Here is a 126,319-nt window from a genome sequence, read left to right on the forward strand (position 1 = left end):
TGATCTCGGAGTGCTAAAATTTGATCTTGGAGTGTTAAAATCTGCTCTTGGAGTGTTAGCCACAGCTTTAGAAAGTTTTCCTGTGCCACTGCTCGCAGGGACTTGCTGGAGCCCAGCGCTCAGCCTGGACAGTTCTGGAGCTCCAAGCGCAATTTATGGTGTTGTTTGGTCACTTTCTGACATTAGTCTGTTCCTTGGAGATTACATTCCTTTACAAAATAGCTCCAAAATGAAACGCTGCTGTTTTCTATGAGTTTTTATTGTGGGTAGGAAAAGAATGGGATGGGCGGGGATCTCGCCTGAGGCAGTTTGTCAAGCACAAGGAGAAGGCTTATAAACAAAAGGACAGTGAGGAGCTGGAATAAGGCTTGGGGCAGATTTAAGAGCAAATTCTGTAATTTTTTCCAAACACTAAGAGATCTTCTCCATCTCTACAGCTACTTGTGAGCACAGGTGGGGCTCAGCCTCTTCTCCTGGTTAACAAGTGGCAGGAAAAGAGGAAATGGCCTCAAGTTGTGTCAAGCCCTCAGACACTGCCTGGAGAGGGATAAAATGAGGGGCCAGCACACACAAATATGGCAACTGTGCAGAAGTCCCCTTATGTAGCTGGCTGGCCACATAAGGAGCAAAGCTAGCACATGGATCCCTTCACTTATTTGGGCTGCTCCCCGTGCTCCCAAGCAGTGGAAATGTGCTTTGCTCCTTGTGGCAGGGTACAAACATTCACCCTCTCCTTCCTGACCCCGCCACTTTGATCCCTGTGCTTTTCCAGCCATGCCTACTGGCCGTGGAAAAGCACATCGGCCTGAGCTGATCTGTTTTTCCTTTACAAGTCAAGTGAATTTCATCCTGGGATGTGGGACAGGGAAGGGAGATCATGGAGCTGCAGGGCAAAGCAGCACATCCCTGACAAGGCTTCAGGCATGTTGGTTATTGCAGGCAGCGGGGATTTTGGGTCACGGCACCTCTGCTTCTTAGAAAGATTTGCTGTTTCTTCTCTGGTGCCAAACAAGAAGCTGTTTGTTGCTTCTTTTGCCAAAAACAAACCCTAAGGTGTGCAATGACTCTGTCCTCTCTGAGGGCTGTTTTGCTTCAACAGAGAAGATTAACAGGAAAAGAGAAACTTAGGAAATTGTATCAGCATAATTCCTGAGGCCAGCCTGTGAGTGAGCAGGGATCAGGTGCTCCTTTTCTGGATCCATTCTGTTGCTTTTGAGCACTTATCCCCATCCCTTCCCTCCCTCTAAAGCTTGTGGAACATGAAGAATGAGCCCTGCTTTGTGAATCTCGCAGCCCTGTAGGGAGCCCCAAGATTTGGGGGGCTTGACACATAATTTCTGCATAGCTGGGGCTGGCAGCTCAGCATTTAATAGCTGTGTGCCTGGAGGAGTGACTATAAAAAGTCATGTTTAGATTTCTGCAGCATTCATCATTTATTTGAGAAAATACAGCAGCAAGCTTCTAGGCAGCCCCAAATATGGTAATTGCTCTGCCATCTCTGTCCCAGACAAAGGAATAACCTGGGTTCCAATGCCTTCTCCTCACCCCACCCCACACCTGACACTAGCCATACATCTGTTCAGCAGCCACCATTAACCACTGAACTCACTGGAGAAGCAGGCCCAGCAATTAGCAGTTTAATGCTTAGGGCTTGGAAATGTTTTCTTGTTTTGTTTCTGTTTTGTTTTTGCTTTTGTTTTTCTTGTCTATGTAAGTGGATTGCTTAAACTGAATTTAACATACACGGGGTCAGTCCTCTCTGATTGAAAGCTGTGTTAATATTATTTAAGTTTGGAAATGACTGGAGGTAAATCAAATTTAGGTCATTTTACTTCTGAATAAGAACTTGCATTGAGGGATTGAATGCATTTTAACTAATCCACTTAAAGTCAAGCAGTGACTTAATTTAGATTATTTTTCCTGAGCAAGTCTGTCTAGGTAAGACCTTGCACTGCTTTCCAACCCATCCTGCTTCACTCTGGAGGAGCTGTGTGCCACCAGCAGAATGAAATCCACGTACACAAAGCACATTGCTGGGTTCCAAAGGGTGAAATTAAGTACAAAATATATATCTGGGAGCATGAAGTCATGGTCTGGATGAGGTTTTATTTCTCTCCTTTCTAAACAGACAGTAGAAATACAGCACATGCCTATTTGGGGAAAAATACAGTACATAGGAGAAGAATTTGAAGCAAGTCCAGAGACTGTCTTTGCTGTCCCTGAGGCAGCACACAGTGCAGCAGCTGGGTAAGGGTCTCAAGTGATTTCGTGGTCCCACCTGCCTTCAAAATACTTCTTTATCTGTTTTTTACAAAATACAGTGTCCTGATGAGTGTCAGTTTCTCCTATGTGGTGTTTGCATGGCAGGTTGTTCCGGGTCCCCCAGAAAGACTGGGGCTAATTTGTCACTGAAACAAATGAGAGCACAAGTGGGTGATGTGGCTGCCTTTCTTCTTGGTGGGGTTGCTCACTCAGGAGATGGTGAAAGTGTTGTCCTTCACGTGAGCAGAAGTTTTGTTTGCTAGTGCAAGCAAGTGGGATCCTGGATGCTTCATCAGGAGTTCGTTTCACCACAAACTAACCCTCTTTGAAGTAGGGATTGACTGTGCTGCTTTTCCAGCACTGCTCCTTTACACGGAATCACTTAGGTAGGAAAAGCCCTCTAAGACCATCGAGTCCAACCATTCCCACAAGGCTTTTAAATCCCACCAGGGATGGGGATTCTGACACTGCCCAGGGCAGCCTGTCCCAAGGCTGGACAGCCCTTTCCATGAAAATATTTTTCCTAATACCCCTCCTAAACCTCTCCTGGCAGAACTTGAGGCTGTGTCCTCTCGTGAGGGTCTCCCTGGCAAGTGCCAGCTCTGGGCAGTTCAATGCCACAGCTCCTCAGGAGGAACAGCCCAGCTTGAGAGAGGTGTTACATGAAAAGGGATTTGAGGAATAAGTCTAGGGCTCACAGACTTCCCTGGCTGGCAGCAGAGCTTGTTGTTTGGGCTGGATGTGCTGGCTGGTTCCTGCCGGCCGTGATAACGTGTTGGGAATTGGGAACAGCAGTGTTGGGAGCCAGCCTGGGATTATCAGCTCCTTGCAGGGCTGCTGCCCTCTTCCCTGTGGCTAAAAGTGCCAGAAGGGTTGTGCTGCATGCTGAAAAAGTGCTGGAAACAGGAACTCTTTAAAACAGAGCAGAACTTTTGCACTTGGATATTCATTTCTGAGAGACTTTGGAAATAAAATTTAATTTTACGATAAAGATTTGAAACAAATTTGGCTAAATTGCAGATACATTCATGCCTGAGAACTGGTGTCAATCTAGTTAAACAAAATAGTAATGTATGTCAGAGTGTAGTTGTTTTATGTAGGTCAGGCCATGCCACTTGGGAAAGTGGCAGAGTGTTGCTTCAAACTGTCACCTCCTGACATCTGAAGCACATTGTGTGTCAGAACCTGGGCCAATATTTTGGCTAAATTAGGTGTCATTGAGGAGACAGCAAGGAGCTTTCTTTCTTTTCCTTCTTTCTCTTTTCTCTTTTCTTTTCTTTTCTTTTTTCTTTTCTTTTCTTTTCTTTTCTTTTCTTTTCTTTTCTTTTCTTTTCTTTTCTTTTCTTTTCTTTTCTTTTCTTTTCTTTTTTTTTCTTTTCTTTTTTTCCTTTCCTTTCCCTTTCCTTTCCTCTTTCCTTTTCCTTTCCTTTCCTTTCCTTTCCTTTCCTTTCCTTTCCTTTCCTTTTCCTTTCCTTTCCTTTTCCTTTCCTTTCCTTTCCTTTCCTTTCCTTTCCTTTCCTTTCCTTTCCTTTCCTTTCCTTTCCTTTCCTTTCCTTTCCTTTCCTTTCCTTTCCTTTCCTTTCCTTTCCTTTCCTTTCCTTTCCTTTCCTTTCCTTTCCTTTCCTTTCCTTTCCTTTCCTTTCCTTTCCTTTCCTTTCCTTTCCTTTCCTTTCCTTTCCTTTCCTTTCCTTTCCTTTCCTTTCCTTTCCTTTCCTTCTCCCTTCCTTTCCTTCTCCCTTCCTTTCCTTCTCCCTTCCTCCTCCTCCCTTCCTTTCCTCCTCCCTTCCTTTCCTCCTCCCTTCCTTTCCTCCATGACATTACCAAACAGTGGCTGTCAGACCCCAATATTTGCTGTGTCTGGAGTGCTGAAGGACTCAGTGACCAGAAGCGATGGAGCTGCTTCCCCAGCAGTGTCCAAGAGCTCTCCCACAGCAGCTCTCCCTTCCCACTGGGACATTTTTGGGTGCCTGTGCTGGTTTGCATTACGCTGATGCCTCACTAGATGTCTCCAGGAGCAACCTGAGATTCATTGCCTGATAAATCCGGGGCTGGAACTGAGTCCAAGCAGGAGCTGGCTTGTTTGCATGCTGACACTGCCTCTCCTGGAAATGAGAACCCACCTCTGCAGCATGCTTTGTTGCTGAGAACTGTGACAAATTCTGTCATGTAACACATTTATAGAAAGAGAGGTGAGGGTTAGGGTTAGGATGTCCCTGCTGGGCAGGGGGAAACACCCCAAGGAACTCTCTCTTGGTCTTCTGTCACCCCAGGGAGGTTTCACTCACAGTTCAGGATGCCAACAAAGCTTCCTACATAAACTACTCCTCCATCTTCTCCTCTATCTGGAAATGAGGAAAATAAATGGTAAGCAATAAACCATATCTCTGCTCACAGGAAGGATGATCACAGCTTCCTTCCAGTGACTTTAATAATTAAGCCAGTGTGGCTGGGCCAGTAAGTTCAGCTCCCTCAGCCAAGCAGCAGCACTTCTCCTCCTTGTAATTGTGAATTATCTCAGGGAGCTGCAGCCCTGCACTCCGATTGCATCAGCTCATGTGTGAAGTGCTGATGAGCTGGTTTCAGATAGGGACCCAGAGAGAGTCCCAGGGATCTCAGGGAGCTGTGTACAGGAACTTCCAGTGCTAAGGGAACAAACAATGCTGGAGGCTCTTGCACCTCTCCTGCAGACTGTGTGCTCCTCTCCTGCTGGCAGTGGCCCTTTCCAGCCTTCCCTAAATCCAGGCACGCTGCTGGGAGGGTGGAGGGGAAGGAGGAAAGGAACATTTATCTGCTGTCTGAAGGGAACTCACACAGAGTGGCCTGGGAGAGGCCACTGGAATCACCCCAGGGCAGCCCCCTCTGCAGAGCTGAGGTCATGGAAACCCTGGAGGGGTCACAGGCTCACAGGCTGGTGCTGCTCAGTCCTTATGAGAGACCTGGTGATGGTCAGAGCATGCCCCTGGCAAGCCCAAGGACATTCCCAAGCTGAGGAACTGACCAGAGCTCAGGAAGGAGGCAGGGCTGCCATTCAGGGCACGAGGAGGAGCAGTGGGCTGGCAGGAGCAAGGTGCTGGTTTGCTGGATGTGTCCCCTTTGTGGTGGGCAAAGCCTCTCCCCTGTGCTTGCCATGGCATCCTCCAGAGCTGCCCAGTGTGATGGTGCTTTTCAGAGCATCCCTCACAGTCAAGCCACTGGGGAGGAGTCCAGCAGTTAAAGGGGGGCAGAAGCTTTGGTGATGATCCAAGATTTATATTAGATTTCATGGTCCTTTTTTGTTTTCTCAGACTTTTACGAGCTGTAAACTGTGAGCTCTGGATATACCAATGTTAGGATTCATTCTGACACTGCTATTTTCAATATTTACACAGCTACCCATCCTTCTTCTGCATTTCTGAATTTCTGTTTTGGCTTCAGAAACATCTTCCTGTGGCAAAGGGTCCTCCAGGGCAATTTCACTGCATGTAATAGGGTTTCATTTGCATTTGTTTTGAATTGTCTGCCCTTTAATTTTATTAAGTGTTGCTTTTTTTGTTCCAGTGCCATCAGGCAGGTAGAAGAGCAGAGCTTTCCTCTGGAGCAGTTGTTATTGCCTGGGCTTTCCCAAGGTGGGATGTGCACACACACACACCACCAGCCCACAGAAGGGCAGGACAGCCCATAAGGGGACACAGAATCACTCTGTTTGTAAACCTGACCATTGATTGCAGAGCAAACAGGCTGCTGGTGAAAGAAAAAAAAGAAAAAAAAAGCAAAGTGTCATCCTGAGGCATTCAGCAATGAGCTATGCAAGGCACAGCCTCAAACCACAGGAAGCCCTCATATCCCATGAAGTAATAAATATTTTTCTATAAATACCAGCGTTTTTATTGCCTCTTTCATCCCGAAAGAACCCTAGTTGGCTTTTATGCACTGCATACTCAATTTGGTAATTGCTTCTCGCCACTGAAGCACAAGATATTCCCAAAGATTCAGCAGTAGCAGAGGGATAATTGCTGGGACAAGCAGCTCCAACAGGGGAGGGCTGTCCTGCTCCATCCTGCCTCTCTGGCTCCTACCCCACTGGCTTTGGTAAGAGAAAACAGCACCCAAAAAGAGGGCTGCAGGAGAAAATACCTCCAAGCCTCAAAAAGGGACAAATACACATACAAATACAGGGTATACAGCTTCTTTAGTCTGTTTGCTCATACGTGTATTTAGTTGTGAATCGAGAAGAGAGGATGTGGGAAGCTTTGGAAAAGTCTGTCTAGGAAAGGGTACAGACCAGAAAAGGAGTGAGCAAGCTGGATGCTACTGCTTTCCTTTGACTGCCAAAGACCCCAAACCCTCTGGCAGAAGGAGAGCCAGAAACCAGCTCTGTCACAGCCCAATTTGTTTTCCCAGAGAGCTGAAACACGGCGAGTGTGTCCCCTCTGCTCCCTCCTGTACCACAGGCCTCCCTGAAATCCTGAGCTCACCACAGAGCCTGTGAGTACAAACACTTTGGTTCAAGCTTTTCAGAGAGAGGAGAGAGCTGCCAGCCTTCAGGAGGAGGACACCCAGCTTCATCCAAGGCTGTGACCTTAAGCTGTTTTATCTAAGCAGATGCAAACTTATTTAAATAAGTTCTTAAACAAAACGGGAACAGGCGTAGCCTAAACTCCTGTAAACTATTTTTACATTAAAATCGCATCAGCTGGGCAGCCTTTTGAACCAGCCTGAACCTGGAGTACGGGTGTGTGTGACTGGGAGGAGGTTTGTCCTCACTGCAATGACATCCAGGTGCTCCCTGGGCTCCCTTGGGGCATGGCTGGCTGGATTTGCTGAAACCAGCTCATTCACATGGGCAGCTCTGTTAAAAATAGGTTAGAAACTGTTGTTAAATAGTTGATAATTGTTAAGCATGTACTGTTAGTTTGGTTGTTATATGTTTAAAAGGGGTTAAAAGGGTAGTTGTTAGAAATAGGTACTACTGTATTACACACAAGTAAAGCCAACCTGGACAGAACTGTAATGGGCCAATCAAGTGCCTAAAACCTTCATGCAAATGAAGGATCCAAAAAGAGACCAATCCAAAAAGAGACCAATCCAAAGGGACAGAAAACAGGATAAAAAGGGCCATCTGACCCAGGGAAGCAGTGCAGCTCCCCCTGGAACCTCGGGGACACGGCTGCTGAAGAAGCCCCAGCACCGGTGCTGCAGCATCCTTGATGGGAACGCTCCTGCTTGGCCCACAAGCCCCCTTTCTTGAGGCCTTTCTTTTTATTATAATATAAAAAAAAATATTGAATAAATAAATAAACGCTGAAAAAATAAATGCTGAAATCACCTTAGTACTGGGAGTCTGTTCTTGTTTTTAACAGCTCTAGCTGGGAGCAGGGCACTTGGGGAGGCTTTCAGCTCACTGAGCAGGCAGGAAGGAGAGAGCAGTGGCAATCAGCAGCGTGTTTAATTGCATCCTCTCTGTGGCTTGCAGAGGATGCATGAGTGTGTCTAAGGTTTGTGGCTTGAACAGCAAGTTTAAGCCAGCCCCTCTTACCTCACAGGAGAGCCAACCATGCCAAGCCACTCTCGCTGCTGCTTTTAACCTGGAACTGGAGCTCGGCCACAGCCCTGGCACCGAACTGCTCGGGGAGGAGGAACAAGCAGCAGCACACCCCTGACGTGAGGGCGCAGCTTTCCATGTAGGCAGACACTGGCAGGGAGGGAACAGGAGCTGTGATGCAAAGGCAGGGCCCAGGGCTGGAATCTAAGGCAGGGAACCCTCCTGCTGTCCTCTGAGACCCAGCCGGAGTGTCTCCACAGCAGTTCCCTGTGTGCGGAATGCAGCAGCAGTGAGACTTGGTGATTCTGTCATGCAGGTGCTCTCAGCCCCAGCCTCATGGTGCCCCTGTCCATGTTTGGCCAAGGCTCCAGTGCCACTTCAACCCTCCAAACTGGCTTGGGATGCTGCCCGCCAGCTGGGGATCACCCTCACTGGTAGCTGGATTCTGCCCGGCCAATGCGCATCGATTGTGCTCTGCTTAAATCCCAAATAGTTTTCTCCGGGGTTGAAAGCTCTTTGTGAGCATAATCTGCAAGTCCAAACAGAAGAAAAATCTCTGTTTGGTCTGAAGCTCAGAACTTGGCGTGGCTTGCAGGGGAAGATGCCAAGTACGCGAGGGCTGTTTGCTCTCCTTGCAACAGTCACGGCTGCTCCTCAGCTCTGCTAAGGCACATCTGGCTGTCATCTCTGCACATCTGTATCCTGTGATTTACTGCGTTTTCTCCCAGTACTTTATGTGGTTTTGCACTGTGGAAGGAACAAAAGCACATCTTTCTGCCCCTCTGAGAGCCAGCTCTGTGGGAACCTTCCAAGGGCCTCTCTCTAGAGCATCCATGGCCCTCCGTGGAGAAAGCTCTGTGTGGCACCAAGCGTGGCAGAGGTGCCACAAAACAAACCCTGTAATGCTCATCAGCATGCTAGTCTTGTCTGGTCTTCAGCAGTTTTTTTTTTTTTTCTGTGCAGAAAACTCCTGTAGAAGGTAGATATAGAGTGTTTCTTTCAGAAGAGTAACATCCACCACGGTGTTTCCACCACCTTCTGTTTCTTCCAGCAGACGGAGCTGCTCAAAGCCTGTTCCACCCACACACCAGTTTATCAGTGGGAGAGAAGAGGGAATTCTCCTGTCTTCTGCTCCCCAGAAAAGCACATGCTTCAGGAGCTAGTACTCACTACACTAGTAAGGCATTCTTGTGATTCTGAGTGGGAAATTTGTTCCTGAGCTTCTCCATTCTCAAGACAGTGAGCTCTCATCTGGTATTTACAAGCAGCCCTGCAAAGGGACCAGAGGAGACCTATGATGGAGGCACAAGTAATGACTCTCAGGGTCTCATTTTCAAGAAGTTATAGACTTCAAAGGGACATTTAAATTTAAAGGGAGTACTTTGGAAGCACTGTCACGGTGCTCTGTTGTGCCAGCAATGGGAACTTTCACCCCTAAGCTTCCCTCACCCATGACTGCTTTCCCATGGCATCAGTTGGTGACAGTCAGGACCTCTTTCCTCATCTGGAGTGACTTGCTGTAGTGTTTGACAGTGCTGCAGGTTTCAGAGTTGTTTACCATGGGATAAAACCTGCCCTGCCAGGGGGAAGGGAGTGTGTCCTACCCGGAAAAAACACAAACCAAAACAAAACCCTTCTTCCATAGTTACATCCTAGGCCAGTTCTCAGCTCCGTTTACTGTCTGGGTGGGAGCTGGCTCTGCCTACCCTGGGCCAACAGAGACATCTGTGTTGTTAATGTTGTGTGTAGGAGCATAAGCAGTGGATGTGTAAGAGTAGAGTTGGAAACCAACATCCTGGTCAAGTTCAGAGCTGGCAGAAACTCTTTCAGGAGTGGGTGAGTGCACGTAATTTGTTGCTGCCTCAGAATGAGACTGTTTTCATTGAGAAAGGTTGGTAACTGACCAGAGCTATTGACAGTGATGTTTACTTTCATTTCAGTCTGTGTCGAGCGTGCCATGGCAGCTCTTGGGGAGCAGTCAGACCTTGGTAACAGAGATATTTGTTCTGCTGTCCTATTCATCTCAGCTGAAGGTGGCTCTCCAGCTGAAAAGGTTGATTGCTTGTGAAACTCCAGGGCCCCTCCTGGATGATGGTGTGTCTCCACAAGTGTGGGCCCTGCAGGGGCAGCTGTTCCCTGGTGTGTGCACAGCTCTCCGGGCTCAGCACAGCCTCTAGGCGCTTGTGTCAATGTTCCAGCAGCAATTACGACATTACAAGAAAGGGGGGAAGAAAGGTTCTGGCTGGCCCAGGTTTCTCGAGCACAGCAGCCCCAGCAGAGGAGGGCTGGGGTGGCTGTGTGTGGGCTGTCCGGGTGGCACAGCTCTCCAGAGATGTGTGAGTGGCGTGCCAGGGTGCCCGGCAGAGTGATGAGAGGCAAGAGGGCTCACACAGGACCGGGACGAAGGGCAGGTGAGTGCTCACCCGGCAAAAAGTTCCGAGTGTGAGAGGGGGCGCTGGGGCTTTTCTCTGTCCAACACTGCACAGGCCGTAGCCCAGGCGGTGATGCCGAGAGGTCCGGAGCAGTGGCGGGAGGTGCGGTGGGTGCGATGGAGCGACGCCGAGCGCAGGCGATGCCCAGCCAGCCCAGGGACCCGCAGGCAGCCGAGAGCGGGCACCGCGCCGCTGTTGAGCCCGCTCTGAGCGCTGCCCGAGGAGGGGCCGAGCCCCGCCGGCCCCGCCGCCGCCGTGCGGCCCCCGCCCCGTCCCGCCCGCGGTGGGCGGGCGGAGGCGGCGCTGCGGCGCCCGGCGGGGCTCGGCGCGGCGCGGGGAGCGGTCGGAGCGCAGCGGAGCGGCCGCGATGGGCGCCCCGGGCACGGCGGCGGAGCGGCGGCGGCGGCGGCTGCTGCGGGGGCAGCGCTGCGCGCTGTGCTCGCTGGCCCTGCTGGCCCTGCTGCTGGCCGGCTGCGCGGCCGGGCGCGGCGGTGAGTGCGGGGCCGCGGCGGGGGGCAGCGGCCGGGCCAGCCCAGCCCGGCTGCGGAGCGGAGGGCGGCGCCGCGGGGGCCGGGGCTCCCTCCCCTCACGGGGTCCGCGCCGGGGCTCCTTCCCTCACAGGGTTCGCGCCGGGGCCCTCCCGAGCGCCGCGGCGTTGCGCGCCGGGAGCGGCCGCGGGAGCGGCGTGAAACTTGGCGGAGCTCGGCGTGCGGAGCAGGGCCCGCCCGCCCCGGGGGTCCCGGCGGGCACCGAGTGCCCGGAGCCCTCCTGCGGAACCCCGGGGGTGCCCTGCCCGCCGCGCTCGGGCTGCGCGGGGGGCGGTGGGAAGCGGTTCGCGTTGTTGCTCTGCGGAGCCCCGAATGTAAGCAGAATTTAGGCAAGGCTTATTTGCCTTTAAGGAAAGAAGAGCGTACGCCTCCGTGACTCGAATTTGCTTTTTGAATAAACAGACGTGTCTGAAGGGTTTCACGGTGTCCAGCATGGTGTGAGGAATGCTCTGATGTTCAGAGAAGAGCACAAACACCAGCTACGGCTTGAACACTGTGTTTCTTGTGGAGTATTACGATGTTGGGATGTGTTTTTAAGATTCGGGACTTTTATGCCCTCAATTTAATCGAATTGTCTTTTTTTGGTTTTTCACATGTCTTCTAAAACTTGCGCTTTTTCTTACAAACGTGATGATTGCTTCCAAGAAGTAAGGCCAGGAAAAACATGAGCGTCGTTGTAAGTAAACAGGAGTTTATGTATGTACTGAGGTACGTTCAGGTCTGCCAGCAGGAAAGATGCAGATGTGTGACACCAATATCCATCCTTCCTTTTCCTAAACTTCAAAGGCTGCTGGTGAGAAAGGTTGTGGTGCTGGGACCACACCTGTGCTCTCTTCCCCCTTCCTGTCAGCGGAAAGATGAAGAGTGCGCTCCTCTCTCTTGAGTGCAGTGCTCCTTCTCATCCTGTGTTTTGGGGTCCCTGTGTGTGCAGAAGGAGCTCCATCTGCTGTAGGGGCTGGTGCCACAGGTGCCTTTGTGCTCTGCCTGAGCTGCCGGAGCGTTCCCCAGCTGCTGCAGCAGACTTGTGTCAGGGCTCTTACTGCTTTGCTTCAGTTTGGGAGCCTGTTGTGATCAGAGTTTGCTCAGAGTTAATCTGTGAGGTGAGGAGTGGCATTTGCCACGCAGAGCCAGGAGTGACAGGGAGAAGAACCATGTCACAGGTGGAAGTTTTCCACAGCATCCACTGCATCCGCTGTCGCTGCATGGGCCCAAAGTGAGTGGGCTCTCAGGGAGCCTTGGATACAGCCTGATGCTCTCCAGCATTTGTGTTGTGCTCAGGAGGTGGAAAGGTGTATTTCTGTGTAGTTGCTTCAGTATTTTTCCCACGTAAAAGCAGCATTTAGGATCCACAATATAAACTTTTGACTAGACTGCGGTGCTTTTGTGTCGACTGGCATCTCTCTGCTGCTCTGGCAGGAGGCTCTGGGGTGGTTCTCACTGCATGCTGTTTGGAGTGCATGTGGCATATGCAGCTCCCAACATCCTTGATGCCAGAGGGATTGATGGCAGTGTGAAGCTGGGCACAGGCTTGCCCGGGGTGCTGCAGTGACTGCTGCTCCATCACCTCTTTGCATGATGCATGCTCATTTTGAGTGCTGCTGTTTTTCTTCATCAGTCCCCTTCCCCTCAGGCACTGTTTCAGCCATGGCCTGGATCTGGAGGAGCCAGGCTTTTGGGATCACTGCAGACCTGTGTGTGTGTGCAGAGGGTGTTTGTGCCAGAGCCTCCTTGTGAGGTGTGTGTGCTGGCATGTCTCCACAGGAAACAGGCAAGAGGCAGGTAACCACAGCAGCCTAGTTGCTCCATCTGGAGCAGGCAACTCTAGGGGACAGGGTATGAGCTCTGGGATTCTGCTCTGGTAGCTCCCCCTGCTTCTCTAAGGGCCTTAATCAAAGCTCTCCATGTCTCCTTTGGCTGGGTCTCGAAAATAAGGCTACTTTGTGAAGTGAGTTTGAGATCTCCTGATGCTAAATGATGTGTAATAACAAAGCGTTAAAAAATTTTAGAATTCTGTGAGGCTCATTCCAATGATCTCTCTATCCCACAAGGGTCAAGCTTTTGGAATTAGATATGGTGCTAAGAAGAAATCCAAGTTCACAGTTTGCCTGGGCAGTGATCGTACAGCTGGGGTGCCCCTTTCTCGCTTGCTGGCAGTGTAAGTCTGTGGTTGTGCTCTGGCATTAAGGAGGTCACACTGGTAACTGAGAGATGTAACTGAGACCAAACACAGCCCTGCAGACCCCAGATCCAGCTGCCAACCTCTGGCTGCCCGACTGCCACCCGCACAGAAAGGATTGAACAAAGTGTGAAGTTGGTTTTATTTTTTTCCCCCCCCTTCTTTATCCCCCCCATCAGTCTGACTCGAATTCTCTATTCTAAAGAGAGGGAGGAGTGGAGACTTCATTATATGAGACTGCCTTCTAAATTCTAATGATTCAGGTTTTTCAAGGGAGGCTTCTGAGTCAGGCCTTTTACCAGTTTGCTGCCACGGACAGCAGAAATAGCAGGGGCATCAGTCAGTGGGATTTTTCTCTTCTTCTTTGTGTCTGTGTCTTTGGCAGGATGGTGAGGAAAAGCTGGGTCTGATTCTGCAGCCCTTACTCATGGGGATGGGCACATCCAAGCACATGGAGTTGCCTGCGTGATTCAAGTGTGGAAGATTCAGGTTTCTTTTAAGTCTTGTTTTAACTTGATGTGAGTGAAGTGTTCAGCATGGTGGAGCAGGGCCCGCCAGATGCGTTTTGACTGGCTCTGAGACTTACCCTAAAAACGAAGCTCAGGCTGTTTTTCACAGGGCTGGTATTTGCCCGCTCCTTGTGGGCTGTGGTGTGTTGAAAGCATCCATGTCATGAAAGCACACTCTTAGAAAGCCTCTGAGCAATCCTGGGTGGTGTGGTGAGAGATGGGGAGCAAAGATCCCAGGGCACGTCCGCCTTCCACCCCTGTGCTGGCTGGAATGAGCCACGTAGGCTGTTTGCTCCTGACCGCTTTGTCACAGGCCCTGCCTCAAAGGGCTTTTCCTTACTGATCTCCTTCCTGCCAAAATAACACAGAAGAACCTTGGTGGGACAGATCCCGCTCCTCTAGCTGAGAGTTAAAGTGAAAACTCCCTGATTGGAGTGTTTTGGTTTGTGCGAACCAAGAAACCCAAACCGAACTTTAGAGGTCACGCAATGAAAGCACTAAAGCAGTTGTTTTCCTCACTTCTTCAGTGGAGTGTAATCCTAGCTTCAGCCTGAGTAATCCTAGCCCAGATGTATTGCTGTAATCGTTGGACCCCTGGATATGGGAATTTACCCTCACAAACTCGGGAGAGGCATCAGGCCAGAGCGTGGTATGTGACCTCTTTGGCAGGGAGCGTGTTTGGCCTTGCAGGAAATGACTTGTTCATTTATTTAGTACTTGTTCAAGGTCCTGCACCCACAGCTGACTGAGACTGAGCCCTTGTGTCGAGCAGCTTGGAGAGCAGCAGGGATGGGACATGCAGTGCTGCTTGCAGGGCTGATGGGACCTGACCAGAAGCAGCTTCAGGTGCCAGCAGAGCAGGGCTTGCACACCTGGCTGTGCCTGGAGAACTGCCTTCAGAACTCCCCTATCTCAGGGTCTGTGTGCAGCCCACTTCATTGAAGTGCTGTGGGGGTGCCAGGCCTCATGCCAGGCTGGCTGGCTTGCCAAGGCTGAGGTGGGCTCTGGCACAGCACCTGGAACCACAGGGTCGGGGTGCTCAGGATGCTCAGGAGCTCTGGCTGCAGCAGGGTGTGAGGGCAGAGGGCTGCTGGCTGCCCCAGCTGCTCAACAGCACAGAGAACACCAGGCTGGCAGAGGGTGAGTTGCAGAAGGCCTCAGCAGCTGATGTTCCTTTGGCTTGTGCTGCACACCTGCCTGTGCTGATGGAGCTGTGCGGGCTCAGTCCTGCCCTGTCCCTGGATTTTGGTTGCTCCTGCCCTCATTGGTGCCTCCTGCCTGGGCTCTGGCATGGTGGTGGCCCTTAGCTGAGCCTTTCCAACAGGCTAACCCAGCAGAAAACTAGCCCAGGATAAATAAAGGAGGTTTATTGCCAAATCAGCACACTGAGATGACTTGGTGAGGGGACATTACCAGAGAGCCCTTGGGTGGTGGCTGTGGTCAGAACAGCAGAGCTCATGAGGAGAGGTGGGCATGCTTGGTTGGTTCTGTCCCAGCCTTGTCCCAGTACTTCCTTCCTGCTGCTAATCTTCAGTAGTCCATAATTAGAAAAGGCAGGCTGGTCACACTGTCCATTTTTGGTCAGAGATGCTCAAAAGACTTGGCTGAACCTGTCCTATATTCATGTGGCAGGTATTTGTGCCTGCATCCTCTTGGGAGGAGACAGACATTAAAAGAAGTCTGTGCTGGTGTGGGACAGGGTCATTTAGGAGATCGGCATCCAGCCCCACAGCTGGAAACTCCCCTCACCCTGGACCTGACCTGCTTCTAGGTGTCAGCCTGTCCCAGGGTACTTCACTCTGTTTTGTCTCTGTTCTTTAAATTGATGGCAACTCTCTGGTAGTTAGGAAGATCACTGGGTTTTTTCTGGTTTCTGTTCCTTTGGAGTGGTTTAAGTTTCCCCCTTCTGGACTTCCTGTTGACGAGCATAGACAATTTAATTTTCATAAATCCTTCCCAAATAATAAAAGCTGAAGAAAACAGCCAGGTTTCGTGAAAACTGAGCCTGAAAATATCAGAATTTTGTGGTTTGGAATGGAAACCACGTGAGGTTCACAGGAGTGCAGGGTCTGAGGGATGCACCTTAGGGTCCAGTGCAGCATCTTTGTGGTGGGAGCTGTACTGTGCTGTGCTCTCTCTCCCAACTCCTTTCACAGCCCACAGCTGAGCTACAGCAGCTCAATTTTACAAACAAATTTAGAGAGTTTAAAGCTTTTACTCTTTTTCTAGCCATGCCTTCCTTGCCCTTCTCTAGACCAGTCTTTAGGCTTTGGAGGAGCACTGGGGATGTTGAAAAGCTTTGTTCTGCTCTGGGTTTTATCAGCAGGAGCCAAGTCAGACCGATGCCAAAAGCTACTGGTAACCTCATCCTAATTTTCTTTCCGCTGCTGTGGCTTCTTGGGCAGGAGTGGTCAGGCATGCCCAGGTGTGGGCAGCGTGTTCCAGGCCCTTCCATGCTAATCATCCCTTCCTGCAGACATGCTCTCAGGAGAGCAGGGCTGCGCGGTGAGTAAATCCTTGTGGCTGCTCGGCATTACTCACAGCATCAAAGGGAAGGCCTGTGGAAACAAGGTGGTAAATGTGTGTAATTTGCAGCTCGTGAATGGGTTCTTGGCTGACCCTACAGGGATGCAGGTGTTCTGTCTCTCCTCCCTGTGGGATCCTTGCTGGACTGGCAGACTCCTGCAGCCCTGAGCAGCCTGTCCTCGTTACTTACTGCCAAGGGCACCTGGATGGGGAGTTTGCAGTGAGCTGGAGATCCCTCGGGGTTGGATCCCTCTGTCTTGTCCCATGGCAAGGTTCACATTCCCTCTGTCTTGTCCCATGGCAAGGTTCACATTCCCTCTGTCTTGTCTCTTGGCAAGGTTCACATCCCCTTTCCTTGCATCACCTCCTGCAGGAGGTCAGGTCTCCACAGCACTCAGCAAAGGAATGTTCAGGTGAGACTGAGCCCTGGTTTTGTCAGCTTGGGATCCATAGCTGTGGAGCTGCTGGGACAGTGAGATGGCCATGGGATGAGCCTGCTGTGCCCAGGAATTTGGGAGGGTGTTGAGGCCTCCATCACTTCTGGGAGGATGTTGTGGCTCCATCACTGATTTAGGAGACAGCTGAATCACAGGACCAGCTGTACCTGTGTGAGGCAGGTGCAGTCCCTGTGTCTGTACTATCACATGGCTGCATTTCAGCTTCATGCTCGGATTTAAAAATAAAGTGGGCACAGTCTCTTGATGCTGAGCTTTTCTTTAGAACCAAGCTGAGAAGACTCTGGAAATAACAGGATTTCACAGTGTGCTTGATTGTTGGAGGGAAAAGAAGGGAAGGGAGTGGGATGGGATGTTGTATCCAGCAGAAAGGGCTGGACTCCAGGCCAGAATAAAGACTGAAGCTTGAGGTGAACTGGAGATGTTTAAGCTGGGTTTTTCTTGCTTTCTTTCTTTTTGGTTTGTTTGTTTGTGGGTTTTTGTTTTGTTTTCCTTTTTAGGTTTGATGTTTTGTTTTTGTGGGGTGGGGTTGGTTTTTTTTTGTATTCCTGGGACTAGGAGCGTTGGACCAAGGACTCCAGGGAAAGGTCTGGGCCTTGTTCTTCTGCAAGAAGAGAGGCATTGAAGAGGAGTCCAGATGTGGTGTCCAGGGAGAAAGCTGTGTGAGACAGTACTTGCTGGGACTTTATTTGCCTTTTATGGACTCTTTTGGCTAATGTGGAATGTCATCTGCCTATAAGCCTTGCCTGTGGGAAGCAGATGGTCCCCAGGTCCTGGCTGGGACCTGGGAATGGCCTGGAGGAGAAGAGGGGAGCAGGGTGTGTCTCCAGCTGCATCTCGTGCCCCACATTCTCCTCTTGCTCAGCTCTGCAAGGCCAGGGCACAGGTCCCGTGTCGGTGGATGTGAGTGTGTGTTGGGAAGGGGAAATATCTTCTTTTAGTGGGGGAAAAGCCCTCTGGGGCACAAAGGAGTGTCAGGTGGAGTTTGGAGGCATGGGTTTGGTTGTTTTGGGACGTTCCTGTGCTGAGCTGTGTCAAGTGCTGGGATGCACAGCCTGGCCTGACCTTGCTGCTCCGATGGTGTGTGCAGAGCTCAGCTCAGGGCTGGGTTTGTGTCCACAGGCAGTGGGGACCAGGGCTTGCCTTGCAGTGTGTCAGGTGCTGGGGTCCAGCTGGTTACCCCAGCCCTTCCTCACTCTGGCCTTTCCTCAGCCCCCGATCCTGCCAGGGGAAATGGGAGCAAGTGTGTCCGCAGCCTGCGTGGGAGGGAAACTGAGGCACGAGAGAATTTGTGGGGTTCTCCAGGCTCAGGAGTGACAGGTACCCAGGTGGAGCTCTGGTCCCCAAGTGTTCTGCCCTGTCCCTGTGGATTAGCCCTGGGAAGTGTGCCTGTCCCCGTGGTGGCTGAGGGATTGCAGAGCACAGCAGCAGGCATCACCTATCCAGTGAGAACTGCAAACAGATTTTAATGGTTCCATTGGGAAGGAGCTTGCTGAAGTCCAGGAAAAGAATCTTTTTGATATGCAAGCCAAAAACATGCTAACTGAGCTACAAACAACTGAAGGGTCTGCTATTAGAATCATCCTTATTCAGAGATAGACTCAAGTGGTTTTTTTTCCCTAAGATGGCCAGAACATCCTGTAACATAAAGCAGGAGGAGAAACGAGCCTTACATGGACATTCCTTTTTCCTCTGACAAGAACCTACCCTCCAACTCTCAGTGCACATATACATGGTAGTTGATTTGTGTGTTGTTGAGAGGATGGGGCAGAAAGAATCTCTTGTAAATGATTGCAGCAATTCACTTCAGAGAAACCTGGTCCCAGCCATACACAGCTTGTTGTTCAGCAGGTTCCATCAGCTGTGCTCACAGCAAGGTGCTGCTGGCTCTGTGCTCCAGCTGTGGGACAGCAGTGGCATGGCAGGAGAGGCAGGCAGCACTTAAAAACCACCCTCAAGTTAGTTAACTTTGCTGCTGGCTGTTGACAGAGTAAAACAAATTGAGTTTCGTGTTCTTTGGATTTGTTCTTGCGCTAAATCGGAGGAGGCAGCAAGTCAAGCTTGTTCAGAAGTGGAGGAGTTGTCCAAGAAAGTAACTGAGTAATGAGTAATGCAAAAGCCTCTTGAATGAAGAAATGATCCAAAGGGAGGTTGCAGGGGTGCCTGTCTCCACAGCAGAAGCATCTTTGTGGCCTCCTCTGGACTTGCTCCCACAGGTCCATCCATCCTTCTGGTGCTGGTGGAGCTGAATTCCAGGTGGGGCCTCACCAGAGCACTGCAATATTTTTAAAGCTTTGATCATCAGGCTAATTTTAAAAAATCCCCCAAAACGAAACCAGGCTTTTTGTTTTATTTTATGAAAACCATGTAGTGTCCAAGGGAAGCATGAGTTCTCTTCTTGCCCCCACTCAGTGGCCCTGGGGTGTGGGGGTGACAGAGCTGCTCAAGGGAGAGGGAGGCTGAGGACCTGGGGCTCTGGGGCTGGCATCTCAAATTGTTTAAATTGCCTCTGGTGGCACAGTGCCAGCTGACACCAGCTGAGAATCTGGACAGAACAACTTGTCCAAGGTCACCTCACGGGCTAAGAGTAGAGTGGTGGATTAAACCTGGGTCTGCAGTGTCTCACTTCGGGGTAAATAAAGAATAAAGTGCTTCTTGGAGGGTCTGCCTGGCTTAGAGCCTTATAAAGAAAGGACAGACTCAAACACTTGATTCTGGTATGATGTGGAGCGCTATCCTTTTCTTCCAGGACCTCTGGTTAAAAACAAAAATTTTTTTTTTCCTCTCTGTAGTGTTATTTATTTCCTTAAAACACTTTGTAGCATTCCAGGCTGGCTTCATTTCTCAGAGGAGTGCAGGAGTGCTGCTGGGGACTGGTACCTGCTGCCTTTGTGCCTGTCTTTTCCAGCAGGTAGGGAACATTCCCAGGTGGAAATAGTAAGAGTGTAGGTGCCAGTTTGGGCAGGGATTGCATCCATGTTATCTGCTTTTAAAGGCATTTCAGGGATCTGCTAAAGAGCCTCTACAAGCTTCAGCCAAGCCTTAGCACAGATCTCCCTTGAAAGGTTCAGCAGCTTTGTGCTCCTGAGCCACCCTGATAAGGACCAGTGCAAAATCTGAAGCCAGGGATAGTTTTTGATTGTTCTCTGTATTGATCTGTGGTGATTTATGAGGATGTGGATGTGTCCAGAAAGGCTTTCCCTTTCCCTCGTCCCTTTCCTCTCTTCCCTGACTACCAGATTTATTTCTAGATATGTTTGCTTACTCCTAATAAATGTAAGAAAGAGATGTCCTGAGGCTTATATATTTTAAATATATTGTATATATTTGCCTGTAATTAAGGTAGGATTAATTGCTTAAAATTGTGTATAAGGGCCTGTTATGAGATCAGCAGATAGGAGCATGGGATAAAATGCATAATGAATGCCATTATGTTATAAATAATGGACACAGCCAGTGTGCTGGCATCCCCGAAAGGTAATAGCTCTTTCAATATTTAATGGAGTGGCTACCTGAGGGAAAACACTCTCTGTCACTAAGGTGATTTTCAGCTTGGCTTGGGGACACACAGGTGGCTCTGAAGGAGGGCAGGAACCCCTGTGCAGTGGGGAGCACTGTTTGTGGTGACAGAGGGGTGTGGAGCCAGGCTTTCCACCAGGATGCTCGGTGGGGTGGGTGCTCCCTGCTGCTCTCAGAGCCACCAGATCCATGTGCTGGCCAGTGGCAGGGAACAGGACCACAGGCAACCTGCACCTTGCTCTCCCGTGTTAATTCCAGCTTGGTGTCAGGAACTGAGTTTTCCTGGGGAGGAAGGCACAGCATCAGTTACAGGCTGCCCTTCAGCCCTTTAGCACTGACAAGAATCATCTCGGGGGTTTTCTGAGCACATGCAGGAAAAGGGGAATTTCCAGTGCTCCCTCTGCCAGGCCTGGGTTCACACCTCTGTCCCCAGCTGCTCATTTCACAATTCCCAGCTCCTCCACACTCCTGTCCCACTGTATTTTATCCCTGTCCTTTCACTCTGTCCCTGCAGCTCTGCACTGCCTGGGAGGGCTGGCTGTCAGTGAATTTTCGCCATGTTAGGAGTGCTTTTGGGCAGCAAATCCAGACTTGGGACCAAACAGTGGGGTTAAATACCAGAGCCAGTGTCTTGTCTGGGGCTGAGGCTTGTCTCTGTTCCCCAAGTGCCTTTCCAGCTCTGTGGAAGCAGTAAATAACAGCAATTAAACAAATACCAATTACAGATTCGTGTGGTGGTGGTGCAGGGAAACACAAGGGGAAAGGAGATGTAGGGCAAAAGGACAGGAGAAATAGTCTTTTCATCCCTCATGCTTGTTTACTTTTATGCAAGATCCAGTTTTTTCATCAGCTTTTGTGGAGAAAAGCATGAACAAAAATCTCTCTTTTGTGATGTTTCCCCTATCATCAAGATACCAGAGTGGGAGCCAGGGCTTATGACAGTCTTTTTTTTTCCTTTTCTTTCTTTCCTGGGAGGAAAGGCTTGTTTTTAGTGCCCCATCCACTAAACCATGTTGCTCCAAGCCCTGTCCAGCCTGGCCTTGGACACAGACAGAAATTGTTCAGGCAAAGCTGCAAGGATGTCACTTTTCAATTTAACTAGGATAAAGTCATGGTTTTCCCTGTATTTTTTTGTTTTTTGGGGTTTTTTTTTGTTTGTTTATTTTGTTTGGTTTTTTTTTTTGTTTTGTTTTGTTTTGCACATTTTTATGGCATTTTCAGACTAAATTTAATTCTGCGGAATTCTGTTTAGCTAGAAGTGTAAAAGAGAGCGAACCAAAATGAAATATTTTATTCCACTAAAACATTTCATCTGACCCAAAACCGTCTTTCCTCCCACTGTGTCAGCTCAAAATTAGGAGAGAAGTTCATAAATGGGGGGGAAGGAGCAGTGACTGTTCAGCTCCTGAGCACAAACCCCAGGTATTCACCCCTGTCACAGGGGCTTGAAATGCAGTTTTGTTTTTTTCACTGCTTTTAAAAGTGAAAAACTGGGGTTTTTTTCACTGCTTTTAAAAAGATAAATGCCTTCTCCAGAGAGTTAGCTCTTTCTGTAACACGTTACCCAATCCTTCCGAGAAACAAGGGTCTGTCTGGTAACAGTGAGGCTCTCAAGTGCTGCTTTTCCAGCCTTGTAAGGTCATGATTGCCAGGTTCAAGCAGCCACAGGATCTTGGAATGGTATAAAAAGTAGCTCTGTTAGTGATGGAAAGTCAGCTGGAGATTAATTCATTGCTGCTCTTTTTTTTTTTTTCCTCTCTGTCTACCATGAAGAAGGGAAATCGTGATGGATGGTTTTGATAGGGATGACCCAGATGTGCAGCCACCTGTAGCACAGCCTTGCTGCTGTCACTCCTGCCTTCTGTGAGCAGGGTTTGCTAGTGGAACATGGGAAAGGGAGGGAGCAGGGGGTCTGGATGTGCTTTAGGATTCCCTGGCATCCCTCACAGGGAGCAGGGATGAGGGCGAGATGCAGGGGAAGGAGTTGGGTCAGGGAGAGGAGCTGCCTCAAGGACGTGTTGGAAAGGGGAATTTGCTCTCCATCTCCCTTTTCTGCCTCTAAAAATTTCCTTTCTGTTTATTTGGGGCAGGGGGGAAAGCACTGGTGCCTGCAGCAGGGTAATGTGAAGGATGCTGCTTCACCTGCTCCTGCCGTTTCCTCTGTGACAGCCACAGGAGCAGGAGGAGGCAAAAGCAGTTTTCTGGCTGGTGTTAGGAGACTGGGACAGAAGGCAGAAGGAAAGGGCAGCAGCTCTGTCAGGGGAGACGTGCTCTGTTGTGTTTGTGAGCTCCCCAGGTCGAGGTGAGAGATGAGGAATCTGCCTCCATGTTCTCACAAGGCTGATTTATTATTTTATTGTATTATATTAAAGAATGCTATACTAAAACTATACTAAAGAAAGAGAAAGGATACAGACAGAAGGCTTAACAAGAATGAATAATAAAAACTCATGACTGACTCCTCAGAGTCTGACACAGCTGATGGTGATTGGTCATTAAGTAAAAACAATTCACATGAAACCAATCAAACATGCACCTGTTGGTAAACACTCTCCAGACCACATTCCAAAGCAGCAAAACACAGGAGAGGAAAAAACGAGATAATATTGGTTTTCCTTTTTCTCTGAAGCGTCTCAGCTTCCCAGGAGAAGAAATCCTGGTGAAGGGATTTTTCAGGAAATGTGACAGTGCCAGTGCTGTGCCAGAGAGCTCTGGAATTCACGCTGGGCAGTCCAGGGCTCAGAAGCACAGAGATGGTGCCAGCAGTGCCCAGACTTTGCGCTGTGCCAGGTGAAATGCTAATGGGATGAGAGTGGCAGCAGGGAGTGAGATATCCCTGAGAAACCAGAGCAGGGAATCACAGTAGCCAGTGCTGCTGTACAGACCAGTGGGAAGCTGCTGCCTTGAGAATTATCTGAATTTGGGCAGGGTCACAGAGGTAAGTCTGTGGTGGAACTGGGGAGTTTATAGAAGCATGAAAACATTGTCAGGAGAAGTAAAACCCTGTTTACTTTAGAGAGGAGCCGAGTCACACGAGGCTGTGACAGGGAGAAGTAAGAAGTGGTTTTTTTTACCAGGTGCAGGGCTGTTCCTCTTGCACTTAGATGTAGATCAAGAAGAACAGAATAGTCAATTTCATGGCCAAGCTGATACAAATATTAAAGAAAACGTAAGTTTCTGCACAAACTGGTAATGAATGATCACACATCCAGTACCAGTTTTTGGCACAACACAGTAGGGAACACAAGACAGAATTTTATCTTCACTTAACTAAGCTTAATCCAGCACTCTTTGGGATGTAGGAACCAAGGAGTTCCTGGGGAGTCTGTTCATCTCTTGCAGGGCTACTTTTCCATCCCCTGGGCTTTGCTGTGTGAGGTGTTGCAGGCACTTCACCTGGAGCTTGATGAGCCATGGGTGCCTTTCTGCTGAGCTCTGCCTGTCCTTGAAGTTGCTTTGCTCTCAGGGTGGAGCAGAGGCAGGCCCCAGCAGCATGCGTGTGGAAATTTCACTTCCAGAGGTTGGGCAGCTTTTCAGAGTTAAAATAAACCAAAAGTCACATTTTGCTGTTGCTATGAGAACTGTGGAGCTGTTGTTGGACCTTCGGAGTGTGCTCTGCCCTCCCGACTCCAGCTGGGCTTTGTTGAGAGCAGCGCTGGGCTGGGAGGGGCAGGAGCTTTGTGGGACCCTCAGTGGGCTCTGTGCTCCTTAGGAGGGAGCTGGGGAGCCTCCCTGGGGGTGTGTGAGAGCTGGAGGTTTTGTGGGGGCTGTGGGGTTTTTTTTCTACTGATGATCACATAGAAAATATGTGATAGGGTGTGTGGTGAGGGGCTGTTGGTGCAGGGACCCCGTCCTGCTTGGGTGCTGCCTGCAGCTTGGCTCTGGCTCTGTGCCTCACTCCTGTGGTACAGGTATTATCAGCAGTGTGCTTTCCCTGCCCTTCTGCACCTTTCCATGTAGGTCAGGAGCCGTGGAAATACAGCTTTGAAATCCATGGAAATACAGCTTTGAAATCAGGTGTAAGGAGCAGGCTGCTTGTCAAAGCCAGGTGTAGGATTTCTGGGGCTTTTTGTTGTTTGGGATTTTTTTCCCCCTGAGGAAGCTATATTTATGGTCCTGGCTGCTGGTGATTTTGGAAGAAAATCATCTCCCAAATCAGCCTAGGCAAAGGGCTGATCCATTTATGAGGTGTTTGTGCAATCACAAGCTCAGATCCTGGTGGTGGCTGTCTGCAGTAGGTCTGGTGGTGCAGGGGCTCACTGGACGTGTCCCTGAGGCTCTGGGGCCAGCAGCTGCAGGGACATGGCTGCAGGCTGCAGCTCCTTCAGCTGTGTGCTGATCTTCCACCGAGGTTCCTCTGTTCTGTCCTGAGGCCACCACACCACTGCTCTCCACCTCTGCGCTGGCTTATGCAGAAGCTCGTGCTTGTTCCAGCTTTTTTTCTTCCCCCAAAATATTTCCCTCTTGTAATAACTGCAGGAACGATCCAGGGAGACAGAGATAATTCAGCTGGTTGTGAAACCAACCCTCCAAAACCCAAAGCTGCCACCATGAGAACAATAGATAAAAGGGACAGACGAGAGAGGAGGAAGGGCAAGCATATTTCGGAAAAGCTGTGCTGTTTTTGGCTCTGGCCAGCAGTTTGCATAGAAAGTAGTTTATTGTCAGTGGGAGCTGTGGATACCTGCCAGCTCTCCTGTGCAGCAGTGCTTTGTGCCAGAGAAAGGCCCTGCCTGTCAGGTCTTCCCTGCTCCAGCCCCCTGCCCATCAGCTGTTCCCTGCTCCAGCTGGCTGCTCACGAGCACCTTCCATCTTTGCTGCCTTTCTTCACCTCAGCATTGTTGAGGCAGATCCTCCACTGCAGTGGATGAGTTTTTTCTCCTCTTCCAGCTCTGGGGTTGGGTGCTCTTGTCTCCTTTGGCTGCTTGAAGCTCCCTGTCCCATGGGACCCCCATCTCCACGCCAGCCTGCTTTGTACCCTGTAGGAGCTGCATGTCTGCTGTTCCATCTCGTTGGGGCTGCTGTGCCTTGCTTGCTATTGAAAATAAATGTGCCTGTGAGATCAGAGTGCAGTTGGGGAATGTGGGGATGTTGTTCAGCATTGTAAGGTGGTGTTCTTCGTGCTGGGAAATGCAGCCAGGATGAGTTTGGCTGTGTTTCTGCAGCACTGAAAGTTGTAAACTCCAGCCAGAGCCATCTGGAATAGCGTAAGGAGCTCCTGAGTTCCCACGTGGAGATCTGGGTCACACACAGAGCCTTTCCAGGAGTTCTGAGCTGTCTGATCTGTCCTTTTTTCCACTCCACCTCACTTCCATGCTCATAGGTGGAACAGGTGAGCAGTGTTGCTGGAGAGGCTGAGCCTGGCAGGGACAGGAACTCCCAACAAGCACACACTGGTGCACTCCCTGTCTTATGGAAAGAGGCTGCTCGAAATGCACCGTCTGCATTGTCTTAGTTCTGTTATGAAATGCAGAGCAGGCACAAAGACAGGGAAAAATGACTCATGTGCTTATTGTCCATGGGAATATCTCGGGGAGGAAGTGCAAGTAAAGCTCTCCAGAACCTGAGTTCTGAGTGTGTAATGTAAAACTGGTGCTGGGTAATTGTGCAGTTGTGGAAAATACCTTGTTGCGACGTTCAGTGCTTGGACAAGTAATTCTTTCTCTTTGAAATATGCTATGGTACAGAACTTTGCAAAAACTCTTCATTGTACCAGAGCTTTAGAGGGTGTCACAGTGTTGCTTTAGTGTAAAGCTAGCAGCTAGAACATGAATAGGAAAAGTGTTCCATCTTGCTTGCCCAAAATGGCACTGCAGCTGAGGCAGGATGTTTAGCAGTCTTTACCTCTGCTGAGAAAATGAAACAACTTTGTTGTGGTTCCCATTAAAAATCATCCAATCCTGAATAACTACAGTTGAGAAAGAAAACTGTTAGCTTTCTTTTTTTATAAGTTTTCCTGCTTTTCCTTGGGAAGAAGAGTTTGGCCATGGTGGTGGTGGCCTGGCAGCCGTGCTGTGGAATTCTGTGGCTGAGGTGATGTCCCTGGTGCTTGTGCCTCCTGCCAGCGCCTAAAGCAGGGCAAGGCCTTGAGCTGCCTCCACCACACCACAAGGAGACTGGTGCCAGCACATGGGGAAACCACAGGGACCCTCGTGTGTCACTGAGTGTCCTTGTTAGCAAGGTTAAAATCTCCACGTGTCCCTGTTTTCACAGGGAAATCCTTGGAAGGCCAAAGCTCTGAAAAAGGTTCATCTCTAACTTCTATTTTGTCTTGCTCTGTTGAGTGAAATTTTAGAATGGAGATGCCCTAGGCAGGATTTTGGGAATGGTGGGCTGCAAATTCTGCTGTGGGACAGACAGCTGGCCCTGCTCCAACCTGGAGATGCCAGAGGAGAGCTTTTCCTGGTGTCAGTCACCACATTGAGCTCAGCTGTGGACCAGGTCCACTGCTATTTACTCTGATTTTTGTCAATGCTGGATGTAGCCTTTATAAACACTCCTGTTGCCAAATTAAGCTTTTCCCCTTCCAAAGTCACCTTAAATGACATTCTTCTTCTTTACCCCTTGCTTGGAAGAGTTTGCCACCCAAGAGAGGCAGAGGTTCTGCTGGGGGTCAGGGGCTGTAGCAGTCCCTGTGTCCTCCCTCCCTCATGCCATTGCTCCATGCAGTGACACAGAGAAGCCTCTCTGGCTTGGAAAGGAGTTCCTCTGCTTTGAAAGCAGCTTGTATGTGGAACTGAAACTGCTTTGCTCAGGCTACCCGAGTGTTTGTTGTTAGGGGAGATCCCTGATGCTGCATTACAGCTTGTGCTCCTTCTTGGAAATGCAGCCCGCTTCCATCAGCTTAATCTTACCGGTGCTCACAGGCTAAACTGACAGCAAATTCCATTCTCTAACATTTGTAAAGCATTGAAAGGACCAAGTGCTTGAAGCTTCAAATGATGGCATTTGGTTTACCAAGGTAAATGGGGTTTTTTTTGCTTAGAAAACAGGGGTGCTTCAGGCTGCTTTAGGCTCTTCCCCCAAACATGCACCCAGATGACTCCTGTGTATTCCTGAGAGAAATGGTGCCAGTTACTGCTGGTGGCCTGGGATGCAGATTTCCAGGCATCCCTTTCCCAGACATTCCCTCCTGGCATGGCATGGAGTGGCCTGAACAGAGCATGATCTGTGCAAGGCAGACAAGTCTCAGGTTGGGCAGCCCTCTCAACTCATGTGCCAGGGAGCCTAACACAAGGGTTGGGACTTGCAGAGAACCTTTTCCTTTGTCCTTAATCACCCTCTGAGGCATTGGCCCCAGATTTGAATCTCTGTCCCACTGCTTTTTTGCCTGTGATCTGTTTGCAAAGTAGTGGACAGAACTGGGAATAATTCAGAAATCCTTGTGAGAGAGCCCATGTTCTGCTTGTTGGGAAGGGGATGAATGGGTGGGAGGAAATCCCTTTCAGATGCTGTTTGTTACTGGCAAGGTCTCCATTGCAAGAGGGCTGATTTGGTGTGTGTGGATATCTTCTGGCTTAAAAAAAAAAATAGAGTTTTTTCTTCCTCCCTTGAATCTGAACCAGCATAGGAGGCATGGAACTGACACATGAGCACATTTGTCCAGCTGATTAGGCAGACATGGCACGTTCAGGGCTGACCAGCCTTGTGCCAGGAACATTGTAGAAACCAGCCAGCTGTCTTGTTGACATTGCTAAAACAGAGCTTCACTTCGCAGCACCAAGGAAAAGCTGAAGGGGAAGCAGAGTCAAAGGCAGTGAGACAAGTAGTGCCTCTTGTGTTCATGGATATTGCTTGTTACTGGAGGTGTGGAAACGAGTCAGAGGCATGTTCTGGCTTCAGTCAGATGGTGCTGGGTGGGAAAACAGAGATGCTCTCCTAGGATGAACTTCAGGAGCTGTGGAGGAATGCACATGGCTCCTGCAGCATGGAGAGCTGCTGGCAGTGTCCCATTCCAGTGGGCTTAGAACCACTGCCCTTTCAAACCCAAGGGGCCGTGGGACTTTTAAAATGTTCTGGCTGCTTCAGGATGATCAGGCCTTTCCTCATGTATGCACTGCTCTTTTCCTTCAGGTTATGATGCCCTGAGCTATTCTGTGGGAGGTGGTGACAAGTGGAGCGGGCGGCAGCTCCTGCAGGTGCGTGAGCAGAACGTGAGTGACCTTCCAGAGGATGGGGGACAGCAGCTCTACATCAGAAACTGCACTGAGCCAGGTAGGCATGAAAGTTCCCTCCAGCTCCTCAGTCCTGCTGGTGGCTTCCTCACATCTGTACTGGTGAAACTTGCTTATTTTTAAGTCCATAAATGCATTTCCTCAAGTTTTGGGGAGAGGAGGGGAAGGGTTTTTATTCTGTTCTTCAGGACTGATGTAGGTTACATGCCCCAGGAGAAATTCTAACAAATCCAGTTCTGGCTGCACTTCTCTGCCTATAATTTTTCCTCTGCCATAATCCTTAATAACATTTCTGGACAGATGGATGATTATGGTCTTTTTTAGACAGCAAAAACTTGTACAAAAATTCTTCTTCCTCAATTTTTGCTTGTTTGCATAACTCTGGCACTGTGCAGACCCAGTGTTGCAGCCTCACATCAGCACTGGCAGTAATATTTTCCCCTGCTGTGCTCAGCACCTTCTGTCTCACCATTGCAGCTGTTCCTGCTGCCCTCACCAAACAGAGTGGTCTGTAGGAAGCATGGGAGATTTTATTTGTGGTGTGTGGGTTTTTCTCCCCCTTTTTTCCAGAAAGTAGAACAATAACTACTGAGTACCCTGTGTTTTCTCAGGAGAGAGAAAGCAGAAATACCTAGATATGTGAAATTACTGTTTCCTCTTGAAATTGTCATGATGTGACATCCCATAGCAGCAACTGATGCAAAGTAGTGCAGAAAGGAAGTGAAAGTAACAGAGTTAAGGTCCTGCCTGTGGTTTTGTCGATTTTGTTTGGGTTTGTCATAGTGCAAATGCAAATAACCTTAAGTAGTGTTAAGTGCTGTTGGTGGTAGGCCAGGGGGCAGTGAGAAGCATTTGGGAGTGGGACACTCCCAAAATTCAGTGTCTGTGGGAGTTACCTGTTGAGCTCAGAGGGCTGAGGATGACCTGCAGGATGCACCAGTTGTGCTGCTCAGCAAACAAGTGAGTAAAAGAGCTGGAAGGAGGGCATGGGCACATCAGTGACAGGGGTGATGCTGCAGCAGCAGAGAGCAAAGTGCTGTCAGCTGTGCTTTCATGTCTGAAAGTGTGGCCAGCAGCAGGGTGGCTCAGATCCTGGCACAGCCCTGGCAGCAGGAGCTGTGCTTGTCAGGCAGAGCTGCTGGGAAGCTCCATCCCTGGGCAGCACAGTCCTTCCCTTTGGATCAGGTCCCAAATGGTGGCACAGCACTTGGGGTTTCACCAGGCTCAGCTGCCTTTGCCCTCTCCAAGGGCTGCTCAGGGAAACTGGGGCAGTTTGTGGTGCTGCTGAGGATAATGCATCAGTGCTGTATGACCAAAGCCTGGGGGCCCCTGTGACCTGGGAATCTGCAGAGCTCAAACCTCCCTCCAGCATCACGTGTGTTGGCCTGCAGGTGCTTCTCCTTCCCTTGAGCAGGTGTCAGGAGGGAAAGGCTTCCTGAAACGAGTTTTTTTTTTTCCTTGCTTACTTCCCAAGTGAACCTGCATAAACACCTTGCAGCTTGGCAGAAGTGGGTTGTTTTAAGAAAGCAGTTTTACCTCACCTGCTGGTGGAGGGGAGTGGAATGCCTCCTGTTAAAATGTGCTGTGGTTTTTTGCAGTGCTTGGCTTCTGTGCTGTGTTGGCAGTAAACACACCTTGACCTGCTAAAGGGAGGATCTGTGTTCTTTAGCTGCTCGGGTGATTGCAGGCTCGTTTGAATGCCTGCCATGACATTTGCCAACTGCTGCTTTCATTTCCTAATGGTTTATCCAATGACCTATCTAGTATCATTTCATCATCAGAACTGCTCCAGATAGTGGGGGTTTTGCTCCCTTTGCCTTTGCAACAAAAACTGTAGGAATATTAAAGTGCTGAAATGGACTGATTCCAGCCTAAAGACCATTTGTAGGATTTTTTTTTTGGTTTGGTTTGGGTTTTTTTGACCTTTTTCTGAGAAATGCCCATCATGGGCTCTGGCCTGGTCCTGTGGCTGATTGTGGTTGTGTTGAGTGGAAGCAGAACCACAGAGCAGCCTGCTGTCTTTTCTAAGGAGCCTCTTGTCTCTTGCTGCCTGTCCTCTGAGTGTCCAGCCCTGCACTCAGAGCTGCTTGTCCCCTCCCTCTTGGATCTTGGTGGCTTCTCATGGCAGTGTCTGCTGTCTCCTACTCATCCCCTTGTCCTTCTGGTATCCACATGAAGGTGTGTGGAACAAAAACAATTTGGACAGTTTATTCACTGGAGTAGTGATACTGTTTAAATGAAACACTTGTGATTCTGGGCCATGTTTGACAGTTTCAGCTCATGCAAAAGTTGACGTGGAAAGAGTGAGAATGACTTGTGTCAATTCAGGCAAAGTATCATTTACTCACCCAGTCCTGTTCAGAAATGCGATTCACCCACTGGAAGCCAAGAAAAAGGATTAAGCTGATTTAATGTTGGGTCAGGTCCCTGTGCTACCAGATTCAGAACTCAAATTGCACTGGAGGAGCTCCAAAGCTTGCTCTTCTTTCTTTCATTAGCTGCCAGAAGGTGACAGGCTCTGGGGCTGTGGCAGGGTGGCATGTCACATGTCTGGAGGTTCAGGTGGGAGGGGTGGCCAGGTCCTGCTGCCAGCTCCTCACCAGACTGACATATGCTTCATCTGATGAGCTGTCATCACCTTCTTTCCTCCCCCCTCTTTAGCACTTCCACTGCACCTCAGAAAGGCTGAAAATAAAGTAACAGCCCTGCTTAAATGTGCTGTTTTAAAGTCATTATCAGTAATGGCAGGAAATACTTGATTGCTGCAGGAACAAAAAGATCTCCCTGTATTCATTTAGACCCTCAGGCATAAAAGTGCTTAAATTAAACAGCCAAAGAAGTTTTTTGTGCAATTATTTTTTTTACAATTCCTCGTCTTATTTCAAAAGCAACTTTATCAATATTTCTCCAGTGAGTCATAGCTCATGGTAGTGTAATTTGTAGTGCTTGGCTGTGGAGCCAGGTAACCCTTGCTGAATACTTACTTGTGGCTGTGTTTTTGGAGCCCCTTTGGCACTGAACCACACACCCAGACCCCCTTGGTGGAGCTGAGCGTTCTGATCTCTTTCCTCTCTTTTGTTTATGCACGTGGTGGGCTTTATGTGGTGTGAGTTCTGCTGGGTTGTCATGCACAGAATGAAGTCCAGAGAACTGCAGGGTTTAGAAAGGCCTTCTTCCCAAGCAAATACAGCATCCTATTCACTCTTCACATGAGTGATTTAGTGTTTTGTTTTCCTTTTTTTCCTGTTCCTCCTCGAGCCTCAATCCAATTGAAAGTTGCCTTCCCTCAAGCAAAATTAATTTTATCCTAGCAAAATGAAAAGAAAAAATTTGTTCCTGCCTTGCAAGTTGCCAAACCTTGCTTTCACAAGCGGGAACGTTAGCAAAATAAATTGCTGTAAGTTTAGTAACAAAATATCCTTGAGGAATAGCAAAAAAGATGTTCTCCTCTCACTGAGCTATAAGTTTGGTGAATTTGACAGAAATTTCCTCGAACTTCTGCTTCCACACTTTGCTTCTGTTTGTCAACTTCAGACCTAAAGCGTCAGAAAAACCAGAATGTTGGGGTTAAAACCTCAGAAATAGAATCAAAAACATGCTTATATCTTCTGGGTTCTTGTGCTGGCAGGGAGCTGTGTTCTCCCTTGGTGCAGCCAGGAAGGAGAGATGTGGTGGGGACCAGGGGCTGAGCTTTGGTGCTGGCCCCAAGGAGCCGGGTGCAGGTGCCCAAGTTGTGTCCAGACACTGAATTTGGCTGTGTCCCAACAGCTGCACTTCTGGCTGAGTGAGGGCTTTGGAGCTCTCCTTGCAGAGCTTCCTTTGCTAGAAACCACAGTGGGTATTTTCCTTTTCTGTGCTGTGCTCTGGACTCGCTCGGAGCTTGGGCTTTGCCTTCTGGGCCGGGCTTTTTTGTGGGACTGCTGGGTTGTAGGGTCTCTTAGCAAAAAGAGGTGGTCACAAGTATTTTCTCTAGGGTTTTTCAGCCATCCAAAGTGTGGCTGAGTGCAGGGGAGCAGGTGGCTGAGCACCATTGCTCTGAGGCAGGAGCTGGTGTGTTCTATAGCAGGGCTGTACCTGCTTTTGGCTGGGAACTTGAAAACTCTGAATTGATCACCAAAACCATGCAGTTCCCTGTAAAACAGGGCCCTCTGGGCATACAGGAGGCCAGTGGTGGTCTTTTTGCTAAAATTTTGCCAGTGTTCCCATGTGATTATGTGTGCAACTCCAAGAGCCAGAGGTTCAGGGAGGAAAATAACACAAAGCTGGTGAGATTGAAATCAAGAGGTGGCAGTGCTACTACCCAGTTCATCCTGGGTGTGTTCTATTGCATCAGTGAAACAAAAGGAGAAGGCAAACTCCAGATTCCAAAGCCAGCTTTGTCCCTGCACTGTGCAGACTGAGGAGAGGTGGTGAGCTCCAGAGTGCCTTCCCCAAAAAGCTGCTGTCAGTTTTTCCAGAATCCATAACTACACATGTATCAAACAGCTTTCAGCCCTGAAGCTTGAGTTAATGCTTGAAGCCCCTGCTTACACATTCATGTTTGATCTGTGAAATGCTATAGACACACCAACATTTAAAGCATGTGCTGATAACTGCTTGCTCTGATTTCCTTCATTATCAAGCTTACTCCCTCTACCCTTCTAGCACCATAGAGAAACTTTAAACAGCTCAGGAAAGACCCTGTCCTTCACGTGATCTGCTCAGGAACCTCGTGCTCTGTCCCAACAAAAACAACTCACACATTTTGCATGGCCTGGGGTCAACAGGCACCGAGGCAAATTCCTTCATTCCCAAATTTCTTGGTGTACTGCACGTCTAAAATTTTTAACAACCAAAAACTTACAGCAGCACAGTAATTAAACTGCTTGTTCTGAGGGAAAAGAGCCTTGGCTCAGCCTTCAGAGCCTCAGCACAGCCAGGATGTGCACCTGTAGTGTGGGCAGCTCTCTCAGGCTGGGACTTGTTTGCTGCATTGGTGATGCTTGTGATGAGCCTGTTTTAATTGCTTAACTCTTTTGATTCCTGTTTTAATTGTTGTTCCTGGTGGGAAATGCTGCGTTGTCACGGGCTGGCTGTGCAGGGAGGGCTCACAGAGCTCTGGGGGAAGATCAGTGTGGCACGGGGAGTGAGGAGCACCAAAGGTTAACTGCCTGTTGCTGCCCAAGAATCATGTTCATAGTCTTGAGGAATGATGGCAAGGGGGGAGGAAGACAGGAATAATCCTTGTAGGTAAAAAAGAACAGAACCTGTACACTTGCTGCTGCCCAAGGCACAGGAGGAGGAGATTTGAGAGTCTGTCAAAAGGGCAGCCCCATCTGCATAGTAGCTCTCCAATGGTGGAGTGGGGAAGCCCTGTGTCCTTTTTTATGATTATGTTTCCCCCTCTGGAATAACTTTAAAACACCCAGAAATTTTCTTGGTTTTTGGATTTATTTTGGCTTTTTTCCTCCATTACTTTTTTGTTTGTTCTTTGTATCTAGAGGAATGAGGCTTGCTTCCTTGACCTTTCAGCAAGCTTGGGTTACTCCTTTGGTTATTGTGTGTTGTGGAAAAGGCAGCAGAGAGGCTTGAAATACTGAAAGGGGACCCTTGCTTCCAAATCTTTAAATGCCTTTGCATTTAAAAGGTGTTAAGCAACAAAGCATGACTTCAAATGTGAATAAATATCACATTGTGCCTCCCTGAATTGGGTTTTACTTCTGTGACACTTGAGGATGCCAGGCTGCTGCTGTGCATCACTCTGGTAATCTGAGAAGTCTTCCATGAAGCCTGTGACCTGAATTTCTGAGGAGGCAGTGAAAAAAAAGGAAAAAAAATTGTCAAGTCAGACTTGCTCCTTTCTCTGGGAAGAAAATGCACTTGGATTTTCACATGCTGAGCATGGAAAGCAGCACCAGTGGAGGGTTTGGGGCTGGCAACTGCAAAGAGTCAGTGTGGTCCCCTTGTTTGGTGGCTCTGGCTGCCTCAGGACATTGCTGAGGTGCAGATGCCTGCTCACAGCTGCAATAACATTGCAGTGATTGTGTACCAGATGTAGATGTTCTAGACTGGCCAGATACCAGAATGGTTTCTTTTTTTTTTTTCACACCTGAATTATTTGCCTGGCGTGATAAATGCAAATTGTCCACTTAGCATTGAAAAATACATTGCTGCATTTGGGTAAAATGTCCTGATTCTCCCCAGGAAAATCTGTGCTGCTGTAAATTTTTGGTTGTTAAAAATTTTAGACTTGCAGTACCAAGAAATTAAGGAATGAAGGAATTTGCCTCGGTGCCTGTTGACCCCAGGCCATGTAAAATGTGTGAGTTGTTTTTGTTGGGGCAGTGTCTTTCCCAAGCTGTTTGAAAGTTTCTCTATGGTGCTAGAAGGGTAGAGGGAGTAAGCTTGATAATGAAGGAAATCAGAGCAAGCAGTTATCAGCACATGCTTTAAATGTTGGTGTGAATATAGTATTTCACAGATCGAACGTGAATGTGTAAGCAGGGGCTTCAAGCATTAACTCAAGCTTCAGGGCTGAAAGCTGATGTAGCTCTAAGATCCAGGACAAGCCTTCCTTAGAAGTTCTGTTTTAAATTTGGTATTTTTGAGCTATTACTGAAAAGGAAGAAAAATAACATCTAGCCCCATGTTGCAAACTGGATTTTTGTTACTTGTTTTTCGGTTCTTGCCAGTAGTTAGGAGTTAAAAATCAAAGGTCCAGATTTTCCACGAGTGTAAGTTATTACTGGCTTCATTGACCTCATTGCATTTACACTAGATTTAAATGACCAAGAATCAAATAAACCATCCCAAGTCAGGTTTTAATACAGTCAGGGTGGAGTTTTTATCATCTGCAATCTGCATTTTAAGCAGTGCTTGATTGTGTAGTTTTTATATACAGACACGTGCGTAAATTCACTTATGCATGCTTAGGAATAATGGCTTTATGTATTAATGCTGAAGCAGTTTGATTTAATGTGCAGCAGTGGGTAAAATAAAAATATTTAATTAAAATGCCCTTTTTTGGGGACTGCATTAAAAAGAATTCCCAGATTAGATACTGGCTGCCCATATGTGCAGGTCCTTTGTCATTTCCCTGCTGCTCCTGTTAGAAAATGGAGAGGTGAGTGGTTTTTCTTTCCCAAAGATCCCAAGATGCCAAATGCTGGCAGAGGGGTGGAGAGCTCCTGCTTCAGCCCAGGCTCTTCAGGGGCTCTCCCTTGGGATCAAAATCTTCTGTGCTGGGTGTGATGAAACCACACAGAAAGAGGGATCACCCCTGCAATCCAGAACTGTCCATGCCAGCTCCAGGCACATGGGGGGAGTAACAGCACAAGGTGCCAACTGCTTGGAGTGTTCAAACCAGGCACACACCCCATGTCACCAGCATAGAGAGCACTCTGTGGATGCTCATCCAGAGATACTGGGTGGTTTTCAGATTTGGTTTCATTTCCATCCTGAATGTCAGGATTTTAGGGTATAGTCAGATACCCTAAAATTTCAGGATAGGGTCAAATATCTTTTAAAAGGCTCATGCTGGTGCTTTTGGGGAAAAAGTACTGATTGTGGAACAGCAGCTACCCCAGTGCTTCATGAGCTGTCTGGCAGCTTCTCTCTTGGGGGAACTGCTGCCCCCCAGCTCATTGTGTGCCTTTGCCAGTGACCAGAAGTAGTGTCCAGGCAGTGCCACATCTTTCTGTCCTCACCACTGGTCTGGGCAGTGTCCCTTATAGGCAGGAGCTTGGATGAGGATCTGCCAGAAACTCTCAAGGTTGTTTGCACAGTCTGGTTGTGCCTCTCTGCTGGAGGGGGAAATGCTTTGGAATAAACCCTTTCCTTGGTTTTATATGTATGTGCATAGAAAAAAGAGAGGTGGGATAAAAGGAAGCGAGCAGTCCTGAGCAGAGGGTTTGTAACCAAGGCCAGTCCTAGTGAACACAAACACAGGAGCAGCGTTAGCCCAGGCACCTGGTGATGGATGGGCAGCTGCTGACAGCCTGAATGGCCACTTCTAATTAGCACTCATTAAGAAGAAACTGACTGGAGAATCAGCTCCTGCCCCCATGAGTGTGAGTCCCCCGTGACCCAAGCCTGGCAAGCTGTGTGGCCCAGGAGAGCATCCCAGTGATTCCCCAGCACTGCAGCTCCACTCCCAAAGGGCCCTGAGGAATCATGAGCCAGAGGTGTGCTGCCTTCCCATCTCTTAATTGGCAGCAGAAGAGGAGGAAAGGAGAAAGTGATCATTATTTTATGTTAAAACAGAGATAATTACTGCTATAGAATTTCACCAGAAAACAAAGCGGCGATTAATTATTGATCGTCAGAACTCCAGCACAGCTCAGCAGAGTGGGGGTTCACATGTCCTGTGGGCTGGGGCACGGTGCCTTGTCACTCTGCAGGGATGGCTCCCTTGGGAGGAGGCTGCTTTGGAGTCTCTTGGGGCTGCTGCCTCCTGGACCTAAGCCTGTTGCTCCATCAAACCTGGCTACAAGCTGAGTTCCTGATGGGATCTGTGCCTGTGCTCGTGGTAGAGATGTTGGTGTGCCACAGGCAGGTCAGCATGCCTGGAAGGGCCCTGGCAGTGGCAGAAGTGGCTGCTCAGGCTGGAGGGGTGTGTCTAACCCTGCCTTCTGGCTCCCTGTACACCCAGTGCCGTGTTCACTGGGCAAAGTGCGAGCAGAGTGTGAGATGTGTTTGCCACTGGGATTGGGCCAGTGGCCTGAGTGACACTTCCCCGGTGCACTCTTGCATCTCCCAGTTACCAAGTCTGGTGTCTCTGTATGAAATAGCTCCTTGTGTTTCATTTTCCCTGGGAATTTGAGTGTTTTCTGTACCCTGTGCGAGCCCTTGTGCTTTGCAGTAAGAGTTGCTGAGCTTTGTGCTGCCTCTTGAGAGGAGGCCAGTGTGCTGAGGAAAAGGGAAGGAGGGGGCATGGATTTTCATGAGAGGACATCAGAGCCACTCTTGAAGCAAGCAGGATCTCAAGGATGTCCTCCAGGGCAATTGGTTGCTGCAAGGACTCTCAGTGAGGCAGGATGCTTCATGCAGGGATGCAGTGACTTTCCTGTAGCCATAGCAACAGCTGGAGATGTGGTGGTGGCTGCCAGCATCCCTGGACTGGTGGGCCTGTAAGAGAGGTGTGGCTGCAAGGCCAGGCAGGGGAGGGACCCCCAGCCATGCAGGTGAGCAGGGCAGGTGTGCTGAGACTGTGCAGCTGTGCTGCCAGATCCTTTCTGGTCACTGCGCTGTGCCCCCACCCCTGGCAGCCCCCAAAGCTGAGGGATGGGCAAGGGACCAGACAGGACAGCTCAGGGAGCAGTGGACAGGCCAGTGCAGATGGATCCCATCCCATGAACTGTGTCCTGGAGTGAGATTGTTGGATCCCTGTGGAGCCAGGCTTCTGTGGGTAGTGCTGAAGCTCGCCCTCTCCCCCATCCCCAGGCACCAGGATTAGAGATTTAATCAGGATGCAGGAGCTGACAAATACCTGGACTGGGAGATGGAAAGTTCCACTGAGCCACCACAGCTCCTGTGCTTGGGGGGAAGCTGGCAGTGGGGGAATTGAGCTGTTCATGCAGCCTCTGCTTGAATTAATTTTATCTTTTTCTTGCACTTGGGTTCCTCCTTTGGACAAGTCTTTCCAAACTCACTTTTTCTTAAAAAAAAAAACCCATAAATTCCAAGTGAAGCTTTTGCTGAAAGCCAGTACATCTTCTGCCCTACCTCCACTGCCTCTTTGCTGAATGGTTTGGATTGAATCTCTGTCTCATGGGAAGGACTCACAGGGATATTTAACCCCCCCTCAGAACAGAATCAATGAGTAGGTGAGCACAGGGAGCCAGGAGGACCCAGCAGCCCACAGGGCTGAGTTATGTGATACATCCTTACCCATAACCTGCCTGGCCAGGTTTCCTTGGAGCTCCTGGTGGTGTTTGGTGGCTGCTGGAGGAGCCCTTGGTGTGCAGGCACATGTGCACACACGTTGGAGCACACATGTGAGTGCCTGGGTCTTGTCTGCTCTGCAGAGCACTTGGAGCACTCTGCCCAGCCAGGGACAGCAGAGCTGAAGACAGGATTGGTATTTCCCCTGGCAGATTGTTCCATGTAGAAAATTCCCTGCTGCTTTGAGCCTTTAAATCAGCATTGGGTGGCCTTTTAAGGGTGTGTGCTGTCAGTCAGTTTCCCATCCTATTCTGATTTTGCAGATCCACGGCACATTCCCAGTGGAGGTGCAGACTTGCCTGCAGCCAGTGGAACTGGAGGAAGTCCTGTTGCTTTGGCTCCTTTTCCCAACCTCATGGATGGGGTCCCACAGTGACTCTGCTTCTGCAGGTGGAGCTGGGGTGTCACTCTGGGGGACAGGGCTGGTGCCATCCCCTTCTCCCACAAATGGGGTGCTGCCAATCCTGCTGGAGCTTGGGCGAGCAGAGGGCTGGTGGGGCTAAAGCAGAGCCTGTTGCCCAATTTCAGAGGGAGGAGGTTTGCAAGCAGACCAGGTTTAATTTACTGCCTTGTAATTAATTTAAATTAAATTAATTTGAATTAATTTAAATTAAATTAAATTTATTTACTTAAATTAAATTAATTAATTTACTGCCTTGTTGCGGTGTTGTTGTGGGCACCGGGATGAGGTGAGAGATGAGAATTGACTCCCAAGTTTTTAGAATGCTGATTTATTATATTATGATATATTATATTAAAAGAAAATTATATACTAAAACTACACTAAAGAAAGAGAAAGGAGACATCAGAAGGCTAGAAAAGAATGATAATAAAAATCCTGTGACTGACCAGAGTCCCAACACTGCTGGACTGGGATTGGTTATTAATTAAAAACAATTCACATTGAACCAATCAAAGATGCACCTGTTGGTCAGCAACCTCCAAACCACATTTCAAGCAATCAGATAATTATTGTTTACATTCCTTTTCCGAGGCTTTTCAGCTTCTCAGGAGAAAAATCCTAGCGAAGGGATTTTTTCAAAAAATATAACAGTAACACTGCCTTATTTTTCTACTCCCACCAGACCAGTAGAAGAAACACATACTTTGTAGTTTATCTGTAAAACTCAAAGAACTAAGTGAACTGCTCAAAGGATGCTGCTGTGAGCGTGTGGAGAACTGAAACTACCTGGAGGCTTGTGCTTGGTGCTGGGAAGGTGACAGGCTGTGTGCCATGCCAGGTCTGTGCTCTGTAGGTGCTGGAAGTTGCAGAGGAGGGAGGTTCTGTGCTGTGCAGATTCCCCTGCTGGGCAGGACAGGCTGTGTGGGAGGCTCAGGAATGGTTTGGGGTGGTGTTGCCCATCTGACAGGCTGGGTGGCACAGCAGCAGGGCTGGGGCACTCAGGGCTGTGAGAATGAGGTCATCTGATTTTGGGGGTAAACAGAAACTGCTGGGGAGGTTCTGTAGGGAGCCTCAGGTGTGGCTGCCAGGGCAAATCCGTCCTTATTTCTTGACATGCTTAGCAGCAGGCACAGTGGGATGGCCTCAGAGTGCTGACACGGGCAAACACACACTCTGCAGTGGCTGTGCACTGTTTATATGGAGGTGAAAATACTTACGGGAAAGTCAGAATAAATACTTCCCTCTGTTGCCTTCATTGTTCTCTTTTTTAAAAACATTTTTTAATTTTTTTTTTGGCTCTTCTGCGTAATACTGTTTTGTTCACTCAAAATTTAAACAGAACAGTTTCACCTGATTTTTAATTTTTGGGTGAAGGTACTAGAGACCCTCATCTTCATGTTTCAGCATGATGGTGCCACAGGTGATGCATCCTCTTCCCAGTGTCCCCTCAGGAGCTTGGGAGCAAGCTCCAGGATCCTGTGGAAGGCTGGAGCAGCTGAGGAGAAACCTGTGCTGTTCCAGCTCTCCTCAGGCAGCATGTCCTGAGGTGTGGGAGATGGAGCTGCAGTTTTTGGATTGAAGCACTTTGTTTCTAACATTGGCTGCAGCAAACAAGTCTGGAGAAGCATTAAATCCTGAAGCAATTAAATGTATCTGCAAAGATTTATTTTTTTTCCTTTTGTGAGATACTTTGCCAGCTGTTGTTTATGGAAAAAATCTCAATCTTTTTTATGAGAACTGTTTTTAGGTTTCTTTGTGTTTGGGGCTGATTTATACATTATGCATTAGCTCGGGAAGGCAAAACATTTATTTACCAGCCTGAATATTTAGAGGAAGAATAAGTGGGAGTCAGTGAAAAGCCTGTATGGATAGCTTAGGCAGAGACTCAGAAGAGCTTTCCTGGTGTTAGGAATGGCACAATTAATGTGTAAGGGAAGAGCCAGACAATAAATGGACTTTGCCTATGTGTGGGTGATCCCTGTGGTGGTGTTCACAGGGGTCCCAGGACAAGGGAAGAAATGAGAGTCTTGACTTCATGTTTCAGAAGGCTGATTTATTATTTTATTGATATGTATTATATTAAAAGAAAATGATATATTAAAACTATACTAAAAGAATAGGAGAAAGGATTTCATCAGAAGGCTTGAAAGGAATAGAAAGGAATAGAAAAGAATGATAAAATCTTGTGACTGACCAGAGAGTCCGAGACAGCTGGACTGTGATAGGTTATTAATTAGAGACAACCACATGAGACCAATCAAAGATGCACCTGTTGCATTCCACAGCAGCAGATAATTATTGTTTACATTTTGTTTTTGAGGCCTCACAGCTTCTCAGGAGAAAAAATCCTAAGGAAAGGATTTTTCATAAAAGATGTCTGTGACAGACCCCTCTGCCTGCAAGGCCTTGTGCTCCATGGCTGGTGCACGAAGATTACAGAAACCCTCTCTCTGCTGGATCCTGGGGACTGACAGGAGCTGGGGATTTCTCTGTTGTTGGGAGTACTGGCTTCATGGAGGCCAGGGAAAGAAGGGACATGTGGAATGGTTCCTGCCTGGGCTGGCTGTGTTTGGGAGGAACTGAGGAGGAGTGGGTTTTCTTTGTTTAGGTTTGCTAAATGGTGTTTTTGAGGGAGTTCTTTTATAAGGCACTGTGCTGAGAAATGCACTGTTCTTTATGCTGTTCTCTTTTCTTTCTGCCTGTGAATGAAAGGATGTTGATTAGAGCTGGGGCCAAGCAGCATGCCCTTGTTTGGGACGAGGCATGCCATAGGAATCCTGCTGCTGCAGAACGAGGCTCTGAGGTGATTTTATTGCTTGCTGACTGCAAGAACTTGCCACCAAATGATAGTTTATGAGAGCTGGGCTGTCTTAGGAACAAATGGAGTAAGTGGGTTGGAGCTGTGAAGAAAACAAACAATATTGGGGGATAATACGTCCTTACAGTTCAGAACATCAGTTTCAGAACAAGGAAGCGACTTCCCTGGGAGCAGCTCCTTGGCTGGCAGGAAATTGTGACGTGAATTTGAACAAAATGCAGCAAACCATCAACCAAACTGAGCTGTGGGACCTGTGAGCATTGCCTCAGCATGATGGCATTAAACAGAGAAGCTGCAAACCTTCCTGAACATCACTCTGGGAATGAGGATTGAGCTGTGGCAGTCACGGAGCAACACTGTGTGCTGTTCCCTGGAAATGCTGCAGGAACACACAGCAAGCAGCCAGGAATAAGGGCTCAGAGAGGGAGGTTTTGGTGTGGTCGGAGAGCGGACCATGTGTGGCACAGGGCAAACTCCCATGGGCTGCCCAAAATCTCCCCTTGTGCTTGCCACTGGTGCTTGGCCATTTCATTGCTTTTGCAGGCAGGCTCTGTGAGGCTGCTGTGGCTTCACTCGTCCTCTGCTTGCACTGAATAATGATACAGGTACCTGTGGAGGTGCACTGAGAACATGGGGGAGAAAGCAAAGCAAAACCCTCCCTGGGCTTTGTGTCTGAGGGTGTTGTTCAGTTCTGTGAGGGGGATGCAAGTAAACCATGTCTGGTTGCAGGAAGCACATGGTCCAAAGCAGCCAGCCCCCAATCCAGAAGGGTTCATTTATTTGCCCCACAGCATGTCCTGAAATAGTAATGTTTGGATAATGTTTTGGGGGTAGCTAAGCTGGAACATGTGTGTAGCTGTTCAAGTTGTGAATGCCAAAAAAGGGAATCCATGTTAAGCTCAAAAATCTGGATTTGTCATGTAATTAAAAAAAAGTTACAATTGTAGTTGGGTTTTGTTGCATTATGCTATAGGCTTTTTGGCAGGGATTTCATGGGAGATGAGGAAACAGCAGCTTGATGCTTCCCTCCAGCTTTTTTGAGCCTATTCTCTGTTTTGCCAAAGTGTACGTGATGAATTCTTAAAAAATCCATCTTGGGTTCCTCGGCCTCTGCTGGAAACTGCTCCAGAGAGTAAATGTGGGACAAAGCAGATCTTGGATGCCCCTGCTCCCTGCCAGGGCTTTGTCTTTGAAAACCAGGGTGAAGGGTAGCATGTAAGCCCAGTAAGGAGGGGTCTGGCCCTTCTGCTCAGCTGGACCTGGTGTTCAGGGAGGCAGGAGAAGTTCTGGCTGTCTGTGCTCCATTGGGGAGCATAATTTGTGTGATCTGCAGTAAAGTCGTAGTTAGGTGGGGTGGTCTTCAGTGTTGGGGCTGGGCTGAGCTCTCCCAGGGGTTTCTTACCCAGGCAGAGGCGCTGCATGGCTCTGAGCACATGCAGTGGGTTTATAACCCTCACATAAAGGCATGCCCTGGATGGAGTGGATGATTAAACATGCAGAACCCTTCAACAGGGGGAGTTTCTCAATTTCTCTGAGGAAAAATAATGTCATAAGGGCCGTCCCTTTGCTTGCATCTTAAATTAACCCAGAGTTTAATTTGTTTCATTTGTTTTAGTTTGTCAGCTGGGCAAGAGTGAGCTTGGGCAGAGATATGTCAGAAAATAAAGCTTTACTCCTTAGAAAAAACCACAAAGCCTTACAGCTGCAGGAATAGCAAGGTTGGTGAAAAGGAGTGAGAGGGAAAAGGAGATTTTTAAAGCCAGTAGATTTCTTCTTTTAGTTGCTTTCAGGTTTGAAAAACCTGAGGTTTTTAAGCTCTTTTCTGCAAACACAAGGATTCAGGAACACTTTTTGACGTTCACTTGTTTTTCCTGGTTTTGTTTTTGAACTTGCTTGTGATGAAAATGGGTTTGACCCTCTGGCAGGGTGAGGTGGCACTGAGTGAATGCTACCAGGCTGTCCTGCAGGGCAGCTGGCATGTGGGATGGGAGCTGGGAATGGGGACAAGGATGTGCCTCAGAGGGAGCCAGGACTGAGCGTCCCCTTTTCAGAAGCATTGCCTGGTTCTTTAAGGGGTTCTGGTGGGGAGATCTCTTGGGTACTGATGGTTTTTATGCTGGCATGGCTGGCTGGGGTGCTGAGGGAGCTGGGGTGCACCTGGCAGGCTGCAGGAATTCCCTCCCAGTTCTCCCCAGCTGTGGTGCTGGGGGCATTGTGCAGAGGATGCTGGGCACTGAGAGCCACAGGCATATGGCAGAGGTAGGAGGGGTTTCCATGGAAACCTTTCAGCAGCATGACATCACCAGCACTGTCACATTTAAGCTTTTCAAGGCTTTTTGGATTTTAGGGATTACATAACATTGGAAGGGTTAGGCTGGGGCTTAGATCTAATCAGTATTCAGGGTCTTAGTTGAATTAAATTTTTAGAAAATCCAAACACCCCAATCCAAAAGTGGCCAGCAGCAGTGGCAGCAGCAGCAGCAGTGGCTTTTTAGTCGTCTTGGGCAGGCTCTGTGTGAAAAACGCCAATCACTTGTTTTTAAAATTTTAAAACTTTAATAGTAATAAAATGGTTATAAAAAATAGTAATACAATTAGAGTAATAATTATTTGGACAATTTGGATTCGGACAATATGAGACAATAGAAACAAAGAGTTACGGATGTCCGGGTACCTTTTTCTGGGCAGCACAAGCCCAAAAAAGGACACCTGTTAACAAAGGATTAACCCTTAAAAACAATAACCTGTTGCATATTCATACACCTCATACACGATGCATAAATTCCATTCAAACACAGGATTCTGTCTGGTCATCTTCAACTTCTTCCTCTGAATCCTGACAGCGCCTTTGAGGCAGGAAGAAGTTGGTTTCTTCTGCTAAGAGAGCAATAAATTCTTTTTCTCTGAAAGATTTAGGTGTCCTGTGGCTGCTATGTCACTGCGAGTCCTTTCTTTAAAAAAAGTATCCTTACATAGCATAGTTTCTATTTTAACATTTTTTATAACCTAAAACTATATTTAGTACACTACTTAAGAGAATTAATACAGCATTACTTTCTAACACAACACATGTAATATTCATTTTAATATTTGCAAAAAGCCAATCATAAAATACATGCATTTTTCACACTCTGCAAACCCTGGAGCCTCAGGGGCTGGGGCAGCAGGAGCTGCTAGGCTGGCCACTCACGCTCACACCCACCTTTGTGTAGCTGAGTCCAGGTTTTTTTGCTTGGAGCAAAAGAAGAATCTTCATCTTGCTTCTAGGTGTCTGTAATAATTTCCTAGTAGCTGTTTGTGTTCATCTTTCTGCCCAGTAACTTTTCTTATATGTGAACTTCAGGGAAATACTCTGTGGTTTTCTGTAAAATGTAACTTGGTGTTTTTGTGAGACATTCAAGACTGAAGAGCCTTGTGGGAAATTTGGAAATAATGCAATAACATCTAGTGAGGCAGTAAAGCCTGCAGATAACACAGGGAAAGTCTTGAAAGATGATGGATTTGTTTTTAACCACAGCACAACTGCTCCAGACTTGGGGTTCCTGACTCAGCATTCCTGATGGGAACAATTTCCAGCAGTGAAAGGCAAGTTAGCTCTAGGATTCCCTGGAACAAAAGGATTGCCTGGGCTGGAAGGGAATGGCTTGTCTTGCTGAGAGGAGGTGCAGCATGAAAAGGAGGGGAAAGGCTGAAATCCACAGTGAATGCTATGAAGACCCTTCCTGGTGTCTTTATTCCAGCTGAAGGGCCCAAAGCTCTTCTGCTTGCCTGGTCTCAGTGCCAGGTGTGCCTCTGAGCACAGGAGCAAGTGCCAGGCAGGGCTGAGGACAGAATCCCTGACTGCTTTGGGTGGGAAGGGACCTTAAAACTCATCTCATTTCCCTGCCACAGGCAGGGACACCTTCCACTGTCCCAGGCTCCCCCAGGCCCCATCCAGCCTGGCCTTGGACCCTTCCAGGGATCCAGGGGCAGCCACAGCTTCTCTGTGCCAGGGCCTCAGCATCCTCATTGTAAAAATAATTTTTTTTAACATCTGATGTAAACTCACCTTCCTTCAGCTTAAAACCATCACTCCTTAGCCCTGATTGAGGAATGAAGGGCTCTGTTGCAGCTTTGGGGGTTTATGGAGGGTTACCTGAGGGAAGGGAGCTTTTAAGCATTACTTTTAGTTATTAATTTATTTATTTTAGCAAAACACATTTGTGTATGTCAAAAGATGTATCATCTGCCAGAAGAGTGTCATACCTAGAATATGATTCACAAACCAGATGGCATTTGTCTGCCTCTGGAGAGTTAATCTCCTCATCTGTTTGCCTTTTACCTGCAATTGTGTATTGCAGATGGTTATTTTAAGGGAAAATTATCAAACCCCCTCTTTTTACTTAACTAATACCATTAGAGTGTACATACAAAATTTTGTTTTGCTAACAAGAAATTCCTGGGACTGCCTCCAGTGAGGGGTAGCAGAATCTTTTCTGCAAAAGATTATGGTTGGGAAAGATCAGGCTGCTTTTCTTAAGGAGTCAAAAATGTTGCAATTCAGTAATTGTAGCCAGAAATAATTGCATGTACCTTGTTGAACAGGAGGATAGTTATGTTCAGTAAGACAGGGGTCAGCTGTAACCTTTCCAAGCCAGCCTTTTAGGGGATTTACTTTACTTTTGTTATCCTGTGCCAGCTCTTCCCTGCTGTCCTCCTGTGCTTGTGTGGTCTGTCCCTCTCCCTTGCTGCCATCAGAAGCAGCTCTTCCCTCCTGACAGGAACACAAGGAGTACCTTGGTGAGGAGCCAGGTGGGTTTTATTGCAGCCTGGGCATCCTCAGGAATGTTGTCAGGTCCCTGCTGCCTCCTCAGCCCTCAGCATGGTGTTGGTCATGGATCAGAGAGGGGACAGCTCTGTGAGGCACGGCCTGAGCCGCTTCTGCAGGCGCACGTGGGCTGTGGTGGATGGCCAGAAGGAATGAATGCCCCCTCCATGCTGGCCACGGGCCTGTGTCATTGTCACCGAGCCTAGGTGGCTCTGGAGAACCACCCCACTGCCCTGGCCTCTTTCTCTTGTTTATTGTTACCTTATCTGGAGTTTTGCACGCTGTCCACACCAGGCTCAGTGCACTGGAAAAACGCTGCCAAAATGGCCAACAGTCTCTTGTTACAAGGTCTTTTAAAGCTAAACTGTCCAATTAAGAGCTGACACCCAGATTATTTTCCCTTTTAACCCAATAACTGATCCCAAAGAGCCCCCAATGCGGACTTTTCCACCCAATTACAAAATGCCACCCAACCCATGAAGAAGGAGGAAGAAGGAGCATGAAGAAGCAGCCCAGGATGACACCCTGTGCCCTCCACCTTGCTTCCATCCACAACATACTAAAAATCCCAAAACCTGAATTTCCCACCCAAAAGATACACATACACTGCTCTCTATAATCTGCTTCACACCTTAGTGGATTCCAGTCTGTTCTGGAGTTTAGGAAACTTTCTCCATGAATGACGGTCAAAGTCAGTGCTTCCCTAGGGGTCAGGACACCCCAGAGCAGACAGGGAAATATTCCCTGGGTTTCCACATCTTTCCACAGCACAGGGAGAGGATCACTGTGCAGTGGAACTTGTTGGATAAAATGCACTCTGAGATCTTATGGATGTGTGAAGAAAGGATGCACAGGGTGAGTCCATGCCTTTTCCAAGCTCCCTGGGGAACCACCAGGGGAGTAAATCAATCCCCCAGGCAGGATCTGCACTGCCCAGCTGTGTGGCCCTGAAGTTTTATGCTCCTGCAGAAGCAGGCAGCTTGGAAACAATTGAATAGATGGATTAATCCAGATTTGGGTCCTGGGATTGGTTGTTTTTCGTGTATTTGGTGGTGGTTTGTGTACAGAGGTTGGAAGGCAAGCAGCTGTGGGTTGGGATGGAGGAGAACCAGGTTGCCATGAGGATGAGCACAGCAGCCACAGCTGTGAGAGGAGCTCCCAGCACAGCTCCTGCACAGAGGGCAGCCAGTTCCTGAGCTCTGGCACATGAAGCATTTCCAGCAGGGATCAGAAAATGTTCACAGCCCACAGCTCTATGGAGAGCTTGTTAGGACTGCTCGCTGCAGCAGTGTCAGCACACTGAGGAAGGAACTCAGGCTGGAGCAGGTAAATGGAAAATACTGGGATAATCAGGGGACTGTGGAGGCTCAGAACAAGAAAAACAACACCTTTGTCTTACTTGATGCAATAATAAAAAAAAAAAATCAAGTGCTATCTGTGCATACCCAGAGGTTAGCACTAAACTTGTGGGCAGGATTGGCACAACAACGGGGCATAGGAATGGGCAATGGATAAACACAGGCTGGAAACAAGAAATTTCTAGCCACAAGATGGGCAGTGTGGAAGAGCTTCCTAGAAAGGGTTGAGAGGGAAAACCAGCCCAGCCCCAAACTGGGACCAGTGAGGTCCCAGCTCAAATCCAGTGTTGTGCAGAAGGTCTGTACAGGACTGCAGGGAGGTGTTCATGGTTCATGGAGGTGCCAGACTGGAGCAGCTTCCTCGGGTGGAGGAATCCCTGCCTTGGGAGCTGAGGGCTCTCAAGGACCCTGTGGATGCTCTGCTGTGTTTCATTCCTAAGCTGAGTGGCATTCCTGGGGCAACAGGAGGGAGCTCTGGCAGCTCAATGTTCAGGTGGGAATGTGTTTCTCTTCTGCTTAATGAACTGCCATGAGACAAAAAGGTGTGCACAGCTTCAAGTAACTCCATCACTCTGTGGGCTGGTATACCTTGGTGTGCTGAGAGTGCTTCATCTCCTAGAAAAAAACATGCCTTTTGCTTGCAGCCCAGGGTCCCATGTGCTCACCCACGTGTTGAGAAACAGCTTGCAGATCATTATCTGATTGGCATCCAGCCACTAAACTTCCAGTGACCTGCCTGCTGATATTATTTTGTGTGCTGCGTTCTCCTGACATAGCCTCGTTGAGCACGTTGTGTTGTTTTTGGAATAAATATGAGGGTAAACAGTAAAAACTGCAAACAGCTGCCAAGGATGGAGGTGAAACATAAACTTTGTGGCTGGTGTTGGAAATAGGATCTTTGGTCTGGCTGCCCTCTCTGGAAAGGGGCAGGCTTGCTTGAGCAGTGCCAAAACAAAGCACACTTGACCTTTGCCACCGCTGGGTGCCAGCTCAGAAGGCATTGTAGGCAGAATCTGGCTATTTTTGGGTCTTGCCCCACAGAGAAAGTGCTGCAGGTGTGTGGCTTGGTATATTTAGGAGGTATAGAGAGCTTCTGCAGTGGGCTAGGCCAGAGGTTGGTTTTACTATCCCAGCTCCAGCAGAACTAGTTGCTCTTCAGCAGTTGTGTCCGAATTGGGATGTCTGATAGGCACTGACAGGACCAGTCTCCCATGAGTTAGTCTAATATGCTTTTTAAATTAATCTAAACTTTTTGGTTTAAACAAATCTAAACCTTTTTGGTCTCTGCAGTGCACTGAAATGCAACACCAACATAATGAGTGTCAGCCATCTCTAAAATCACGGGAGCTGGGGCAGCCTTTTGTGTCACCCCGGGCTCATCAGATGTAGCACTGGCAGCCAAAATAAATCAGCAGACCAGGAATTTTGAAGCTTATCATTCCAGATCTGCCACCAGCCAGCTGAGTGAGACTGGGAGAACCCTTTTGCATGTGTATTTTGTTCACTAATAAAAGGTGCAAAGTTGATCCTGCTCTCCGTGCCGGGCCCAGCAGATCATGGTTGGTTCTTGGGTGAAGTCTCCTGACTCTGCTGAACAGTGAGGATGTTAACCATGTGTTTTTTGTGTCCTCATGTCCTCTTCTGGATGGGGAAAGGTCTAACCTGGAAGATGCAGTGAGCAGGAGTGGCTGATTAGCAAATCCCTGGCATGTCTGTGACATGACTGCAAAAGGCAGATTGCTGTGGCTGACTGTGCTCCTTGGCATTGAGGGTGGCCAGGCAATAAAAGTAAAACTGTAAATTGCACAGCAGGCAGGAAAGGACAAGAAAGAGGTGTGATTTGAGAGTGCTTTTGTATTCCTGGTGTTTCTCCAATGTTTATAAACTGTTGATTTTCTTACTTTGAGTGATGGGACCCTAGCAAAGAGTCTGGGGATTTCCCCGTGGCCTGGTGCCAGGAGATCATGGAAGGTCAGCTCGGGTAAAGCCTCGCTGGGGAGCTTGACAAGCACTGAAATACTCTGAAATGGAAATTTCAGTGTTAGGGAGTTTGGGTGGTTCTTTCTTGTGTTTGAAATATAGCTGTTGTTAGAGATGTTTCAGCCAGCCCTGCTCACCCTTGCCCCTGACATGGGAACAGCTAAAGCTTCACAGATCCCTTGCAAACCTTTCCACTTCCAGTTTAAATGAACTCATTATGTTTCAGCTTGGCAGCAATAAGAGGAACAACGGGGAAGAGGGGAAAAATCTCAGAGTTAAAAGAGATTTCAAAAACACCTTAGGAAATGTTCCCAGCCAACCACAAACCCTCCCTGGGGATCCTATCCACATAGTAGACCTCCAGCTGTGTATATCATACAGCTGAAAAAGGAAAACTTGGCCTCTGCAGTGCTTGGATGGGGAGCAGGCTGCTGTGGTGGAGTGCCAGAGAGCCTTGTCCTGTGCAGGAAAAGCTTCCCTGCTCAGGGCTAGGAAGCCTTTCAGGAAACTCATCAGAAAATGCATTAGGTGGGGATGGTAATGCCTTCCCCAGGCATCGTCCAAGGGCGTGCTGATTTACAGATTAATTCCTTCCCCGTGGCTGGGGCAAAAATATTCTGCTTTGCTGATCAATGGAGCCTTGCTGTGGGAAAAGCACAAAGTGTGTCCTGTTTTCATGGCTGTGGCATAGTGTCAGCAGTGCGTGCTTTGGGAAGAGTGTGTGCTCTGTGGCATCCAGGGCTCTGTCCCAGACACCTGCACAGTGGGCCAGGGAAAAGTCAGGTGTGGGAAGGGAAGGGAAGGGGGAAAATGTGCTTCCCTGCCTGGCACGTGCCAGATCTCCTTGCACCAGGGTGTTCCTGCTCTGGTTTGGTGAACGCTGGGCAGGGAACCTCCTCCCATCCAGTCACTCTGTACAAGTGGAGATGACTTTGGGTAGTTCTGGGGGGTCAGATGCTGCTCTCGGTCTCAGCACTCAATTATGGCATTGATAGCAAGCTGAAGTGTGCATCCCAGATTTCCACCAGAATAACCCAGCACTGGGCTGATCAGATGCTCTGTCCCTCGATGCCTGAGCTGTATTCCATATCCAGGCCCCCTCCAAGAGGTCCAGACCTCTGAAGCTGTCTTATTCCCAGCTTGCACTGTTGCCCTAGAAATCAGCCAACCCTGTGTGTTTAGGGCTTCAGGTGGATTAAAGCAGTCAGCAGAAAGACTTACCTTGGTTTTAGTTTGCTCTGGCTGAGCCAAATTACGATAGGGAAACTCTCAGCAGAGAGCTGAATAAAATCAGGGCTTTTGGAGGCAGGAGGGAGGCATTTCCATAAAAGCTTTGTGGTTTGAGCCCCATAACATCAAGCTTGAAGGGTTTTTATTGGGGTTTGGAAGGGGTGGGGCTGTTTCTGGTGATGATGCTGAGCCTGGTGGAAAGGAGAGAAAGTATTTCAGTCTGTGAGTGTACAAGGCAGTCCCTTGGTGCTGCTTTGCCATCTCATGAGTCACTTCATCCCCCTGCCCCTCTGTGCTGCTCCCTGGAGTGACAAGGGTGATGCCTGTGCCTCGAGAGGATCAGTCAGCTCTTTGCAGCAGTTTGGGAAATCTCATGGCAAGGAGCCGTAGAAGTGGAACAAATGCGTATTTGTGATCCAAATACTTGGTTGCTTCTTGCCCAATTCCAAATTTGCAGCTGCCAGCAACTGCTGTGTGCCATCCATCCTTTTGGAGCTGGTTTTGTGGAGGAATGCAGGGATGAACTAATCCTGGCCAGCAGCAGGCTGTTACCCTCCTGGTTTGGTGACCCCATCTCCTTGCTGGGCTCTGTGTCCAGGTGGTCAGCAGAGATGTGCTGGGTCACTCTGGTCACTGCTGTCACAGGGCAGGTTTCTGTTGGTTGTGTTAATTATCATAGAATCATGACATTGTTTGGTTGGAGGAGAGCTTTTTGGCTTTTAAAGCCTCTAAAAACTCGGGCTGTTTTGGAGAATAGAGCAGGAGATTGCCAAGCACCATGGTGTTGTCATCTTGTTTTCTCTGAGATGTCCCTGCATCTCACCTGGGTGACAGTGAAGTCTGCTGCTGCGCCCTGTGCTTTAGGAAATCCAGTTTAGACACAGAGATGCCAGCAGCAGTGTGTAGCTAAAATGTTTCAGGGCTTTTCCTTCAAAAAGGAACAAAACACCAGCAAAACCTGTCTGAGTCAGGACCTGTTTGCTCACTGCTCTGTTGTTGTGTGGGATCTCATGGCTGTGCTCGCTGTGGTTTGTCCTCCACTTCCCTTGGTGGGGCTGAGAGGGGTGTACAGCCCAGGAAAGAGCTTTGGGTGTGGAACTGTGAGTAGAAAGGTGCTGCTGTGCAGAGTCTCCTGCTGTGTGTGTGGCAGGGCACAAAGAGCTGCTGGCTGCTGTGCCTTGGTGCTTCTCCTTGGAGAGTGCTGGGGCACTCTGGTGTCATTCCGGCCATGGAAGGCCTTGCCATGCAGCAGGTTGTTAGCATGCACAGCCATGCCCTGCCTGGCTCTCAGCAATCCCCTTTTCCCAGACCACTGCCGCCCCAGGATTCACTGTTTCATGCCCAAGGTCTGTGCAGCAGCAAAGCTGCGTGCCCCAAAGCTTGGCAGTGCGTGGTGGTGTGTTCTGCCCTCGGTCTCTGCAAACAGCCAGAGTTTCCCCTGCTGAAAGGACTTCCAGCTGCTGTGCACACACATCTCTGCATCTCCACTGCATCCTCACCCTGGTTCTGACCAGTAACCAGGCAGAGAGAGGTGCTGTGCTTTGGGCTCCTGCATGGCACCTGGGAATAACACCCTCAGAGACTGCATTGGGGTGCACAGGGTCCCTTAGCAGGTGTGCCCCTGAAATGGCTCGTGCAAGGGAGATGAGAGGCCTTTTTTAAGGCTGTTTGCAGATTATTGATGGCAGGGAAGTGTGACAGTTATGCAAAGGTTATGCCACCAAGGGAAACATGGTATTTAGCTGTGTGATTGCCACTGAAATCCATTGCCCTTCTGGCTAAAGCTCCCCAAAGCTCTTTGAAAGTGGCTGGCATGTGTTCCCCGAGTGTGACACAGCAGTGTATAGGTCAGCAGAGGAAATTAGCCTGGATCATTGTGTGGCTGAGGGAAGCCTCCTCCTGACAGCATGAATCACTGGGAGCAGCTCACAGCCTGGTTCTGCAGCTCTGCAGCTGGTTCTGGAGTGTCTCCTCTGTGTCCCTGCTCACATCCCAAGCTGGTTTGTGTCCCTCACTGGGCTGCCTGGCTGTTCCTGCTGCCTGTGCCTTTGCCAGGTCTCTGGCTCTGATCTTCAGTGGTGCACTGCTTTTCTGTAGCCTGATGAAATGCAAGGAGATGCTTGCCATCCTCCCTAGCTTTCCTTTAAATGTATTCTGTCTCCTTGCAGCCATTAAAACTAAAAGCCACGTGTTGTGCAGGTGGATTTTCTCTATATTAATGCTTTCAGGGGCTCTGGGCCACTTCTTACTGCAGCATGTCTGTGCATTGTTAGGAAGTGGAGTTGGACTGTGAATTTGCAATAAGAAATGGCTGAGGTTAAAGCATTTGCATTTTCCCTGTGGCTCAGGAAGGTCCCAGTGCTAGCTGAGGAGCAAGTTTCCATAGAAGATTGTAGGAATCAGCGCTGTCCTGCCCAGGTGTTTGTGCAGCAGGCAGCAAGGGGTGGTTTTCATGAGCTGCCCTCATGAGCTGTGTGTTGGGATGGGGTGGGAGTGATGGATTTTGTGTAAGTCAGGGCACAGGCAGCAGCACACAGTCAATATTTGAGCCCAGCAGCTGGAGGTGGTCAGTGCCCTGTGTGGGAGCCTGTCCTGGACCCAGTGGGGTGCAGGTGGATCCCTCATCCCAGGAGTGCATCCAGAGCTCCCAGAGAAAGAAGGATGTGAGCTCATGGCCCTGGTCTTTGGGAATCTCTGGAGTTTGCTCAGTGAGAAGCAACATGCAAGGGAGGGTTCTTGTCCATGATGTGACCCTTCTGCCGCTCCAGCCTGTGCAGAATGTATGTCAAATCTGGCTTCCTTCACTCAAAGGGACTTTCCTGGAGGATAGGAATGCTGCCTTCTTGTTTTTCCATGGCAGGGTGGCAGGAGGGAGAACAGGGTGATGAGATGGATGATATTTGGTGTAAAATGGAAGGTATTAGGTAAGGCATTGATGGGAGAACATCTCTGGGGTGCTCTTTTTCTGTCTGCAGCTGTAGCTGTAACATCAGCAGTGCCAGCACCACCCTGACAAGCTGACCTTTCCATGACACAGGATTTTGCTGTGGAAAACAGAGCTAGGAGGGGCTGCAAGAGGAGAAACAGTTTAAAAGCCCCCACAGATTGCTGTGTTGTGGTTCCCTTCCTGCTGGCTGGTGGTACCTCTGAAACCAGGACCATACTCTCCCTCCTCTCTGGCAGGTCTGAAGCTCTGGAGGAGCCCCAGAGAGAGATTCTGGGGTGCTCATCAAAGGAGAGGCTGGAGGCACTTCCCCTGAATGCTTCTCATTTGTTGCCTGGTAAATGTAGGCTCTTCCAGAATAATGAAGTTGTAAGTGTATCCTCTGGAATTGATTGAAAGACTGGTTCGCCGTTTTAAGGTATTTAAAGACTTTAAAGATTCTCTCATTTGAAAACATAATCTTATTTTAAGACTCTGGATATTAGCAATGCAATGGTTCCATTTAGGGAGGAAGGGGAGGAAAGGATATAATTGGGATAAAAAAGAAAATTAAAAAAGAGCCTAGTAGTACCTTAGTAAAACAGATGGTCCTTTCTCCAGCCACATGTAAGAGAGTCCTGCCTGTGTGGGGATTTAGATGTAATTACAGCTGCCCTTGGAGCTCCCTCTGATTGTTTGGAAGAACAAATCCTTGAGGATCCACTGAAATCAAACCTTTTTTGTGTCCAGCTTTGTCTTGTCGTGTGAGGGATGTGAGGGAGCTCCTCCTTCCTCTCTGCTTCTGCTTTCTTCCAGCAGAGAGCAATGAATGCTTTTTCCATGTCAGCATAGAAAGTGTAGAAATGTTTGCATGTATAAAGGACATGAGAAACTTACACCATCACAGAGAGGAACTATTCTTTCACTTCTTCTTCATTCTGACTGATCCTTTAAGGTCAAATGATTGTGGTGGGAGGCTGTGAAAGGAGCTGCCATTGGTGATGCCCCCGTCAGCGCTGTCACCTGCCATGGGGCTGTGGCCACAGCAGTGTCCCTGCTGCTGATCTGCAGCCCTGCAATGAGCAGGGGCTGTTGCCTCTGTCCAGTGGCCACTGCCACCGAGGAGCTGGGACTCTGCTGAGAGCATCCAGGGGCCTGGAGGGAGGAGGGATCACTCTACGGCTCGTGGAGAGGAGTCCCACCTTTGGGACAGACCTTCCCAGCAGCCTTGTGTGGTCAAGCTCCAGGGAGCTGGCCTCGTGCACATCATCATTTGGGAGCTAATAAGCATGAGGCATCCAGATGGCAGTGATGTGTGTATTGTAGCAAAGCTAATGCTAAGGCCCAGTGGTAATGCAATGTTCCTTGGGTATCAGTAGCGATGTTCTCTTCTAAAATGGTAATAAAGGGCACATTTGCTTATTAGTAATGAATGTCAAGCCATCCACCATCATGAAAATATCCTATTCCCATGACTTTGATAAATAGCTGCTGAAGCTCATGAATTTTTAACAGTAGTCCTATATTTAGGGGCTTTCAGTTTCTGGGTGAGATGAAAGGCGCTTCGGAGATGGAGTTCTGGAAACGCCTCGTCTTCTGCAACCACTGGTACCTATTTAAAGCCAGTATTGTCTTTCTGATGTATGACTAGTATGCTGACATTGATTGATGTGATTTTTATGCTGGAGATTGGGCTCTAAGCCTGCCTGTCACCATAAAGCAAAATGCATAACTGCAGAGGGACCTGCTGTGTGCTTTTCTTCATCTGCATGAGCTGCGTGTTCACTTTTCCCCACAGTCACAGAATAAACTGAACCACTTCTTCTTCCCTGTAGGAACGAGCTAGGAGGAAAAGAGGAAAGCAAAACTGAAATCTGTTAGGGGGACCCCAGAGGAAAGGGCAGGACGCAGCTCTGCCATGTGACACAGAGCAAAGCCTGGGTGTGGGTTTTCCCAGGATCTGGACCCTGATGGTGCTCGCTCTCTGGCTTGGTCCCATGAGCAGCACTGAGCTCCCCCATCAGGGATGCTCTCCTGGACAAAATGAGAGTAGGAAGGAAGAGTGGCACTTTATGGATCATTACAAAGGAGACAAAAATCTCTCAAGCTTCCTGTGCAGTTCAGAGGTGAGGTGTGGGGAACAGAAAGTGTGCACTCTGTCAGGACTGTGCTGGAGAGCCAGAAGCCCCAGTTTCACTGACCTAAGCCCTCTGAGGGCACTGATTCCAAAGGGTGTTGTGAAAACCTTGCTGTGGGAGTCGCATTGGTCCTTAGTCAGTGCTAACTGCTGGAAAGCAATTAGTTTGTTTAGACAGAGCTGTGGTGGTTCCCATCCATGGAAGACCTTGCTTGCTGCATCCTCTTCTTTCCACAGCCATCCCCAGTTTCCATCTGCCTCTGCTCAGCAGAATGGTGTGCAGTTGCCTGGACTCTTTTTAGAAATAATGTGTTTCATCTCATTTCTTGGGACAGTCTCAGTCTTCTCTGAGATGGTCGTTGCCAGGTGCATGATGAATGCATGTAACACTGAGAAAATGGTTGAAATCTCAGCGTGGAGTAAGGGAATTGCTGGTGGCAGGGTAATTAGTAGGCTGAGAAACCTCCCAGTTGAACATGGATATTTTCAGTGCAGTAGCTGAAAAATTGGATTAAATAACGGCCAGACCATTAGCAGGTGACTCTGGGGAACCTGTCAGGTGTGCAGTTGGTGTGAGCTGAGGGTCTGAGGTATGCTTGGAGGAGCAGAGGGGTGTTCAGAAATGCCAATGAACTGCAAAAGGAGCTGGAGAAGATGTGATGATGCTGAAAGAGCACAAGTAAGTCCCCTGTGCTGTGGGTTTCAGCCAGGCAGAGAGCTGACTGCATCTCTCTTCCAGAAGAGCTGGGCTTGTGGCTGATCCCAAGCCAAGCTGAAGCCAGAGGTGTTGGGATGCTTTGGAAAAGGCTGGCTGTCATCCTGAGAGCTTTGTCACCTGAAAATCCCTCCCATGCTAATGTTTACACCCCTAAGAATTCCCATCTAATGTACTTTTATTGCTCTATCAAAGTAAAGAATTGCTCTAATTTCCTTTTATAGATGCTTTAGGTAGGTGTAGCATTTTAACCTTGCAATCTTGAAATGGAAATTTTCCCTGCCAGTTTTACATGCAAAGAGCTAAATGATGGATGTCTGAAGTATGGAACTGTCTCTGATTTGCTAAATATAATTTTCATGAGATTTAAGTGCCTGAGCACTTTAAGCACCTTGTGTTGGGATGGAAATGGGAAAGGAAAGTTGCTTCTGTTATGGCTGAGAGGGGAAGGGACCAGATCCTCTGGGTGCCATTTAAGCTTAAATGGAAAATCCTAACATGCTCTGGGTCCTGTCCTGTGCTCCCCAGGGTGTCAGGACAGGGGCTCCCTGTAATGGCAGGGCTGCCCTGCCTTTTCAACCAACTCTGGGCCTCTAGAGGAGACAGGCCATGTGTCCTCATTATCCAGAACTAATCTCCAAATAATGGTAAACACTGATTATATCAAAGTAAGAAAAATACTTCATGGGATGCCTAATGTAAAATAGCAGAGATTGTAATAGCTTTAGGCATTTTTACATTCAATGGAGCTTAAAGCATATTAGAGCTGCTCCACACATCAGCCTGGACAGTTCAAATGTTGAAATTCATTTGCAGGCAGTAAATCCCTGCCCTGATGGCTTGGGGGAGGCCTGGAGCAGAGCCTGCTTTGGCTGGAGGGCAGTGCTGGCTTGGGGGCTGCACTCTGTGACCTGTGAGGGCTTTTCCAGCCCAAAGGGTTCTGTGACTCCAGGGTCTCTATGCCCCTCACATCCTCCTCTGGCCCAAGGTGCTGTCCATGTGCCACATTCCAGGTGCTCACGGTGGCATTGCCCTGCTGCTTGCCAAAGCCAGCCCACATTGAAGCTGCCTTTATTCCTGGACCATGTGCTTAAGCCACAACCTTAAACATGTTTCTGGCAAAATCCAAAAGTTTGATTTTTTGCAGGAGGTTGTTTTGGTGTTTTGGTTTTTTTTTTTGTTTTGTATTCCAATCTAGGTTCCCAGGCACCCCTATGTTCCCAGGGGAATTTGCTTCCCTCCTTTGAGCTCATGGCATCCCTGCATCCAGTACTTTGGGTGCTGAGAGATTAAAAAATCTCTCTCTTTTCCCCACCCCCAGAAAATAAGAGAGGTGACAGCAGCATCTCTTCCTTTCCAGGTGGCTTGATAGAAGTGCTTCTTGTAAAGTTGCCTTTTTTGGTTAGCCTGCCCATGGATATGAACACAATATAAATATTTGTTACCCAAAATAAAGCTAATGAAAGAGGGACTGTATTCCGTTCCAAATCAACAGAAGTCTGGGAACTCCAGAATAGCTGTAATTAAGGCAGTAAATTATTAGGAATTTCTGGCAGTTCGTGTGAGGACAGGAACCAGCCAGGGATTTGTTCTTTTCTTGCTTGGTTTCTGTTCTTCTTGTTTGGTTTCGCTGAGAGCCTTCCTTGTACCAGCTATTTCTGCCCAGAGTGTGTGGCTGATAATGGATCACTTCGCAGAAGCATTTGTCAAGGTAACATCTTGATCCAACACCAGCTGTGCTCAGGTCTGTAAAAGTTGTACCACTGGCACTTGTGCTGATAGCTCCCTGTGCTGCCTCTCACGGGGAGAAATTGCTGCTCAGGATGGGGCACAGAGCAGAGCAAAATCTATTGCAGAATACCAGAAAGGTTGGAAGGGACATTAAAACCTGTACAGTGGCACCCCCTGCCATGGACAAGGGACTCCTGGCACTATCCCAGGGTATCCAAGCTCTATTTAACCTGGCCCTGGACACTTGCAGGGATGGGGCAGCCACAGCTTCTCTGGGCAGCCTGTTCCAGGGCCTGGCCACCCTCACAGGGAAGAATTCCTTCCTGGTATCCAATCTACCCCTGCCCTCAGTCAGCTTAAACATACATTTTTTTATATATCTATATCTATATATATATCTATATATATAGATATAGATATATATATATACACACACACACACACATTTATATTTTATATATATTTAAAAATATACATATAAAAATATATAGGCACTTATATATATACATTATTATATATATTTTATATATTGCATTCCACATATTATATATTATATATTTTATGTATTATATATAATATATAGAATATAATTATATATTATATTATATATTATATTACTATATTATATATAGTAATATAACATATAAATATATATTAACATAAAAAATAGAAAATATATAAATATATAAAAAGGTATATATTTTATATAGTATGTATTATATATAATATAATATATACAATATTTGTATTTTATATATATGTGTGTGTATATGTATATATATATATATTAGATTAAGTATAGCATGGTCAAGTGAAACACGGGAATATAAAAGCTCAAAGATCCTGGGAAACAATTGCCTGATTCTTGCTGTGACAGAAATTAGTTCCTGTACTGAACAAAGGAAAGTATAACCTTCTCTTTAAAGGTCACTTGCTGCTGTTATTTGACTTAAACTCTCTCTGAACCATATGCTGTTGCATATTATTTATTATTTCTGATTTCTCCCCCATTTTTTCTGAGATATATGTGCTTGTTGTCCTTGGATCTCGATGCACCTCTGACCTTGCAAGCAACTCATTTGCACTGAAGCCAAGGCAGAACCTTTTTGACTTCACAAGGGCTGTGCTTGTGTTTAGGGGTTTGTTCCTTGAAGGCTGTGCTTCCTGCACTGGAGGAAAGCATCAGGAGAGTGTGTGTGCAGCTGGCATAGGGAAAGAGCCCCATGATGGAGCAGGACTTGGGTCTGGGGGCACAGTGCCACCCAGCACACAGCCAGGGGAGTGTAGAGAAAAGGGGAACACGCTGTGTGGGGTGTGCAGGGCTGGGCTTTTCACGTGCTTCTTTCAAAGGAAATGCATTTTGCACTTCCTGCACAGTTCTGAACATGTGAAATTCTGGAGAATTGTCAGCCAGAGGTGTATGGAATGACAAGCTGCTCAGCTGCTGGGGACACCCACAGAACCATGCATGCTGTGGCTGTGTGCATGTACACCCAGGTACAACACCCCTAGAGCCTGGCCAGAGCTGCCCTTCCTGGAATTGGTGCTGTGAGGCAGCAGTGGAGCTGCTCCGTGGGTGCAGGGCCCTGGGAGCTGCTCTGGCAGCTGTTTTCAGGCTGTGATTTCTCTCCAGTGCTTCCTCCAGAGTAGCAGGGAGTAATGTTTGTTCTCACTTCCCATGCAAATGAGCTGCCAGTTCTGAATTCCCCGTGGTGCACAGGGTTCACCATCTCACATTCCTCCATCTCCTCCCTCCTTTCTTCCCCCAACCCATGCATAACTTGCTCAATAGAAACACAGACCTCTCCCATTCTGTTCACACCACACCTGCTCTGTCTGGCTCATCCCTGTGAGCAGGTACCTGGCCAGCCTCAGTGGCTTCAGCAGGGATGCTCCCACCACTGTGCCTCTTGCTGCCACCTCTGTTGGGTGACTGTCCCCCCAGAGGCCAGGCACAGAGCCTGGAAAAGCCCCTGCAAGGTGTGGGATGGTGCCTCTGGGCATGCTGCATGATTTACTGTGAGCTCTGTGCCCCGTGCTGCTTCAGCTGCTGCCTTGCAGCAAAGTGGAGACAGGAGTGAGGCATTAGCAAAATGTTTTATTATTGATGTATCACCACAGTTTGGCTCTCTTTGCATTTTGGCTTATGCCACTGCAATGTAAGCACCATTTTCACTTAGTAGAGAGTAAAACATTGAAAAAAAAAATATATATATATACACACACACATACATACATGTATATATGTATATATAAAAATATATATAATATATATTTAAATATATATAATATATATTTAATATATGTTGTATATAATATATATGATATTGAATATATTTTTATTTTAATATAATTTTATATATTTAATATATTTATATATATTATTTATATATATTTAAATATATATTTTATATATTTCTATATATAATATATATTAAATATATAAAAATATATATTATATTTAAAGGAGAAAATGAACCAAGGCTGTAAATTTGTGAGTTTTCTGTGCTGGTAACTCATTGGCCAGGCTGAACATCTTTTATTTCTTAAAGCTGTGGGAGATTTCCCAAGGGTTTTCTTGTCCCCAGAGTAGATACACTGGCTAGCAATATAAAGACTTCTTAAAAAATAAGTGGATGTCACAGCATTTGGAACTATTGCTCCAGTACAATGCTGGATTTTTGGAAAAGTAATCCTTTTGGAAAGGTGGGAACATTAAATGTGAGAGGGAAAGGAGGAGCTGGGAAGAGGGTTGTGAAAAGTGCCACCCCCAAGGAGTGGTAGAGCAGCACCTTCCCTGCACACCTGGCCTGGGCAGAGACAGATTTGTGTTGTGCCAGCCAATGCAGAACCTTCTGTAAATAACCTGTGGCCTGGGCTGAATAGGGTTCCAATTTTACAGAATTGCACACTAATTGAGAATAACAGGACAAGAATTAATTCCAGCTCATTGTATTATGATTAAAATAATTTTCTCTTGGCAGGTGTAGATCCAGACCTTTCCTCTGAATCTGGCCATACCCTTTTGATGGTGTCCCCAAAAGGTGTGGGCTCTCTGTGCTGAACAATCCCTACCTTGCTAATGGCCATCTAATTGCAGTTGCTTCCAAATGTGAATAATCCTTATATTCATTCACAGTTCTACAAGTTGCCCCAGTGCAAGGTAGAACTGCACCCCTGGAAAGAGTGTTTTCTGGGAATGTGATCCTCAGGAACTGAAAACTGAGGCTGAGTTGTGGATGTCCAAGGGCTGGAACCCCCTGGGAATGCCCTGGGAATTCCTGATGCCCACAATGCAGGAGGTAACTGGGGAGGTGCTAAGCCAGCCCTGTGAAGATCCTGCCCTTCTGCTGCTCCAATCTGATACCTGCCAAGTCTGCAGGACCAGAGTGGATTATTAGGCAGAAGTCTTTTATTCTTTGTGTTTTGGTTCATTGGCAGGGTGGTTGGGGTTTTTTCTATGCAATCAAAATAAACCTGGCAAAATCTGCACCTATTTTCTGACAAAGGCTGGGGACTCTTTTAGTGAAATAACAAACTGTCTGAGCTTTTATAATCCACTAAATAGGGCAGCTGTTGTTGGAGTGGTGTTCCAGCAGCACCCTTTATTTCTTCTTAGAAAGGAGCTCCTGTGTTTTGCAAAGCTCTCCTCTTATCTGTACTCATCTGCACCTGATGCAGCTAATAAAAATGCAGCAGATTTCAGATTTGCATACATTAGTTTATAATTGCATGTTTCCCAGTGTAACCCACTGAATGTGTTTGTGTTGGGGACGATGTTGTGGAGGATGTGCTGATGGACGTTCTGGATTTTCTCTGAAAAGCAGGTGCATTTCCTGCCTGTGAGGGGTGAGAACCTGAACCTGAGGGAGCACTGGGCATTTCTGCTGTGCACAGGAAGGAGGGCCAGTATTCCCAGCCACTACACTAAAGACACCTTATGCTGTTTTTGTACTGTTTTCTCCCCTTATGCCTTTACCTTAGGTGCACTTCAGGCTCCTTGAACCTCCTAGACACTCTTGATAAAAGGATTGTATTTTTATCATCTGTCTGCAATGAATGTAAAGTCTCAGAGGCAGCTGCAGGAGGAGGGGAAGCCACACACGTGTATTGGCAAACCATTTTTGCATATTGCTGCAGGCAGACCTCCCTGTGTTTCCTTTGGTCAGGGATTTTTTCTTAAATTTTTCTTTGGATTGTGACATAATGATGTTTTTGCTGAGGAAGGATGAATCCTTCCCACCTGATTTACCTTTGTTTGTCTCTCAGCTTCCATAGTGTTTTGTGTTGCTTGTTGGGGTTTTCCTCACTCCTGTCCTTGTGCTGGTACCTCCCTGACTACTTCCTTAGGCTGCACACCTTACACAGGGGTTTCTGGCAACCTTTGGCAGCTCTAACACAGCAGATGTGCTGGGGTGGGAGGGGAAGGCAGCCTGGCAGGACTAGTTCTGCCTTGGAAGGAAGTAGTCACAGCTCCTGGTGGGTGAGTCCTGACTGGTGATGAAAAGTCACAGGCATCTCTGGTTCTCATAAAGGAGAAGGGTATTGCTGTGTTCCTCTGTTGTGGATATTTTAAAGATGCTTCTGCTGCTTTGTTAGGACTCCTTATAGAATTTTCCAATCCACAGGAATACAATTAGCAGTAATAACCTGAGCCTTTGGGTAAAAGACTGTATGTAAAAAAGAGTGGTTTCCTCCTCTGGTGCAGTGCCTGGGTAGAGCTGTTGCTTGCATGAGGAGCAAAATTAAAATGCAGCTGCCTTTTGCTCAGTTATTGCTTCAGAGGCAGCAAAACCAGGAGAGTGAGTGAGCTGGATTGTTTTTCCATTTAATCTTCTGTGCAATTGCTAATTAAGTCCCTATTGCTGGAGCTTTATTAATGCTAAAGATGTGAAAGGCAGAAAGAGCCTGCTAAAGATGTGAAAGGCAGTTTGGTTTTTTCCAGCTGATGGCTGAATGTGAAGAACTGACCATTAGAAGAAAGCTGTTGTTTCAAAATCTGGAGTTACTGAGAAGCACTTGAATGCTAGAGCATCGTCTTCACACTGGCCTTTTGATTTATAACCCAAAGCCATTCCTGCAACCTAATTGGCAGGCTGTTCTTAAGGGCTTCATAATCCAATTAACATCCAGAGCAGTAATAAGGCGTTTGAGCAAATGGAGGGAATTTCTCTTTCAGTGACTTGCAGCAGTGCATTTGCAGCAAAGGCTGTGAAGTGCTTGCTGTGCTCCTCTCCGTGGTTCTGTGGATTGTTGGGCAGTGGGAAGAGAGCTGCCAACCCCTCCAGGAGATGTTGCACCTACTCTGGGCAGCTCTGACTGCTTCCCTCAAGGAAGGAGCCAGGCTGTGCTCTAGGGGGGCATCTGTGGGTCACAGGGTGGTGCTGGCCGCAGCAGGAAATGGCACGGTAAAATTTGGGGAAGGTGATGCCTGAGGACAAGGTAAGCTGAGCCCCAGGGAGGTGAGGCAGAGCCTCTGGCAGGTGGCTGCAAGGCTGGGTTGGGCAGCATCTCTCTGTGCTACTGAGCAGCTCGTGGGCTGGGTGTGAGGAGCTGATTAAACATCTGAGCTTTCTTTCCCCCCTCCCTGCTTTTTGCAGCTCTCCATGAGTTCCCCAATGACATCTTCACGAATGAGGACAGGAGACATGGAGCTGTTGTCCTGCACGTCCTCTGTGTAAGTGTTGTGACTTTGCCTTTCTTCTCCTGCTGGCGTGGACAGGGCCCGGTGTGCTCAAGAGCTCTGATTGAAGTTATTTTCTCTTCGGTGCATTGTCGTCTCCTGTATGGACTATGAAGTCAGGGATGTGATGTTTTTTGTTCTTGGGATCTTCTGATATAAAGGAGTCAATAATGGAAGGATGGTTTAAATTCACTTGCCATTCTCATTTTTTCTGTAGACACCATCAGAATGTCAGGCCACAGTAAAAAGGAAGTTGTCTCCGAAAATGGGACAGTTTGGCATCTTTAAGATGAAAACTAAATGTCAGAGAGCTCAAAGATACAGGAGTTCTGCAAGAAGGAACTCTGGAACACTCTGAAGTTTATGGGATAGAATAATTGACGTAGAAATATCCATGGCATTACATGGATTGGAAAGTTTGCTTGAGCAGCTCTTTGAGTTACATTAGAGGCATTCTTAAGCAGCCAAGAAAATACCTACTCCTAATGAATGTTTAGAAGCTTTTAACAATTTTCAGTCAGCTTAAATGAGCAGTCACCATTAGCTGTGAGAAGTGATTCATGATTTCTTTTTGAGCATAAATTAGATTGTATTGTGTATTTTAATGTGAGCCCTCTGTGTAAGGATTTTATTTTGGCTAAATAGCTGCAGAAATTTGTTGAGTAACGTTGCTATTGACCGTGCCTGGCAAGTTCAAGAATCTCAAGTTTCCATGGGAACATTGAGCTTTGAAATGTTTTGGAAACTGAGCACTGGACCCGAGCTGGATTTTATATCACCAACAAGAATACTCCTAAAAATTCATATATGAATTCAGTTGTGAATGTGCCTTTAACACGTACCAAAATGGAGTCTGGAGGACTGAACTGTCTAGTTCAGAATAAAAAGAAAAATCTGTTTTTAATGAGAAGTAGAAGATCATCCACTGTCCCAGCAGAGATGTACTCAGTTTCTTCCCTGCTAGCAAACAGCAAGGCAGCTCCCTCGATCCATGGGTGCTCCATTGTTCTCTGCAGCAGTTTGGTGGACTTAGGAAAATTTGCTGACCACTCTTTGTCTTGTGGTCCCTGAGGTGCAGGACCTGGCTGGATTCAGCCTCTCTAATACTGGGATAGCTGGAGACAACCTCTTGTCAAAGAAAAAAATGATGCTCAGAGAAAACAGAAAACTGTTGGCATTTAGCAGCCTACCTATAGTCTGGGTTGGAAGGGGTGCTCCTTATACTGGGGGAATGAACCTCCAGTTCTGTTTTTTACCTCCCAGAAATGGTTACCAAACGTGTGATGAAATCAGAGCAGAAGCAGAAATGCACTTTTTTTGGGGAAGGAAGATACAGACACAAAGTTTTTTTTGCCTCCACTGAGGTTTCTTCATGGGTTTGAGGAAACTGGGCTGTAAAAGGGGCTCTGTAATGGTAGGGAGAAGAGTGCAGTGGTGGTTAGAGGTCATCACCATGCTTCTCATGTTAGTGACCTCCCCTTAAACAGTTTCTATTCATTTCAGTAAAAATGTTGTTCTCTGCCCCTTTGCCTGTACTTTCATGTTTAATTCTGAAAGACATCAAGGCAAAGCTGGTTTTCCAGAAGCCAGAGGAACAGGACTAAAGCTATCACTGGGACCTTGGGGGAGAGCAGGAGGCTTCCCGGGGCATCTTCTCCCTATTGTTTCATTAAAAGGGAAAAAAGACCCCAGCAAATCTTCACAGTGGGGCTGTGTGAATTACTAAACATGATCTGATAACTTCACAAAAACGAAAGTGAATCCCTAAACACTTGAAAAATCTAGGAAAAATGGGCAGGTCAGCAATAGTTTTAGGTCTGAAATGAAAATACTTTGGTTTGAAGGAGAAGTGGGCCACTGAAAGCATATTATTACAGCTTGGAGTCATGGTGTTTAATTTCTCCTGGATACTTTTTCAGAGCTCAGCAGCTGACTGCTTCACTGCCATTCATGATTTCCATGTCCCCTCTGAGAAGAGGCTGAGCTGCTGAGTAACTCCCCACTAAGTCACTGGTTTGGGATGTTCAGTTTGGAGGGGCCAGGGTCTGGATTTTAAGTCTGGTGCTGTTCCTGCAGCCTGGGAGCTCCCCAGCACCCAAAAGGCTTCTTTTTGCAATCTTAACATTACTGTTTGTAGAATCACAGAGTGGGTTGGATTGGAAGGAACCTTACACATTATCCAGTTCCAGCTCCCCTGCTATGGGCTGGGACACCTCCCACTATCCCAGGGTGCTCCAAGCTTTGTCTAACCTGGCCTTGGACACTTCCAGGGATCCAGGGGCATCCACAGCTTCTCTGGGCAACCTGTGCCAGGGCCTCAGCACCCTCACAGGGAAGAATTCCTTCCCTGTACCCAATCTATCTGCCCTCTGTCAGCATGAGGCCATTCCCCCTTGTCCTGTCACTCCAAGTCCCTTCTCAAAGTCCCTCTCCAGCTCTCCTGCAGTCCCTTTGGGCACTGGAAGGCTGTATAGGTGCTCTCTTAGCCTTTTCCTGGTTTTCATTTTGTTCCAGCTGATGTCCCTGTGTGGATCTTCAGCCCTGCCATGCTCAGGGCCACTGGCACCAGTTCCCCCCTCGAGACAGGAGGGAAATGGCTTTGCTGAGAAATACCCAAGGTTCTGGCTGGCAGCTGAGAATGGGAGGTTTGGGTCTCTGCATTACCCTGATGTTTTTGACAGCACAGTGTTGCTTCCCCTTTTCCCAGCCTCCTCCAGCAGGTCTGGAGTGCAGAGCCAGGATATTTTGGCTTGCCAGCGTGAGGAGCATGGTCAGAGCTGAGCCTGTCCCTGGGCAGGGCTGGGCCCTCTGCACTGAGCAGGGTGGAGGAGCCCTGTGTGTGTCAGCCATCCCTCTGCTCCTGGCTTGCCACTGCTTCCCGTAGCCATGGGAACTGGCTCTGACAGCCCCTGCCCCCTCCTGCCAGGCGCTGGGAAATGTAGGTCGCCCTGGACAGGTCCTGTCTCTATTTCTGCATCGGGTCAGTGGCCAGACACATCTCATTCCTGCAGCACAGGGCTGTCTCCTTAGGGGGTTGATTTCTCCAGTGCCCTGGCCATCTGTGGGAGCTGGGCACATCATGGTACACAGACTGCTGGCTGCAGTCAACCCAGGCTCTGTGGCTCCCTGCTTTGGTTGGGGGTTTTTAATTTCCCTCCAGCAATGGAGTTTTAGGTGGGTTTGTCTCAGAATCTCTGCTGCTCAGAGTGACCCCGAGATGTGTTAGAAAGTCTCTTTTCCCAGCCCAGCGCTCGAAGAAGGAGTCAGAACTCTTCTATTCTCGTTCTCAAGGTTCTTTATTGTTTTTTATCTATAAAATTCTTTCTCCTTGCCTGCCGAGGTCTGTTCAGCAGGTCAGACAGAGGCACACTGCTGTTAACTTTTTATACTAAAAACTACGTGTACATTATTTACAATAACTTTCCAATACCTATCACCTATGTTAGACAGTGAGCTTCTACTATAAACCAATCTAAAAATGCCAGAAGATGGAGGCTAGGAAGAAGAAAGAAGAAGGACAGGGCACACCCAAATTCCCCCATTTTTGGGCACACCCATTCCCCCCAAAAATCTATTTTTCACCCTGCGACAAACTAACTGTTATTCTACTTAAACCCTTTTGACTTGTAATTCTTCATGTAAAGGTTGGTAATTGTTTTTTCCAAAGGCTAAATCAAAGGCACAGGGGTCTTGGGCTCTGTGCCAAGGTCTCTGAGCCTCCTGGGGCAGCCAGAGGAATTTCCTGGGTTCCAACAGGTTTGTGTTGCAGTCAGAGTTGAGAAAAGCCTTGTGCTTGGTTAAGGTGGTTTCAGGGGTGGTCCCTTGCTAGTCCTGCCCCCTGGGGCAGGGTCTGTGGGACAGCAGCCAGCACCCCAGCCCTGCTTTGCTGCCAGCAACAACCTCAGCCTTTCACAGCCCCCTGGGAAGAAGGCAGGGCTGTAGGGATTGCTGCTTCTGTGGCATTCTGCTCTCTTGTGGAAAGCTTCCTTCACTCAGTGAAGCGAGGTTGAGTGTGAAGACAGTCGTGGGAAGCTCAAAGGACTGCTGGACAAACATGAAGAATGACCATTTCTGTCCTGTGCCACTAGTGGAGCAGGTATTTTGAGTAAGAAACTTAATCACTTTTGATGCAGAGAGTGCATCTCTGTTTGTTAGAACCATCATTTTAAAATCAGTCCTAATGTGGTACTTAATGTGGCATTTATAATCCTTTTATGCAGGGCCATTGCATTTTCCCAATTTTTTAATGTCCTTTGGGGGAGGAGAAGTGAGTGTGTTTTTTAAAGTGTGTTGCCTGGCTAAAGACTCCCATATCATCACTTGGAGCTGAAAACAACTGAGTGAAGCTGGGGCTGAGCCTTATTTTGTGTGTTGAGTCCTCCACGTTGTACTCTGCTCCCATTGCACAGGCCATATTCCCTTACCCCAACCAATTCCTTAATTCCCAGTGGCACTTTCAGGTGGAACAGTCTTCAGTCTCTGCTGCCCTGCTCCTTTCCAGAGCTGCTGCTCCCGTGGTGCCCGTGAAGACAGGGGGCCATGTGCTGAAGGAGAAATCCATGAGACTCCTTGGTGGAATCTCAGGATGACTTAGGTGGAAGATGGTACCACATCTCCCACCTAAATGGGAGATTCCACTCATGCTGAGTGTCTCAGCTGTGCTGCTGGCCCTCTCCTCACGGGACATGCCATGCAGACTGGCCTCCCTGATGCTCCTGCCTTTCCTCCCTCTTGCATAAAAAAGCCCCCTCCTGCTTGTGTTCCTGCTGGCCCAAACTTTAAACATTGCTTTGTTGTGTTTGTTTAAGGAGCAAACAAACAAGCCCCACCAAAAAGCCCGAAGAACTTCCAAGGAAGTAACAGTTGCTCTCCTCGTGTGTTCACTGACTGTGGGCAGCTTCCAGTGATTTAGGCTGCGAACAAGGCTGGGCTTTAGCCAGATACTCCTTCGATTCTGACACTTTGCACTTTGTTGCACCTAAGCCATTTGAATGAACTTAGAGAAGACTCACAGCCAAAGCCAGATTTGTGACAGCAGTGAGGTCATTAAAGGAAATGCTGGAGTGTACAGTTCCCGTGGGCTCAGCCTGGTCAGTGCGCTCTATCCCAAGGAGTGCAGCGGGTTTGGCTTTGTGCCTCCAGCTCCTGCAGCAGGGGGCCAGTCCCCATTCCTGGGGGGGATAAGCAAGAGCCTGGGGGGGCAGTTCCTTCCCATCTATTTTTCCTTTCCTTACTCATTTCACTGCCCTTTTTGCCTTTTGTCTTGTACCTGATCCTACTAATGAGAAAGCGTTGGCGGGCAAAAGCAAATTCCCTTGTCACCCTTGAAGGTTGTTGTTGTGCCCTCTCAAAACCTGTACACCATGAGATTCCACTTTAATGCTGGGATGTGGAGATGCTTTTGCAGTCTTGAGTGCACTGGAAGCAACACAAGCCCTCCCCTGGCATCATTTGAATGTGCATCTAAAATTCCAGAGAAGGAATTGTCTAAACTGAAGAACTGGTGGGTGCCTTGGCCCTGGTGCCTCTGTGAGCCCTGTGGAGCGCGGCATCATCTGTGGACGCCCACAGTGCAGTGCAGTGTGTGTGTGGGGGCATCTGGGGTGAGCTGCCTGGGCTCTGGGGCATGGGATGCTGCCTCCCCTTAGCCCCCATTCCCTTGGCTGGCTCTGGGAGGTGCAGGAAGCCCAGCAGCCACGTGGAGCCCCGTGCTCCGTGGGCGTGGATGGTGTCAAACAGGAGAGGACGTGCTCACTTTACAGGAATGATGCTGCTGGACAGATTAGCATTCTTGAGAAGCATTACTGTGTGTTGGGACAGGGCAGTGAGGGCATGACTCACTGCAGATTATTATGATTAGCAGATCAAAAATCTAGGCTGGAGTTAGGCACCCGCTCTCTGTTGTATTTCAGTGGAATTTGGCCACATCACCCTCTGGAGCCCTTTCTGGTCCTTGTTCCTGTCTTCCTTTATCTCTGTTGATACAGTTGGTATTGTGTCAGCAGCTGGTGCTCCCTTTGCAGGACCAGGTTCTTTGCTGCACCCAACAGAGTTGGAGACCTGAAATTCTGCTTACTCTTGTGGCCCTTGGGGCTGTTTTGCAGTGTAAGATTTTCAAAAAGCCGAAATTACACTTACTCATGTTTATGACAAGGGACAAAGAAGCACAGAAACTATCCAAGTGACATTCTAGCACCTGTTGTGTCAAGATTGTGCCAGAATAATTTGTTATGATGAAATTCCGATCTCTAATCCTGAAAAAAAAATACACTTGAATTATTTTTGAGCTCGAAAAGTTTTCATGGGCTGCGATGTACAGTAGTTACTGGCTTTTTTTTTGCAGCAAAGTTGTAATTCTGGCAAATTGAAATCTCTGTTTTTGGTGGGGCTGGGGGATTTAAACCTGTTCCTGGAAAATCAAACTAGGAACAAAAAATACCTGGAGGCCATTTTTATTGCTGCTTTCTCTCCAGAGAAAATTATTCTGGTCTCCTCACATTGCCTGAGCTTCTGCAGGACTCCAACAACAAGCAAAGCCGGAGGATCTGTTGGTGATGTGCTTGAAACTGTGGTTCCCTAGGATTAATACACTTTTTTCTACAAATATTGGCCACTTCTCCCAGCTGTAGTTAAGTCACTGGAGCTGCACTGCTTGTAGAAGTAACTCTGTGCTGGTCCTTGGCAGGTGTCACCAAAAAGGTGGAGCTGTCTTTGAACCTTGCAGCAAGTCTTGGATGTGTCCATGGCAGAAAAGCAGCCTGGGCTGGGAGGCAGACTCAGCCTGGCTGGGAAGATGTGCTCTGCTGGTGCCTGGCATGCTTTCCCCTGGTTTTCCCCTATGCCAATGGGAATTTTCCCATCCAGTGGCAGTCTTTGTGTCGAGGTGGGGAGTGAGCTCCTTCCCTGTGGGCAGGATGGGCCAGGTTGCCCTCCAGGGCTTTGCTGTGTGGCTGTTTGCCTCTTGGGGCAGAGATCAGGCCCCAGCACATTCTGTTTAATAGTACAGAGACCCAGACTGAATGCTTCTTGCATGAAATTGAAGAACTGATTGGCCCAGTGTCTTTTCGAGTCCTGTGTTCCCCCTTGGTTTTATTTGTTCCTGTGTGAAATTCAGTAAGATTTGCCACTGGGACCCAGGTGACATGGCAGGGCACTTCAGTCCAGAAAAACAAGCTTCTTTTCCCTTTTTTGAACACTAGATTTCAGAAATTACTCCTCCAGGGTTTAGATTTTCACAGAACACAGTAATAAAAAAAGCCTTGTGCTGCCCAACAGGGAAAAAAAGGAAGGCAAAAATACTTCAGTGTGGGTTGGCAATGTCAAGAGATTTAAAAAAAAAAGGCCAAAAAAAAAAAAAGGCAGCCTTTATGGTGAAGATAAAATGTTGGCAGCTTTTGATAGTTTATAAGAACTTTCAGATAAATACTCCATGATATTTCAATTAAATCCCAGACAGCTCTATGAGTTCTTCTTGCAAGAGCATTTTATTTTCTTGAAAAGTCTGTACCAAATCAAACCTGGGATGGGTTGGGATGCTGCCGTTCAGTTCTGTGTGACAGTCTCCAGACTCAGCCCTTTCTCTTCTCCCTTGCAGGCTGTGTACATGTTCTACGCCTTGGCAATCGTCTGCGATGACTTCTTCGTCCCTTCGCTGGAAAAGATCTGTGAAGTGAGTGTTAGATGTTCCTTCCTCTAGTGCTGCTTTCATCAGCACTTCTGGAGAGCCTTGGGCTCTGGTGATGGTGTGTTTATTTGCTGTGGTCCTGCAGTGCTGCCCGTGCTGCTTGTCTTGTTGCTCAACATGACGTGTGCACGTTGACTCAGCTCTGTGTTCTTCCTTGCAGGACAGGCTCTCCAGGTGCTCCAGGCATTCCCACTGGGGTGGCTGCTGCTGCCTCTTGTTTGTGTGTCTTTGCAGATGTCTCTGCAGAAACACCAGGCCCTAGCCTTAGCTGACAGAAATTAAAACCTCTGGTGATTTACCCTGGTAGAAACCGTGGATCTTGTACCCTGCCCTCACAGTCGTGACTGTCAGACCTTGTGTTGTGTGGGTGTAAGTTGTAAAGCAGCAGGGACAGCTAGGTCAGCTGTAAAGAAGCTTGTGAATGCTTCCAGCAATTACAAGGGACTCTGGTTCTCTTTGGTAAGGTCAGGATGCCTAAATTTTAGAAGACAAGGAGTACATTTTTGCCTAAATCAGCTCGGACAGCCATGGAGCAAACACAGACCATGTGCCCAAAATTACTGCGAGCCATATCTGCTGTCAGTTCCAGGCAGTGAAATCTCTGTGAGGGGAGAATATAGCTGGTCTTGGCACTGAGAGGTCTGTGCCATTTGTAGAAGACACCTGTGCACGTGCCTGGGAACAAGTGTCACCCGTCAGGGCGTGGGCTGTGCTGGCCCTGGGAGAGGTGTGGAAGCTGACAGGGCCAAGTCCTTTGTGCTGACAGCACTGATGGAGGCTGTCTCCAAACTAACCTGGTGTTTGAAGTTCAGCACCTTGCTCTGCGGGCCTTTTTTGCATCATCAAAGAAAAAAGCCCCCAGGAAATTCCACTTTTTGGTGCTTAAGTATAGAGGTAACTGAAAGGTAACAACATAAGGCAGGAGCTTCTGTCCTGCAGAGTTGCTGCACCCTCTGGGGCTGAATCTGGGGAACCCCATTGCAAGGTTCAGGAGAGGGAGCATTGGTGTGGACATGAGGAGATGCTTGATGTGGACACAATGAGTTCTTTAACCTCCTCTCTCCCATGCAAGTGAACCTCACTGGGAAATGTGGCTCTAAAAGCTGGCTCAGGTGTCTGTGGATGAACAAAACCTGAGCTGAGTGAGCAGTGTCCAGGACAGGCTTGTATTTTGGGGTGCTGCCAGTATGCCCAAGGGCAAACCGCCCCCCCAGGAAATCAGCACAGCTGGTTGCCTTGGCTGGTGGCCTTGCTTTCAAGAGGCACCACCCCAGGTTCCAGCAGCTATTGTAGGATGGATGTCTCTATAGTTTCATAGAGCATCCTGCAGAAGAACCTGGCCTTTGAGGATCTGCTTCTGGTCCTGTGAACTTCTTTCATGATAGTTTTAATCCTGTTTAAAATAGTTTTCCATAAATCTGTATTTTATCAGGTTACACAATCTTTATAGCACTCCAGCAGTGTTGTGGTCTTCTGCTTCAAAGGCACTGCTGGTGAGGGCACATCCTGTCCATTTCCCTTGTCCCCATAACTTATGTACAAAGGGCTGTTACCTCTGTGTGGGCAGTGAATAGAGTTACCTTCTTTCAGGGACAAGGAATACCCATTGTGGAATCTTCAGAAAAGGCTGCTGTGAGCATTTCTGCTCTCTTGTCTCTGTGCAAAGGTACTTGGGCAAGGAGGAAACAGCAGAGGAGCCCAGCAGCGTGCAGGGGAATGGGGACAGAGGGAGGTTTCCTGTGTCCTGCCAGGCTGGGGGGCTGCCTCAAAAGCCAGCTCTGCCAGGCACACTTCCCACCACCCTGAGCTGCCTTCCCCATGCTCCTGGCTGCCTTTCCTGTGCTCCCACAGTGGCAGCTGCTGCCTTGGTGTAGTAACAGCTCGGGGTGGTGGCCGTATGGCAGGAGCTGGTTGTTGCTGCTCTTCAGTGCCTTGTGGCATCTGCTGAGCAGATGCAGATGGGTGCTGAGTCCCTGGGAGCTGGTGCAGATGGAACAGTGGGAGTGCAAACACAGAGGGTGTAATTAACCAAGGAAATCTTTGGAAGCAGCATATGCTAATGAAGTTTTTGTAGAACAGTGGGTCCTTTCCCTTCCAGAAGCTCCCAGTTTTAGGCAGTCCCTGGGTACTGCTGAGGGACAGGTACAGGAGGTCGGTGATGTAGTCCAGCAGAGATGGGGTAATGAGAGGGTAAAGCAAGACATAACTTGTACCAGGGAAGGTGGCTGGAGGTGAATGAAACCTGAGCCCTTGCCTTGCCCTTTACAGAAGAAAGTGGGAATGATGAGGTGTGTGTTGCTGGGGTTGTGGAGCAGACAGACCCATGAGTGGTGAAGCTGCCTTCCCTGTTGGCTGGAGTGGTGACCTTTCCTTCCTCTCTAAAAGTGTCACTGGCATAACCTGCCCTCTCTGCCAGGTGATGCTCACTTCAGTAGCCAGTGCCTGTGGTGGCTTTTCGCCTATACTTAACCTTTGTTTACACAAAACTTTACAGGTATCTGCCTCTCAGCAGGCAGTTTAATGTTGGGAGTGGAATTCCTTCAGCTGCTCAGTGTGGTAATAAGTGACTCTGTGTTTCTCTGCAGCGCTTGCATCTCAGTGAAGATGTGGCTGGGGCAACTTTCATGGCAGCAGGAAGCTCTGCTCCTGAGCTCTTCACATCTGTCATAGGTAAGGAGCCTGCTGCTGCTGCTTCCCTAAACATGCCTGTTTCCCTGGCTGTTTTCAGAGCTGAAATGGGATTGGTGTGTGCATGCAAGGTTTGTTATAATCCTTCCTGGGCACACATGGCACTGACTGTGAGGAGTCCTCACCAGGTGAAGTGACTCTGGGGGTACTGTTATCTGGACCCTGCCAGGACCAGTGGGCACTTTACCATAGCTGCCCATTAACCAGGTTTCACCTACAGCATTATCCTCTCCTGTCCACTTTCCTGCCTTGTCTGCCATGCCAGCTTCAGGGCACAGTGGGAAAGGATTTCCCCCAGATTTCCCTCTCTGGTACCCTGGCACACTATTCATGTCCTCAGTGGCAGGTTCTCTGCCATCACCTCCCCTCTGGTTAGTCTTCCAACACTGCTTTTCCCTGGAAAAGCCAGAATGGGGAGGAGAAGAGGATTTGAAATGCTTTCTTACAGCAACAGCTTGGTCAGAGCATCACTTTGCCAAAGCAGCTCTCTGCTTATGGCAAGTATGATGAAGGGATTCAGCCATCCTTAGTGTGCAAAACCCAGGAAACTCTCAGAGGAGGACTGCAGGCAGTGTTACAGAGTGGTGTTCTACCTGACCACATCAAGAGGGTGAAGCGTTCCTGCTGTGAAGCCGTTTCCTCTGCAGAGGTCTGATTGCACAAGCAAAGCCTTATCATTTTGGAACTTTAATTGGACCAAGTTTAAACTGTCCTTTGGTTAAGGGTAGTGCAGCACCAGGGTGAAAATAAAACCAGATTCCTTCAGGTGACGTAGAGAAGCCCTGATGGGGATCAGGATCATTTTCCTGCTGTGGTGTAACCTGCCAGGTGCCCTGTGTCACTTGGCAGGTGAGTGCTTCTGTGCTTCTGAGAAAAGGATGAAGTTGGAAAAAATATGTGAACTGGTGTTGGAACCTTAAAAGCAAGAGGTGAATTTAAACAGACTGGCAGCTAGCAGGAGATGGAGTGTTATTTTTAGGCTGTCTTCCTAAGGAAAGGATTTTGTGCAGCACAGTGATGCATGTGTCTGTCAGTTCATCTCCCTCACCATTAACCTCATTGGCCAATTTTAACCAAATTTGACAGAAGAGCTCTGAAAAAAGCTTGTAGCATAGCCCCATAACTCATCCTGAGAGTCTTGTGAGTAGCTGTGGCCAGACAGCTCTGAATGATCTCCAGCTTCTACTGAAGCTTTATCCCACTGAAGCCAGTTGGGATGGGTTATGGGAAGGAGCAGAGTACTGCTCTGGGAATATCTTACGGGAGACGGTTTCCTGTGGATTTGTATCCTACGAGTTGCTACCATGAGCTTGCAGTGTTTTGTGGTGTGTATTGCCATAATGTTGGGTCACAGTACCAAGTTAGTGACTTGGATGTGCTTGGTTTCCATCACACAATCCATTCAGGTCCCCTCAGAAGGCAAGTCTCTGCAGTTTGCCTTGTACCTGCCTTTAGATTCATTAATAGGGTGTGGGGTCTGCAATTTCATGTGAAAAAAGTCAGCTCTTTCCCATTTACACAGCTTCTCTTGAACTTGTTTTTCAGGTGTTTTTATCACAAAAGGAGATGTAGGCGTTGGAACCATCGTGGGCTCGGCTGTATTCAACATCCTCTGTATTATTGGTGTGTGTGGGCTTTTTGCAGGACAGGTAAGAGCATTTAACGATTCCTTACAGTTCTTGCTTCACCCTGTGCCTTGGCTGTACTGCAAAATCAGATGCCAGGTTCACCACCTTGCCACAGATTTCTCTGGTTTTGCTGTTTTTAATAGGGCCCTGTGCCGTTCCTCCTGCATTTTTGAAATGAAAAACAGCAGCAGCAAAGGTCAGCTCAGGCATTTTGAACTGCCCAAGGTGTGTGGGTGGGCAGAGGAATAAATGTTGGTTGTTTGCTCCTCGTGTAGTTTGTGACTGCTCTCCAATGTGTCAAACCACTCCTGACAACACAAGCGATTCATCTGAAATTAAAGCAATTAAGCTGTGAGATCTGAGCTGCTGTCTGAATTGCAGACGTGATTGACTGTATAATTAAATACCTGAATCTGCATTTACCTTCGCACTTGCCAACATGCCAGGTGGTTTTACAAGCTCATAAATGTTCTCTGGCGTGTTACTGTGCAGATTTATTTGTAAAGAGGAGAAGCAGAGTCATGTTACCAGCACAGGGCAATGGGAGAAGAACTGAGAAGAAGAGACCTTGGTCAGTCTGGGAAAGCATGCAGAGAGATGGGGTTTTCCTTATGATCCAGTTCTGTTTTCCTTATGATTCAGTTCTGTTTTCATTAGCAGTGAACTTCTGCAGGCTGAAGGTGAACATTTTCAGTGTGAGGCCTCAGGATAAGGTCACAGCAGTACTTTTTAACCACCCACGTGCCCTGATTTGCATGCAACATGCAGCTGGCAGCTACAGATGCTCAGTGTGTCTTACTGTGAAAATGCAGTTAATTGAGGTAAATTTTTAATGACCAAAGCCATCCCAGGGCATGAGGTTCTGCTCCCCAGAGGTATTCTCCTGTCATCAATAGGACTTCCTTCTCAGGCTGCTTTTTTTCATGTGAATGAAGATGATTAACTGTCTAGCAGTTAATGATGGCAGAGGAGCCAATTCTGATTTTTATTCTCCACAGTATTGATTGCATGCCTCAAATCTGCTAAAAATGGCCACAAACCACAGCTTTGGAAAAGGCCTGCTAGAGTTTGGGGCTTGACAGAGAATGTCAGAATGTCAGAGGCCTTTTACAGGTGGGAGATTGTTGTTTCAGAAGGATAAATCACAGCCAAAATGCTCTTGTGGAACATCTTCAGCCTTTCATCCTTGGTAGCTTTCAGAAGTTCAAGTCATCCTAGACACAGTCTGTGAGTTTCTTTCAAGCCAAGCGTTGAGATTTTGACTGCTTTGCCCCATCTTTGTTTTCCTTGGGACTCTGCTGATGATTTGTGTGTGGTTTTGTCAAGTCACATAACCTCCCTTTGCTGCAGTCTAACCCTCAGAGGGTGGGTGAGCACTGGAATGATTGACGTCACCGTGTGGAGCCATGATTTTAGTGAGCGAATAAGAAATTTCAGTGTCAATAATTGCAATGTTTTAGATAAAACTCTGGATCAATTTATGCTTTTCATTGTTTCCCAGCCTTTCACCAAAAAGTCATTCCCTCTTAGTGGTGTGATTCATCATTTGTTTTGTGTTAGTATGAGTAGGAATTTGGTTTTATTGTCAACAGAGTCTCTACAGAGGCACTAACATAGGTGGTAAAATTGGTTGTTGATGAGATTTTTGTTCTGCTGGGGACCTGGATCTCAGTAGTGAGTTGCCAGGTGAGCCTGGGGGCTGGCTGTTGGTCAAAGCTGCTTGCTGTGCTCCAGGATTTTTTTCCTTGAGCTCAGACCTGTGGATTGAACAGCTGGAGCCCTCAGATTTTCACATGTATTGCCCCTGGACTGGGAATGCCAGAGGTCAGACCTGTAGGGGCCTTCTGCTGTGTTTCTGTTTTTTATTTTATTTTTGACTGGTAAGCAGTTGAATTGTAAAATACTGTCCAGGATATGTTTTATTTTTAAATTAGGTTGTAGTTTGTATGTGCTGTGTTGGATATATTCTTCTTTGGCCTAAGAAAAGACTGGGCTTGGTTATGTGCACCATGTTTAGAAAAAGAAACAAATGCACAGTCACAAAAAGCTGGTATGCATTTGCCTGAGCACCAGCCCTAATTGTTTATTCCAAGCCTTTACTGGCTGTATGCACACACTTTTCAGGATAAATCAGAATAAGCATCCCACTGCTGGAACAGGAGAAGGGAAGCGTGCCCACGCCTTTGTGTGACGCTGCACACCTAAAAAAGGCATTGAAAGAGCGTTGTGAAGGTTGAAAGTCAAACACTGCAAAGTTAGAAAATAGCAGTGTGAGGGTTCCCTGTGCACCCTTAATTTGCCCCCCCAGTGTGTGTGCATTATTATCCAGGCTTTAATTACAGAGTCTCTTGCCGGGTTCTCCATGGGCTCCCTGCCTCCCTCTGCGCACAGAATGGACTTTGCTCACTTAATGAGCAGATATTCAGGATTTTGTTTTCTCTTATTGTTCACTCTGTGCCCTTCTGCCTTATTTACCAGGCTCTATTCAAGCCCTGTTCCAGAGGCAGAATTATTAATTTCCTCTTGAACTTCTGCCGATCTCGGCGCTATTGTATCTGAGCAGTTGATGAGCAGTTAATTAATCTTCCCCAAACCTCTGTGAGATGAAGGAATGCTTTAAAGACGGGGAAACAAAGCAGAGAAAGATTAAATAAAAAAGAATAACTTGTCTTTTTAGGGGCCAATTAGAGCTGGCACAGGCCTGCTCTTTCCCCTGGTGCATAGGATTCTGTGGCATGCTCGTGGGTCCTGCCTCCAGGTGCTGCTCCTGCTGCTCCACAGGGCTTTCCTTGCTGGAAAGCCTTGGTTTGTGTGGCCATGTCAGTCTGCACACAGCCCAGCTCTCCTTGGGTGCATTCAGCTCCTTGAGCCATATGAGCCCCTCTTCTTCTCCTCACACCCACCTCCTTCCACAGGGCACCACACGGAATGCCTCTGTCCTGATCCCTGGCCTCATCCCCAGGGCTGCTCTTGTCTGGAACTAAGCAAGTGACTTAACTACATCTCCTAACATTTAGTGGTTGCTCTTGCCAGTGTGATGGTGATGGTGTTCCTTCTCATCACTCCCCCTTCCAGCTCTTGAGGCCTGAGAGAAAAACTTTCACCAGATTCCTGCCTTGGGTCATGCATCCACCCATAGCTGCTTTCTGAGCATCCAGCTTTCTTCCAGTTTTGATCCCTTCTGCTCTCCCCACTCCTCTGCTCTATGTCTCCTTCTCCTGGCTAATGTTAACCATGCCAGGCAGGCGTCTCTTGAGATGCAGGAGTCTGCTCTGCAGCCAGGGAAATCGTATTTTCCACTGTTTTCATCTCCTCCAGAGATTTTGGATTGGAGGAGTCAAAAAAGCGACAGTGCATGCAGGCTGCCTGTGTGTTTGATGGCCAGACAAGAGCCACCCCCTAAAGGCTGGATTTTCTAAACTAGCATCCACACTCTGAAAATCAGAGTTTTCAAATATAGCTTAACCTGGCCCTGCAGAAGCAGAACTTCATGCCTGGTGTGTGTTGAGGTGTTTGACCAAGGCATGTTTGGAGAGAGGGCTCAAGTTTTCACTGTGGATAGTGAATGCTGCCCATGTGCCTGTGGCACTGAGCCTTAGAAGCTCCTCCTGCTTTCTTTGTGCAGCCTGTTGAAATATTCTGCATTGCACTCACACCCAGAGGAGGATTTCTCTTGTTTCATCCAGGCAGTAGGTGCAACTTCTAAGCTGTAGATGGTTTCAGTGTATGGAAATAAGTTAGGAGCTGTTCTCATTCCCCACTTGCCTGTGCAGTGCAGTTTGGATGTGTTTCCTCCTATGTCCCTACACTTTGGACACCAGCACATCTCCTTGCAGGTAGGCAACTGCTAAGGCACATAACCCAGCTGTTGTTTTTTAGCTGCTATGTCTGCTTTGCTTCCTTCTGGCAGAAGGGGGAACGAGGAGGTCAGGGAACACGGAGGGAGAATGAAATGGCAGCAGATGCAGCCCTTCAGTCAGTGGTCCAGCAGCATTCACGGGGACACAGGCTGGATAGCAGCGAGGAGGCTGCTGTCTGCCTTGTGATGGATTGCATCGGGCTTTTTCCATGCTTGCAAGCCAGCTGTGTGTGAGGAGCTTGACCTTAGCCTGGGGTCCCCTCCAGGCCTTGGTTGAGCTGTCCTGTCTTCTCTCACGCTCATGTTTGTGCTTCTCAAGCCCTCCCCTCCTTCCCCTGCCCTCTCGCCGTCCTTGGCGGCAAGGACGCGGCATTCTCGGAAGCTGTCCTTGCCTCATTCAGCTCTCATTCAGGCCAGCACAAGCAGAGCTTGTTCAGTTTTGGACATTCCCCCATCCAGATTTGTCTTGTTTTCATAGCTCTGCTGCTCTCTCCTCGCCATGCTGTCCTCCCAGCACTGACCCACAGCGTTTTGCAGTGTTGCAGAGGAGGCTGAGATGTGCTTATGTGAGAGCAGCATAACCATGAGTTGCAAGTCACCCCAGCACTGCCGTGTAATTTTGAATGTGCATGGCTTGATTTGTTAATTAGTGTTTAACTGCTCTGTTTTTTGGTTGAGTCCAAGTTTCTCTATTTTACCTTTCCCCAGAAGTAGACAGGCTTTTCTGGGTGGAGCAGGGGACCAGGAATGCTGGCAGTTATTGGTTCTGTCAAGGGCTCTGGTGGGTGACGAGGCATCATTCCTCAACATATTGGAGCAGAAAAGGATGACAGTGACTGTCTGACCTGCCTCCTTCTTTTCCAGTGGGATTCTTTTACCTCAAGAATTAAACTAGATTCAGAAGGCTCTCCTTTGTCCAGGTCACAGAACCCCTGTGCCAGCCGAGGTGCCTCTAGGAATTATCAGCTGCCATGGGTTGTGTCAGTGGAAAATACGCCTGTGTTAGGCATGTTGACCAGGACACTAAACAGAGTTTAATAACCTGGTGGAATGTTTTTTAATGAAGCAACTGGGACTTCTGTAATCTGTTCTACCCCACTTCCGCCATTCAGCCAGCTTGCATGCCTCTTAATCTTTTAAGCTTTAATTTCACTCACAACTCAGACTGCAGCCCTTACTGACTTTGGGCTTTATGATTGCATTCATGAGCTTTTTTATTTTCTTCTCCTTGACTGTGGAGAAGTTTTAAAAGGTGAGAGTTGAAATCCTGTTGCTTTTTCTTCATTGGTCTGTGAACATTGGTAGAAAATGTGTAAAACTCTGGGGGAAGTAGTTTAAGGAGAACTTAATGCCAGCTCTTGGGACTGTTCACTGCTCTCAGAACCCAGGACACGTTGGGGTTTGGTGCTGGCAGCATTTTATAGTGACCATGAGCCTGGTCTTTCACTGGCAGGGCTGTGTTGCAGACAGGGGACACACCAATAAATCAGACTGAAGCAGTGCAGAAGCCAAGGCTGTGGTCCTTGGGTACCTAAAACTGCTGGCATGGCACACACAGTGGTGTGTGAGAGCCCAGGGAAAGCAGGGGGGATGATGGCAGGATGCTGTGGAACATCAGGCAGTCTGTAAGGTGCCGAGAGTGCAGCTGGGACAGAGAGGTGTGGATGGAGTCTCAGGATAGAGAGGTACCATTAATTCAGAGATGCTGCCCAAGGCAATCAGAAGAGTTGCAAATGGATTCCTATCAGCATCAAACCAAGACTACTTCCTGATTGTCACAAACACCATCACCATTTTCAGTTAAGTTTTCTCTGTCAAAATTGACACACAGATCAATACTGTGGACGTACCATTTGTAGGATATTTCCTCAGATCATTTATAGTATAAAAGCAAGGGAGATAATAAAATCTGGTTTTTTACTTCTGGCAAGGACTGGCCAGTCCAGAGACTGGGAGATGTTTACTCTGTGCACGCCTTCCTGTCTGCAGCTATCCTTGAATTCTGCTGTGGATCTTGTGGTCCAGCAGAGGCCTTGGGGTCCTGCTGCCTCAGCACTGTGGGAATCTGAGCTAAAGAGACATGCCTGGTCCAAATAACTCGTGGATGATTATAACCACCAGTTGAGCAGGGAAATATTTCTGGCTTTGTCCTGAGGTTTGGAGAGTGTCCACTGTTTCCATTCTGAGAATGTCACATAGACAGATTGCTGCATCAGTGATGAAAATATCAAGAGAGGCCTAAAAAAGCAAATATTCTTAGGGAAGTAATGAGAATAGATGGAGTTGGTGCACAGTGTACAGACTGGGAGCCAGAGTGACAACTGAGCTCTGCAGAGAATGGCAAAGCAGAGGTGAAATTAGAGGGCTGGTAATTGGAAGGAGGCTTTCCTCACAGCAGGTCCCTTAGATCATGGCTGCTTTAACTGCCTGAGAGAGATGGATTAGGCCTGGATTTTCCTTTGGCCTGACCTGTGCACCTATTTGGTGCTTTGCTGAAGCTGGGAGCTGTGGTTAGTATTGGTTTGGTCAAAGCCTCAAGCAAGCCTGAATGCTGCATCATGAGACCCTGGGGTCTTTGGCCAAAATTATGGTCTGGAGACTGAGCTGGATACTTGCAGTGTCCTGGGATATTCGGACACAACCATGGGGTATAGAGGGAGTGTCACTTAGTCCAGGACATCCTGCTGTGCTGTCAGTGCCAGCACAGGGCCCTCTGGCTGATGCTGGCTGCCTGCTGGAAAGCCTGCCTGGCTCTCCTGGGGCTGTGCACAGGAAAGCAATGGCTTTCCATGCAGGAGTCTGTCTAAAAGGTCTGCTGTGGCAGAGTGGTTCAGTGTGCCAGGAGGAGATGTGGGATCAGGACTTCTGCTGTGCTGGGAGATGGCACCTCTGGGATGCTGTTGGACCTGCTTGCCTGATTCTCTGTCTGAATTATGGATGTACCAAAAGTGCCACCAGGAACCCACCACCCTCCAAACCCCATACCAAGTCCTGTGTGTGTCTCCCAGGAAAGGTGCAGAGGCTCTGCAATGGCTTGTTGCTGACAGCCACAGGTGGATCTACAGCCTAATTTAATGTAAAGATGAGTACAAGTAAGGCACTGTCACACTCTCCCATTAATCCGTGATGCTTCACTGATACCTCAACCAGTGAGAATGAGCAGGCAGGTGGCAAGGTCCTTAGAATTACCTGAGCTGAGCAAAATAATCAGCTGCAAAGTTTAAAGGCAGAGCTTGTGCCCTGATACCTGAGGTAGAGCCCTTTTTATTTTTGTATAATTCTGAATGCATAAGACATGGATTAACTGCAAACTATGGCCAGCCTCATTCCTTGAAAATCTGTCCCAGACCTCCACCTGAGCTCACTGCTCCCTGTAACAGTGGCCAGCAGTTGGTCATTTCTCTGCTTTGGCATGAGATCCTGCTGTTTTACCATGGAACTGATTTGAAATCGCATTGAGGGTTGGCAGAACAGCGGTGTCAGGAGCACAGCCCTTTCTGGAGAGGACCCCCACAGGCTTCAGAAGGCCCCTCCTCGGCTCCGAGGGCAGCTCCTGCCAACCAGGAGCAGCGTGTGAAGAGGTTCCACAGCACAGCTGGCTGCAGCTCACCCAGGGGGCTGACACAGCACTTGTGGGCCAGGGGCTTGTGAGGGATCACAGCGAGCAGCAGCTCTTCAGGCAGTGCTCGAAAGCCAGATCCCTGCATCTGCTAGGCTGGTGTAAGAGCTTCCCTAATCGCTTCTGTGCAGTCCACATCAAAGGGGGGCAGCATGAGGACTGACCCAGATTCTCTGCTGCTCGATGCCTTTTGATGGTGGTGGATTCACTGCTGGCACATCTCTGTTGACCTCCACGGACTCTCACCGCTAATCGCTTGCAGGGATTGTCTTTAATCTTTTGACACCCTAGTCCAAGCATTCCTGCCTCTCCACATCAGCAAATTAGGTTATTAGCTCTTAATACCTCAAAATCTAGACCTTCTGTGCCAGAGAGTAACAGAGAAACAAGATTAGGGAGATTGCTTCCAAAGCCTGGCATTTCCCAGCAGTGTTAGTAGCTGATCAGCGCTTGAGAATGTCAAGCAAAGAGCCGGCCATGAGATGAGGAAAACCCTCAAAACAATTCAGAGTGAAGAAGATCCCTGAAGAACATGGATGTGATTGCATGCTTCCCCTGGAAGTTTAGCAGCCAGAACACTCAGGAGTGCACATGCCTCTGGACATCCTTGCCAGGGAGGGAGCGGCAGCCCTGTTCTGCCACATGTGCTTTGTCTTGTTGCTGCTGTGGGCAGAGCAGGCTGGAAAACAGTCAGCTGGGTGGCCTCTGGTGAGGGATGTCTCCTGGGGGGGAGAAGAGCTTCCATGCTCCTAAGAGCAGAGAAACAATTTGGATGAGCAGAAGAGAGAAGGGTCAGTTTTACAGAGGATAAAAGGTGAAGTCCTAGGATGAGGTGTGGGGCATATTGCCACTGAGGTCCTGGTTACCTTGAGCTAACTTCAGTGCTACAGGAAGAAGACACCAGTGTCTGTTTTTAGGGAGATTTCCCCTCTGATGGCTGATCTCTACATGTGTGCTAAGTGGAGGGTGTGGTGTGGGCTGCATAGGGCCACAGCTTCAGGAGTTATAAACCTCAAAAAAAAAATCCTGATTTTTCTGCTCTCCAGCCCATCAAAAAGGGAAGTAAGCATTCTGAGTAGTGAATTTTATATGTAGGATTTTGCAGGGTGAAAGTTTACCTGTGGGAAACCAGGTAGCTATCATGGGTAAGTTTACCCTTAGGAGTGATGCTGTAGCATGCAGGGGAGCAGGCTCAGTGTGCCTTGTGTGGACCCATCAGGGGATGCTCTCATTCAAGCCTTGACTTCAGAGCTCTTCTTTTCAGCTCAGCTGAACAGGGTTCAGTCCCCACTAAGTGGTCAAGGAACAGCTAAGAGGCACTTGTCTGGTGTTTGGATTTCAGGTACTCACTTCCAAAGGAGGAAACATCACTGCACTGACAATCAGTGGCTCTACAGATGCCTCCTTATGCTCAGCTCCCACAGGACCAGCTTGCTGCTGGGTTACAATATGACAGTATTGCTGATTTAAAACTCAAATTTGATCATGTTTTTACCCAAGCTGATTGCTTCCCTCATTTCTTTTCTGCCTTGCTGATCTGTAGTTTCAGTGGTTTCCAGCATGTTAAGGTTTATATGGAGTCCTTGGTGGCTGCAAGGTACAATTTAGGCCTTCAGGAGCTCGGTAGTTCTGCCTCAGGACGTGGTTCTGACCAGCTCAGCTCATTCTGTCTGAGCTCTGCCATTGCTCTCAGTGCTCATGAGCTCCTTTCACCCTCAGTGCACAGTTGCCTTACGTGTGTGGCTTCCCTATATCACATGGATCAAATGGTTGAGGAACTTCAGCTAGGTGACTTGGGGCCCTAAAGATGTCTGAGATTTAACTGCCCCTCACTTACTGCATCAGGGAGACCCACTCTGATGTCTGTGAAATGTGAGTATCCTATACAGGTGCCAGGCATGAGCACGTTCCCCTACAATCCAATCTGGAATCAGCACAAGAGTTCTTGTGATTCCCACAGGATCTTGGTCAGTTCTGTGCTGTAGGTCCCTGCTAGAAAGCTGCATTTAGGCATCTGGATCTTACTGTGCTCGTTCAGGTGCCTGAGGAAAATTCCTTGGGAAAATATTAGCCTGCACCTTCAAGATCATTGCAGAATATCAAAGAACAGGAGGAAAGACTACCTTGACTCCTCGTAGCCAGGCACCTTGCTTTCTCAGGTGTGCTGTGCTGCCCGGTGACACCCCTTTGGCCAGGGACACAGGTTATGAGACAGAGCCTTTTCCTGTGGGGGCTGTCCTTGGCTTCAGAAATGTGACTTCTGTGTGCAGAGCTGAAGTTAGAGCTGCAAAATCCCCACCAGCATGCATCCGTGCTGAGGCAAGTGCAGAGGACCTCAAGCATCCTGAAAGCTGAGTGGAATAAAGTCCTATCATTCTATAAACTTCCTTGCAAAATTTACTCAATCAGAATGAAGTGGCACGTTGATATAAAATGTGAGATTTAACTGAGGATCTCTGAATAGAATTATGAACCCAGCTCCATGTTCCTACATTTGGAAATTTCCATCAGAAAGCATCTCCATTTATCTGTGTCTGTGTGCCTTGGAATGTATTGTCTGCTTGTAGAAATCTGGTTTGACCCAAGGGCTTTAAAAGCCTGCTTTTTTGCTTCATGTAGGAGTTTCTAACATGTAAATGGTTGCATAAAGAGACTTTACACTGGGCATAAATTGCATCAATTTTTTAGAAAACCATCCAACTAAGAGACTGTAGAGATTTTTCAGGTATAATGGTCAGTATCTTTTTACAGCATTTGTTTCATTAGCAGTTTTGGAAAATTCAAGTATTGGAGAAATTTGGGAAACTATTTTTGCTGACACTGAAATAGAACTGAAAATGATGTTACTGTTCATGTGACTGAATTCATGCACAAGAATGACTGGAGGGTACAGTCAGAAAATTAATGTATATGTTCAGATCCAAATCAGTGAAAATGAACCATCTCCCATCTTCCTCCTTCAGCTTTACACCTTTGAAGAATGTGATCCAGAGTGTTTGAAATGCACTCTAGAACTGGGAAATACAGATTTGAGGAGAAGCTTCTACACAAGGGACTTCCTAGAGTTGCAAAAAATAGAAGGATATTGAAGATGTTACCTCCACATGACTGCTTTTATTCTGTCCTTTGGATACTATTAATGAAATTAAACATTGCTCATTCACTGGTATTTTCTTCTAAGATCTGAGTTGCAGGCTCGTGCAGCCTGCAGTGAGAATTCTTCCTCATTTCTGTGGCTTTGGAAGGTGACAAGTGACATGAACTGCACAGTGATCCCTTTTTATCCTCCACTGCATACAAATTCCTGGGTTTTGTTCATAACACTTTGCTGGAGTGTTTACTTGAGTGTTTGTCCCAAAAACTGTGTAGGTGCACACAGAGCTGTAGTGATGCCCATCAGTGTGACTGTCTGGTAAAGCCTGAGCTTTACCTCCTGGAAAGCAGCAGTCCTCACAGCCTGTGTGGGGACACACAGCCCAACCTGGGGGACAGCTGAGTTGAGCCGAACCTGTGGTTCTTGCAGTGTGGGTTCCTGTCTCCCTTGCAGCTGTTCCCCCAGCAGCCACAGAAAGTGTTTCCTGCCTTAGGCCTCTTCCTCGAGTTCCCAACATGTGTGGGGACATCTGCCCACACAGGTGGCACTGGGGACACTCTGCTGGTGTGGCAGCCGTGCTGCAGAGCCTTGCTGACACCCTGTCTTTGCCTGTTCCCCCAGGTTGTTGCGCTGTCGTCGTGGAGTCTCTTGAGAGATTCGATCTACTACACGCTGTCTGTTGTTGCACTCATCGTGGTAAGTTTGTGAAGGGTTTTCACCTGTTGGAGCCCATGTCTGCTGCCACCTCTAAAGGGGGCGTAACAGTCGTGTAGCTGAGATCCCAGCTCGAGCACTCACGGGGATTTCTGCTTGTGGAAAGCTGCTCCTGGTCTCCCTGGTTCTGCTGGGAAGCTTGGCCCGAGGGCAGGAGGTGGAGGAGTTTGGAGACCCCAGAGGGAAAGCTGGGGCAGGGCATGGTGGCCCTGTGCAGACATGGGGAGCAGAGCTAAACCCATGTTCTGAGCCCCCAAGCAGCCCTGCAGTGGGAGGGTCAGTGCTCTCCTGGCCCTCGTGACTTCCTGAAATGCGTGTCACTAACCTGTAAGGAGGCAGCACTTGTGCCCAGGGGAGAGAGATCCTGAGCACCTACTACAAAACCTTCAGGTTAGTTTTTCCACACATAACAGGGGAAGGTTCAGTGCATGCTGACAGCAAGTCCTCAAACAAAATCTACACTTTCAGCAGTTCTTAGTGCCTATACTGATTTTCATCAAGCTCAGAAAATGCTCCAAATCTCTCAGAGTTGGGCTATTCCATGAAAAAACGTGCAAAAAATAAAAACACTGCTATCATTTTAGCATTACCTTTGCAACCAATACCAAACAGTGCCAGGAAATGTAAAAATTGCTTTTTCAGGTAGCTGTTGCACGTCTTCCCCCCCACCTCCAGCCTAGTACCCTAGATTCCCTAAGACAGGAAGGGTAATTTTGGGAGGTTGACTTCCATATGTCAGCAAGAACGGGACTCTAGAGTCAGAAGAGGATTGCTTGCAGTCTGGGTTACTTTGGTTAGTGTGTTTCAAGAGTGGATTTTGGTTTGTTTCCTGCTGAACAAGCCCGTGTTTCCAGATACACTCTGTAGCTGCAAAGGTCTCTATCTGTCTTATCCCAAACAGGGGATCTTTCTCAACCTGTTTGTACTTTTATTCCCCTTACTGCAAGGCCAGCCATTCTGTACCTGGTGAAAAACAACTTTTCTACATAATTACTATCAATGAGCTGCAAAAAAAAAAGCTTTTTTTTTTTTTTGTTTTGACAACTTGACAGTAACCTCTTAGAATACACTTCAGTGCTTTGTATGCAGGGATAATTTTTCCATATGAGGGCATTGAAACTTCTCTGCAGCTGGAATAGAGTCATCAATCTTGAAGAATTATATTGTTTGTAGAAGTTTGTTCTCATGGTGCTTTAAACAACAGCCTGTGGTGCTGTGTTAAAAGTTGCACTCCACTGGTATCTTTACTAATCATAAATACACCTGAGGGGAAATAAATATATTCCTTCCAATGCTGAGATACAGCAACTTTAAAAAGCTTGATACTGTGCTGGGTAAATCAATGTGACTTTGTCTCTATTTGCACTAGAAAAGGAAGTATTTCTTACAATGCTCTGGTAAGAAATAGAGCAGTATAGACTCACCTGTTTGCTGCTCCAGGTCATTTGATGAGAGACAGTGAACTGTGAACCACAGAGGTTAGAAGTGGATATAAACCACATTTACCGTACTTAATTCATCTTGATTCAGCCCTATGATTTTTTTAAACTTTATAATAATATCACAGTGCTACCTTGTCTTCTAGTAGAGTTTGGCAAAACTTGCTCCTTATTCTCTTGAAAGGAAAAAGATGCGTGTGTATCTTAACTTGAAGGGACATGGTCAGAGTCATTACAGGCAAAATTGGGATGGGTCCTATTTTTAGTCACAGAAGTCAGTGCACAGCTTTCACCTCCTATCACACCAAAACATTGTAACCTAAACCAGGCCTTGTCAGATTAGATCACAGTGACTGGGAACTGTAATTCCCAACGCTTTGTGGTCATGTTTTCTTCCAGTAACCAGTGTAACTCCTGCCTCGTGCCGGCTGTCACACAGGAGTTGCTATTTACGGCTGTATGGCCAAGGGGGAGTGTTCACTGTGCTTTCAGGGCTTCGTTCCTTTTCCCTTCTGTTTCCCCGGGGCACAGCCGTGGATCTGTAATCCCTGGTGCAGGCACACATTTCCTTGCTGGTGCTATGGAAGGGCTGAATGGACCACAGCCTGTCATGGGGCCATGAGGGCTGCATCCTGCTGTGCTGGGAGCAGGACTGGAGGCACGGGGAATGGCAGGGCTGGCAGGGCACGGCAAGGGGAAGGGCCTGGTCATGGAGCATGGCAGCCACTGCCCCTGTGAGCCTTCAGCCGCTGCCAGTGCAGGTCCTTCCCTCACCCCTTTCCATGCTGCTTCCTTCACAGCCCTCACCATGGCGCTGGTTCTCCCTTGACACCCCTCACCTAGGCGCTGGTCCTTCCCTCATGCCCCTTCGCCGTGGCTCTGGTCCTTCTCTCTCACCCCCCTCAACATGGCGCTTGTCCTTCCCTCACACCCCTCAGCATGGCTCTGGTCCTTCCCTCACCCCCCTCAGCATGGCGCTTGTCCTTCCCTCACACCCCTTCCCTCATGCCCCTTCACCATGGCTCTGGTCCTTCTCTCTCACACCCCTCAGCATGGCGCCTGTCCTTCCCTCACACTCCTTCCTTCCTGACCCTTCGCCATTGCTCTGGTCCTTCCCTCACACACCTTCCCTCACACCCTTCAGCATGGCGCCTGTCCTTCCCTCACACCCCTCAGCATGGTGCTGGTCCTTCCCTCACAGCCCTCGGCGTGGCTCCTGTCCTTCCCTCACGCCCCTCAGCATGGCGCTGGTCCTTCCCTCAGGGAGGAGGTGCATTCCCTCAGGGAGGAGGTGATCCCCAGCACTGCTGGGAAAGCCACAGTCCGTGTCCATCATCAGCAGGTGTTGACAACCCCAAAGGGGCTGTCAGTAGCTACAGTCAGCTGGGGTGATGGTCACCCTGAGCAGAAGGGAACAACACCCTGGGCCCAGCAGGACATGGCAGCAGTTCCAGAGCTTGCTGTGGGTCTGCTGGTGGGTCACTCACTGTCCAGCCAGGAGATGGCAAGGTGGAGGCCATGTCTGGTGGGACAGCCAGGTGGGTCAGAGGGGTGCAGCCCTGTCTCTGGCTCACCACTGCTTTCCCTCTAGCTGCTGCACAAGGACCCAGTGCCATTTGGGAAAGGAGTACCTGCTAGCCTTGACTAGGTGAGACAAACTAAGGGTTAAGAAGTTCATAGGCTGGGCAGGAAGGCAGTGCCAAAACACACCCAAGCTTGATGCCATTGCCACGAGTCCTGGCTTGATTTACTCTGTTCTCTGCCTCAGGTGATGAGCTGTTTTCAACTATGATTTTGTGTATAACATGCTATTTTTAAATCTTTTTCTCCACAGTTTATTTATGACGAAAGAGTTTCCTGGTAAGTGAATCCCTTTTCATTTTTTCTGGTTATACCACAAAAGCTGCCATAATTAGTGTTTATGAGAAGGAGAAAGCTAAAAAGTTCTGCAGGGCAGCTGTTTGCTGCTGTGTGAGAAATGTCAGCATGAGACAGGCCAGAGTAACTAATTTTTTGAGCTAGAGAAGAAAGCCCAGGAGAATCAGACTGTTCCTGGTACAGTGGGAGCAGTCAGTGCCCTCTGCATGCCTTGCAGCAGTCTGGGATGACAGTGTGCTCAGCAGAGCTGTGGGTGTGCAAGAAGGAGCTACCCAAGCAGTTGGATTTTTCGTAATTTAGTGAATGGCCAGTTAAAAGAAATAATGAAAAAAATATAAACATCCCTATTAATGTGTTAAAGTGCAGTGCAGTAGGTATAGTAGTCTAGGAGGGCTGCAGATACTTTTCAGTTGCCTTGGACTCATGGTTGTGTTTATGGCACATCCCAGAGGTGATGTGGTGACATCTGGAGGTGACAGTGGAGGTGACAGCGTTGGCTTTGGTGTCACTCCCAGCTGGTGTCATTTGGATTACAAGCACTAGGGAGCGTCAGGCTGCTTGGGTTGGTGTTTTCCCTCACTGGCTCTTGCCCATTTCAGAGGCAGGTTTCAAGCACTCATTCTTGGCAATGGCCTAGTTTTCTTTGTTGATATTTTGTGTGTTTCTTTTTAACTGAAATTCACTCAAAGGCCAGTTATATTTAACTGTGATCTAAAAAAACCCAAAACACATAACACAGAAGCTGAGTGTTGAATTTTAAGAAGCAGGGAATGAGACATTGATATAGTTAGTGCAATATCTCAAGAACCTTGTGGAGAAAATGCTCCATGAGTTTAGCATGCAGTAGTTTGATAATGGATGATTTCCACAAGGACTAGCAGCCTCCCATAAGGAACTAAGCAGAATACAGCATTTTGGACAGTGAAAAAGATCACCTAGAAACAAGCTCTAAAAGCCATATTGTAATTTGTTTGCATGCAAATTTCATTATTCCATTAGTTTGACACAGAAACAGCAGAGGGAAAAAGCCTGTCAGTATGTAATCAGCAGTTTGAGCATTCTCAGCACTCATGCAGCAGCAGTAGCAGCAGAGCAGCTGCCCCTTGCTCAGGTTGTCTCAGCACAGTTGGCTTTACAAAGCCCTGCTTTACACTCCTGCAGGCAGAGCAGGGTGGCTGCTCCCCTCCCTTGGCCACATCCCATGGTCACTGTCCCTATGGAAGTGTTGGTGGTCCTTGGGTGTGTGATTTGCTCACTGAACTCCTGGGTTTTGCCACTTGTTCTTAGGTCAGTTTGGCCAAGTAAAATCACAGAAGTCAAGAAAACAAAGGATGTTTGAGTCATTTCTTTGTGCATCCCTTTTTTATAGAGGAATGTTAAGGCAGCCTAGGAGGCTGGGGCCTTTCTGCACGCTTGTGGTGTGTCAGAAACACAGGGGAGTGGCTGACCAGGGGCTGCTGATGCCATGCCCTGCTCTGATGTGTCTGTGTTGCTCTTGTTTCCAGGTGGGAGTCCTTAGTCTTAGTGCTGATGTACGTCATCTACATCTTTATAATGAAGTAAGTCAAATGTGCTCTCAGCTTATCTAATTTCTAATGCTCCTTGCTCCCCTTGCCTCACCTAGCCCTTACAAGAAGAAGAAGAAACAGCCTCCAGTTCTGCCAGAGGAGGTTTAGCTTGGCTATTAGGGAAAATTTCTGCACCAAAACAGTTGTTAGGTGCAGGAACAGGCTGTCCAGGCCAGTGGTGGAATCACTGTCCCTGAAGGGGTTTAAAAGATGTGCAAATATGGTGCTTAGGGACATGGCTTAGTGGTGGACTTGGCAGTGCTGAATTAACGTTGGACTGGATGATCGTGGAGGCTTTTTCCAACCTAAACTATCCTGTGAATCTGTGCTTTACGGATCTCATCCTGTGTGAACTGACCAAGGCTAACAGCAAGCCTGTGGCAGAGCAGAGACCTGGATCCATCCTCAAGTTTCACCAAAACAGTCTCTTCTGACTTCACTTGAGCATCCCTACTCAGAAATAAGCAGGAATGAGATTCCAGTCTGCTTTTCATGGGTGCAAAGCTCTGCAGCAGTTCTTGCTTGCCTGGAGATCCGTGATAAAACTACAGCACAGTCAGCAGTGATTTTCTGAGCATCTGGCCTCTGTGCCTTCTTCCACACAAGTTCTTGCTAGTGAAACTGGTCTGTTCTGCTGTTTTGTTCACCTCCTCCTGTCTTGTTTTCAAAAAATAGTGGAAAGGAAACCCAGATTCAAACTGGAACATTCAACAAAACCTTCCAGCTGCCAAACACACCAGTGGTCTTGTCTCCACAAGTAAGACTAGAGATTTGTTTTGAAATGATGAATAGAGTAATATTGTGAGAGCAATTCTCAGTGAGAACAGCAAAACACTCAGGCTGGCTGAAGGGAACACAAGTCAGAATTCATCTATTAATTAGAAATTTTGACATGGAGGGTAGCTTTTTACTCTTGGAACAATTAACTGACCAGCAAGACAGTTGTAATGTGTGCATTTTTTTTTCTAAAAACAATGTTGTAATGTGAACAGGCTTTTCAGACCTGTTTGGATATAGCTTGAAAGGTTGTCAGCCTAGTTGGGGACCTCTGCCAGGTGTTTATAGGGGTCTGCCCTTGCCTCTGAGTGTCATGGGGAGAGCCTTGGCTCATATTTGTGTCAGCTCCCAGATGCTCCAAGAAGCAAGGATTATTCCTCACCCCTGCCAAAGCTGAAATGAATTTACCATAAGGTGTTGTGTTTCTGGGTTGAGTCCTCCCGGTAAAATAATGCTGATACTCAGGTGTGATAAAAAAATATACTTGGATGATGACAAGCAAAATTCACACCTAACACATAAACATGCATGTCATTCAAGATCCATGGTTTCTACCTTTCATAGACTTCTGGGTATAGAGAGAATGTATGATGTACAATTTAGCTGGAGCTCTGGGATCCTCCTTAAAACCTGAGGAGTTTACTTCCCTCCCTTAGCTGTATTGCACAGGATACAAGGCTAGGAAAAGAAGACTTTAAGAATTAAAGGTACATTCTGAGTTTGTTTCGTTTGTGCAGGTACAACTCAACCATACATCACTTCTTTGAGAGGAAGACAAAAAACTCTGCAAATATGGTGAATGGTTTAGCAAGTAACACAGAGATGGATGACAACAGCAACTGTGATGCCACAGTGGTGTTACTAAAGAAAGGTAACTGTTCCAGTAAGTCACCCTGTCACTTGCATCATTCTGGGTTTTCTCACTGCTCACACAGTGGGAACTGCTGCTCTTTTGTAAGCCATGAAACAGGAGGGGGCAGGTGGTCCTTTTGGAACCCCTCTCCCAGATGGGGCACACGGTGTGGTGATCCCAGCCACCACAGCTTGTGCCACTGGAGGTGGCCGAGGCCTCTTGTGGCTGATTCTTGCTGCTGGACAAGTTGCTTGGCTGCAAGGACTCCTTCAAGCCCAGAGGCTGCTTATGTGGTATGTTACAGCCATTTTAATTCCTCCTGTGGGCACTGTTACTCTACACTGAGGTAACATGTCCAGTTAAATTTAACTCCACTCCAAAGGAACATCAACTGAGCAAGAAAAAAGGCCCTACTTAGACCAGTGTACACTTATCCCCAGTGAAGGAAGGGTGGGGACTTGTTATGTGGGTCTGGGTACTGTGCTCTTACTGCACATGCTGGCTTTACCATGCACAACTTTTCCATGTGAGTGTTCTTTAAGGGTGTTTCACTTTGGCTGAAATCTGTTCCAGTTTGACTTCAGTCATGATCATGTATAAAAATGGTTGTATTTCTTCAGCTTAAAAAAAATCCCCCCATCCCATAGCTCAGCAGCAGTTGTTCTATGTCTGCATTTGTGAGGATGTCCTAAATTTTATTCACAGTGGGTTTATTTTGTCTTTTAAACAGCCAACAAGCATGTGCAGTATCTGTTTGGGATGTATATGTACCTGCTCTCAGGAATAACACCTCCCCTTTTCCTGAGGCACTGACTTAGCCTGAGAAGAAGCTCCATCTTGTCCAAATCAGTCCTGGTCTCTGACCACAGATGAGCTGCCTCTTTTGTTTAGCTAGTCTATCAAAAAATCCCAACCAACCACCCAAAAATTGGTCTCTTTTCCTGCAAATGGAGCTTGAGAGGCACAGTCTGCATACAGCAAGCAGTTAAGCATGAAATGTAGTGGGGTTTATTTGCAGCAGCAGGTGGGTCTGCCAGCTCTCAGTTCCAGGCCTGTTGCAGAGGGAAGGCTGTCAGCAGTGCTGTGCACTCTGATTTGGGGAAGCTGCTTTTTTGGGGACAGCTCTCTGTCGCCTGGAGCTCTCCACAACAGAACTACGCTGGCAATTCTGTACCAGGAAATCTGGATTAGGAAACCTCAGTGAGCACAAACTCAGGCCTTGCACATCCAACTTTACCCAGTGGGATTTGCTTTAAATATTCCCACAATGGGTGTTTTGCATACTCTGCTGATAACTTTTTGATTTGGACACTTGTGGTTACTCACACTGGCCCAGGAAGGAAGATGAAAGGGTTGCTTCATCTTCTTGCAGATTGTCCCTGTATTTCCTGGGGACTGGGCCACAGGAGGCCTGGAGAGGCAAGTGGTGCTGCTTTGTGTCCCAGCCAGGGGCACAGGGCCACCAACAGCACCTGTTGCAATGGGGTGCCTCGGGTTTTCACGCATCTGGGGTCTTTTCTGAAACCTTTTCTGAATGGAGGACCAAAAAGCCTGAAACAGAAAGATTTCTGTGTTTGGCAGTTTTTCCAGGTGCCATTCAACAAGTGCCAGTGTGGAAAAACTGACAAGGAAAAGCTGTGTGGTTGGTTTTTCTTGTTGGTTTGCATTTTTATTTTTTTAATATGGAGGAGCTCACATATCTACCCTACTCCATGGAAGCCTGAGTAGGCAAAAAAAAAGTAACATAAAGGCTGAGGAGATTGTCTTGTGTAAGACTAAAAGTGATGGTTAAAAATGGTAATGCCGCAAAACATTTGCCAAGTGTTTAACACTGGTTTTAATAAACCTGTGATGAAGTGTGTTGGAGAAGGCCTCAGGTTTCCCTGCTGCCAAGTCCCAGTCCTGGCACAGAATTCACAGCCCAAGGTGTCATCCAGGTGAAGGAAGGATGAACCCCAGAGGCAGCAGTGGGCATTGGCACTGTGCTCCAGGTGGAGCACGATCCAGGGGCTGGCCTCTGTCTCCTGTCCCTTTGCTCCCACACTGTGGATTACTGTGGCACATGCAGCTGCTGCTGGATTTGGTGGCAGTTCCCAGCCATAAGCTGCAAGCCCAGGGTGCAGGAATGTTCTTTTCATTTGTGTTGGTACCTTGCAGGAACACAGCAGTGGATGGGGACAGTATCCTCACAGAAGTGCAGGTTGCAACTGGAACTAGCTGCCTGGGTGGCATAGCTGCTGTTGAAGCAGTGGTGTGCCTAACACAGGCCTGTGATGAAGTGTGCAGAGCAGATTTAGTTCTCTGTAAGGAGCATGAGTGGTCATACTACGTTGACAATTTATTTAAAACCAGGAATATAAGGTGTTTAGAAGGCAGAAATTAAGGACAGATGAGGCCTGTTTTGAATGGTGTAGCTGAAGTAATGGTTCTTACAGAGAACTTCTGGAACCTGTGGGTTCATTCTTCTTAGAGCCACATAGAGCAGAGGGAGACACTGCTGGAAGAAGGCTTCAATTTGTTTTTGTTCCTTGGCTGCAGGAAATTTCCACCGAAAAGCCTCAGTGATCATGGTTGATGAGCTGCTCTCTGCCTACCCACACCAGCTTTCATTTTCCGAGGCTGGGCTCCGGATCATGATAACCAGCCATTTCCCTCCCAAAACACGTCTCTCCATGGCCAGCCGCATGTTAATCAATGAGGTGTGTCTTTTATCTCCCCCCCAACCCCTGCTCCTCCTGAATTTGCATTTTCCTGTAGCAGTGTCTAGCTTGAAATGCAGCTCTGGTGTTTCTTCTGGATCCCTGATAGCGCTCTCCCAGATTTTATCTTCTGGCACTGACTTCATTGAATGTCCCTTGCTTTCTGTGCCCATGGAGATTTTAGCAGAGGTGGTTATGGAGTTATGTGACATGTAGCTGTTGCTCACAGGAGGTGCCCTCTGCACAGATCTGTTTAATAATATGGTACTACCCCAAGACTGCACTTGGTTTGTCACTGGTCTTGGAGTACTCCTGGAGTCAATTCCACAGCCACTGGACCTCCTGTTGTAGAAGTTGTACATGTGAGATTTTTCCAGTGGTCTGTAAGCAAGCATCATGTTGTACCTGTTGAAAATCATTCTTTTTGCTTTTAAAGATAAATTTTTAAAGGCTTCTACGCACCTCTCTTTCTCTGTTCCTCCCTTTTGCTTTAAAAAACCCTTAAATTTAAAAAAGTCTTATCTTTCAGCAAGGCTGCCTTTATTTACAGAGACAGAGGCTGATCAACAGCAGGACTTACACCAACGGGGAGTCAGAAGTAGCCATCAAAATCCCCATCAAGCACGTGGTGGAGAATGGAACAGGCCCCAGCAACTCCGCCGAGCGCGGTGTGAACGGCACGCGGCGCGACGAGGACGCGGCCGAGGCCCGCAACGAGAACGAGAACGAGGACAATGAGAACAACGAGAACGATGAGGAGGAGGAGGACGAGGATGATGATGATGATGACGACCATGAAGGGCCCTACACACCTTTTGACCTCCCCAGTAAGAAGCTCTCCTGCGTTTTTGTGGTGTGTGTTTGGATGTGCCGGAAAGCATTGCGGATGGATGTAGAGGTAGAAGTGTCGCTGAGGGCTTCCATCAGCTTTCAGTTGGCAGTGAGGCTCCTGGCCACATGTAAAAGAGATGGGGGACTGGGAAGCAGCAGGAACCTCTTAGGGTGCAGACTCACACCTCTGCTCCAGCTCCTGTGTTGGCCCTATGCTGCTGTTGTAGTACCAGGGGAGACACAGCAATCTCCACAGGGTGGGCTCTGCCCCCAGAACATGGCTCACCCCCTGGAGAGATGGATCTCTGCTCACTGTGGAGGAAGCTGAGGGTGGCTGGGCTGCTGGCAAGGAGCCTGAGTGAAGGTCACAGTGAGAACTCACTTGTGCCCACATGGGCTGCTGAGCACTCCACCTGCAGGATGGAAATCTCCTTTTAGCCTAGTGCTTCTTACCACATCACGGCTCTGGTCCTGGGGTGATCATAATGTATCCCTGTCCTGCCTTTGAGTCACAGTTGTCACAGATGGAAAGATTTGCTGTGTTGCAGATGAGCTGGAATACTGTAGGGAGTGATCCTGCCCTTTGCAGTCTAGATAAAATTTTGGGAACTCCTGTTCAGGTCCCACTCAAACAGCATTTCTGTAGTTTGAGTGAGGAAAAGACCTGAGCCTTAAAGAGCGTAGTTTAGATGTCCTGTGGGCTTCCATAGTATGTGAAAGGCTGGACCTCTCGAGATCTCTGGTTCCAACCCCTGCTCAGAGCAGATCCTCCTCCAAGCCTGTGTACAGTTCAGTTTTATTATCTACAAGGATGGACATCGCACAGACTTTGGGGTACCTGTTCCAATATTTGACCACCCCCCTACTCCCCCCACCCCAGCAGGAAAAAACGAGAAAATTCACAACTTAATGTACTACCTGTTCTGAATTTCCTTTATTGGAAGTTGAGTCCATTGGCTTTTGTAATTCCCATCTTTTCTTACCTTCCCATTAGGTGATTGATGGTGAATCAGATCTCTTTCTTGGACTTGCATTTTATGTGGTTTTGTAAGAACTTGACTAGGGTGCACATGTGTTCTGACCCATTACTTAAACTCTCAGGGAGCCCCTTCATACTCCTGTGCCTGTCTCTGCCCTCCTGTCTGCCATCACATCATTATCTTCTGAACCAGAAAAGGCATTTTGGCATAACAGGCTGAGGTGTCCCTGGCATCTTGTTTGCACATGCCGACAAAATAATAGCATTCTGAAATGTGATTGTTTCCCTTTGTTTTGTTGTTTGGCAGCTGGCAAGATAGAAATATTGAAGTGGGTCTTCACATGGCCCTTGAGTTTTGTCCTGTACTTCACAGTGCCCAACTGCAACAAACCCCACTTGGAAAAATGGTTCATGGTCACCTTTGCTTCTTCTACCCTGTGGATTGCAGCTTTTTCTTACATGATGGTGTGGATGGTACGTACAAATTAACCCAGAAACCACTGGGAGAAGCAGCAGGAGGGGGTTTGGCAGTCTAGAGAAATGCATAGGAAGTTCTACACACCTGAGTTCTCAGGTCAGAGACCCTAGGTTTGCTTCTATTTCTTTTGGACCTGTCCACACTCAGAGAGGAAAATTAGGGGCCAGTAGCCATGGCCTTTGAGCTTGATTTAGGGCTGGCATTTCATCCAGATTCTTTACCTCAGGCAGCAATTACAGCTGCAGCAGTGGAACATCTCCTAGTCCTGCAGGGTAGTGGGAGGGGGCTGAGTGACAATCTTGCCACAACAACTTTTCATTCTCTTGGAGCAAGCAAGCTCAAGAGACGTGGAGTTGTGAAGGATAACACTTTGAACTTAGCACGAACAACAGCATGACATTCAGTCAAATTCCTGGAGAACTAGAGCCATAGGGTGGTTTTGTGTCTGCTTAGCTGGTATTTGTATATAACAATGTTTACAAACCTCATCCAAGCTAGTATTTGTATATAATAATGTTTACAAACTTCATCCAAGATCAGGACACACTTACCCAGGGTAGTGAGCCACCATATAGTCTCTTTTCCAGATTAGTATCAGGAAAACTGTGGATGAAATGTATGGAACAACTAACCTGAGAGGGTACACAGCAGGTGAGTGTCATCCCCTGCCAGTTGATGAATGTACCAAAAAAGCCTGTGACTGCCTCTATTGACAGGAAGTGTGAGTTTGCACTGAGAGATACCCTCTGTGTCACAGCATCTTGCAGATTTGGGCCAAGTTGGTGTCAGGTCTTAATTCTTGTAAACAGCTTGACAGTTTATTTCATGCTCTCCTTAGGTGACAATCATTGGGTACACCCTGGGAATTCCAGACGTGATCATGGGCATCACTTTCCTGGCAGCAGGAACCAGCGTGCCAGACTGCATGGCCAGCCTGATCGTGGCCAGGCAAGGTGGGTCACTGCAGGGATGGCATCCTGTGTCCTGACATTCTGCTCCTCCTCAGGTAGCACAGATGTTTCCTCAACAGAGCTCTTTCCACAAGCCTGGGATTTAAAACAAGAACAGAGAAGGAAATAAATTGTGCTGCTGTTGCAGAGCAGTTAACAGGCTCTCAATAGAAGTGTGGAACAAGTTCTGGCAGTATTGTCCGCTTCAAGCCTTCCTCAATAATCACAGTAATTTTCTTAATTTGAATATCAGTGGTATAGAACAATTTAATGGCATAAGAATCTTTCAGGTCACCTTCCAGCTTTTCTTCACAGTCATGAGGACTGGAAGATACTGCTGTTTTTCAGGAAAGCAGCTCCCCAATATTTGTGGCTCGAGCAGCAGGTGTGTAAAGAGGAAAAGCAAGTAGCCAGTCCTGCTTTGTGGAGCAAAACCAGTGGCTTGTCACTGAAATATGCAGCTGCTGAAGAGGTGACTCAAAGACTTTTGCAATTAATCCAGTGCAGAAGCTCATGTGTCATGGTCACAGTAAAGGGTCAGAAGTCCCCCTGAGCATGGCAGCAGAGAGCTGGCAGGTCACAGCCAGCACAGCAGGTCCCTCAGCAGCAGAGGATTAGCGGAGGGGAATTCTCACATGATCCTGGAAGGTGGATTAAACTCCTTTAAGCCTGCTGGCCTTGTATGATGGGGGGGGACAAAGGGAAGGGAGGGAATGAGGGGCATCTTCCACAAATCTTGGCCTTAATTGGGGGGAAATTGCCTGGATGACCTCAGATTAAAGCTGCAGGGCTTTTCTGAGACATGTCTGAGTGTTTGTGGTTTCCATTCCTGCAGGTATGGGGGATATGGCCGTGTCCAACTCCATTGGAAGCAATGTTTTTGATATTTTAATTGGCCTAGGCCTTCCATGGGCTTTGCAGACCCTAGCAGTGAATTATGGATCATACGTAAGTCCTGCATTTGTTCACATCATTGTTACTGATTTATTACTTACTTATTTATTTTTAATAAGCCAGATCTGTCTAGGAAAAAAAGTACCTCCAAGGATGGAGTTTGCACAGCCACTCTCAGCAGTTTACTTTGGTTTTTAACCACTCTCAAAAGTCAAAAGCATTCTTATATTATTATGGGATTTCTGTATTTAAAATTCTGTGGTTCCTCTTGTCCTTTCAATGGATATCACTCAGAAGAGTCTGGCTGCACCTTCTCTGGGTTCTCCCATCAGGTATTTATGCACATGGCTCAGATCCCCCTGAATCTTCTCTTCTCTAGGCTGAACAGTCACAGCTCTTTGAGCCTCTCTGTATGTCAGATGCTGCCATCCCTTAAATCTTCCTTGTCATCCTTCATTGAACTTGCTGCAAGAACTCCATATCTTCCTTGTATTGAGGAGCCCAGAACTGGACTAATGTGAGCAGAGAAGGATCATCTTTCTCTCCCTACTGGCAGCACTTCTCCTGATGTAGCCCAGGACACTGTTGATGCTCCATGGCACAGGGATGCATTGTTGACTTCAGCTTGGTGTCCACCAGGATCAACAGGTCTTTCTTGGCCAAGCTGCTTTCCAGCTGATCTGTGGAGTTATTCCTTCCCAAGTGCAGGGCTTTTCATTTCCCCTTGTGGATATTAATGAGTTTGCTGCCTGCACTTTTTTCCAGCCTGTCCAGCTCCCTCTGTATGGCAGCACAGTCCTCCAGAGCACGAGCCACCTTCCTTGGTTTTGTATGGGCTGTGAACTTGCTGAGCCTGCTCTCTCCCCATCATCCAGTTCATTAAAAAAGGCACTAAAATCTCTCTCCCCATCATCCAGTTCATTAAAAAAGGCACCAAGCAGTCCTGACCCCTGGGGTAAGGCCCTAGTGACTGGCCCCCAGCTGGGCTTGGCTGCTTATCAGTGCTTTGGCTGCTTATCTGGCCATTCCACAGGCCACTTTTATAGGCTGTTCTTCCTCTGTTTGTCTCTGAGGATGTTTGGGAGAATGCCAGAAGCCCTGCTAAAGTCAACATAAACAATGTCTGTTGCTGTCCCCTCACCCAGCAAGTCCCCCTCAACCTACAGGGCTGTCAGGCAGGGTCAGAGGGATTTCCCCTCCATAAATTAACATGTCTGTCCTTTGTGTATTTAGAAGTGGTTCCCATGATCATGTGCTCTGTCATCTTCCCAGGGATCAAGGTCAGGCTGATCAGCCTTTAGTTCCTCACATCTTCCCTCTTCTTGGATATGGGAGTGCCACAAGGAAGCAGTGCTGTAGGAATAAAATCCCTTTCTTTAATGACCAATTTATCTGTAGCTCATCTATATTTTTGTGGAAAAGGATGAAAAGTGGCTGAACAGAAGCAGCCAGCTTTCAGGGAGGCATAACAGTGTCACTACTGTTTTGCATACCCAAAATGTGCATTGTACAGTGTGATCACATGGTTAGAAAAGGCAGTCTTGGAAACTGCCCCACAATTAGCAAAAGGGAGTTTCCTCAGTTCTCACTTGCTGTTCCTGGATTTCTCTCCAAATTCTTGGGTAATTGGACTTTAAAATAAAGGAAGCCCCCTTTCCCCACCCTGTTATTAGCAGTTTATTTTTGAAGTATTACTACCTTGCTAGCAAAGGCTGGCATTAGCTGGATCAGGTGTACCTTGGTGACAGTGCCTAGAGCTCCAAGATGCTGGCTGTTATTCCAGGAGTGTGGCATCATCCCTGGCACCCAGGTCAAAGGGGGCAGCAGATGTGGAGCTCCAGCTCCTGAGGTCTGTCAGGCTGAGCCTTGGGCTGCTTGCATGAGCAGGCCCTGCTAACTGCCCTGGGGCTCGTGGGCTCAGGCCAGCCTGGTTGTCCACTGAATATCACTGGGAGTCAAAAGTACTAGGTGATTTCTGGGCTATTTGTACAGGATTTAGTACTGCTCCTTTGGTGTTTGGCAGGACCCAAATGTGTCTCTGTAGTATCTCCTCTTTGGAAGTGGCTCCATGTGGAATCAGGACTTTTTGTTTAAACAAGCTTACTCCATGGGATGGTGTCTGAGTGGAGAAAAGGCAGCTTTGTGATCTAACAGAATGAGTCAGGAAAAGAGCAGGAGGGGGACCTGTCAGAGAGACAAATGGGCTTGCTGGAGTCACAGTAGGTGAATGCCAGAACTGGAAATAAGCTGTGAATCCCTGGAGACACGTCCTGTGTCTAAATCGCATTTTGATTGAGTGCCTCTCTTCTGACTGCTGCTTCCCCAGCCCCATTGTCAGTTTATGCTTCAACTTAGTATTTGTTTTATTCTGCCTTCCTTATTACAAGAAGGGAGAGGAAAACCATCTTATGATTCTCAGGCTGCATCTTGGAAGCATCTGTCAGGAGGTTTTCCTTCTGTGTTCCTGCTTTAAATGAAACATCTTCCCCTAGGATGTGGTTACACTGCAAGTGCCTCACCCTTTGCCTTCAGCTCAAGTGTCAGTTCCAGAATTCCTGGCTTGGACCAATCCACCAACCTTTTTTTCCATTGAAAAGGCAGATCTGTTCAGGATTAAACTTTCCACATCAGATCCCTTCTGTTTTTACAATGCCAAGTGTTTAACCCAACCATATGTTTATTATTTCAAGGGCCCTTGTTTCTGAACACTCATTAATGTCCAGGTACTAGCTCTGCCTTCCTCTGCTTCCCACTGGAGCTTCGCCCTCCACTGCTCACGTGGCCACCCTCTTGCAGCAGCTCTCCCCTTCTGTTGTATACACAGCTAATCTGGCAGGCCAGCAGGGCTTTTGGAGGAAAAGCAGCATCCCTCTGGCCCTTGAGAGTCCTTTCACATATTCACTCTCTCCTCTCTTCCAGCACTGAGTCCTGGACACGTTGCTGACTCTGTAATCCTTCCCCAGTGCACCTGGCATATGCAGAGTGGAAGGATTTTTCCTCCTTATTTTCTATCCAGTTACTTTCCTCTGGAATATTTTTTTTTGCATGTAAACCAGACATCATCCAGCAGTATTTGAGAGAACAGGAATTTTTGCCTAAGGATAAAGAGCCAGGTTGATTTGATCACGTCAGCATTTGGGAGTACAATCACATCAGTCCAATTTGCTCCTTTGCCTGATAACTTCAGGCAGTTTCAGCAAAATTTGACAGTACATTGGAAGTCTGAGAGACCTGATATTCCTTCCATGCAAACAAGCAGCTTGAGACAGCAGAAATAATCCCAGTGCAATCATATTTAGGCATCAGAGGATGCAGAGGGAAGCAAATGCTTGCAAAGCACAGATGGAGATGGGAAGCCTCACTGCTCTGCTCCTCGCTGACCAGTTGATTTTCACTGGTTAAATTCCAAGGCAGTGTTTGTTAGGACAAAGCTGGCTCCCTGGCTTTGTGGCAGAGAGATTATTGGGGTGATTATTCTGTAGTAGAGCAGAAGTGTCCCTGCCAATCCTCCAATCATTACAGGAGCTCTCTCCAGCTATAGCTGCTGCATCTCCTGCATGATATTGTGAGTGGCCATGTGCAGCACTCCAGGTGTGTACCCTCTGCAAAATGAATTTTGTGATATGGAGCAAAACAGGGACGCTTTCTTAGAGGTCTAAAAACAGGTTTAAGAAGGAAATTCCATTTAAACATGCAGCAATACACCAGTGTTTGAAGTTCCAGTTTGCTTAGACCGCTGTCTCATGGCAAGACCTCAGGAATGCTGGATTTAGACTGAATTTCCACTGCCAGGCAGAGACACTGAAGCAGAAGGATACCCAGACATACAGATGACCTGCAGCTTTTTCAGCTGAGGAACTGGAAACAAAGCATAGCCCTTCTGAAATTCCTTACTGGGGTAATTTCTGTCATATTAAGGCCCTGAAGCAAAACCAGTGTGGGTTTTGGCAATAGCTCCTTGTTTTCCCTTAAGCAGCTGCCAGAAAAGAACTTAAGAATAGAAAAACTTTTATATCCATTGTTTTTCCTCTGCTGTTTGGCTTCAGCCTTGGTTACCACAGCAGCATGGGAATGGCTGGAGCTGGTGGCAGCCTCTTTGCATTTGCTGCACAAGCAGCAAGGGAGGTGGCCCCCCTCAAACTCAGAGGAGCAGTCTGTCTCAAACTCAGATTCACAGAGGAGGCTGTGAATGTGCAAACCTTCTGTGCATGATCAGCCAGAGCAGCATTCTTCTGCCTTGCTTCAGCCCCTACACACAAGCCAGTCCTCAAAGGGGAGTTTGGGAATACTGATTTTTCCTCCTTGCAGCATGAGGGAGTGCTTCTTCTGCAGCCTGTTTTCTCTTGGGGAAGAAGCATTTCCTACTCTTAAATGAACAGGGGACTGTACTTTTCCTTATACAATTAAAAGGACTCCAGCTGAGACTCATTTTCCAGTCTTTGCCAAAACCTGAAATTATCTCCTCCCTTACTGTGAGTTTTGAATGTTTTGCTGCCCTTGTTTTCCCTGAACTTGCACATTTTCACATATCCCAAGGAAATGTATTCTGTTGCCTCTTGCAGGAAATGCCACTTGTCTCATGAGAGGGCTGCTTGATTATTTCTGCCCTAATTTGACAGATCAAGGACACATTTTTCTTAAGCTTCTGTTTCAAATTTCAGAATCTTCTGGGCTTCTGTGCTTGTAATTAAAAGTCATGATAAGAAATGGGGGAGGCTGGTGATTATCACAGGAGTGGAATCAGTTAAATCTGCATTTCCAGAGCTGTAGACTCATGGGAAATCTGTGAAACAGCAGCGGGTAGTCCAGAGTCAAATTCAGGAAAAGAAAGGGTTTGTCAGGAAGCTCATTTGGCTGAACTAGATACACATTACAGCTGGAATTTCTGGAAGAAAAAGTGCAACTGTTTGAGTAAAAAAAAATATTCCTGGTGAGCTCAAAGTACTGGAAAAGGTGTGGAGAATTCCAGATGCTTCTACTGAGGCTCAGGAGGTGATGTATGCATGGCAGCTCCCTGCCATGGAGCAGGTAGAAAAGGGACAGAAACCATATTGTGAAAAGGGCTATAAAACAATTGAGAAGCAAATAGGAAATAACAGGAGGACAGCTGGAACAAGTGGACATGGATGCAAGCCTGCTCCTGTGAGGGGAACTTGCTGCTCACACTGCAGAAGGGGTTGCCACATTTGCTTGGCCCACATAGGAACAGCATGGTGTGTGTGGCTCTTACACTGGTAAAGCTGCTGTAAATAATTAGCACACATTTTCTGCTTTTGAATTATCCCTAATAGCATCTTTTATTCCCCTAAATGACCTCCAAGGAAGAGCCTTGCAGATAGTCTGAAGGAAGCAGCACCAAACATCTCTTTTTTGAAGCAGTGTCCTCAGCAAATTGGACACAGAGGCCTTTGGAATGCTCTGCTGGTTTTATGGAGCATGAAGTTGTTAAATTTTTGCACTTTTTTTAAGGTTAAATTCAGACATTTTCCATGGTAAAATAATTCCATCTTCTTAATTTGCTTCTTTTTCCTGTAGATCCCTTTCCAATTGATACATTTTATACTGACAGTTTTAAAAAATATTGGGACAAGTCAAACAAAATTCCTGACCAAAATCCAGGCAGGAATTTATTATAAAATATTATCTCTTTCCTAGCCAGCTGCTGTTCCTTTGGGATATAGCAGGGAAGGCAGCTTTAAATGTGTATTTTAGTTTCAGTACATAGAGTTAGGGCTTTTTAGAGCTGTATAATAATGGAAATGCAGGTTAAATGTTACATATGGGCCACTCATGGGTGAAAGCAAGAGAGGAGGAGTGGATGCCCAGGAGTGACTGAAGCCAAGCAGGCTGGTCCATCTCTGACGTTTACATTAGCAGTGGGATCATGACATTTTTCATCTTCAGTTAGGCAGAAAGTCCCAAAATCAGTCTTCATGCCCTGAAGCAATCCAAATCCTCCATTTCTTTGAGCAGTCTGATGAGAATATTGTATTTCAAATGTAATGGCCATAGGAATGTAATTGTCCTGCTGTCCATCCATACCCTTACAGGACCTTTCAGACAAAGTGATCATCATGGTTGTAGCCTTTTTTATGGTGTCAGCAATCAGGAGGGAAGGGAAGTGTGCCATTTGTGTGAGCTGGTGTTTTACCATGTGTAAAGGGAACAGCACAGCTCAGGCAGCACTGATTGCCTTAGAAGATCCTGGGTGTGCAGAGAGCAGGGCAGGTGAGAGTTCCCAGTTGTCAGGACTGATCATCCTTTCTGACTCTGCCCTCAGTGGTCCCTGGGGAGTGAACCCAAATCATTACTCTGGATTTAGGGGCAATAGTGGGGTGAAAAGGATTTCCTGGCTCTGGTGCACAGTGATACAAGTGTATCTGTATTCCTGCATTCTTAAAATTGTAGTGCTGCTTGACACGTTAGCAATCCCCACTTCACTTGCAAATGGGATTCTTTATAATCTAACTGGAAGGATGGGAGGACTGAGAAGCCAACCTTTCCTAGAAAGATGTCCCTTCCACACAGTAGCTCCTGGAGAAGTGCCTTGAGAGACTCCACTGAGTGCTGCCCTGATGATGCTGTTTGAGGTCATATAAAAATGCCCAAAAGGATAATGATTAAGTTCCCCAAGAGAAAGATGGGAAACCAAGAAGAAGTATGATCCTAGCTGAGGTGCAGCTTTGGAGAGATGGCTTTACTATCTATAGCCTTCCTTTGTAACATGAGGTTTATGTCTCACAAAAACCACATTTTAAAAAGTATTTGGGCCTTAAAGATGCAGGTGACTTCCTTAGGTTAGGCTCAAAGCCTCTAAAAGTGGCAATTTAATGGCTTCCCAGCTTTGTGGACCTGCATCTCAGTTCTTCTCTTGGACAGTGACTGCAACTGGGGCTCTGCCATGAAGGCAGCTTGCACCAGAGCCTGTGATGTGCCTGCTGCACAGCCCTGCAGGCAGGAAGTTGTCTCCTTGTCTGATCTGCCTCAGTGCTAAATCACGTCCAGCCTATGTTAGTGTGACATGATGCATTGATGCAGACAATTTTTCAGCACCTGAGGCTCTGGTTTTGAGATTACTGACTTGTTCCCTTCACCAAGAGGAATAAGATTAGGGAAGAAATAAGGTGAGAGTGGAGAAGAAATCAGGCACTTGTGTGTGTCCTTGTTTATTTTTCCCCTACTGTGAAGCATTAATTGGTGACTGAATGTGAAATTTCCTTTCCCCTGTTGGTTCTTACAGGGCTATATTCATATAGGAGTTAGAAAATGTCATGATATAATAGTACAAGCAATGGCAAAGCTCAGGTGGAAGTGGAACACTGTGAAATGTTGTCAGGTCCTGAGGCTTCTCCTCTAATAACACTCCTTCTTTGGCAAAATAGGGAGTAGGCAAAGTTACCTGCCATGTAATGGTCTGACTTGGCATTTACAGCTTGCAAGCCACTGTTTAATAGCTCAGCAGTTTAGGATTATGGAAATATAAGCAGAGAGGAATATTGTTTGAAATTGTGAGATGGTTTGATAAACTTCCTTCTTTTACAGATTCGGTTAAACAGCAGAGGACTTATATATTCTGTTGGTCTCCTGCTGGCATCAGTTTTTGTCACAGTATGTATATAGTCTTTTGTTCTTCTTTTCCAAAAGAGGGATTTTTACAGACATTTTCTTCACCTGCTCCTTTCTCACCTCCAGCTGAAATAGTGGTTGCAAAGTCTGTTATTATGGGGTAGGGGTGCTCCCTGCTTGAAAAGCTTCCCAAGGCCTTGATTTGGCTCTTTGCAGGAGCTGTCACTCCCATGGGATGACACTCCTGCCTGTGTGTTTTCCATGGGAGAAACATGGGAGAGCCACTAGGAATTTCTATGCTAGAGCTGAAGCAGGTCCCTTGATGCATGATGAGATCCATTGTCCTGTGAGACAAGCAGCCAAAATGCTGAGCAGGTTGCTTGGCCCTCTCTAGGATCCTTCTGAAATACAGCACAGTCCAGAAAAAACAGTGCCTGATGGTGTTTCTGTTGAAATCAGTACTTGGTGTTCCCTGACCTTACCCAGAAATGATAGAAGAGGAATGGTGTGACATCTTCCAAATCTTGAGATGGGAGGGGCGTCCTGTGCAATGCACACCAACACAATTCCCACATACACAAGATGTTAAACTTTGGTGGGAGCAAACTATGCAAAGTCAAGCAGTCTTAGACTGTGTGGCTCTAGATTGGGATGCAGAGGAGCGCATGAAGCATTTTCAGTTAAAAAAAAAAATAAAGGAACCTGGCCTTTAAATCCATTTCTGATGGAATTAAGTGGGATTGTTCTTGCCAAAATTAAATTCATTGTAGAAACCTATGGTGAGGTGATGCAAGTCAGGGTGGCTTTTGTGACTGCTGCTCTGATTTACTTGAGCTGTGGTTTTCAGCTCGCTTGGTGCAGTTTGTGATTGCTTCCAACTAATCATCATCAGTAAGGGGACAGCCCCCTTTTGGCTCCTGTAGCTGAGGAGGGGATTTACCACTTTATTCAAAATGTTCCTGCTGTGGTGGCTTACTCTGTGTTTATTGTAGGTTTTTGGTGTCCACATGAACAAATGGAAACTGGATAAGAAGCTAGGGTGTGTGTGCCTTTCCCTTTACGGCATCTTCCTGTGTTTCTCCATCATGACAGAATTCAATGTTTTCACTTTTGTGAACTTGCCAATGTGCAGAGATCACTAACCCAGGTGGCAGACTGTCGGGAGGAGCTTCCTTTTTACCTGTGCAATACAAGCCACGGCTGGATTTCCTGGATGCAGTGCACCTCCAAGTCGTGACCTATATCCTGTTCACTGTTCATAGGACCCGTGGCCCCGTCTAGGTTTGCCCTCTCCCTGGCCCCCACAGCCTGGAACAATCCTTCATCGATGTGAAGAGCTTTTCCTCAACATCCATGTGATTTCCTTGCTCAGTTTTTGAACAGTGTGACTGAGACTCAAGATGAACTGGCTGCTAACTGGCGTTAAGCCAGTCAAAACTGGTCTGCTACAATTCCTTCTTTTTTTAAGTTATTTGATGGAAGACTAATTAATTTATGACTTAAGACTATTGCTACAATGCAGGAGAGGGTACGTCATGTGGAGGCTGACTTTCAAGGAGAATCATGGGAATCTTTTTTTGGTTGTGGGGAGTGTCTTTTGTTTGTTTTTAGCTTTTAGTTTTGGGTTTGCAGGTTTTTTTGTTTGTTTGTTTGGGGGTGGGGGTGTTGCTTTTGTTCTTTTTTTTTTTTTTACTTGCCAGAGATCAACGTCCTCTCTTGCATCTTCTCCTCCTGTAACAATCCAAAGGCCACAGGGCAGTGTAAAATGGAAATGCAATTCAAGGTACTCAGCGTAAGAATGGATAAAAGAAGACTGTCAAGGAAAAAACTGATGACTTTTTACTATAAATAATTAACCTTGTACAGGTTTGTTAAAGAATGCAAGCTAAATGTGGATTCAAAGGGTAAACACTGCTACCATTTTACTATGAATGTTGGAGTTTCATTACTAGGGTGTTTGTTATTTCCAAGCAATAGTTTGATCTCCAGCCCAGATGGGCTACCAAGGAGGTGTCCTGGTTTTTAATGGTCTGCACATGGAAATGGAAGGTCGGAACTTTCTCTGCTTCATCAGATTTCTTGTTCTGGGGGGGATTCAATAGTTCATGTCTTATTTGTTCTGAGAAGGACATAAGTACATGTGAAAACTTTTCTAAATGAGTTACAGACACTGGTTTCTTTAAGAGGAAAGAGGCATATTTTGCACAGACATAGTTACTGAAGTCATAATTTGCCATTCTTTAAAGAATACACTGGACCTGGCCAGATATTTTTCATCTTAAGCAGTTGAACTTATCTGATAACAGATCATGTGGATTCATCACCTCTCCTTTTGGGAGGGAAGAAGACACAGACAGAGATGGCACATTTTAAAATGTGGAATATCTTCAATGCAGACTCGCTCACAGATCTTAAGTTATTGTGAAAGTTTAGCTATTCATTGTACCAATCTCCCTGCTAGATTTTGTATAATTCTGTATTAATATGCAGGCAGATTCCACCCCTGAGAAACACCATCACTGCTTCATTTGTATGTATTGATACTGTGCGTTCTTGCCACTGCGGCTCTTGCATTTACTTTGAGCACTGATCACTTCTGATCCTCTTGTATATGTTCTGCTATGAAATGTATTAAGAGACTACCAGCTAGGTGAATGTTTTTGTCTATGGTACAAACAGTGGCAAATAATAGTAAAGGTACAGCAAACCCTACATAACAGAAAGAAAGGAAAAAACCCGAAACACCAAACCCTAAACTATAGCAGGAAAAGAAAGCGCTCCAGTTTAAAAGAAAAAAGAAGAGAGCCACGTTGTGTTCACAGATGAAAAGCCAATTTTTTTTTTCATTTGCACTTTTGGAATTTATTTTTTCTGATCTGATTTTCTTTGGGCAAAATGTTGTAAATGAAAATATTTACACCCTGTGGTTTCCCTTCAGCTCAGCAGCTGGTTTTCTTTGTTTGTTACACCAAACACATGGAGGCACTGGCGGCTCTTGCACTGTGTGTGGCAGCGAAGTCCTGTGGAAAAAGCCACATCCCACTGGCCTCACTTGGGGAATAACGTGTGCCCGTTGATCCCTGGCAAGAAGAAGAAGAAAAGGTCCAGGGACAGACAGCAGAGAGAGTGGATGACATGCCTGCATTGCCAGTTTTCATCCTTTAAAGCAATTGTGTTGCTGCTTGTTGAGCTCTGCAGCTGAGGTTTGAGCAGCCTTCTCATAGCTGTGCCCGCGGGACATCCTCTTGTGTTAGGAAGCCTGCTGTACCTTCCTGTTGTTGGGTTTTTGTTTCTTTTGTAGTTGTTGTTAATGAGATGAATAATAATAATAGCAACCACTAAAATGCCTAAAATACTTCTGTAAGTCAAATGATGTTTGCAACGATGTGGCACGTGTCACTAAAGCCACCCCATAAACACACAGCGTCACTTCATAGCGAGATGCAGTTGCTCCTAAGCAGAGTGTGTCCTTGCTGATAAGGGGAAGGAATAAAAGTTTCATATCAGGGCCTATTATTTCTTCTATTTTGAATATTTATACTGCTGCTCCAATGGAGCCAGTTGGATCTATTTCTGCGAAATAGCCATTACCTATCCCATGGCACAAAAACTACACATGTATTTCTTAGGAACTTTTCCTACTGGTGTGCGTTAAATACTGTAGCAATTGTAGTTTTGTGTTGTGTGTAAAACCTGAAATACCTTGCTTGGGTACTAGTGTGTGTTGCCAGAATGTTCTGCAAGCAGCTTGTTCTAAGCAGAAGCAAAAGGTACCTTGAACTGCCGTTACCTGTGCCGTAGATGGCTCGATAAGCACGTCCTAAAGCGATGCTTTCTCATAGATGTGCTGATGATTTGCAGCAAAATCATCAGGTGCCGGCCTGGTTTGGAACAGGGCAGACTGACTGTGCCAGGAGAGAGAACACCTCTCATTCTTATTAGCACAGTCTCAGCCTGTGTAGAAGAGCAAAAAACCAGCAATTTTTGGCACCCTTCCTGTACGCTGCCTCCAAAAGTGGCATGGACAGTTCTCTTCCGATGCAGGGCATACTCAGAGCCTTAGTGGGCCTTGCAGAGGACTGAGTCTCCCAGGAGTTCTCTCCTCCCAGGGGGTTCTCTCTCCCCTCCTGAGGTCAGGCTCTGGAGGACAGCCAGTGCCTGGCTGCAGTGTCCCTGCGGGAGGCTCTGCTTTGCCCGGGGCTGCGTGCAGGGCCTCAGGAGCCAGCCAGGCTGGCACAGCCACTGGGGCTGGAAAGAGGGAGCTGAGGGGCTCTGAGGCTCAGGGTTAGGGGGCTGCAGGGAGCCACCAGGGAAGCTGGGTTGTGTTGGGTATTTTTAGCATGACCGTGATTCGTTTGTGGTTTTCATCTTCTGAAAGCAAGGGTCACCTTCGCGTCTGAGGCTGCTCTGGTTCTTGGACCAGGCAACTGTTTTTGTTTCCATTCCTAGCAATTTCAGATGATCTTCAGTGAGTATTTCAAAGGGAGATTAAAGAGCCTTTTTCTCCATGGAGAGGCTTCACTGCAGTTCTTACTTTGACTTAAATATGTGACCCTTGGCTGCCTTCAGATCTGCTTGACATGGATGGCCTTCCTTGGACAGTGGTTCAAAGGCAGAATGACAGGAGAGGCTATGATAAGAGGTGGTCTTAAGACATGCTGGGAAAACTGCTTTTGTCCCTACCAAAGGTGAACTTTTTACTTGCCTTTTTTCCTCTTCCCTTTTTTTTAATTTGCATGTGCTGCACTTTTTAATAGACTTTTTCTGTGATAGGAACACCAATATGAAATGTGTGCATGGGAGATTTTAATTTGCATAATTTGTTGGTTTTGCTATGATGCCACTTGCATGCTTAGTTTCCAGATCTCTGTCCTCAGCTGTGCCACTGAAATCAATTTATTAGCTTTGGATTTGTGATGGTGGTGCTCGTGGAGAAAGAGGTGCAGGACTGGGCATTTTTCTTGACAAAACAAATCAGGTAGACCAGCAGTCATATTTTAGAAAAAACAACATTCAAGGCACGTGGAGTAACCTGAAGGTAACTTTTAATACCCTGCTATCAGAACAGGGATTTTTATGTCTTTTCCAATTGATACTTGTGAGATAAAATGTACATTTGGTATTGTTCAATAACTTTTTAGAAAACCATAGCTTTCTGCTGACTGACAAATATTTCTTATATTAAGATTTTTGGAAACCCTAATCCTTTCAATTAAAGTTCACAGAAATGCAATACTGCGAGGTTTGTCACTTTCAAAGTTACACCCCTGGAGCTTTAAACTTGTTAAAAAATATATTTTAAAAATCAATCTCAGTGGACCATGCTTACCTGAATTTAATTCTGCCTTGTACTTTCAAAGTTTTACTCGATCAGCAGCCACTGCAAGTTAGTCTAAAAGAGACTTAAATCCTGGTAAAAATGTCCCTTTTAGACTGGTACTACTTTAACTGAATCAGTTTAAAGCCATGGTTTTAAGGAAAGCAGTGGAACTTTGAATATTTGCAAGACCTCAGATTCAGATTTAAGGAGCTGCAGAGTCTGAGTGTGCTGAATGGATGTACCCAGCAGAATGCAAGGCTTATTTTCAGGAAGGGAGTTTTCAGTATTCAGGGACTTGAGTGAAATCTAACCTTTGTGAAATCAGGGGCAGAACCCCTGTGACTGTTGTAGGGTCAGTGCTGTGTTTGTAGCAGTGAGTCCTGGAAGGGATGGCGACACTGCAGTTTTTGGGGTGAGTGGCCTTTTTATTTTCTTACCTGAATAGATAAATGACTATTAATAAGACCAAGCACCTTTAAGGGAATTTACATGAATACTCTGTTACTACTTAGTGGCCTCAAATCTGAAGCACAGTTCCAAAAAGCATCAACTTCTGCCCAAACTGCTTGCACTTGTCTGGCTGAATCTGCAGAGTCGGGCTCTGGTGAGGATTTGATCCCTGCCTTTTGGAGAAGTTCACTTTATGCTGGTAAAGCAATAGGGTAAGAAATGGAAGTCTGTTTAGTTGTGCCCTGGGGATGTAAATTGGCTATGAAATCGATTATTTGCTGGCCTGAAACAATCTGACATCTAGGCCAAGTTATCCAAGTTTGGGTAGAAGCACCTAATTTCAGGAAGGCTTCCAAAAAAAGCAGATTGTTTTAAGCAACACATTTTAAAATGTATTTATGTAGCAAAAATGACTTTATTGTGGTATTTTTTAGATAGGTTTCTGTTTTTCTAATAGACTTGCAGAACAAGTTTGAACCCCCCCACACCAGAACAACCTGACAGAAATCTTGCCAGTGTAATCTGTCTCTGCCAAGTAGGATTTGAATGGTGCTAAAAGTCAACGTGATAATTTTACAGCAGCAATTCAACATAACATTTTTTACTGCCAGCTGAGGAAAACCACACCACTGTATGCCTGACCCTGTGAGGATGTTTGTAGTTAGTTACAGATCCCATTTGTCACTGAGGTTTTCCATTGGTGTGCCTGACAAGCAAAGCAAGTCCTTGGTTCCTGGAGGAGAGAAGAGGGGTGCAGGGGCACAGGCCCCTTGTCTGCTGGTTACTGCTGCCAGCCTGGGATTACACTTGCTCCTTTTTCAGAGCAGGGACACATGTTTTCCTGAGGACCAAGTCTTTCCTTAGCTCTGGTCAGGGTTGCTTTTAGCTGATAAGTGCTGGAGCAGGGGAGGGAACAAGGGCTCCAGAGGAGGATGGTGAGTGGCAGATGCTGTGTCACAGGAGGACTTTGGATGGAGCCTGTATAAATATTGGGATGTTCCATGAAATCTCTCCCAGGGGCAGATATTCCTGTACACCCAGCAGCCACCCACTTTGCTTCCTTATTTTATCTTGCTCCTTGTGTTGTCAGGATTCAGAATTTTGCTTCCACTTTCTCATAAGCTGTATCCCTCTGGCCCACGTGCTGCTTTCTGTAACACAGAGTTAATGCACTGGGCTAGCACAAATAGTGTGCAGGTTTTGATCCAGTAAGCTGATGGGAGAAAATGCAAGGAGATCCTTGCTTGGCACACCAGCCTCTGAGCACCTGACTCCAAACAGCACAAACTGCCTGCCTGGAAAGTGCCTGGAAAGTTCCACTGGGATCATCAGGCACTGCACAGGACATGGGAACACTTCTCACGTGTTTTCAGAGACTCCCTCAAGGGAATTTTGCACCCTGTGCAAAGACATGCATTATAAAATAAATATAATTGATCTAATTAAGGGATTTTAGATCTGACCTGGGCCTTTTACACTTTGTGAAACCAGATTATACTATGGGAGTTTTACTGAGGGACTTGGTCACAAGTTTATATAATTCGTTGTCCAGTTTTTAGTGTTTTTTTAAAAATATATGGACATAGATTTGTATTCAAGAAAATACAGTATTTATACATATATATATATATATACTTTACCTAGTAAAGTATATGTGTGAACTGTTGTTAAATTGAAGCCCTGTGGTAACCAGCTGTTTCTGCATAGGAATAAATTCTTACCATGGCAAGTGCTATGATGCTATAGGTGTATGAGTATTTAAGACAGTCTTACACATACCTATTTATAAACTCAAGCAAAGTTTTTATCTGTTTTAGCAAGGTATTGTGAGTGGTGCATGGCAGTTGCCATGCATCTGTAATACATTGTGTACATTGAGTAACGTTTTTAATTATTGTTAGTCATTTGAAATTCCAGTTCTATTGCTGAATATAAAGTCAGCTTTGGGGGAAAAAAAAGAGCATGTGTGAGACATTGAGGAGGTCAGAAAGTTCTGCACTGCAGTATTTGTGCATTTTATTTATTTATTTATCAAACACAGAGCGCTGAGCCCCTGGTTCAAGAAAACATTTCCCCATGCTGGCAGAAGATTTAGAAACCTAATTTTGGTCCCCTCCTACAGCTTATGCCAGGTTTCCCTGGATCAGGGGCCAAGCAGACTAAGTTATTTAAGGCATCATTCTGTCCTTTTAAGTAGCCACAGAAAGGGATGAGACCTTCTCAAAGGGTTCTTGTAACTTTTATTAGTAGAAAAGCTGAGAAATGCTGAGAGATCCAAAGATGCTTCTGCAGGTGATGTAGAAATATGTAAATAGTAAATACTCCTTGCACTTTTAATACTTGTAATATCACTGTCACGAGGTACCATTTGCAATAACCAAAATCCACATTTCATAAGTTACCCACAAGTAAATTTTTTTATTATTATTTTTAGAGGGTTTTTTTGTTCCCCTTTCTCATTAAGGAATTAATCTTCCTTTGACTTGTTTTCCCCCAGTTCTTTTCAACAGTAAGTGATTGGCTCTGGTTAAATGTGAAGATCCCCCTAGACCAGGTGTCATGTGCCAGCTAATGCTTGGGGGAAGGTGGCATTTATTGTCCAAGCTTTATGGCAGGGCTGTTCCCATTTACAGCAGGCAAGGACCTCCCAGCTTCAAATCCTGCAGTAAAAATGGTCCCACCACTCACAAACACAGCTCTCCCCTATTTCCACCATACTGGTTTGGTTTCAGGGGGTCAGCAGATCTCCAGTGTAGAGGAATCTGTCACATCATCACTGTCAGGGGGGATACAGTAGGGCTTCCTGGGGGAACACACAACAGCAGCAATGGAGTCCTTTTACAGATGTTAAAGGACTTTACAGTGTATTCAAGGGGACTTCATTTTGCCATCTTTTAAGACATGGGGCAATTTTAGACCAGGAAAGAAAAAAAAATGGAAGATAAAGATAAAGCCTGACAAAGTACAACCTCAGTCTTTCATGAAGGTTTGTAATAGTGGTCAACTTTTGCATAGAGTGAGCTCCCATATTCTGTCAAGCATAGAGCTCAGCTGAGTTTTTCATCCTTGGTTCTCAGAAACAACCTTTTTTTCTTACGTTTCTCACTGCAGTCAGGACCTCTGAGCATAACATGCATTTCTGTATGACAGAACTGCCTTGTGAAATTGCTCATAGGTGAAGTGAGCAAGCCCAGAGATTGAACCACAACAGGTTTTTGAAAGAAGCCAAAGCAAGCATGTTTGCGTAGTAATTTCGTTCTGAAGTAATTTTTTTAATGGATGCCAGGAGCAAAGGACACAGTGGGAATCTGTAATCATGCAACACCAGTGGAGAGCCAGTGCAGGCGAAAATAGTATGGCACCACAAAAATTTGTCTGCAGTTCAGATACTGGCAAGTTTCACAGGGGTCACATTTACCTGAAAATTTTCCTGGATGCTACTTATCTTTGCAACCCTTGGTCTTTGGTCAGGAAAGGTGAGAAGTTCTTTGTCCCTTTCTGAGGGAGAAGGGAGAGAGATGCCTAACCCAATGTCTCCAACTCTTCCCCTGGCTGCACGGGTGTGCCAGTCATAGTTTGTGCACCTGAGAGTTCTCTGGTGTGCCCTGAAGATTTAGGAGTGGATTTTAGTTAGCATTCCCTTGAGAAGCAGTGTGATTGACTTCACTGTCCCCCCCTTGTAAAGCTGGGAATCCCTACTATGCAGGCAGTATTGTGTGAGGTTACTGATGGAATATTACCTTCATCCTTGCATACTGAAACACTACTTGGAAGATGTTTGTAACAGTTTGGGGGATTTGTTTTTGGTTTGGTTTTTTTTTTTTTTAATAATTCTTTTGCTGTTTGTCAAAGTCCTGTGCAATATGAAAATATGAAGCCTCCTGGCAAGGTCTGGCAGTGGTTTGGGTGTTCCTCTTGCTGGTGCATTCATCAGAGCTGCAGCCAGTGGGAGGTGTGGGAGGGTAGGAGTGCCACTTCTTCTGGGGGTGTGACAAGTGGAAGGGGCACTTCTGCCGAGCACTCCAGCACAGGCCTGGCACTGGGAGTTGAGACTCAGGTAAATCAGGATTCCAGAGAACAAAAAGGTGAGCAGACAGACCTGTTAATCCTCTAGTATGCTGTGCAACTTTTAGCCCCTTCCAGTGTTTTTTCCAAGCCAAACCCAAACTGATGTGTGTACACAGGTGCCAAGCCAAAGGCAGCCAAGCTCAGCAGCCACAGTCAGCCTGGCATCACCAAGGTATGTGGGGACAACCCCAGGGCCAGCACTCCATCCTGGGTCAGGGGGGGGGGTGTTTAAATTATTTCAGGGCCCAGCAGTCAGCCGTTCAAGATCTGATAATTTCACAGAGCTATAATTGAAAATTTGGGTTTATACTGAAGCTTGTTGCTGAAGTCTTAGGCTGCTGAATGTGATCCCTGCCGGGGCTTGTTCTAAAACAGAGGGCTGAGAGTGTGCCAGTCTCTGAATCGTGGGCGTGGTGAGGTCTCTGCTTTGTGATACGGTCACAGCATCCAAGCTGCAGGGAACACAGCAATAAAAGTGACTGATAGGAGCACTTTCTGTTTGATTGGGGATCAAATGACACTGTCTGGGTCCCTTATCTCTGGGCAATTCTGTGATGCTTCTAATCATAAGGAAGAAAATGTAGGTGGAACTGAGTGCAAATGTACATCTAATGTATGTTCATTTACAACCAGCCAGAAAGCAAAACAAACAGTGGTTTCTAGTAATATAATTCTACTCAAAATAGCTTTCTATTAAGTCAGCTTGAAAGTGTTAAAATGGTGGAGCCACAGACAAAACATTTGTTACCTTTTGAAATTAGTTGCAATGGTTTTGTCATACTTGTACAAGTGTTATAAGGTCAGCCTTTCTGTATGTTTTACAACTTACTGTAGAGTAGTCTTCTATGCATAGCTGTTCCACTTGCCTGTGTAAGTTACAAATCTAACAGAAATGAAAGCATGCATTTTTCTCTGTTTGCTGGTAACCTATGAAATTAGAAACTTGTATTTCTGTGTTTTTAATGTGTTATACTATAAACAAAATTCACAGCACTATTGTCTATGGAATATCAAAAAGTTTTATCAGAATGAATTACTTTAAATGTTTTGTCAATTGATTTAATAATGTGTCAGACATCTACACTAAGACAATATAACGTTTATCAATAAAAATATCCTCTCTTTGTACTAACTTAACATTTCAGGGTGTGCTTGGACATAGGACTAGAGCACCCCTTTGGGTTCCAATCCCAATGATTTATTAATTTTTGGCTTAATTTTGAGAGTACTTCATACCCCTTGTTTGACCTGAGCACTGGATTAGGGAGTGAAGGAAGAAGAAAAGAGTTTTTATACTTTGTATTACCTGTGCCACTGAATGTGTGTTTGCTGTACAGGTGTGTGCACCGCAGCAGCTTTTTTAGCAATCATCCAGTGCACGTAGGAATCTGTGCAAAAACACTCTGGGAACTTTATGTGTTATTATATAAAGAGTGAAATTCTGCTCTTTTACAACAGCACAGGTCTGAAATGACTGCACTGGCGTTAGTTAAATCTCTTCTAGCAAAGGGAAGCAGGTGTTAATTGTCACCCGTGCCTGTGCCTGCTCAGCCATTGGAACCGTGGTGATGAGAGCAACTCCTCCCTGGGAAGCAGTTCCTGGAGAAATGTTTTCAGTCATGCTTGGAATAATAATGAGGGGGCGGGCAGCTTCCCTTGGAGTGCGCAAGGGCTGCTCAGAAGCCCCTGCTTTGAGAGGGAAATACTTGTGCTGCTTTTCTACTCTGCACCAGCTCGGGAGCTGCAGTTCCCCCACCCCAAGAGGATGCTCCTTCCTCCTACCTCATCCCATGGGACACTTCAGCAGGCTCCCCTTCCCATTGTACTTTCCCTGAAGGAAGGGCTTGAGATCCTGGCGTGTAACTGGGTTTGGCTGCCTCACCTTAACCAGCTGTACTTGTGTCTGTGTAACATCTGCTGACAAAAGGATCTGTTCTTTCTGAAGTGCACTCCATGTCTCCAAGAAGCAGTGCTGTGTCTCAGGCAGGTTATTTGCACATCCACAGCTCATTCCAGGTGCAAAGAGTCCTGCAGTGCAGAAAAGGCACACATGCTGATCCTGCACTCTGTCCACAAGCTCAGGGATGAGGTGCAGCTTTTGATGTTAATGCAGGAAATGGCTTTGATCAGTGCCAGCCCAGCAGCTGTCTTGAAAATATTTTCCATTGGTGTGATTGTTTGCTTTCCATCTCTGTGTGCTTGCAACCCAAAGCATATGTTGGAATCCATACAGATGCTCCATCTCTCTAGATGTTTCCCCATGACTGGTTTTCTGGTTCAAGGATAACCTTGCTTCTCGTCACAATTTGGTGCAGCTCCAGTTGGCTGTTGGTCTCTGAAGATGCTCTCATTCCCTGCCCTGTGCCATGGTGATACGCCACATGTGCATCTTTTTTGATTCTGCCTTGCATGCTTCACTTCAGAAAAATTTTATGTGGCTTACAGCCTGGAAAGTTAGAAATTGGTTTTCAGAGTTCAGGCAAGTATTTGAATTTCTAACCACCTTCATTGAAATTAGGAAAATCAGAGTGTGAAGACAAGCCGTCATTGCTTTCAATGGAGTAGATATGGATGAACATGTATTCATATTCATGTCTTCACTTCTGCTTCTTTAGAAGCTGATCCTGTGTTGCCTTTACAGTTATTCTTCAACCATCCCAAACCCTGAATAAGCAAAGATGTGAATACTTATTGCAGAACAACAACAAAAAAAAGAAGCATCAGAGCAAAAGTACAAACTGGTTAAAAGAAAACTAACCCTCGTCTCCCACATGACTACCTTAAATATGAAAAACTAGAGCACAAATCCGTTTTTTTCCCCCTTTGGAGATCACTTCTAGCTTGCTTTACAGAGGCCTGACTTGTGTCTTTGCCACCCCAGAAGTTAATTTGCTTTGAAATAATACTTGCAGAGATAAGAGATCTGTTCTCTGGAAATTGCAGATAAAAATCTCCCTCCAGGCTCTGCCCACTTGATTTTGACCTGTTTATTTCAACAGAAAGTGTGTGCATGCTGGGCAGGTGGTGGGGCTGCTTGGCATCCCAAAGCAATGGGGTTTTACACTGCAGGAAGGCTGGGGCATTTCCATACACACCTCCCAGCTCCAGGTGAGACTTCCCACCTGAGGCTTCTCCCCACCTTTGCACAGGCGTGCCAGGACAGGGACATCCTAGACATGCTAACCACACCCTGGAAAACAAGGCCTTTAATTGTTAGAGCTTGTAGTGCCAAAATCCAATTGTTCTGCTGCCTAAAGCTGGGCAGCCTGAGGGTTGCTGCTGGGCTGCACAGCTCCTGGAAGTGCAGCTCCCAGTCCCTGGTGCTGGGAGATGGATGCCCAGGGGTGCTCCCAGCACACTGTGCTTGCTGGGAAGCTGAAGCAGAGGCAACGTGTGGCCGTGCCTTGGGGAGAGCAGTGTGGAGACACTGGGACTTGGGGTGAGCTGCAGGTATGTTGGTTTTGTGTGGTTTTCCTCCCTGCTGCAGCCATGATCAGCGCTCTGGGCACAGCTGAGCTCCTGCCCGCTTCCTGTCCAGCTGCCTTCAGCAGGCTGCAGCATTCAGAGAGGAGGAGGAGGAGGCTGATCTTCAGCCTCTGGCTGTGGGGAACAAACAGCACTCTCTTTACAGTGCCAAGCAAGTCGCTAGAGAAGAGTAGCGCAGAATAAACAAAAACAATTGAATGCCACAGCCTGGAGAGAGCAGGTGCAGTGAAACTACTTCAAACTGTGCACACAAGAAGATTTTACAAGTGAGCATTTTAAAAATAACCAGAGAAAAGAAAAAGTGGCATAATTAATATATCAGCTGCAGTGCAAATGTCTCAAACAAGTAACATTTTCAAAAGAGAACTCTGCTTTGTGTGTGAACTTAAATCAACACTTGTCCTCCCTGAAATCCTTTTGTGCTGTCTGCAGGGAGAGTTTGGATTTTAGAAGTGTATTTTCTAATGTTGCAGAGCAATGCCATCTAGGGCATAGAGCCTTACAGTTACCAACAGGAATGCCATCCATCCCTAGTGACAGAGCTTCCTGGATTGAATATTTATAACTGGTTCATCACATCTGCATTAGGCCTGTTGAAATTTGCTCATTTTCAATATCTGTTTCCAGTTTTCTGGACTATGCTCAGTTGTCAGATATTAGTGGATTGTCTTGTCTCAACTGGAACATAATGAATTTCTGGATATATCTTATTTCCTCCTTAAATCCTCTTGTTAGCTTTCATCTGTGCAGCTCAGCAGGGATTACTGATGGTCTCTCTAATCTTCAGCTACTCGAGGAATCTGCCGTGGCTGTGATTAGAGCCACAGTACACTTGGGCAGGAGATTAAAATATTAAACCTAACAGGCCAGATCTTGTCATCCTTACTCAAAGCTATTTACTGTGTTGCTGAGGCTGTCCTGTTCAAACCAAGCTGCCTCCAGAGTCCTGGTTTGTGTTAGCTGAACACACTCCAAGAACCTGGCCTGTCCTCACTCCTGGCTGATGCAGCTCTCTCCAGGCTGAAGATGGAGTGCCAAATACAAGGTAACAATCTGCTGGGTTTTGTCAAGACCTGTGGCAGTAATGATTAATGAACTTGGACCCATGGGTAGTACATTTTAGGTACCATCTCTTCTTCTTGCTTCCTGACATTTGAATTCATGCTGCTTGGCCTTTCTAGGGAATGGTAGCAATATTTAGTGGCACTTTAGACAAATATTGTTTGTCTCTGCAATGGATTTTTCCTATATACACAAATTTGCTCCCCATTAGAGAAGAGCAAGTGCTTTACCTCGCCAACCACTCTCAGGACATTCTTCAAACTCCCAAGGCTGCACACCAGGTTCTAGACCAGCCAGCTTCTGCCTGCATCTGTGAGAGTTACATTTGCAGCTGATGATCCTCAAGTTACTGGCTGGGTATGACTTTGTTGTTTTTACAAGCAGCTCCAAACTGAAGGCAAAATCCTTGACTACAATTTGAAAGCATACTGGGAAATGTTAGTACTTTCACTAATAAACACAAGAGCTTTTAATGTAGCTGCAGGAATTCCAGGAATCCTAGAATAATGACATTCTTATTGCTATCTGAGCATAGAGGAGGCCTGATTCTCCTCCAGGTTCGTGGTTGTCTGGTTTGGCTGCCAAGAGGTAATAAAGCAAATGCCTGCTGCTGCCTTGGAACAGCATTGTCTGTGGGCACTCCAAGTCTGGGGAAGGATTAGATATTAACAGTGTTAATTAAGAAGCATAAAGTACATTAGTAATTAAATTTTTGTAGGGTCTAGTCAAACAGTGCACTGTCAAAACATGATGCTGAAGTGACAAATATTTGGTTCATCACAGTTCTCCCTAATGATCTGTTGTCCCATAAATTGGTAGGGTGTATGAATGGTGTATGACACTCCTCACTGTAACTGGAGATCTAGAGCACAGATGACTTTATTTAGAAAACAATTTTAAAGCCAGGCTAAAAATACTGTCTTTTTCCCTCTTCAGTGTAAAGATAAAAGGATGAATCACAATCATTACTTTCCTGCAAATTAAGAAGGCTGTGAGAGAAATACTGGAAATATCAGCCTGGTTTTTTTGAAGGTGATGAGAGCATGCTGGTTTTTGCCAGGACTCCATCCACCACAGTGAAGGCAGAGGCTGGTTTGCTCAGAAGCTGGTACTTCCAAATCCAAAGCTGGATCAACTCAAGTTGCTGTGCTTCAGTGGTGGGTCAGAGACAGAATCAGGGATGCTGAACTGGGGTGCACTGAAGAAGTCCTTACCCAAACACAGGTCCTGCCACTGCTTCTCTCCTACCCACACTGTGCCACCCCCCAAAAAAATACATGTTCAGCAGTGGGATCAGAATATGGCTCAGATCATTCCCATGTCCCTGAGGATTATTCACAGCTAGTGTCTGGCAGTCATCATCTCCATTGACAGAGGGCTCATCACTGCTGCCATGTTACTTTGGCTGGGACTATAGAGAAAGGAATAGCTTTTGGCAGATACACAGCTGGAATGAGCTTTCATTGGCAGCTAGAGGCTCATTATTGCACCTCCCTTCTTGCTCCCTGAGCTGGTGAGGTTGCTGGTGAGGAGATGGATCACATGCCATGGCCCTCACATCTACCTTTCACGGTGCTCAGAGATGTGTTTGGTGTTTCTGTGTTGCTCTGACTCTGCAGGGGCTTTCTGAGAAACTTGGGCTTCTCCTGCACACCTTCTCTGGGAACTGAGATGTCCAAGTGTTTGCACATCCCCATATAAGTATACATTGTGTTTGAATACTGTTGTCAAAAAATATTGAAATTAAAAGAGAGGGAAGGTAAAAAGTAAGTGCTGCTGAGCTGGAAATACAGTTACACAGCTTTTCCACTTTTTCATTTCCTGGCTGGTCAGGAAGTTTAGCTGTTGTCAGCTCTCTCATCAGAGCCCCACCATGGAGATCTGTATTGATGTGAGGGAGTGTTGGAAAGCTGTTGGCCAGATCTACCTTCATGGGACAAGGCTGAGAGAAAGGGAAGAGGTGGAACAAGGAGAGATTCTGCCTCACTGTACATTGCAGGGCAACAGAACAGAGCAGGGTCCCAATACTAGCCTAGCTACAGAAAACTAGGCTTGCAGAAAAACTAGTCGGCTCAGTTCTGTGGGGTTTTGTTCACTTGTTGGTTAGTGGGGTTTTTTGGTGGCTTATTTTCTTTGTATGTGTGTAATTGTATTCCCTTTGATATGTTCACAGTGTATGAAAAAGTAATCAGGAAAACTAAACAAAACATCTCGGACTGTTTTGCTCTTAAGCAGTTTTTGCTGTGCCTCCTTCATGCAGTTTGATTCCCATCTCCCTCCTCTCTTGCTATAAGGAAGAGCTGAGTGCAAATCAGAACAAGAAATCCAGCTTGAAGCCGAAAGCATAATACACATAATGCTGCCAAGGGCCAGATTTGGAATGCACTGAAGTAACAGCTGTCACATGCTATGAAATGAGACACACATCATGTTTTCAGGTGAGAAAAGGTCACTCTGAAGTCATTGGTGGACATGACCTGGTTGTGGAGGCTGGGGTGGATGCGCCTCCGTGGCTGGGAGGTGGCACAGCTGTTCCTGTGGTGCAGCAGCAACGTGTTGAGCTCGCAGGAGAGAGATCCAAGTGACTGCTCCGTCTTTTCCTGGGCTGTGGTTTCTCTTCTCACTCCCACAGAGCTCACAGCAGTGTGACAGGCGTCTAGGGCAGGAGCCAGAGCAAGAGGAAAATGTCTGATGCAGGAATCTTGGCGTCTGTGAGAGAAGCTAGCCAAAGGAATTAACAGTTTCTGCTCCTTGTTCCAGCTGCCACCGTGTGACAATAGATAAGCAAGTCTGTGTTCTTTCCCTGTGGCATCTTCTCAGGACACTGGAGATCCATCCTGGTAACACAGTTTTCATTTGAATTTGGGGCATGATTTTTACAGCTGAGGTACATACTGCCCTGGCCCAGCCAACCCCAAATTCCATGGGAAAGCTTCCCTCACCTCTCTGTGGTTTATAATAACACAGCAGAGCAGCAGCTTGGGGAAGGCTGTATGCTGGTCTTGTCCAGACTAGTCAGGTGCTCAGGGGCATCCCACCTTAAATCCTTCTGCCTACAAATTGGTCTCTGACCCACACCCGTATGATGGGAAATACAGCCCAGCTGTTCAGGGCTTGGAAAAATAAAAACCTGCTGTTCTGCAGGCTTTCTGTATGCACTGGAAACCATGCCAAGCCCATCTCACAGCTGGATTGAGGGGAGGGGTCTCAGGGATAAATAAGAAACACAAGCCATGAAACTTCACACTGTATCTCAGATTCTTCAAAGGCAGAGGATTTTCCAGTGATTTTTCCCAGGCCTTAGAGCTCAGTTCTGCTCCACTTTGGTGGGGCTGGCTATGTCCTAACCTGCCTCTTGTTTACTGCCTTTTCTGCTCTTGTTTTCCACTGTGGCTGGCAGTTCACCTCAAATGTTTGGTGGGGAGAGGGGAGCAGCAGTGTCTCCCCTTCTCTCTGTAAAAGGGTAGCCAAAGGCTCTGATGGCTCTACCAACAAAGTTGCGCTTCATTTCAGGGTTCTATGCTCCTGAATAAACACCAGCAGCTCCCATTGGACTGAAAAGCCAGTCACAATATAGTTAGTAATAAGTGCATTTTAATGTCCCAGTTCTGTGTGGTATTCATGCAGGTGGAGCCATTGCCAGTGACCTTGCAGAAGTCCCCACTGCTGCCCCAGCTGTCAAGCAGGACTGCTCCAGCTCATGCCAGAGTTCATGCCTCTCTCAAAAGGCAGCTGTAAATTGCATGGAGGCTGCAGCAACAGGAGCTGCTCAGCGGAGCCAACCAGGGCTCTTGGGCCTGAAGATAAATAGGAGCTTTCAGGGAATCATGGATTAATATAAAAATCATCTTGGACATGAGACAGCATTCCTTTGTCCTGCCTCCTCAAAGCTAGGTAAGCATCCACC

The 126,319-nt window shown here is 47.1% G+C and overlaps 1 protein-coding gene across 2 annotated transcripts; it reads left to right on the forward strand.

The window, feature by feature from the left end:
* The first annotated feature begins 10,658 nt into the window (after positions 1 to 10,658).
* SLC24A3 (solute carrier family 24 member 3) lies at positions 10,659 to 109,168 on the forward strand. 2 transcript variants are annotated; one of them, XM_030944342.1, is made up of 17 exons: positions 10,659 to 10,706; positions 28,022 to 28,162; positions 63,746 to 63,822; positions 71,423 to 71,497; positions 74,098 to 74,182; positions 75,746 to 75,849; positions 87,022 to 87,096; positions 90,388 to 90,413; positions 91,937 to 91,990; positions 93,514 to 93,659; positions 96,168 to 96,328; positions 96,879 to 97,155; positions 98,446 to 98,612; positions 99,455 to 99,569; positions 100,402 to 100,514; positions 108,003 to 108,068; positions 109,019 to 109,168. In XM_030944342.1, exons 4-17 carry the CDS (start codon positions 71,432 to 71,434, stop codon positions 109,166 to 109,168), a joined length of 1,605 nt encoding a protein of 534 aa, XP_030800202.1. In that variant the 5' UTR covers positions 10,659 to 10,706; positions 28,022 to 28,162; positions 63,746 to 63,822; positions 71,423 to 71,431. The 2 variants fall into 2 exon arrangements, with proteins under 2 accessions (XP_030800202.1, XP_030800203.1); XM_030944343.1 differs by having other exon boundaries at positions 93,514 to 93,647.
* Positions 109,169 to 126,319: the final 17,151 nt, after the last annotated feature.

This window comes from Camarhynchus parvulus, chromosome 3 (genome assembly GCF_901933205.1).
Source record: "Camarhynchus parvulus chromosome 3, STF_HiC, whole genome shotgun sequence".
Taxonomy (NCBI): Eukaryota; Metazoa; Chordata; class Aves; order Passeriformes; family Thraupidae; genus Camarhynchus; species Camarhynchus parvulus.

Bases quoted from the DNA above. Each gene is read 5' to 3' on its own strand.
- SLC24A3 (XM_030944342.1), top strand. From the start codon at position 71,432: ATGTTCTACGCCTTGGCAATCGTCTGCGATGACTTCTTCGTCCCTTCG. The intron at 75,850-87,021 runs GTAAGAGCATTT...CTGTTCCCCCAG, and splicing joins GTGGGCTTTTTGCAGGACAG to GTTGTTGCGCTGTCGTCGTG. The intron at 96,329-96,878 runs GTGTGTCTTTTA...CTTTATTTACAG, and splicing joins GCCGCATGTTAATCAATGAG to AGACAGAGGCTGATCAACAG.